This window comes from Pseudopipra pipra, chromosome 17 (assembly GCF_036250125.1).
Source record: "Pseudopipra pipra isolate bDixPip1 chromosome 17, bDixPip1.hap1, whole genome shotgun sequence".
In the NCBI taxonomy this organism is placed as follows: Eukaryota; Metazoa; Chordata; class Aves; order Passeriformes; family Pipridae; genus Pseudopipra; species Pseudopipra pipra.
Window position 1 is genome coordinate 8433970 of NC_087565.1, and position 136257 is coordinate 8570226.

Below are 136257 nucleotides of genomic sequence, written 5' to 3' on the forward strand. Positions count from 1 at the left end.
CTCCCAGCGTACATGAAGCCTACACAATACCTTAAATGATGCACCATCTTTTAGGAAAAAAAGTGCTGAGGCACAATGGTGATGGTTTGGGGAAGGTTCCTCCATGGACAGAGATGGGCATCAGGTACAAAGGGTCTTTTCCACCCCCAGCTTTGAGGGATTCTGCAGCCTTTGCACCTTCAGGGAATCAATCAAGTGTGTTAAGTGTGTTTTTTAAAATATCCACTTCTCCACGTACGTACATAGACATACACAGACGTGCCAAGTTTAAAATCCTAATAGATAAATAATCTAAATGCTTTCCAAGAGTATTTTGAGCACAATACAAAGCAGAGATGCAGACAGTACCTGTGCAGTAGGGAAAGAATTTACAGAGAATTCAGTTGCCTTATTTCTAGTTACCTTTCACTCTTCAGTCATCTTAAAGGAGTGATGAAATCAGTTAAGCTGACCTCGATGTCAGGGAAATGGGTCATGTCAGTTGAAGCTCAGGATTTTCCCTGTAGGCAATTTAAATAAGTAAAGAAAACAAATTCAGTTACTCTTATACTTCCACAGTCCAGTTCCTTGAAAACTCCTAATCCCTCTAAATAGCAACGTGGCACCACCACGTTCCCTCCTTTGTGGTGTTCTCCACTGCTGGTACACTGGTGAGCTGCCAACTCCATTGCATGGCAAGATGGAGCAGAGCTGTGTGGGGAAAACAAAATGAACTGCTGGTAAAAATTACATCAGTCAGAACTCTGCACCTAATGTACTCTGCCCATGACAATCACGTTAATAAGGTACCATGGCAGGGCTGTCAGCATTATAAAGTGCTGTCAGGTGCCAGCAAACGCCTCCAAATTCTTCCAAACCTGCTCCAAGCTGCATTCTCTAGGACTTGATTTCGGTTTCTATAGCAAACATATGCAGGTGCTAGGTGTTTTCTTAATAGATTTGGTTTTTTTCCAGGCAAAATTACTTGCAAAACTTCATGCAGCACTACTGCTGCAAAGGCACAAAGTAGGTATTCTGTGGTGAAAGAATTCACACTACTTAGAAACCTCTTATTCATGTTTGCCTAATTGTGTGCAGGTATGAGTGCAAAAGGACACAGACTTGGGATGTCCAGCTGATTTTTCTTGTGTTAAAACCCTTCAGTTCAAACCTGAATTCAGGCAGCACTTCAGCCATCTTCATTCCTGGGCTTCCAACCTTTTCTCTGTCATCCCTTTCCCCCTCTGCCTGCACACAGGCACCCATGCTCCAAGATCTCCCATCACTGCTGCTGTTTTGTGCAGGAGCACCACTGTGACTGGGCAGCTCTGGCTCTCCACACCTGCTCCCCAGGTCTTTCTTTCTCTGTGCTACATTTCTAGTAGACTAGTGAGAAGTGCCCGGTCCAGTCCAGAGAAATTTAAGCGCTGTAACAAAGGTATTTGCTGGACTTCCAACCTCTGACATAGTTGTTTCACAAAAGAGTCAAGAGTTCCCATGGAATGGGATTTAGGAGCCACAGTCCAGACACTGCCAGATAACACAGTGCAAGCTACTTTAAATCTCCTCCTCCTCTAAAAATCCACCACTGGAAAGCACTAAGTCAATATAAATTCACTCTATCAATGCAAATGTATTAAAAATAAAGCTGACTTCATCTTGCGGCAGTTTTACACTACATAAGGTATCTTCTGCCCACACCGTTGCAGCCTGACCTGGTCCATTATCCTGTCACCAAAACCATTTCACAAAAACTCCAAAGCTGACTCTAACCATGTGTTTTGACTGACTCAGCAGAAAGGCAGCCCCAGGTTCACAGCTGATCCAGATTGAATTTGTACTGTTAGATGACTTGGGTGTCCACAGAGCTGGGATTAATGACGAGCCAGCAGCTGAGGAAAGCCTTGGAGGGGATGTGAGAGGAGCTGCTCTCTCCCTCTGGGGCACAGGGAAGCTTTGCTTTGGGGACCCATGGGACAAGGGTCTGTAAAGGAACAAGAGGGAACTCGAAAGGCAGGCAGGGCAGATTTTACAAGTGAGAGTTGAATCAGTGCAAGACGGATGGTGCCTTTGAAAGCCAGCCCTGATGCTGAGAGGAGAGGAACGAGGTCACCACTTCCTTGTGCTGGGCTGCATTAGAATTGAAAACAATCACAAGAGCGAAACAAAACCAGCTCAGCTGAACAGATGCAAATCCAGCGGCAGACACGGGCTCAAACCAGGTCAAGCTGCACCCATGCAAATGATGGGTTAGCCCAGAGCACGGCGAGGTGTCCACGCCGAGGGTGTGTGTGCTGGTGAGCTGCCAGAGTGACCTGAACCCAGCCCGGGTCCCGACTGTCGGGCACTGCTTGCCCGGGGACAGCCTGGCAAAGTGCCCGGTGCAGGCTCCAAGTCCCCTCGCCGGATGCATCTCTCCTCTCCTCTCCTCGGATTCTCTGCCCATACAGCTCCACAGCAAGGCTGCAGAGACTCAGTAGCCCGAGGGGAGATTTGCCAGCAGAGCCAGCCCGATAAAGCACTCCCCTTGTGTAAACACAGAATACACCAGCTAAAGTGCTCTTCTGTCAGCATAGCTTATCCCGGCAGAGTTTTGCCAAAGGAACCCTTGCTCGCATTTCAGCGAGGCTGTAAATCTGCTGTAGCTGTGGTTGGGAGCTGCTCAGAGCAACATCACTGCAAACAGCACAAAGCCCTTCACCAGTTCAAGTCTATTCCCAGTTTCCAAGTCATGGTGTTGTTCCCTGGTGGGGCAGCGTCACCTGCTCTTTCCCAGCCAGCACACAAAGCCACCACGGTGGCCAGCAAACTAAGGCCTTTAAGTTAGGGTGCTCCAGAACCCCCAGTGCCCCAGGAACGCCCAGGCTCCTTGTCCATGCCCAAGGCACCAGTTGCCACTTGTGCCTGTGGCTTGTTCCAGCAAAGCAAGCCAAACCTCATGAAGCCCACAGTGCCTTCTGGAACCCAAACCTGGCCCTGCTTAATAACAGAGGTGTGTGGATAGTCAGAGAGAGGCTTCCCAATGAATGGGAGGGAGGGATGAGTTCACACTTCTGCTGCCACAGCTGTTGCCCAGTGGTGGTTTCCTGGGACACTGGGTGGAAGAGTCTCACTTTGTCCGCATAAAACTCTGCACTAACTGCGGAGGGGAAGGCTCTGAGCACTAGCTTTTTTAAATCCTGAGCTCTCCCTCCCTAAAAGTCATTCCTCAGCTTCTCAGGAGAACGTGCTGTGCCCATGAGTCTGGTCAGCAGTGAGGATTGTGTCTGCACACAAGCACGGGGGAATTTACATCTCCAGCAGTCCCAGACTGAACATCTGCCACACTCTGCTTGCCTTCACAGCCCTGCACTACCTACACACATAGGCAACATCTTCCTGTCCCAAAAGTTTGGGGATGCGGCATTTCCTTGTTTATAGTGGGGAAGCAGGAAACACGGAAATGTAAAGCATATCTACAAGCTACAAACACCTCCAGCTGGCCCTGCCCCTGCCCCGAGCTGGTCAGATGTGATCTGGGAGCTGCAGGAGCCCTTGCAGTGCCCGAGACACCAATTCCCTCCCGGAGCAGGAAGAGCCATGGCTGGCAGCCTCCCAGCCCTGCTGACACATGGAGCCAGTTCAGAGCAGGCACAGGGAAAGCTCTGGAATCTGCAGACATGCCCAAAGGGTCCTGCTCAGCGCAGGAAGGCTGCGATGGCAAAGAGGTGATGCTGACTCTGCCGAGACCTGGGCTGCAACCACGGACTCATCTCGTTCCCTATGGAAAATCCCTGGGCGGAGGCTGAGGGCTGTGTCGCCCTGTTGGAGCTCTGCAAGTGGGTTATGGCACAAGGCTCCCCACGCACACACCTCGCTGGCTCCAGTCTCAGGACAGTCTCCCCGAACCATGCAATTGATGCTCCTTGTAATTTTACCCGAGCTGGTGCCATTGCAAATGCCATTCTTATCTCCCTAAGTACAGATCCTCTCTTGAGTTGTTAACAATGTCATACAGCAATTTGTTACATAAGCTCATTAAGTTTTTTAATGTATCTATGTTAATAGGCACATAAATATGGAAATCTTAATTTCAAACCTGTTTCTGAAAGCATTAGCTGGGAAGCTAGTCTGATAAAAAGCAACCACGGCCCAGGAATACCTAGGTTTTAGGTATCACTGCTGAATAGAGCAGGAGTGGGGCTGTCAGGAGTTATGCTGATCATCATCTTCAACCCTTTAAAAACACAGTCTCAACAGAGAACCTTCAGTTAATTTGCTCTGCTCTTCCTACCCTCAGCTAGGCTACAGTGATAGGCTACTGATTGTTTCTATTATTTTTTTTTCTCTAATTGCAGGTGGATGGTTACCACAAATAAAAGGATTGGTTCTCCAAAGGAACTATCGGCACTGACTGCATCCCAAACATCACCAGTGAACAACTGTAAATACTAAAGTGCATTTAAAAAGGATTCAGCTGTGTTTCATCTTATTCATTTGCAGCATCATTTGTAATAGTAAATACTTTTTCTATTGAATTTTCTCTATATTTTTTTAATATATATTTTTCTACACTTTTTCAGGTGTTTGGCTTCACCCCTTCGATTTGCTGGTGTAACATGGGAGAACATTTACACACTTCGCCATCATTCCCTGAAGTGATCCTGAAAAGAAAGGAGCTCTCAATCCAGATTCCTCTGTTCTGGTCCCTCCACTGTGGCTTCACCAGGAGCATCTGTACATGCTGCATTCATTCTCCAGGCACGTGAGGTACATTTGTACTGCTGTCGATAAATCACCACAACACCCTGTGCCTGCAGATAGAAGGTCACATGAAATTACAGTGCTGTGAAGTTTGCGGCTCCATATTAATCCTCTCTGCAAGGCTGGGCTGCCAGAAGATGCCAGATCCAGTGTGAAGGCATCTGGGTGCCAGATGAGCAATTGCATGCCTGCATTGAAGCAAATTGGTTCAGTTTTATGATATTTTTCCAGGGGTGAATTGGCTGGGGTAGTGGCGAAGTGTGGGCTGGAGGACAGAGCATGGTGCTGCTGGACATGTCTCACCATGTGCCCCATCTCAGCAGGATATGGATGTGTCCTTGTGCTCCTGATGCTCACCAGCTGCTGGATGCTGCAGCAGTGTCCAGATCCACTTGCAGAGCACGTGGCCTCAGGCTGCTCTTTTGTGGGTGTCTGCACCAACACAGCTCACCCGTGCCAAAAAGTGTGTGTTAGGGGGTGTGTGTGTTTCTCTTCCTTCTTTTTTTGAGCTCCCAGCAGCAGGATCCAGCTCCTGGCACTTACTGGATACCTCCATGCATTGCTTCTGTTGTGTGAATTTTCTGCTGGATTAGTGGGTTAAAGTGGCCCCCAGAGGACTCCCATGGAGAGCAGATGCCAGCAGGGATCTCCAACCTTTGAGCCTCCTTACTCCACAGCAGTTTCTGAGTTGCTTTTCCATGTAAGCCAGCCAGGACATTGAAATGCACTTCCTTCTCCCACCACTTTCCTTGTCAGGTAGAGGGAGAGACCATTCCTAGGAAATGTACTTGTGAAAAACCTTCCTCTTGGCATAACTGGGACTGGAGGCAGCGCTCCTGAGCCTGGAGCCCAGCAGCCTGGGCATGTCCTCAGCCTCTGCATCCCACTGCCCAGCCTTCCCAGGAAAAATGCTAAGTGCTCTGCAGCCCCCACCCCTGCAAATGGCATCTTGTGTCATTGACACTGATTGTGAAATATTGCAAGTCGTTAATTAGACAATAATGACCGATGGGAAGGGCATTTCCTGCCTGTTAACTGGAGACTCCTGACCTTGAGGTCACTGTCAGTCACCCAGGAATTATTAAAGCGTGGAAGAGGAGGAGAGAAACAGACCAAGAAGAGCAAAACCCTCACCTTTTTAAGGTGATGGGTGCTCCTCCATTGCCCTGCCCAGCAGGGATGGCAGGTATCTGTGCCTCAACCCTGGCTAAGAGCTGCCCAGTGGTGCTCTGGTCTCTGCCCCTCTCTTCCAGTTATTCCTATTTCCCAATTAACCTCTGTGGTCATGATGAAATAGGACATTAAATATTCAAGGATTATCTTTTTTTTATATATAGCTAAAAGGTGAAGCTGTAATTAGCAATGAGCTGGGCTCCTGGTGGGCCTGTGAGTACTGATCCCTCCCCACTTCTAAAGAGAAGGTTTACACCTACTCCTCTGCTTTAAAATTGGGACCTTTCTCCCATTTAACCCCGGTGCTGGCTCTGCTCTCCCTTACAGGTGGCTGCATTTCAGTACAGTGGCTTCTCAGGGTTAATTAAACTGCTGTGAATTACTGCATTTCCCAAGGGGTGGCCATGTGAAACACCGTGTTTGTGTTTCCACAGAGAAGCACCTCTGGTTAGAGAGGACCAGCAGCATAGGAACCTCTGCAGCCTGGCCCTGGGCCAGGACTCGTGGGCCATGTCTGAAGGACAAGTAGCAACAAAAATTATCATCCCCATGCCCTACTTCTCCACAGAGAATTTGGCAAAACGAGCACCGCTCTGAGTGTAAGCGAAGAGGAGCCAGAAGGGAGCAAAGAACCAGTCAAACAGACGTGGGGTGGGACCCCCCTCCTTTCCTTGTGGTGCTGCCTGGGTGGTGGCACAGGCATTTGGATTTGTACCTGAGTCACCAGCTCATACAACAGCAAAGGGCCAGAAGCCTGACACTGTAGCTGACTCTCCCTCCCTCCTCTAAAGCAAGGATTTATAGGATGGTTTGGGTTGGAAGGGACCTTAAAATTCATCTTGTTCCACCCCTTGCTATGTGAAGGGTCACCTTCCACTAGACCAGGTTGCTCAGTGCCCCAACCAACCTGGCCTTGAACACTTCCAGGGGTATATATCTATATAAACCCCACATATATTTCTTTTCTAGGCAAAACTCTTTATATCTGTACCTTGGTAAATGCCAAGAGTAAAAATGAAAGAAATAAGGAAATTTGCTAAGAAGGTGTGTCATTGTTAAAGGCAGAGCTGCTGCAGCTTTTGCTCACCTATTTGTCCAGAAACATTCACCAGTTCCTGAGGACCTGCAAGGGTGATGGCTCTGAGATGTCTTCAGACTAGTAGGAGTAAGTGGTCACACACAGGCTATTAAGTACTAGATAGGATGCTTTAAATTCACATTCTTAACCCAAAATACCTTTCATGGTCAAGATTAGCTTTTGGCTAAAGAAACAGTAGTAAAATTATAATCAGAGGAAATTGTCAGGTGCAGAGCTTTGAACATTCAGACTTTTTGGGAAAAAAAATTTAGCTTAAAGCTCAGCCCAAAGTTTGTAGCCTGTTTTTGTTGCCTTATCCTTGGCAGATAGGCAAGGATTGCTCTACCTTGCTAGAAGCTACAGGTAGAGCTGGGCAGCACAGAAACTCCATCCTCAGCAGCTTTGGTGAGAGGATGACAGTAGCCAAAAATAATACTGAAAAATTAACCCATTCAAGCAAACAGATTTTTTTTACATGGTATTTCCTATTCCTTTCAGCCTGAGGGATGCTCTGAACATCCCTGTTTAATACTCTTCATATCCAAATGATCTGTCAGCTCATGTCACCTGGATGCAGGTGTGAGTCAGGGTGTTCCTCTCCTTTCCTGTCCAGCTTTGTCTCCCATTCCCAGAAAAAGCAGGTAAGTCCTGTTATCCTGTCTGCTGAACCCTGATTATTTCCTGTGAATGTTCAAGCTAATCATGATATGTTGGCCCCAGAAGTACTAGAATATGAGTGGCTTTTCTGGAACACTTCTTGGGGATCAAAATTCACTCACTTATTTTTTTTCCCCAGGTGATATCATTCCCTTGGGTGGCTGTGCTAAACCAGCAGCACCAGTGGGAGAATGAAAGGACCTGTTATACTCCAGTGCAAGGAGGTTTTCCCACTCTTCATGAGGAGCATAATGCCCTTGAAACTTATTAGGAATCATACAAAACAGGATTTATATGCAGCCTAGATTGATGAGCTGTGTTATGCTACCTTTTAAAAATATCACAAAGCGATCCACACCCAGCACAAATCAGGGGAATAAAGGCTTTTAACAGACAGTTGCTGCCCGTGAATTCTTTAAAAAATATTCCATCCTGTCTCTACAAAAGGTTGGTGAGGAATTTACAAACGTCCTAATCCCCCTCTAATCCTTTAAAATGCCGAGCTGTGATCCCACATGCTGTTTGGTGATTCTGTGTCTTCAAGGGCTTGTTTAGATACTTATTTAAGAGATAACAACTCACTTTTGTCATAGAAAGCCCAAACGGCTTGATATGTTTTCATTGCACATTCTTCTGAAAAGAAACATCAGTCCTGATGGGAAAGGCAAGCCATCCCCATCCTGTGCCACTGCCAGAGCTTTTGGAGACAACCAGGAGCTCTTCCCCATGGAGGAGGTCATGTAGTTCAAGTTTGTAGAATGCTCCTCTCCTTCCTCTCTGCCTCAGCTTCTTCTCCTTTGCGTGTGGGGAGAGCAAGGGTTCATTTCATTTTTTAAAACATTTTAGGACCTACATAGAAAAAGCTCTAGAAAAGGCTTGTTGTTATATTGGTGGTGCCTTTAGCAAGCACTTAATGGAGACTATGGCAGTTTTAAGTTGTGTGTGATATTTCTATGTGCACAGATAACCAGGGCAGAGCCACCTTTGCTCATATGTGTTTAATTAGAGCTGCATTTTTAATCCTTTTAATTTGTATCTCTTTCTTAATAACCTCAGCTTGGCAAAGGTTGAAAAGGAGTAAGATTCATTTGAATATTGGGTAAAACTTGGTAACAGCTGAGCAGATTGTTTAGCAAAAAGGTTACAGCATGTTCTTTAAAGACCATGGGTAACAGTTGTCTAACAGCTAAGCCTAGGTTTGCATCCTTTGAAAATTATTTCAGAGAAGCTTAATAAAAATACTCTGGAGCTCAGTAGGTCATCCAAGGTATGGGAAGTTTAACTATATCAAATGGGGTGTTACCTGCTTGTAATCTCAAGGCAAGGAAGACCACAGCAACATCGATTAATTTTTGCAGCACAGTTCTGAAATCTTAATGCAATCGTATTATAAATTCATACTTAACTTCTGCCCAAAAGGAGAAAAAGTCATTGCAGACTATTGCAATACCTGCTGATGAAAGGAAACATGCTCAGAGGTTAAAGATCCTACAGGAATGCTCCAAGCTGAATTAGTGAAAACAGTTTCAATAATCTCTAAATCTTGAACCCAGATCTAGTAGGGAGGAATGAACCCATTTCACAAGTACTGGCTGCTTTGTTTCAGATAAATCTGAAATTTCATTTCAGAGAAAAAGAGCTGTCATTAAATACAGGACAACTTGAAAAGAAGAACAGATAAAATCAGCAACTTTCAGTTGTAAATACTATCATGGATTTTAGCCAACACACTGATGGATGGCCTTCAGCCCCTGCCAATGGCATCTGAACACAGACCAGATTCCTCAGCCAGGTGACTCGTGGTTTAGAAGAAATAAAGCAAAGAAATCATGTAAAATCACAGGGACTTTCAGAGTGACATTTCAGATGTATTGTGTGACTATCTCCTTCTTGACAGCTTTTCTGTGCCATCAAAATCCAACATTTTGGCATGAAAATGACCACGCTGGGAAAATGCCTGTGCCCTTCAGACAAATACACACATAGGGATCTGCTGGGTTTGGTGTATCTGACTAATTACTAATAGGGGCCAGCTCTCAGCATGTTCAATTTTGGTGATCCCCAGACACTTTCAAGTGGAGGTTAGAGACCACCACATAGTGAATGAAAGTTTGTTTTTCTTTGTTATCATGCACAGGTCGTTTGGAAATGGCCCATGAACCCCTGAGCTGCTGTAGCTGGCTGGGGAGCAGCAGAGTAGATTAAAAAAAGGCCAAGTGTAAAAGCAAGGGCTTAATTTGTGCCCTGGCAAAACACAGCATCCTTATCCTCAGGACAACTATCGCACAGGCAGCAGCAACACAAGCTCACAAACAACCTAATTTCTCATTTCTGAGGAGGTAAGGAAATAGCCCAGGTCACAAACAATCCTCAGCCCAAGTGGCGGCACCAAAACTGCTCACCTCTCCTTCACTTTTGATCTGACTCAACAGGAATTCTCCTTGCAGATGCAGAGGGCTCACTGCTCCTTTCAGACAGCATTCCTTCCCCTGTGAGAGCCCATGCCTACATTTTAATTCAATATAAAGACATGTCTCCGCACGAAACTTGTTGCAGCTGTTGCATATCTGCATGAAGTGATCTTCAACAGTCGTGTGAGCAGCATGTCTGCACTGCTTTGATTCTCTCTGACTACTCCAATTTTGCCTCGGATTGTTGTGGCCACACAGCACTAGAATGTTTTGAAATCAATAATCGTTGCTCTGGTCAAACTTCTTGCTCAACATTGCTCCACGTCTGTGCTGTCCGTGTTTGATGGGATGTTTCATGCTGGGTATTATATGATACTTCCCAGAAGGCATCAGAGTTCTCAGACAAAATTATATAGTTCTCATAATTCCTTTTGTTCATCCCATAACTCGGTTGTTTTCATATGGACCATTTTCTGACATTGCTGGAAAACAACAATAATCCCTGTGATCTTGACACGCCACCATCTCAGCAAAGCATGCAGAGCTCCCCACAGCAGTGAGGGCTGCAAGGTCTGAGGGCAGAGGGATTTAGGGCTGTTGGTACTTGCAAACACTCTGCTTCCACTCTGCCAGGAAAAAGCTCATTAATGTGATCCTGGGAGTTCAGCTGGAGGAGAACCTTCTGTCAAAGAGGTGGATTTTCACGCAAGACATTTTGCTACAACACAGGTAGGGACTGGGCTAAGGAATATACTTCCTTAGGAGGCAGCAGGTAGCATGATGTCCTGTGTTGGGATACAAAATAATGTCTGACAGACACAACACCTTCAAAATGACACTATTGCCACGTGCAGGGGGCTCAGAGGTGTATCCTTCCTTTCTAAGTACAGGTGGTAAGAGTGTGTTTGATCCTTCCGGAGTGAAACAGCAAAGGATTTCATTACTCTGGTTGTTTGGCAGGGGAGCAGTTGTCCTCTCCAGCACAGCTGTGCTGAAAAGTCTATTCCAAGGAGAAGTATCCAGAGCAGAGGAGAACTGGCAGCAGCACAGGCTGCCCCCACTACCCCAGCATTTGCTACTCAGGACCTGCCTATGTCCCTTCTGCTCTTCACCTTTGCCACCGCACATCCAAAATGTCACAACTATCCACTCTAGTAAGGGACACAAATTCTTTGAACACCTCCCTGCCTTGGATTACTTTTCTAGCAATACTATTTAGACTGGCAGTCAAGCCAACATCATCAACTACACCTCAGTCAGGGCATGATGGCAGCTGTGGGGAAAGAAGCAGGAGAGGATGACATCTAACTCATCCAGCCTGCAGTGCTAAAACACTGCCTTTTCTTGTATTTTTTTTTTAGTTGTTTTTTTTTTCAATAATTTTTTAAAAGTAAGTCAATGCTGAGTGCTGAAATCTCTCACAAACATAGCAGAACTTCTCCAGGTAACAGCAAATTCTGTGCAGCACCTCTGCCAGAGTGGAGCCACTGGCACTGCAGAGCAGGGGCCAGCACTCAGCTCCAGTGAGCAAAGCAGGGAAGGGATCTGTGAGTGCTCCTCATCTCCAAAAGTTACACACACTCCTGCTGTACTAATAAATCCTCAAAAGAAGACTGAGAACACTGAAATACTCGGGCTCACATCAAGCATAGCTTCCAGAGGCAACATCTTTAGTCTGAGTGAACAATAAACAACCCTCGAGGATGGGAATGGAAGCAAATCACCACTGCCTGGGAGAGCTATGGGCAGTCCCAGCAAAAACACAACCTGCTCACAGAGGGGCATGACTTCCCCCAGGACGGTGCCACCTCTCAGCAAAGGGCTGTTTGCTCACACCTTGAACACCAAGAGAAGATTGAAGCAAAATTTACCAGCCTGTTGTACCACACGTGGGCAACACGGAGCAACAGGACAGAAGCAGAGCAAGTGCCTCCCTCATTCCCCACTGCCTGAAATGGTCTGAAACCCTGCTCTGATGCCAAGGATGCCAACCCAACAAGCACTTCAGATCATTGTGCCATCTCCTCCAAAAATCCTCCTCTGCCTTTGATATGTTAATCCTGTGTAAGGCAAATTCTCCCATTAGAATATAGTCCATTCTGGTCTCCATGCAATCTGCATTATCCAGTTCAAAGTTAAATTAAAAATCCCAACCTGTGTGAATGTTGCAATCACATTATGAAATCTGTAAATCTATTTTTAATGTCTTAATGCTGCTCTAGTTGAACAAGGCAAAGAGGCTGCATGGCATTTGCTTTACACTTTTTGAGATTCTCATGCACTAGTTAAATATTCACTCTGCAGCGTTTGCATTTCCAGTACTGCAGGACCCTAAAATAGAAGACAAGTTTTTCTTTCCCTCTTTTGTTTTTAAAATTCCAACTACAGGTAACTTGACTCAGGGATCTCTCCAAAACCGCTGTGGAGCACTAAATATTTCAAGGAGAAAATGTTTCAGTGTAATACAGATGCCAGAAAAGAGGATTTAAGTGCCAAACATGCAGCTATTTGCAGTGTTTTTATGGGGTGAAAGAACGAAATATTTGATTTCATTTCAAATTTAAGATATATTAAATGTTAATTCTCTGAGTAGCTTGTTTTTATTAAGAAAATATTTGAACATTGCTGGAACAACTCAAGCAACGGATCCAACTCAACTATCCCAAATCAACCTCTTACAGAACATTACTTGGGGGAGTAGTTTGTGCTTTTCATTCTGATCTGGGATGGAAACAAGCTCCAAAGGACTGGGATTTTCTGCATAACGAAACCTCTATTTTCTGACCAACTCGCTTTGAAAAATCAGTGTATTAAGCAGTCACATAAATCCTGCTGTTTTCACTTAAGAGTCATCCTATGAGCAGTCGGGCACTGGCTCTCTCTGCAGTCCAGCTCTTTATCACTATTAGTATTTCCCCACTCGTAATTGCGATGCATTCCCGGTATTAAGTGCATACAAACAACGTATGTATGCAAACAACTGAGAAATAAGGAAAGGACAACAGAGACAATAGAAGTATTCTGAGATCCCAGATTTTTCGGGGCAGACATCCCAGCAAACCTCTATCTCAGACCCGCAAGCAGCTCCCGCTGCTCCCCGGCCCCCGCATGGTGCTGCAGCACCATCTCCTTGTCACTTGGACTCGCAGGGAATCAGGGCACATTCCTGTAGGTGCCAGCAGGGAAAGCTTTAGCAGAGCTGTTAACAGCCGAGACATCGATCACGCCTGAGAAACGGAGATGACTCACAGCACGGTTGGGGAGTTTCGGGAAACTTTGGGCACCAAAGCGAACAAGGACTTTTAGGAGGGCAGAATTTGGGTTGGCAGGGGGTCTTGACGGACCCTGCTTGTCCTGTCCAACCCTTATTTCCCCTCTTTCCTCCTCCTGTCCCCTGCTGTCCCTCCCAATTCCTCCCAATCCCTCTCTGTCCCCTCCGTGTCCCCCCGTCCCGGCGGTGCCCCGTGCCCGTGCCGCTGCCGCCACCTCCCGGCCACCGCCTGGAAGTGCAGCCCGGCCTCGGGACGCGGGGGCCGTTTGGCTCAAAATTCCTAAAATAAAATTAAAAGAAAAGAAAAAGCCTCAAAAGACTAAACCCAGCCAAGCGCCCCGCCCTGCGGCAACTCCAGCTCAGCCATTCCCTTCGGGATCCACACATTTCACAGCCCCCAGGATGCTCGGGATGCCTCTGTTCACTCCCTGCTGGGGATGTCGCATTCCCCAGGATGAATTCCCACGTGAATCCTCATTCATTTACAGGTGCTTGTTCTCACGGTAGTTGAGGTAGCTGGGGAAGTTGAATCTTCCCCCATTCAGTCAAATTCCAGCTCTTTTTACAGAAAACAGAAGAATGCCAGGCTGGCTGTGCCCAGTCTCCCTGCTGCAGCCAGTCAGGAGGGATGGAGAGTGTTCAATGATTCCTAAAAGAATGGGGACATGCAAACCAAATGAGGTTGGAGTAGCTTAAATCTCAGTGGGAAAGTAAATGGCTCCAGCTTAAGAGATCCAACCAGCCCAGCATGCCCGCTGCTGACCACAATTCAAATGCAAGCAGATTCTGTTTCACTGAATTAAACAAGAGTGCTTGTTCAAATATTAGGAAAGACAAGAAAAAACAGTCTTGGAGAAACAAATCCTGCTGTGCTGGATGAGCTCCATGGACTAACTAATCCGGGATTCTGTCCTAGGGGTCACCAACACCAAATATGTGAGAAAGGTGCAAGGTACAGACACCTCGTCTCACCTGGGACTGCAGGGATGTGAACAATTAAGGTAAACACAATAAATATATAAGAACTGGGTAGCCTTAAGTAAAAGATTAGAGCTCAACTTCATCAGCTTGAACAGACAATGCAGTTATAATGACCGAGTTTTCAATTTTGTTAATGTAATTTATTGGTCCCAGTCAGATCCCAGCAGGGATGAGGAGACCAACTTCAAAGGACAGTTCTGGGCTCACTAAAAATACATGTTAATCATATTAGGAATACCGTGTTCTCACAAGTAACATGTACTGCAAAGCCTGACTGGCAGCTGGAGCAGACAGGGTGGGAGCAGGGACGGGGCACTGGCTGTGAAAGGGAATCGATGGGGGTGAGAACAGCACACTGGCCAGGCCAGTGCTAATAATCATTTCCATTCATAAGCATAAAAGAGTCAAGTATTTCCACCCCCCTCTCCCCCTCCATTTAAAAAGTATCTGACCTAATTATTACTATCCCTGTTGTGTAAATTCAGCACTTTGTCAGTCTGAATAAATGTACATTAGCCTTAACGTGAGTGAGACAAGTTTAAACAATGAAGGCAGCTTTGTAAAGCTCCCTCGCTTTTTAACTTATTTGACACCACACTAAAGAGCCCATTTAGACTAAAGAGTTCAGCACATTTTGGGACCTATTAAATACCCAGGTTGAGACTAGATATTCTCTTTTTCTTTTTTTAATTTGTCCTACCTAGTTGCTAAAGTCAGCATAATTGAGCAATAAGCTGCTTTGCATTTATTTAGCTTTGTAGGCAAGTTGCAGAAAGCTACACCCATCCTGTCCAGCACAGCCCTTCCAAGGCAGGGCAAACCCCACTTATCACTGGGACTAAGTCATTCCTCGGAATTACTTTTAATTAAAAAATTTACTTTTAATTAAAAAAGAGAGGTAACTCATGGCATAAAAATGTGACATTCATGACTGCTAGGGAAACACTCAAATTGTTTCTATTTTAGGCTAACACCATAGTTATTTCCAGAGCCAAGTCAGCCTTTCACGGAATCATTAAGGCTGGAAAATACATCCCAGAGCTCTGAGTGCCACATCCAGTTGTTCCTTGGACACCTCCAGGCACGGGGACTCCACCACCTCCCTCAGCAATGCCTGACCACCCTTTCTGTGAAGAAATTCTTCCTGATCAAGAAATTACAAGCTCCAGGCCTATCCTGACTCAAACTGCCCTCAAACTCAGTAGCCTGGAAGATGGAGGAAGTTCAGCTGGGTGAGGTGGCCTGCCCTTGGCTGCACGAGAAAGGCAGATCAGTCCCAAAAGAGCAAAGTGGGCTGAAAAACCAGATCATCATTACCCTGATCATTCCCTATTCCCTGCCCTCCTCCATCATCGAGCAAAGCAGAGTCTGATTTCTGTAGGCAGCAGAAAGGAGGAAGCAAACAAGAGGGAAGAAGGGGAAAACTGGGTGGAAAAAGAAGTAGTGCAGTCAGAGATGAACACTACTGCAAAGGGAAGGGGTTGTTCTTCACCAATGCATCCATAATTCTTAAGAAAACCTCTTAGAGCTTTCCCAAAGGTTGAGTTCTGCTAAATGTGTAGCAAAGACTTGGTAGGGAAACATTTTAAAAAGAGCATTCCATTTTACTCAATGCCATAATGAAACCGGTTCTTCCCCAAATGAGATCTGTGGTCAATCTGTAAATTGAATTCTGTCACTGACCTGTAAGAGATACTTTAAGCCACATGAAGTTAAATGCTTGACAAAACCACAGCTCTGACATTGTCAGCAGTACCTCCACAGGAACTGGGCACTTGGATGGATATTTAGTTTTAAATCCTGGTTTATAGGCAGAACTGCAGACTGATTAAGATTCCATCCCTCTTACTCATTTTGAAGGTTGGTAAAGTTTGAAACACAGAAAAAAATCCCCCAACTCAATTATAATTTCTAGCTGTCAGGAAGGAATTCTATCAGCTCCATCCTCCAGAAGGAAATCCACACTGTCTAGCAGTAATCAGTTCCATTTGTGATCCTCCCAACAAAACACTTTTTGTCTGTGATTTGTATTCATCTTAGGACACACTGACTTCAGACCCTCTGTGGATTGTAGTGTCTAAACAGCCTTTTTATTTTTAAATGCAACTAAGAAACTATTTGGCAGGGTCACCACAGCTCTGAATCTGGAGCAAAATATACCAACTGCAACTGGTGTCTGGGCTGCAAAGCAAGGCAGGGCACTCACAGACAACTGTGTTCCTTCAGTTGTCAAGAATAGGACATTAATAAGAAATATTTTAATCTAACAAGCATCATGTTTTAAAGGGAACTTTCAGCTTTTTTTTTGTCAATTTGACTGGCATGTGATGATCTCATAGTGTGGAAGCTGGAGACCAAAGCAGACTGCCTTGGCAAACCACGTGCATTTTCCCACTGCACAACTCCCAAACTTCAGTCCCTGTATGGAGGAGGTAGTTCTACATTTACTCCTAAAAAATAAATCATGGAAAATAAACATTAACATATTACAGAATGAAGTCTGACCCTTGAAGCTTACTATTCACTAACTACAGAGTTTTATCAGCATAATGTCAATAATTCCAGTCTTTCCAGAACAGATACTACATATTCCTCCTCAGCTCTGCCTCCCCAATGGCTGCTGGGGGCACTGCTTTTTCTCTGAAGGGTTTTAGTCTTATTTTCCAGAGATTCAGGGCTGCTACACCCTCCCCTGTGCCAGCAACATTATAAAACATGGTTTAATTTCAACTAAGATTCACAGATATAAAACTCTTTGAAGACAAGCCATTTTCAGAAGTCTTCTGGAAAAAGACTGCTGGAGAGGCAGGAATCCACCCTAAAACCCACCTCTGTCAGCTCCAGGATAGGAGCAAGGATCAAGGTGTGCAAGGTTCACTGTTCTCCACGGAGACAAAATGCCAAGTTCTCAGCACCTCCGGTTCCCTTCATGGATCCGCATGTGGCACAGGTGAGCACAGGGAGGTGTCTGTCACCTGCAGCAGGACACCACAGCTGCTCCACAGAGTCTGAGGCTGTGGATGCTGTTATGGATTATCTGGGACAAGGGGAAAAGGTAGTTTTTGGATATGCCACGAAACAGCAGGAAATATCCCACCTGATTTGGTGTGAGCAGGGAATGGAGCTGCAGTTCTGAACATCCATCGCCGGGTCTGAATGTGGGAACACCCTCAGATTTTTTGCTTCAGAGGCACCAATATTGGAAGGAGTGAACCTCTGCAAGTGTGCAGCCAGCCAGCCACATCCCAGGATTGTGGCTCAGGATACACAGCTTTCCAGCCCCTTTCCACTCATGCACATCTGGGCCAGGTTTCACGACCAGCGTTTGATCTTTGGGCTGAATTTCAGTCCAGTTCCCAGTGGGCAGGTTCCACATCACAAAAACATCCCCCTATTATGCAACTGACACTAATTGGATCCTTTTTTAAGCTCTTCAGAAGAGAGGCCAAGGCTTGAACATCATGGAAACAAAAGTAACTGTTCTGTGAATTCCCTGGAACAGACACATGGATGCAATGCTGCGGGACACTTATGTGGCATCTCAAAAAATATAGGTTTGAGATTCTAAGACTTCTGCAGTTTTCAACTTTCATCAACATTCAAATTCACCTACATTAAAAGAAAATTAAATTGCCCTCCCCAACAAAAAGCAAACCACAACAAAGCAAACATCCTCCAGCAAACTATTCACTTGAATCCATTAAAACTTGCCAAGTCAACGTTCCAGTCCACGCCGCCGATCCCGGCCAAGAGCACAAGTGTCAGTTTGGGCTCCTCTGTTTTACACTAACAACAGTCAATTGTGGCCAGGAATTGCATCACATGCCAGCAATATATCACATTCCTTCACTGCTGGTTTTCTGAAAAGGGAAGGAAAAGCCCTCAGCACTCACTGCCAACACTTCTACAAACCATAAACTTTTTAAGAACTTCCATTCACCATGTCAGGATGGTGGAATATTGAACACAACCCTCCCAGAGTGACACAGCACAAACTAATAAACCCAAAGGGATAGGAAGAACCTGTACTCTAACTAAATCATGTCAATCATGAGATTATTTTAATAGCTGAGCAGATCAAACTGAAAAAAGAAGTCACTATAATGGCCCAATGGGCAAGAAAGTCTGTTACCAGAAGCTGGACTCTGCCTGAATATTAGTAAGAAATAATTTTAAATATTTTGCTATTTCTTTAGCAAAGTAATAGCTAAATGAAAAGCATTAATTTAATTCTCTTTAGGAATTATAACTAGAAGAAAAGTGCACTCATGTATTGTCAAACAATTACACTGCAAATAAAGGACCTGATGTGGTACACCTGTTAGTGCAGTAATTTCATTATCTGTAAGCAACAAGTAATAAAGGATAATAATGAAAAGAATATAGAACAGGGAGAACAAAGCTGATTCCTAGACATGCATACAAAATGTGGCTTCCTGGGAGCTCCAGTAAACCTCAAAGTGTTTGATGTGATGTATATGTGCATTCACAGCTTTGGAAAACAAAAATTCTTACCACCATATAAATTCTACAACAAGCCAATTTTTAATTATACCTGTCAAAATAATAATAAAATCCCAGCAGTTTCATTCACCTTGCTTGAATCACAGAGACCACCTATGCAAATATCAACACAGCATTTGAATCTTCAGTTAACTATTGCCCAATTATAAATGGGGACACTTTTAAAAATGAATTATGAGGATAATTAATAATTTTCACACACAAAGGTAACATGATGCAGGGGTTTTAAAAGCCTCCCAATTTCTGCATTTCTATTCTGGTTAGTTGGTGTCAAGGTTATAAAAGCACATTTCAATTTTAAAAGAGGGAGAAAGGAAGGTGAAAAACTTCCATCCCTCCCTCTGGTCATTTCATGTAGATATTATTGGATTCAAATATTCAGCCACTAAATTATTGCAATGGAACATGAACATTTTAAAAGGATTCCTGCATTTGGGGAAACAGCTAAGACTAAAATGGCTAAAGGAAAGCCATAAAAAGTTGCTCTGTTCCAAGTGACAAAAAAAGCACTTACATACCTGTTCAACTGAACGTGAATGTTATGGTCATATGATGAGCAAGTTTTATTTAAATCAATGTCAAAGGGATAAATATGAAAGCAGAACTGGGTGACACACTGTGCTGAGCATCTTTCTGTAACAATTAACAGTCAAACAGTTGTTTGCTGTTCAGAATTTTAGGTCAGAAAATAAAACAATGTGCAAATTCAGAATGGCAAATTGCTCCTCTGAGATGGCCACAGAACCTCACTGTTCCAGCAGAAAAGTAAAGAATCCCATAGTTTTGTTCCACTGTACCCTGATCCTCTGACAAAAGGAAGCAAACTCCCACCTGATACTTCCAATTTCAAACCACACACCCAAAGAAGAAACCCCAAAACCTTGCTGGGGAAACAACAGCCTTTTTACAGGCTCCTCTTTAAAGATAAGATTTATAAGCGAATATTCTGCTACTAAAAACAGGCTACAACAATATGTATAAGAAAAATACCGCACAAACATTTTCATGATTGTGCTCTCATATATTCTGTCAAAAGGTAAATGATTTGAAAACACCTACAGAACCTTTTAGGATCATACACTAGTTCTACCAAGGGCCCAGTTAGCTTCAAGGAAAAACAGCATTATTGCTCTTTTTGCTGTCAGAGAGTTGCAGGAAGTTTGAATTCTGTACTAATACTTTGAAAACTATAATTACAGGTGTGGTACAAATCAACAGAGGAGAAGAGCAGGCAGAAACTTCTCCCCTTCCTCCTCCTGAGGACACAGCCAGTGTGAATAAGGATGACAACACCCAACTGGAACGAGAAAAGAAAAATTTCTGTGCAAAAAATTTAACATTTTAGAATGAGGTCTGCTGCTACAACGTGGATTCTGGTGATCTATTTCTTCTTTAACAGAAGTTGCAACTAACACAAGTTCACTAGTTATTAGCAAGTTTATAAACAACTTACAAACAGAGTTAATTCCAGATAATATCAGATTACGATGAAAGTATCAGAGTTGTACAGAAAAAGCCTTGGGGAAGGAAAGCAGCAGTGGATGTTCCAATCAGGCTGCTCATTGTTTCAGAAATAGTAAGCTGTGTGAGTAACCCAATTGGAACACTCCTCCTTTGAACGTTTTGCTGAGCTGTGTGTTGTAAAAATAGATTTGTACGCCTCAGACTTCTCCTCGCTGTCTGCAATGGGTCTCTTCGTAGTAGCAGAAGGAGCCTTATTGACTTTTGCTGAGACAGATGAATTTCCATTTTCTGGGAGAGAAAAAGGAACAGAGTGAAGCATGAATAACAGCTTAAAATTGATAAAAGGACCTCAAAATAAAGACGAAAAAGAGTATTTTAAAAATAATGTACAGAGATGAAACACATACACTTCTGAGTTCTATAATAAATATCTCAAATTGTACTCAACGCCTTTCAGAATTCACACTCAAATTCACTTAGAAATCTTGAAAGAAGAATTCTTTCCTATTTGTGTAAATCCCTTGCACTGCAATCCAGTACTGACAATATTTATTCCTCTAAGTGAAAAATGGCTCTGAGCTCTAGTCTTCAGAAAGCATCCCACCACCCTGCAGTATTGTTCAGAAATTAGCTATCAAATGCCAAAAGCTAAACTTGTCACATACCTTCCCCAGGGAATCTCTCTCCTCCCTTTATTCTTTGCAAAGTCATTTATGAACAGTAACAATGGCCTGCACCATTTTATATTTGTAGTAGGAAAATGCCCATCCCTCTGTTTCTGATACCATTTCTCTCAGTGGATTATATTACTGCTACAAAAAAACCCCTCTCTTTCTTAACAGCTATTGAATCTTCTCCCAATTTGCAGGGTGGTATTTGAAAAAGCACATGCCAAGTCTCTGGTGCAAAGAAATGAACAGGGAAGTTTGCAGAAACTCAACATCCTTAGTTTAATTTAGGCACAACAACTTGTAAATAGCTGTGGGGAGCCTGTCTGAAAATGCACTAAGCTGCCTTCTGCTCACAGGAATTGTATGTGCAATCCTAAATCCTCACAGATGAAACCCTTTTATACTTGGAGAATGTTACTTGTAATGCCACCAATAACTGTCTGGAAAGCATTACCAAGCACTGGATTTGAAAGAATGACTGTGCTGCAAGTCCAGAACCCTCAGGGTGCCGTGTTCACAAATTCATTTCTGTGCCACTGGCATTCCTCATGGATCTTCCTTTATTTTCCCTCTCTCCTCTTACCTCTTGCTGGTCAATATAACTGCTGTCAGAAACAGAAACCAATGACCTGACATTTCAGAAAGTATATTTTTTTCTTTTACACCCTCAGAAAATAAAAGCTCATTAAACATTACTAGAATTCGGAGGCTGCTAAACGTCCAAGAGCAATTATAATTATGTAGAATGAAATATTTTTAAAAGCCTATCCTGTATAAAAGCAGACACTAGAGGGCAGGTCAGGCATTGCAGATGGAATTTCTCCCACAGTTTATCATTTAAACACTTTCAGATTCTTCCAATTATTCTGACTTTTTCCGTGGCTGTAACGGACATGATTTAATACTTTACACAGAAAACTCAGACTGACCTTAAAGATGTACCCATTCTTATAGTTTGGTATGAAAACATCAGTATGAACTGCAGACATTGAACAGGATATATATTAAATAAAGAGAGGGCACCATCCTTTGGACTAAAGGCTGCAAGGCTGCTGTAGGTACATCAGTGCATCCTGAATTATACTCCACTACTCCCAGGGACACAGAGCAAATTAGCAGCTAAAAAGGAGGACTACAAGTCAGGTAACCAGGAATTTTTCACACACTTCACCAAAATAAACTGCTAGAATGTATTTCTTGACCACTTGTACCTCAAGAAACGACTAATTTTCCTCCACTACCTCCTAAACAGTAAGACAGATACACCAAACCCTCGACTGCATCACTGTGTGAATAAGAACCTCTGATTTCAATCATTCAAGATGGTTCCCACCAACTTAAAACAATATTAGAATACATAAACAAGCAAACCTGTTCAAATTTTTCACATTAAGATTAAAGAATTAACACCAACCTGAGCTTTTGGTGAAGATAATCTGTCTCTTTTCCCCAGAGCTGGAATTGATAAAATCCTTTCCATTCGTAGCTTTTGAGGGACCTGGAGAATCTAAAAAAAAAAAAAAGGAAAGAACAAAAAAAATGAAATCATGAATCTGCTTCATGACTCAGAAGGTGACACAGAATTTGGAGCTGGGACATTACCTTCAGTGGTCTCTTGCTGAGAAGCTGATCCTGCTGACTTGCATTTCTTTGATTTCTGAAACAACACAAGCAGAGTCCTGGTAACATCCTGAAAGGATGTACAATTCCCAACTTGTATTCAATAGGCACACAGCTTCATTTAGTACATTTTTATGTCTTACACAGTGGAATTCTTCCTTCCACATTTTTTGTATTATTTCTATGTGGAAAAAAAGAATAATCTTGGGAACCCTGGAGTTACATTAAAGAAAACTGTGTAGGTCCAAACTAGATTTGCCTGGATTCAGTATTTTGGTTTTCATACTTCGCAGGGGTGTGTGTTATTATCATTAAGGTTATCTGATACTCTGAACCCACACAGCAGGACAGTAAATTGCAAAACATTAAACAGGACAGTTAACTGTAATCAATATATTTTCTATAAAAATTCCAGAAGAATCCTGCATCTCATATCCACTTAATTTTATTTAGCTGATAAAAAATCCCTCCTGGCTAATCTTCAGTAACAGGGTCCTTTCTTGCATGATTGCTTGGGAAGAAGAATGCAAATAGTTGATCTAAATCTTTTAAAAGCATCTGTGCAGCAGATTTTCCAAATTAATTTATGTTTTCCCAGATTAAAAACCATAGAAAAATCCAAACTACAGCAATAAGAATCCCACTACTGGCTTTGATTACATAAATGCTAAGCTGAAAAAGAAAGATGTATTAAAACAGTCCTTAGCATTGTTTTCACAAAAGATGGCTGGATACATTCAGAATAGTGTACATGTTTCAAGACATCTGCACAAACTCCAAGGAAATAAATCTATTTAATTCTGTTATAAAAACTAGGAGAACCCACGCTGTGAAGCAAAGGACTAATGCTTGAGGGAAAAAATGCCACTGCAAATGTTGCTGCAAAGCTGAGCCAGGAGGTGGTGGCAGAGGGTTATGGCTCTGAAAGCAAACTTGGCTCTCCTGGTGTCACAGAATCATGGAATGGTTTGGACTGGAAAAGGACCTTAAAGCTCATCTGGTTCCACCCTCTGCCATGGGCAGGGACACCTTCCACTAGCCCAGGTTGCTCCAAGCCCCATCCAACCTGGCCTTCAGGGTATCTGAAAAATCTCTGTGCAGGTGTTTCCACCTTTTTGTTATGGGTGGATTTACAAAGAAAAGTTACCTCTCAGTGTCTGGCATCTGAACCACGAGATGTTTGTAAATGTATGGATGCATACATTCTTTATGCATAATATAGAGTACAGATGCATTTCATTATGGGCACATATGACACAGTCGAGCTTGAATAATTTTTTTATGCTAGTGCTGGTGCATCTTCCTGATGTTTTGTCTGATGGAGACAAAGAAAAGGAGTTTGTGCTTCCTGCTCCAAATACAGGGGGTCCACTTAGCTTGCTCTGCAATAACTGAGGAAGAAATCTGTGCCAACAAACTGGAAGTTGTCCTCTCATACTGGGACTGGAGCTCCCAGGTCTCAGATCAGAGCGAATGGTGCCAGTGACACAGAGACTGGTTTGAGCTGCACACACCAGCTGGGACAGCAACATCAGAACTTGAGGATTAAATGCTGAGAGATTGGCAAATCCTGTTCCCTGCCTGTAATATAAGTCTCCACAGATCAAACAAATAGCATTTGCATATTCACCCAAGGCATAGAGAGCCCAAGGACCAAGGCATTGGCTGCCACCACAGTGACTGTGCTGGCACTGTAAGAGCCAGGACTGCTCGACACGCTCAGGTACCTCTTTGCTGTGCAAAAGTTGGGGACAGCACCAGCTTTCAGACTATTCCAAATTATCTTACCCAAAGCTAGAGGTGCTTTGTTAGGACCATCCTCTTAAAGAAAATCAAGTGCAAGCAATCACTGTTTTTGGGGCTGAGCACTCATCTGCTGAAATCTGCAATAGTCTATCATCAAATTGTCTGTACTTTTTTTTAAAACATTTAAGTACTAAGTATGAGGGAAAAAAAAAAAAAAGAAAAAACATCTGAAGATACATCATGAGGTTTTTGCTCTTATGCCAGGAGCTGTAGGACATGACATGTAGAGGCTATGAAAGAGTGGAAACAGCACAGCAGGATTTCTATGGATAACCATCCTTTTGATGTATTGCCCAGGCCCACTGATGCTGTCCTGGCACAGATGAATAAAGATCTTATGATGAGAAGGAATCATATGCTCACTGGCAAGTAAACAAGTATTTGTTTTAAAACAAACCAGGAAAATATTTGCATGCCACGTAATCTACAGCAGACAAAATCTAGGGCAGTAACAGGGGTGAGATGATCAACTTCCACCTAAAGTCTCAGTTGCTGGAAGTGTCAGAGAATGATTCATGTTCTTGAGATTCAGCAAAGTCTGTCTGCACCTGGCCTGAGTCAGCACTGAAGGTTTTGTTTGCTTTGTCATCCTCCAGAACAGCAATGGCAGGTCAGGAAAAAACAGCAAGGCTGAAAAAATTCCCATATGCAGAACTGTCATTTGACTGCTCAGTGCCACAGAACTACTAATACTCCACAGAGGAGTAGTTACACAGCAGAGAGGACACAGAGCTGCAATGACTTTATTTCCATTGTATTTTGCCTGGTCAGATAAAAAATGCAAAGATCTCAACAGCATGGAGGGAATGAGCACTGTAGTAATTGCAGAGGATTGTGAGAACCACAAAACATGACAAAATTTCCATACTGTGGTCTTACAGCATCACACCAGGAACGTACAGATCCCAATATTGTGTTTTTGTGGCCAACAGAAAAGACTTGGAGATCAAAAAACTAATAACCTGTCACTAGGAACTACCACGTGAAATACTGGGACGATGTAGATCATTATTAGAATGAATTAATGTCAAGAAAACCCTGAAGTATGGCTGGCACATTGTCAGTGTTACCCACAGCACGGAATTCAGTGATTTCCAGAGCACTGGGCACTACCTGCTGGTCAGCAGAAACTTCCAGTACATACAACTTCAATATGTCATTGGCAAAACACACACACAACCCTACTACTTTTAAAAGTAGTGCTTAAATACAACACAGCTCACTGACTAAAGTCTTTCATCTGCATAAAGATTAGCAAATTTAAGAGCAGACTGCACTGCAGACGAGAATTCTTTCAATTTCATATTAAATAACGTACGAAACTATTACCTTTTCTAATTTACTTTTAAGTCTTCTGTCCTCCATCCTTTTCTTCAGTACTTCCAGATCTTCCTTGTTACCATTAAGGATAATCACATCTTCCTCTTGGAAGGGAACACCACACTTTGTGGAAAAAAAAAACCAAAAACAAAACCAGAACAAAATTAGTATTATTTTCCAGATTTTTATGCTGGTGAACCTTTGTTAAAATTAATACTGTGTTCTTTCTCTTTTAATACAGTCTAATACATCTTCTCACTTCAAATGGCAATGGAAATTGTGTATTTATTTCTCTGTCTCTTATAAACAACACCCTGAACTAATTATTTTTTTTTCATTAAAAAGAGTCCCATAGGGTATTTTCTGTTCATGGGTTGTTTTACTTGCATAAATGTACTTAAACAAAGTAGTTCTAAGTAGAATCTACTCTAGTTTCTGAAACCCACAGTTAAAATTCAGAAGCACTTTCTGATTTTTAGTTATGAAAGCATTTGATTAAGATCTAACCAATTCTGCTCTAGAATTTATCTTTCAACTCAGTGATACAAGAAACAACAACTGACAGGAGCAGTTCCTTTACACTGAGTAAGGAAAACACCAAAAGTGTTATTCCTCTACATGTAGAACTGACAGCACCAGGCAACTTGGAGGCCTTCTTTTAAATAAATAAATAAACAATAACAACAACAGTAACAACAAAACAACAACAATATTATTAGTATATTACTATAGGGATAAAAAGAGGTCATAAAAGCAGAATAAATCATTCACCTTGCCTTGCTGTCTCACTGTCCTTCATCTGAATCATCAACCACTCCCAAGTTTCAAAGTATTTTCAGAAATTAATCTGGATAATGGATGCAATGTGCTTCGTGTGATTCCATATTTGTTTCATGGTTGAAAACACAGATGTTTCACTGTGCACATTTTCAATCATTTGGTGCACCAGCACATTTGACTACGATGTTTTCTTTTCTAAGATCTCAATTTCCTTTTATTTTTTTTGCTGGCTTTTTTGTTTGGTAGGTTGTTTTGGGGTGGGTTTTTTTGTTATTTTGTTAAATCCAGAAGCTTTCTGTTAATCTGCAAGATTAGTTTATAATCCTGCCTCTGTCATTACTCTTCTGTTTTCTGAACAAAGGTTTAGAAAGGTTACTCATGTATTTGCAGTAGGAATTAAACAAATGAAAGGACATATGGGCAGTACTTTGTCCACAGTGTGCTCACGTGCTGAGCACAGTTTAAAAACTGAACCTGTACACAATAGGTCAGAGATTATGAAGGAGAAACAAGGGTTAGAGAGAGGCAGAGTAAGTAAATCAGGCAGAATAATAAGTCAAACACAAGAAATGGGTGAGTAGCCCAAATTTTTCCATTCCTACTCAATGAGCCAGTGTTAGAAACACCAGCCTTGAATGATCTCAGACACTTGAGAGGGAAATGTCTACAAAATCAAGACAGTCTTCATATTGAGGCAGGAGCAACTGGCAGCTGATTTGATTCTAAAGAAGCCCCACACATTCATTTTTTGTGGGGTGTTTCCTCACACAGCATTTAAAAAGCACATTCTGTCACTAGGACTCTACTTTCAATAAATGTAGCATTTTGAAAGAGCAAGTGAATCCAGGTTCCCATCTGGAAAACACAGGTGGAATTGTTCAAAAATGAAAAGTATTTACAAGAAACAGGGAAATATAGACAGTGTGTTCTTTCCATTCCCTGAAACAGGTATTTTTTGCCATGACAACAGCTGGATTATATCACAGAGACCATCCCTTTCCAAACATACTTGAAGTACAGCAAGTTATAGGCACAGAACCATCTTCACCTCTCCGGATTTCACTAACTCCTGTAGGGACTATTTGCTGTTGCATCATACAGGGCATCAAATCTCAGTTCTGTTGGGTGCAAAGCTTTAATTCTGATTTTGTAAAAAGCTCACTATCTCTTCATGCAAAAAAAGGAAAGATTTTTTTGACATTTTGATAATGAGACAAAAAGCAGAAAGAAATTTCAGTTTTGCAAATCCAAAAGGACTGTTCCTTCACATTAATTAAGGTCTTTTGGGGTAGAGCTTTGTTTTATAATATCACAGGTTCTCCTTTGCTGTACCTTGTTTATCTTGGGACTTTAAACACCTACGAAGGTACTTGCTGTAGTTCTTAGCACCTTGAATAGAAGACATTCCTAAATGAGACTGAACTTCCAAACTGTTCTGCAATGGACAAAGCATTAGAAGAGCAGTTTGCAGATCCAAATCCAAGATTTAACCTGTAATTGAAGAGTGTAATTGAATATCTAAATGGCTTAACACCATTGCATCAAGGAATTATTTAAAGAGGTGAAGATATGATCAGTCTTCAAAGTTTGATACTCATAAATTTATGCACCCTATATGTGCATGTGTACATAGCCCACGTGTACATACAAACATATATACACACAAATCAACTCCTCAGAAAACCAAACCAAATCCATCTCCCAAAATTTGAAATAATTAGAACAATAAAGGTATTATGAGCTGTAACAGGTATATTAGCTTTGGTATAAATATAATCTGTTTAACTAGAAAAAGAAATAGCGAAATTACTCATTAAACAGGGCAGGTATTGAGGACTGAACAAACACAGAGACTCAACATCCACGGACCATATCAACGTTCATCTCCCAGCCACACAAACTGATGTATTAAAGATTATTGCCTCTTATCACAGTTAACTAAAACATGTTCTGAGAGAGGTTGCCAGAGGTTTATCCATTAAAAGATAAGTAGTGTAAGATTTGTTGAACATAACTTTCAACACTGCTGTCCCACCCAGACAAACAACAGGTCAGAGGGTAAAGGACAACTTGGGATGAGTGGAAAGTCTCCTACAAACTAATTCACAGAATGGGAACTTTCACTCAGGAGTTGCAGCATCTACCACAAAAACAGTCCAAGCCAAAGCCTCTATTTAAAAAGTTTCTGTGGAAGTCAATGATTATTTTGTACCTGCCATACCTGCAGCTGTGACTTAATTTACTTTGAGGTTTCCTATTTATTTCTGACCAACGTGCTATTTTTATCAAAACGTGTCCAAAACACACCATCCTTCACACTTGTTTCTAGAACCCCAAAGCTTCCTAATTCCAGTAAATCCAAGCCACTAACTCGTCACTTATTTAAACCTTTGAGAAGGTTTATTAAAACCTGTAAGAACCTTTATAGGGGCAGTAACGGCAAACATTCAGTTTGTGACAGAGACCTTTCATTTAAGCTTCCAGCTTAAATACCCAGAGGCAGCTCCCAGCTGTAGTTATTTGCTACAAACTGGAAAGTTTCAGCAGGCAAAGAGTTAAGGACTTGGGGGAGGAGGAGGAGGAGGAGGCTGGTTCCCAGTTCTCCATCCACATGAGGTGCGGGGGTTAAAGGCTCTGGGGCAAAGCAATTCTTTGGAATCGTCAGCGATGTCCTGCCCAGCCCTGCACGGCTGATTCCAGCAGGGATGAGAAGTTTTCTCTCATTACTGCGAAGCAAAGGACGGCTCTGAAGGCAGGGAGAGCTTTGCTGCAGGATAAATATGCTAAACATTGCGGGGAGTCGGAGGGAAGTTGAAATGAAAACAATCCCCGTTAATGTTTAACCCCCTCGCCGAGGGATCTCCACGAGCCGCAGGATGAGGGACACCGGCTCCTGCTGAAGGACAAGGAGACCCGCGATTTATTTTTATTATGCTGCCGTCTCCTGGCTAATTTTGGACAAGGTAAGACTGCATCAGTTAGACTGCAGGATTCAATCTTTTGCTTTTCCTTTGCTAAAAACATGTTTTAATTTATGTAAGGTGACTAATATTTTTCACTTCAAGACCATTTCACTCAAATCTGCAATAGGGTTCATATATTTTTTTCTTCTTTACCTTGCCACAGATGCACAGTACGATAGAGGTCATTACTACTAGTTGTTTGTATTATAAAAATCACAATAATTATGCTCACTCAAGCAACTTAATTTTTTTTTACAGCCCTGTAACTTAAGGGTTTAAATAGCTTTTATAGTATTTGTTTTACATTATTACAAGGTCAAGCGCACAAGGAAAACTAAACAGGAAAAATAGCAAAGATGAACACTAAAACTCCGTAAATCTGAATATGCATCAGTAAATTCTAATGCAGCGTTTTTAAAATAATGATTTAAAGTTTTTAAGGCAATATTAACAGTGTTTGATGAAGAAATGCTTTTAACTCGAACCTAAAGCAGACTCACATCCCGACTCAGGCTTAAACAAAAACCAACAATGGAAACAGCAGTTAAAACTGCTGATTTTAACATTAAGTTTTTAAAATATCCCCTGTTTATAAAATATCTACTCTAATGCCCACATAAACAACTTTCAAACAAACAAACACAGATATAAAAAGATTTGAAAATAAAGAGTTAATGCTTTTTTACCATTTTGTTAGAAGATGAAGTATTCCCCCCGTCATTTGTTTCACTAAATTACAAAGTCATATGAAGCAAATACAAAGAGTACAGAGAAAACAAAATATTTAGAGGTGCAGTGATGCAGTCCAAAATCCAATGGCAGGAAGAAACTCCAAATGCAAAACGAGTTTTTCCTATGAAATGCAGTCAAATATCTGCTAATGGGGTCTTAATGAGCTGAGATGACATTTCACAGGCTTTTTCCAGGCATAATCATAATTCCTGTTTTCTCTAGAGTTTACCTTGTTAATTGAGATGGAGGAGCTTAGGCTTACTAAATTTTTCTGTTAAGTAATATCCATAAAAGCAGCCACAGAGATGCTTGAAAACCCCTAAAAAAATGGGGTTTTTGTTTTCTTTCTTTTTAAGAATGTCACACACTATTCTGTTTTCTAAAAATTAATAGAACTTTATCCTCCGTATTTAAAAAAACCTAAATGTAACATAAAAAACGCTGTTCAAACAGACATTATGCTAACAAAAAATACCTATAATGGCACTCTTGCATAATGAGACTAAAGGGCAAGATAGTCACAAACTGGGTTATGCCTGGACAGAGGACACTCCCAACAGGATCTCTTGCTCCTCAAGGGCAGGAGGAAACCTGGGAACATAGTCCTTGCCTAGAGGATTCTGCTAAAGGACAAATTCCATACGCAGTGGGACTAACAGCTGCAATCCCAGCTCTCAGTCTGGTAAAACACTAACAGAAAGCCATGGCTTTCCTGCTGTAATATCCCCCGAGGCTGAAAGATGTCAAATTCTGTTCTTGTAGGCCAGGCTTCATCATTCAGCCATTCCCCATAAACATGTTAACGCTGGAGAGGAATTGCTGCTTCTTACCTGATAATGGGGTGTTTGTGTACTTTGCTGCTGCCATATAAAATAACAGTTTCTAGATGCCATGTAGTTCAATAGGAAAAAATCCATAGTAAACACTTAACAGCCCGAAACATCCCTGGAAGCTATTACTTGAAGGGTAATAAAAATTTAAGTGTATGAAACAAGCAGGTTCCCAAGGGAACTACCCTTTCCAACCTGTCCAAAGAGGTATTTAAGGAAAAAAACCTGGCAAACACAGTCATTCTGTACAATGTTCTATATTTAAGCAGGTATAAAGTCCCAAATATTTCTACAGCTGCCCAGTGTCTTCAGTGTAATAGTTATGTCCAGAATGAACCTTCCCTGTGACATACCAGAGATCTCATGACATTCACTAATTATGAGGAATCTCAAAGCCCCTCCTGCAGTTATTTCCTCAGAATAGGCCAGTTTGTTTGAGTCCAGGTCCACAGAAACCAGTGCTTCCATAACAGACACTCCCCAGTTTCAGCCCCCTGGGTACCTAATGGCCCTGATGCAAATCTCCTCTGGCACAGGATGCAGCCTGGGTGTAATTCACTTTTACTGCAAAAATCCTGGTTTTCACTTTCCAGTGGCATTCCTTTTCTCCTGCTTTCTGCACAGTATCAAAAGGTTGATTTGATTTGCTCAATTTTTTTGTTGAAATGGATTAAAATACTTCTGTCAGGCTTGTTTACCCAGTAAATGTATCCCTGAGGAGCTCTGAGGCAAAAAGATTCTTCAGGGACCTGATTTTGTCATGTTTTTCTTGCATCCAATGCAGACGGAAGAGCTGCTGCCAGAACACCCAGGGAAAATGGATGAACCCTCCACCTAACACACAACTCCACTTTCTGGAATGCTCAGTGGAAAAGAGGCATTCTTCCAGCATGAAATCCAGTGCATACCAGTAAGGACCAAAAGATAAATACATTCTTTCCCAACAGCCTAATACAATCTTAAAAATGTGGTAATAGCCATTCTCTTGGGTCAATTTCTGTGTTCTTAATGCTTTTTAAATGGTTATGTCTCATTGCTGCTTTAACTGCAATGCCCTCTTTATTTTCAGATTTTTAAGAGAGATATATACAGAGTTTTTATTAAAAAAAGTATTGTCCACTTCTTTCTAATGAAAACCTGGAGCCTTCTAACCATAACAGCATTCCTGTAATGAAACTACCTTTATAGAAAGATGTTTGGTCTCTGCTCCTATAGAAAGCCAAATGCTTTGTGATGTTGACAGCTGCAAAGCATAAAATATTTCAAGGTGAAATGCAAATTTTGTTTTAAAAAAATCACTGAATAAAATGAGAAGAGAAAATTAATTACCTTTAAAATAAAAATAAAAGCTTTTAAAATTAAACTTTTAAGCTTAATGGCAGTTGGTGGACCCTTCTCCCTAGTATTTTCTCTAGGAATTTCAATACCAAATGCTTCAAGGATAAAGACTTCACGTAATTGCTGTGGGATTCAGGACTGCTGCATTCTCATTCTTCTGACTCTTTAACAAGGTGGATGTAAGGTAAAAAGCACAATGGAAAAACTCCTGTGCCAGTAACTGCAGTAAATTCCAGTTATCTCTGAATGCTAATATTGGCAGTGGTGTCCTTATCTCAGGGTGTGCACATATGCTAAAAATAAGAAAAGAGCATTGTCTGTATGTTCTGTTTTCCAGAGCACTCTAATACAAAGATGTCTGAGGAAGAAAAAAAAAAAACAACCTCTCTCAAATAGTCAGAAACATTTGCTGACTTTATAAGGATAAAACCCAGTGTATTTTGTGGATTATGTTTTAGTCTCTTCCTTCTGTTTATTTAATAAGTTTTCTGTTGATTTAATTTACTGAATTCTGATCCTCTGGCAGATCTCAAGGTTTCCCAGGCCTTGAGGAAATCTCAGCAGCAGCTGCTCCTCAGCACACAGTGCTTCCATGTCTTTCCTGGGGCACTGTACTCACCTTCTGCCACACAAACTCCCACCTGATGGGCTGAGCTCCCCATGGGTCAAACAATGAAAATACAAAGCCATTTTGGGCTCTTTTATATCATTTTAGGATAATTTTGTCCTGGAAAGGCTGCTTCGTGGCTCTGCAAGTCCCATTCCCAGTACACTGCAGCACAGGCACAGGGTTCCTCCTAGCAGGTATCCCAGCATTCATAAATGCATCACTAACATGTCATTTATTTTAAAAGAAATAAACAAAAAGGTTCTCTCCTCCTATCTCAATTTTCCTTTCAGATAATCTGACTGTTTAATTAAACTATGATGAGAAGACAGTATCTGGAAAACAAAAGATGAACCCACTTCATGCAAAGAAATCAAGATTTTTAGTGTGCGTTGCTGTCTGTACGTTCATCTACACTTTCATCTACCTAAAGGTTCCTCTTTCTGAAGAGCCAAATGAACAGAAATTAAACGTTAGAAGAGCAGAGTGTGGTTTTTACCCAGATGAACTTTGTTCAGCTCTTTTTGTGGGGAAACCTGCCGCCTTTAAGATTGGAAACTTCTGTCAGAACTCCTACCAACCCAAACCACTGAGCTGCATTCAGACTTCGTGCAGCTGCTCCACACTTCTGAAGACTCTGCATTTTATCACGAGCCCACTGTCAGAGGAAGAAGGAAATTTCTCATTGGCTTACATTATTACAATTCACAAGGAGCTGGAAATGTTTGTAAAGCTGCTAAGAGCTATTTATATGCCTCAGAATATTTACTGCATACATATTGATGAGAAGTCACCAAGAGATTATAAAACTGCTGTGCAGAACATCGTTAATTGCTTTGAAAATATCTTCATTTCCTCAAAAAGAGAACATGTTGTTTATGCAGGATTTTCAAGATTACTAGCTGATATTAATTGCATGAGAGACCTAGTTAATTCCAAAGTTCAGTGGAATTATGTTATTAATCTATGTGGTCAAGATTTTCCCCTTAAAACAAATAAAGAAATTATACAATACATGAAAAGTAAGTGGAATGGTAAAAATATTACTCCTGGGATAGTCCAACCACTTCATATGAAACACAGAACACAGCTTAGTTACAGAGAATATGTACATTCTGGAGTGCCATACTTGTATCCAGGAAAGAATATGAAAGCTAAACCTCCACATAATATGACAATATATTTTGGCAGTGCCTATTATGTCCTCACTAAAGAATTTGTAGAGTTTACATTGACTGATGCACGTGCAAAAGATCTGCTTGAGTGGTCGAGAGACACGTACAGCCCGGATGAGCATTACTGGGTCACCCTGAACCGTTTACCTGGTAAGGATTCTGTGATTTCTGCTGTGAATAACCCCTGGGCCCAGAGCAGTGGGAGGCCTCTGGCAGGGAGAGGTGTTGAGCTCCAGCTCAGAGCTTAACATCCCTTAATTGCATAAATATGGACATTTCTTCGGCCTTGATGCTGCCCTTTCAAAAACTCACATCAAACAAAGCTTGATTCCAGAAAAGTACTACTTATGGTGCAGGCCATGAGCTACAGGGCTAGAAAAATGTTGTTTAAAAAGGATTTTTATGCTACATGAAAGCTCATGCTCTTAAGGAATAAAAAAAAGCAGTAAAACTAAGAATGATGTCTGTTCTTGCTACGTAAATATGTACAAATAAATACTTAATGTGACTACAATTAAAAAGGTTTCAGCAGTGAAAATTTCCCCTTTACTAAGTAGGAAAGAATCTCATCAGAGCCTTATGTTTTTAAAGATGCTCCAGGAGCTACACCCAATGCAGGCTGGAAAGGAAACCTAAGAGCCATTAAATGGAAAGATCAAGAAGGATCCTCACACAAAGGCTGCAAAGGTAACGGGAATGTTGATCATGAACTCACATTTGATTCACTGATGAGCATTAACTGGAGATTACATGTTATTTAAACTAGCTGTTAAACGTGCCTCAGCCATTATATATATTTTGTTTTGGAAGTATCAAAACAAGGCACCCTAGTAAATTACTGTACTGTATCCAATATCAATATCTTTTGATACATATTTTTATATATTAATATATTTTTATATAATACAATATTACTGATATTTTATATATTTTGAGAACATCACAGTATCCATACACTGACAACCCTTCTTTCAGCCCCCAGTTACCAAAGCACTAACTCAACTTTTTAGTGGAGGGGCTTTACCTGACAGTAACGTTTATCAGATACTTCCATCAACACTGGGTTAAATCTCTTCAATTTGAACAATATCTAAAAGAATAGTGCTGACCACATAGAAAGCATGCAAAAATAATTAAAATATGTAACTGTGTAAGCTGAGCACAGTGAAGCACTGAATGACTGAACAGGTAATCCAGATAGATCAGAACAGATGCCCAGCTACGAGACACAACATTAAGCAGAGCAACATGTCAGTGAGGCAGCTGGAGGTAACAAGCATCCATTTGTGTAAAACAAACCCAAACCCTTCCCTTTATAATACTCTTTAGTATCCTCTAGCTAAATTTCCATGATGCTCAGTAAGAAATCAAAAGGTATTTTTTGTTGATGACAGCACAGAGTGAAACTACTTTTTAAAATGCTTCAGGTCCTCTTTCTGCTGCTTCCAGATACCTTCAATTTGTCTTTGCAGGTCATTACATCAGAGACATTTGTATCTACGGACTAGGGGATTTGCAGTGGATTATTGAGTCACCTCATTTGTTTGCCAACAAATTCGAGCCTGCAAAGTACCCCCTGGCCATGGACTGCCTGGAGAGACGCCTGAGGCTCCGGATGCTGCGCCAGGCAGAGGTGCCCATCCAGGACCACTGGCGTTTCCAGGAGCACAGCTACTTCAACATGAGGCTGGATGTCTGAGCTTAGCTAACATCTAAACAAGTGTTCACAATACTGACAGAAACCATGAACATTTTTAGCCATAGACTTCACTGTGTGCATTACAGCATGAGGGTAAAGCACAGTCCTGTACTACCAATAAACGGGTTTTATTTATTACACTAACAGCTGCTGATGGGTTAATTCTCAAAGGAAATGACATGTCTAAATCTGTAACTTACTGAGGACAAGGGGGAAGTTCATAATCTATTAAGTGACTTATTTAGCTGGAAAAATCAATATTCCTTGTGTCCACAGCCAAAGAATGACTAACTGGTATGAAAATAATAAAACAGAAGCAATGGCTGGATGAAAATAAAATATGGAGAACACAATTAAAGTCATGGTTACTGAGTGTCTTCTGAAATGGATTGTTTTGAATAATGAAGTTCATGATAAATTTGCAGAGCTTGTACATAAACAAGTGACAGCCAGTTTCAGACACAGTCCATGTCACCGTGGGTTTGGGGTTTGTTTGTTTTCCCCATGGCCAGCTGCCTCTCTAATTTCATTGTGTAGCATGGCAACATCACTGCTGCCCGTCCCAGGCTTTGCTCCTAATGAGCAGGGTGTGTGTGTGTGTGTACCAGGAACAGTCACAGGGTGTGCATGTGTATCTCTTAAGTCCCTGTTTCTGAGTCTCTGCAGGAGTTTAGGGCAAGGAGACATGGAAAATTTGAGGCCAGGGAACACAGGAAAACTGAATGAAAGGCCGTCCTTCAATCCTGGTGTACCTGACTTCCCTGAATCTTGGAACAGCCTGTGGCAAGTGCAGATAACACCTGGCAGCAACCAGGACAAGCAAGTAATTTCTCAAAACCTCTGCAGACCAAACTCAGCACTCACTGGTCCTGCAGCAAGAAAGAGGCTTTCAACACACAAGGGGCAAACCCAGGGAACAGTAGTTGATCAGGGATCCAGCCCTTTTCCAGGCAAGAGTTGCTCTTTCCTCCTCAGAACTCTTAAATAAATCCTTTCACTCGTGCAACAAACAGGGGAATATAAAGAAACGGAGGATATAGGTGGCCTTTCATACAACATAATAACTCTTCCATGGAATTAAAGATCTCACAAGGCTGTGTCTACACTCTGACCTCCAAAGGTCTGGAGGACTGGAAGAGACTATGAGAAACCCGAATTGTAAGAAGTCACTTAAAACCGTTCATCCTCCTTTACAAGTATTTTGGCAAGGATGCAGATCAAAGTTTCATTCCAGTAAATCCAAATTCTCAGTTAATTTGTATGAACTCTGATGCAAACTAATAAAATATATCTTGTTATTTATGAGCACACTTGATTAAAAACTACAAATTACATTTAAATGTTTAGGAGCAATCTGGATGAAAGCTTCAATATGCAGCCAAAACATCCCTCAGTTTTTACAAGAAAACTGATAACAGATTTTTTTTTTTTTCCCAAAATATTCAAATGAATGAAATGAGTCAACAATAGAACATGAAAGTTTCTTATTACAAACTTAGTCCCAGGTTCCTGGAATTGTCCTGCTCATTTTCCCACACGAGTTTCTCGGAAACATAATTTCTTTCAGATGAACTTTAACCTGAAGAAAGACCATCTGGTCCCTATTTATTTACAAACTCAACCCAAAGGCGTGTACTCAGTTTCATGTATAATCCAGGACTTATCTTGTGGCTAAATATTGCTGGAGATGCTTTTTTATGGAGGGAAATAATGAAGGAAAAAAAAGGAAAACAAAAGCTCAGCTCGTTGAGAGTCTCTCTCAAAACCATTACTGAAGCTAATGGGTCTCTGGCACGTATAAATCAGAGTAATATTCATAATTAATTTCTCTCCAGTCCACTGAAGGGCACTGCCAGCATTTATCCACTCCATGTTGTCTTTTAAAATGTGAATGGAACGTTCCTCATTCCCATCATTACAGCAAATCCAGTATCTTGCTTTTACCTTTGGCACCATCACATAGAACAATTGTTGTATATCACTTTGAATTGAATTAGAAGGAGAAATGCAATATCAAGGCACTATATAACAGGGGCTCCTTTTGCAGAAACTGAACCAGCCAAACTCTGGTTTGCACAAAAAGCCCTCTTAAAGCACAATTTAGGTGTGACTTTACCCATGTCAATTTAGGAAAATCACTGCAGTATGACCCCTCCTTCCTTAAAGGATTTTGTATTTTAAACAAAATTTTAGGAAAATCATAATTAAACCATTCTCAGTCGGTAAGAAATAGTATTCAAGTCATTATTCTGATTACGACCACATTCTATTCTTGAGACACACACAAAAAGCCTTCATGAATTCTGTGTTACCATGTTATGAGTAGATGGATCACAACTTTTAGGCTTCAACAACCAGTGTTTGCTAATCCTGGTGACTTGATCTAAGAGCAGATAATGCCAAAGTGACCCTGTTCCAGGAGCCACTGTGCTCTGTACCCTGCTGCACACGTGAACTCTGTATGTCAAAGATAAATTCTGTTTCAAGAAGCTCTGTATCTAAGTTAAACATGTGATTAAGTGTTTTATGTGGCACAGAGTTTAATAGCTAGGGTACTATTTCAAGTGTGTAGTTGACTCTGAAAACAATTCCAAAATAAACTTTAAAGTGATACAAGAAAGTACATTTTAAAATGTAATCTGGTCCTTAACTTTCAAAGTGCCTCCCAGAAGGACTCCACCATTGATTCAATAACCACTCTCCCATCTCCAAACCACTTCTAGGATACTGTTACACCAATAGGAACTTCTGAGACAAGAGAGTCAACATCCAAATTGATAATGCATAAAGCATAATTTTTGTCAAGTAGCAGACTTTCAATTTAGCAGCACCAAAACCTGCCCATGCAAGAACCTGGAAGCCAGTTAGAACAGGAGCTCCAAAACATTTGGAGAATCTACAGACCAACATAAATCACCACAAACTTACAATCTTGAACATCTCATCGAATAAAAAGCAGAGTGAGTAGAGACTTGTTTGTTCTTTTACATTTAGTAGTCTGTTGGAGAATTAAACACCTTAATCAAAAGGGCAAGTTTTAAACTGACAGATTCCATGCCACATGTAATTCCTGAAGAACAGGAAGGAGGAGGCAGCAGAAACCCTCTGATCTCCAGAGCTGCTGCTACAGAACATACATCACAACTCTGGAAGCAAAGTTGTTTTTCTCTTCCTGATGACTGAAATGTGATTAAGTCACATTTTAGCATGTGACTTAGTGTTGTAGTTTAAATTTTCCCTTCTTACTGTACAAAAGCTCAAAAATATGCCTCAAACAAAAGACTTCTGTGTGAAAAGGTATTACAAGTTTTATCTGCATTCATAAGTTGCTCTGTTTTAGACAAAGCTCTTTTCCAACTCTTTTCAGTCTAAACAGAAGCTTCAAAATTTGTCTCAAGCACTTCATCTACCAATCTGAGTCTCCAACATAAGCCACCACTAAAAAATTCCCATTGCTCTTTCAAAAACCTTTGTCCAGGAAGTTTTATATTTTGTCAAGACAGTTCAAAGCATTCATCCTTCAGGCAACAAGAGACAACCTCTGTCTCTCTCTCTGCTCTGCTACAGTGGTTGTTTGTTTGCCTTAGAGCTTTCCTATTTTAATGTTATTTTTTAACTTGAATCCTTCACTGTAGTGGTACTTAGGATGAGAAGCAAGAAAGAACAGAGACTTACAAAAGGCCTCACACATTAATTACAGTTGCTTTACTAAGAGCCCCCCACCCACGACAGTTCCCTCTCCTATTCCAGTGCCTTTCCCTAGTACCAATACAGTCTTTTTAACAGTTCCAGTAAAAGCAGATAAATACATGTATTTTACATTGTCAGCTCTTCATGTCAAGTTTCTATTGAGGCAAAATGTTTTTTTTTTATGGAAGAGAACTCTGATAGAAAGACTGCTTCATCCTCCCTGTACCCAGACTCCATAAACCCTTCCAAATCCAGTACTACACAAATGCTGTCAAGATAAACCAAGGAATTCTGAATCCTTCCTCTTAATATTTTCCATTGCCTTGAATTAGACAAAATCTGCATATGCATCCTGCTTTTTCCTAAACACTTATTTGCATGTCACTGGGCAAATGGATCCCTCTGTTTCTTTTATGAGCTGCCCCAGCAAAAGGAGGAGCGAACTGAGCAGTGAGATATCTGCTGGATCTCTGTATTCCCTGGGGAATGTTTCCACTGCATCATAACAGCATTTGCTCACCAGAGTCCTTTGGGAAACTTGCTGTTTACAATGGAGCAGCCTGGCAAGGCTGCTCTGAGGGCTCACAGGCAAAGTGAACACCCAGGAAGAGCTTGTTTTGAAGGAGCTTTCCTGAATTCCACATGAGTGGGGATGGGCACGGCCACGCAGTTCCAAAACTGACACTCCTCCAGTCCCCACCCACTACAAACCTCGGGGATGAAGTGAAAACACAGATCCTGCTGGTTGAGAGAGACTGAATACAGCACAACAGCAAATACAGGGGGATCCTTTCGCACTACCCTCATCTGGGCACAGAATTAAGACAGAAGGTAGCCAGGAAACAAGAAAATTCTGTGGCTCATCTGGATCTCACAGGCTCGATTTTGGTTCAAAAAACATACTATAATTCTTAAAATACAGCATAAACATATATATGATAATCCACAACATTCAAATATTCTGTACATTAATTTTTTTTTTTCATTACAGACTATGCATCAGAAGAGAATTCATTAATAAAAAGTTTCTAATCTGAGCACATACAATACTTCATTTTTTCTTCTTTCTTAGTTCATTTCACTGCATGTCCCATTGCTGCCTAAAGATAGACTGTGCTGGGGGAATGCTGCTAATTAGTGCTTTGGATATAAACAGTTAGCTACCAGAAAGCACAGCAAGCAGTTCCCTGTGATCCTGTTCAGAAGAGGCCTCTAGTCCCCTTCTTGATTCTGGATGAGAACATTATCAGTTTACACCCAAAGATCTACCAAATCACTCTTTGACCTTAATTAAAGGGCTAAAATATGTTCTCTCAGCTGGTTACCACTGTCTTTGTGCATCAAAAACCAACAGTGATAAAGATGATAGACTAGATATTACATCCACTTCATTATTTCTAGAAGCATCCTTCTGAATATTGTGAGGAATTCACACGTTTGTGAAACCAGCTGCATGCAAATATGAGCCTATGCTAAATTCTCATTATTAAAAATATCCAGAAAACATGTGAGATTCATTTCGTTTTTATAAGATTATCAGCCTGACCAAACCATGGACAAAACATCTCAATCCTGCATCCACTGATCTAGTTACATCCATCTATCAACCAAAATTTAGATGCAGACAAAAAACCTCATTAAAAATAAATTAGGATCTGCCAAGAGGAAACAAAGCCATTAGGACTAAAGCAATACTCTAGAAAACAAAATGAGCACTGAGAGCAGCAAAATTCCACATCACCTGCAGCAGGTCTTGTTTAATACCAATACACTGTATGTTTTACCCAATATCAGGGTGCTCACTGAAAAATAGCTTTCTAAATGTGGCAACTATCACCACAAGTCTTGAGGATAATAAATGTAGTGATGGGAGAAAAAAAGTATTTGCAACTTTTAGCTACAAAGAAACAAATCTAATGAGATCAAAAGTGCAGTCAGTACTTTCTACAATAATTCATGTAACTGCTGAAAATTCTACAAAGAGTTGCCCCCAGTCCAAAAAACCCAAACAAAACAGCACCAGATGCTCTTTAAAAATACAGGGATCAAAACATAACCTGAAAATACAACCAGTTTAAGCACACAGAGCAGACACTGATAAAACACAAGCCCTGTGCATTCAGGAAGAAAATACAACCAAACAAAAGCCCCAAAATCCCAAAGCAAAAACCAACACCCTTTTAAAAAGTGAAATTATAACCAAATATTTGAAAAAAATGAGAATTCTAAGGTAGTTCTTGCAAAATCAAACTGCCTCTGAGAATAAAAATATTCCTTTTTACATCTACTTAGAAACACTTTTTTATTAAAAAAGGCCATGGAGAATTACTGCAGGCCATCACAGAACAGACCTTTTACAAGTCTCATTTCAATCTGGATATTCAGATTAAAAACCCCACTTTACAGTAGTGGATGTGAATGCAATTGTATATATGGACCTGTATCTATAGATTTACCTGTGGAGGGCACATGTGACCCCCCCTGCTTGTAAAGCTGAAGAAACTCACCTTGTGACAAACTTCTGATTTAATTTCTTTGAGGGCACGTTCAGAGAACACACAGCCACAGTTTCTCAGGAAGCAAAACCTTCAAAGAAAAGACAAGACACAAAATGATTTTAAGAAACCCTGTGCTCAAGAGAGACCTGTGCAGTGCTGGTTGAACACAGAAATAATACTGCAATGGGTTAGCAGGACACAACTAACTTTATGTACTAGTTCTTGCATCTAATATAACTATCAGCACCTTTAAAGGGGCAATTAATTTATTATTAGTTTGCAAAATGTAAGACTAGAACAAAAAATATTGTGTACATTAAACCACCACACTTATTTTGTTATTTCATCCTCACAATCTCCTGGCTAATCACTGTCTGGAGGAAGAAATACTTAGCAACTGTCAAGCTGTGAACCACCATCATCTCACTCATCAGGGTGAACATGCACAGACAAAGAAACTGCCCAAACCAGGATATGAGGAAATGCTCTGCCCCAGCCCAATAGAACCCAGATTACTGCAGGATTAGGACACAGAAGCCATCTCCACTCTGGTCCTAACACAGGCAGAGGGAGAATGGAGCAGCTCTGCTGTGAGGAAAGGCTGAGAGAATTGGGATTGTTCAGCCTGGCTCTGAGGTGACCTAATTGTGGCCCTCAAGTGCCTGAAGAAACTACAGGAAAGATGGAGAGAGACTATTTACAGGGGCCTGGAGTGACAGGACAAGGGGGAATGGCTTCCCACTGACAGAGGGCAGGGTTAGACGGGATATTGGGAAGAAATTGTCCCTGTGAGGGTGGGGAGGCCCTGGCACAGGTTGCCCAGAGAAGCTGTGGCTGCCCCATCCCTGGAAGTGTCCAAGGCCAGGTTGGACAGGGCTCGGAGCAACCTGGGATGGTGGAAGGTGTCCCTGCCCATGGCAGGGGTTGGAATGAGATGATCTTTAAGGTCCCTTCCAACCCAAACCATTTTGGGATTCTAAGTGCTTGATGTGACACAAAGGGAGGTCTCATCAATCTCCTGTAGTTTGGCCTCCAAAGATTGCCCTCTACTCCTTTATTATACATCTAAATTCAGTTAGAAAAGGGTTAGCTTTTATCTTTCTTCTTGAACATGCAATGAAAGGACACTCAGTGGTCTCTTAAACTCCCTTCTGAAAGAGAGACAAACATTCCCCACAAAGGCCTGGGCAGATACAAGATTTGCAGCATTATCCATTCAGATATCTGCTCTGTGTTCAGTTCAGCCCAGTGCTCACTTCTAAACCCAAAATGCAGACCCTGAAACACTGACCTGTGTCTCCCATTCATCTCCAGCCCCACGACAGGGCAGATAAATCGTGCAGACTGCAGGTCATCGTACTTGTCACCTTTTATACTCTCCTTATCCCCACTCCAGGCTGGATTATCCACAAGGTTCAGTTCTGTCACGTTCTGAAAAATAAAAATGCAGACCTTGAGCTTTTAACCAATGATTTGGAGCCATGATAACATTCCTTAAGATATTTTTCTGTTGTGTTTTGGTACTTTTAACACTTTAATACAGGGTGAGAACACAAGCAGATGGAGGTCTTACAGCATGACTGAATTTCCCTCATGATTTTAACTTTTAAAATCAGACAAAACCTGTTTACCTTGATGCTCTTGATGTGGGATGCAGATTCCATGGGGGTCTTATCAGGTGACTTGTCCAGCAAAAACTCAATGATGGCATCTTTGTTGTACAACCTGTAACATCGAAATTCCAGCGATCACATTTGATTGCCATGGCATTTGTATTTATAAATTTATCTATAAATTATTTTTATAATAATTATATTATTTATAATAATGATCATATTTAATGATCATTATTTTTTTCCCCCTGTGGAACCACCCCTACCTGCCCAGCTCACAGGCCACGATGGGCCGACGCAGCTTCTCCTGGCTCAGGGCACAGTAGAACCACCTGGCCACCAACTCAGCAACTCTGTCGACCTGAAGGAATGAAAAAAAACAAAACCCTCGTTATTTTAAAACAGCTTTTATATTTGCAAATTATTTAAGCATAAAATCAGGTAATACTCAAAGCATTAGTGAGATCCTCAGGTTTCTTACCAAACCTACCTTCTGCACTGTTAATTAATTCATAAAATAACTTTAGTAAGGCTGTTTAGCAACGTTCATGATCAGTTTTGAGGCTCTGCCTACTGACTCCATTTCTTTGTCATGGCACATGAGACCTCTCTGCCTAAATCTAACTCAGTTTTTATATTTTTGTCACTTCCACCAGTCCCCTCTTGATGCTTTTTTTACTCTTCACATGTCCTCCACCACCCTCTTCTCTCTGGTTCTACATCTCAGCCCTGCTTGGGTCAACTACCACTTCCACTCCCTGGAAGGAATGAGGTGAGGAAGAAATCCTTCCCTATGAGGGTGGGGAGGCCCTGGCACAGGTGCCCAGAGAAGCTGTGGCTGCCCCATCCCTTCAGGAGACCCTTGAACCCCTTGTATTCTGCAGATGGCAAATCCCAGAATTACTGAGGTTGGAAAAGCCCTCCCAGCCCATGGAGTCCCAGCTGTGCCCGATGCCCACCTTGGGACCCAGCCCAGAGCACTGAGTGCCACGTCCAGTCATTCCTTGGACCCTCCAGGGATGGGGACTCCAGCCCCTCCCTGGGCAGCCTCTGCCAAGGCCTGAACACCCTTTCTGTGCAGAAATCCCTCCTGATGTCCAACCTGAACCTCTCCTGGCACAGCTTGAGGCCATTCCCTCTCCTCCTGTCCCTTGTTCCCTGGGAGCAGAGCCTGACCCCCACCGGCTCCCTGCTCCTGTCAGGGAGTTGGGGAGAACGAGAAGGCCCCTCCTGAGCCTCCTTTTCTCCAGGCTGAGCCCCCTTAGCTCCCTCAGCTGCTCCTGCTGCTCCAGCCCCTTCCCCAGCTCCGTTCCCTTCCCTGGACACGCTCCAGCCCCTCAAATGTCCTTCTTATTGTGAGGGGCTCAGACCTGGGCACAGCACTGGAGGTGTGACCCCACCAGTGCCCAGCACAGAGGGACAATCCCTGCCCTGTGGCCACGCCGTTGATACAGCCCAGGTACTGTTGGCCTTCTTGCCCACCTGGGCTCACGTTCGGTTGTTGTCACCAGCACCCCCAGGGCCTTCTCCAGCTTTCCAGACGCTCCTCCCCCATCTCGGAGCGCTGCCGGGGGTCGTTGTGACCCCAGCGCAGGGCCCAGCACTCGAACCTCCTGTCTCAACCCCCCCAGGAGACAAAGGGCCTCCCCTGCAGACACATACACAGACACACAGTCACAGACAGAGACAGATACCCGCGAGCCGGCCCACGGCGCTACCCTCCCCCTGCCAGCGCCGGGAGCGCCATGCCCGGCTCTCCCTCCCCCTGCCTCCCCCTCGGAGCCCCCTCGGACCTTCTCGACTTTTCGGGGCCCCTTGACCAGCTCGTGCCGCTTGGGGATGGTGCCGCCATCGCACCCCATCGCACTTCCGGGTTCTCCTCCCCCGCGCACTTCCGGCTCGCACAGATGACGTTCAGCTATTGCTTAGCAACCAGCCGGCTGGGGGCGTGGCCATGGGGGCACCAGGGTGGGCGAGTCCATAGCAGCAGGGCTGGGAGGGGTGCGGGACGTACCAACGGAGCGCGCGGGGAGGGGGGGTCACAGCGCCCCCGCGCGGCCGCGGGAGGAAATGCGGGCGCCGCTCCCGCCCCTTCCCCATCCCGGTCCTTCCCCATCCCGCCCCTTCCCCATCCCGGTCCTTCCCCATCCCGGTCCTTCCCCATCCCACCCCTTCTCCATCCCGGTCCTTCCCCATCCCGGTCCTTCCCCATCCCGGTCCTTCCCCATCCTGCCCCTTCCTCACCCCGGCCTCGCGGGTTTATCTCTTGTTTTTGTGAGAGAAACCCCCACCCCGGCCACCCATTTTGGGGGATTTAGGGCCAAACGAGGCTCTCCCGCGCCGGGCCGGGCAGGCTGCAGGATGAGGGGCCGCCGTCCCGCCCTCAGCCCCGGGGCGATGTCAGGGCACGGACACGGGTGGTGTGAGGGGCGAGTTTAATCCAACACGCACAAAGCCAGCGGGGGAGGGAAACACTGCGTTTAACTTTGCAAACAGGAATATTTACACGTGTCGGCGTTAAATACCGGTGTAAAACGCGGCGGGTGCCGAGGGAAGCTCGAGGATGCTGAGGCGGGAGCTGGTTCCCAGCAGACGCTGTGTGGGTCAGCTCCGACTGCCCCCGAAATTCATTGTCCCACCAGTAAAAGACACCGATAAAACGTCGCCAAGAAAGTCCAGACATTGAAATTACAGATACAAACATTAAAATAAATTAATCAGGGAAGCTACAAGTCACACGGGTGTACCCACGCTCTGCCTGTGCGGTCACGGCGTCTTTGTCGTTGGATTTCACACCCAGAGAATTTGGGGATAAAGTTAAAAAGCTGCACGGACCAAGGCAGCTGAACCCCTGGGCAGCTGTGCCAGCGCCGGGTGTATCTTGCTGGTATTCCAGTAAGGAATAACATCACCTTTGCAGTCTGTGGGAAGAGCTTAGGAACCCTCTGCACGTTTAGTGACTAAAACAAATTCTGTCTCAGTTGGAGAAATGCTCTGAACAGCTTCAGGCTGCGACAGAGGACGACTGAGGTGCTCCCTGTACATTTATCACTCCTCCAAGTCAGTTTTCCTCTGTGCTCAGGTGCCAGCCTGGAGCATTCCCCATTAATATCTAGGCTATGTATAGTACCAGATTTTGTACCATAATACAGTTGTTGCATTTGTATGTTAAACCCAAAAATTAGCTTTGCAGCTGCTTGGGAAAAAATACTGTAACTACAAATTCTGAGTAAAGTCCTCAGGAAACAATTGATCATAAGCTACAGAACATTGTGCAGCTAAATCTGGAGATAGACTTTACATGCCTGAATAGAAAAAAATAAAAAAGGAAAAGACAGTTATCTGACCTATAGAGAGAATAAAAAATAAGAAATAAGTCAGATAATAAAACCATTTTGCTCTAATACACAGCAAACATTCCTGCCCAGCCACTCCGACGATGATATTTCCAGGCAGGATCTGAACAGTGGAGAAGAAAGAATAGATTTAATTCTACAAATCTTCTCCTACATCTGCTGTTGTCTAGATTTTCACCTGCTAAAATTGCATCAGCACCCCGGGAACTCCCGGCAGGAACTTTGAGGTGACTGAAAATTGGTGTCACTGAGCTGGTTTTGCTCCCCTTTGCCTGCCAAAGGGGCAACAGCAGTGGAGAATGTGTGAAAACAGTGACATTCCGTGTCTCATTCCATCATTGCTCTGAACTGCTGCGTGTACTTGGACAGCTCCTCGGTCCGATCCCGAAGTTCCCTCGTGGCGTCCGCGTTGGGATATTTTATGGCAGCGTTTTTGGTGGCCAGAGCCAGGTTCTTCAAGAGGCTGCAGAACCGGCTGCTGCTGTGGAGGACGTCGCTCCGGGCATCCCTTTCCTGAGTCTCCTGGCACAGAGAATCCACCAGCTTTTGTCCCACCATGATGATCAGTTTGCTGTGGGATATGAACACTTCGGGGGGCTGGTTGTTGTTCAGGCTGTTGGTGAACACCCCGATGGCCTTGTGCAGGGCAGCGAAACACAGCCTGCAGTGCTCGGGGAGAGGGATTTTCTTGGCACAGTCCTGCTTGCTTTGAATCCCAGCCTTTTTTGCAGTTGGCAAAGCCTGGAGAAAGGTTTAAAAAAACATTCATCTCGGTGTCACACACTGATTGTTTCTTTAGTTGCTCCAGCCTAAATTCTTAGTTCATACTCTCCAAATTGCCCCAGCCCAGGAGCTTTTACAATAATTTCTCTTCCCATAAAGTATTGGAAATTCTCCCAATTGCCTTTTTGCCCCTAAATACGATTTTAATAATGGATAGCACACAAAGTGTGTCCCTTTACACATTCTGGACTTGAAGCTTTCAGATAGTACAAAACATTAATCTTTACTGGGCTTAATTGGGGTTATGAATGATTAAAATGGACAAAACAAGAGTCAATTTTGTACCAGTGCATGACAAGATATTTTGAAATACTAGTCCTCACAGCCTTATCCCAAATGATGCACAAAGGCAAGAAAATAAATAGTATGACATTAAACTGGAGGGGTTCATTATGTTTGAGGAAAATAAATGTTTTTCACAATTTTCAGCAGTAATTCTAAGAATAAGTTCTGGGAAATGAACCATGAGAAGCAAATAGATTATGGATAGAGATGTGTGTCTGAATGCTTTGAATTTTGGCAAGCACAGAAATCAGGGACTAGAAGTCCTCATAAATAATAGTTTTCAAAATCAGAAATACCTTCAGTTTTGAATCTGTGCTCTTCTTTGCTACTTCTTTACCTGAAATGATTTTCTGTGCCTGTTATAAATTAAAATGAAAGCAAAGTTGAAATGACTTACAAAAAGATTTAAATATATATATGTTCTTCTCTTATTTCATGAGGAAACAACTACTTGCTCTGCAGCCTTCATGTTATGGACAACAATGGTACATTTATTAGAAAAAACTGTAGGTTTTTTCCTACTAAAAATATAGTATCTCCTCCTGCAAGATCTATAAGACTGAAAGGAACATGAACAAAATAACCTTTCCTAAATCCTAAGGACATGCCAACATTTCTTTGTGAAACCAAGAGAGATGTTCTTGGTAGATATTTCAGTAGTTCTAAGGAGAATGGTTCTAACAAACATTCAGAATGATTCTAACAAATAAATTTGATAATTCACAGTAAGAGTTTGATTTGTTACAGCAAAATTTTCTATGAAAACATGCACCTCAAGTTAGGAAGTAACATTTCTTGTCCAGTCACGTCAGAGCCCAACACAATGAACTGGCAAGAAGAGAACTAAAAGGCAAAAGAGAAGAAAGGATTTGCAAACCCCCAGCTAAAACCTGTCTCCCAAATGAATTTAAACAGATTATAAAGATGTTTTGGTGGTGCTGGCTGGATAAATTCTCAAACTCCAGTTCTTTTTATGGATTAAAATGATTCTCATTCCACATGTGCCACCCAGCACTGGAACAAAATCCTGAGTTCAATCTGGAAAACAGGAAATTGTTCAAACTGAATCTGGCATTGATGCAAAGGTAAAATAGTGGCAATAGCTTAATATCTGCAAACAATGAAGAACATAGAAAGTAAAGCCCAGTTTTACTGACCTGTAACTGCACATAATCACAATCCTCAGTGGCATTTTCCTCCTGCTTCTCCAAAGGCACCCGACTCTGGCTGGGTTTGTCAGGAGCGTTTCTCTGGAGCGACTCTACTTCTATTCTTCTTGGCACTGGGATTTGTTTTGCCATTTTGCATTCTGGGCTCCCTTTTGGCTGCTTTATTTCTTGTTCCTTGTCATTCTTTCTGAAGAGCAGCTTCCCGTTGGCGATGATGATGGACACAAACCTCTTGATGTCGTCGGGAATCGTGCGGGCCACCATGACGAAGCGGTCGAGGTCATCTGGGTTGTTCTGGGGGCTCCTGAGGACCAAGGCCTCGAGTGACCAGTTGCAGTTGTTTAGAGCTTCCCTTGTCTCTGTTAAAATTTGGAAGGAGTTCACAAGGATCTCTAACTGCTTTTTAATCCTGGTCTGAAGGTTGTTATCAGTGAGGTGAGAGGCGTTTCCCTTTATGGCTTGGGCAAAGGCCAGGAATTCTCCCAGGGACACCTTGATGTGATCCACGGCTCTGTGGATTTCCTCAATGCTCTTCTCCAGGTGTTCCTGCAATCGCCACTTACTGCTCACAAAGATCATTAAACTTGCAACTGAGCTGGACACGCTGTGCTGCAGCCTGGTCAGGGTCTCTATGGCTACTTCAAGGACCATTTTGATTTCTTTGCCAGGCTCTTCCGATGATGAGGATGTAGAAAACAACTCAGCAGATGAGCTGGAGGATGTGGAGAGTGTGCTGCTCCTGCTGTCCACACTAGAAACAGATGAGATGTCTCGTCCTAATTTGGCACCTCTGGGGAGCTTTGGAGAAGCACCGTGTGCTTGTTCTCCAGAGCTGTCACTGTTGTTTTCCATCTCTTTCTTGGACTGTCCAGGGGTGGGCAAACCTTTTGGAATATCATAAACATTCCCTTCAGAGATCTGACTCTCAGCCTTTGGAGCCGGGAGACTCGGGGGTACATCACAGCTACTGCTCTGTGGCAAAAGGAGCACATCCCGTGAGGATGGAACGTCATAAAGAGGGATATCTGGCAGTGTTAATTTCTGTTGTGCCGGTGGGATATTGTATAATTGTGGATTTACAACCTTGGCTTCAGCATTTGTTGTTGGCACCTTGTACCTGGCTGGTGGGATATCATACAGCACCTGATTCTCCAAGGAGTGGCCAGAAGGGTGCTGTTTTAATCCTGATTTTTCAGGTGATACTGGAATATCATAAATCCATTCTGACTTCCGAGGATTTGGCAAAGTATTGTACTGGCCCCAGCACTTCTTTTGAGATTTGTTTTCTGAAGCATCAGTTTCTCTTTTGGGAGGGACATCATACAACTGCAACAGAGCACAGAGGGCTTATAAACCACAAGCATAGAGGGTTTATAAACCACCCTTGTTTATAAAACAAGAAGTAAGAAACAAAACTGAATTCTCAGAGCACATAAATGTGTGCAACTCCACTGATGTCAGTGGAACTACACCACGAAAGGGCTGGCCTGTGTTTTTTATATTCTAAAATGCACAAGCTACACATGTAGAAGGTAAAATATTTTGAGCACAGGTGATTAGATCATACTGCAGTGTCCCCAGCCAGGGACATCTGTAGACACTTGATTTTTTTCCCATTCATGTGCATACCCTGTCAAAAAATAAATAACCAGCAGACATCACTGACTCTTCTCAAATACTTTCAATTAATTTAAATTTTTGCTTGATACAGGTTTGCTAAGATGGGAACAGAGTTTATCCAGTGCCTTAAAAATATGTCTGTCTACAGCTGAAGTCCAATTTGGAAAAGGCAAATGCAGGAGTACTTCTTGTGTAATAAAATCCAGACTAACACTAACATTTAAGGAAAGATCCTACCTGCATGAAGCACATCCATAGGGGGAATGCAAGGAACTACAGGAATGTGCAGCAATGAGAAATAACTGAAAGTTGTTATATAATACAGATTTTAGGAAAAAACTAACCAGGTCAGGCTTCCCCATTTGTGGAAAATGTGCATGAGAAGGGGAGGCAAGGAATGACAAGGGTGTTTCAGGCCAACTCTAGAATTTTCCAAATTGCCTGTGAACAAAGAATTCTAAGAAAATTTGATTTTGGAAGCAATGATAAACCATGATCTCTGAAAGGAAATCTGGTCCCGGGCTGGTGCAGCTGGTTGGTACAATTCCTAACAGCCATGGAAATGCTGGGAATGCCAGCTTAGATGAGCAGTTGCTCATGTGCCAATTCCCCAATCCTGGGTGGCACCACTCCGGCTGTCACTGCTGAACAGGCTCTGTGCAAGACTGGCTTCTGCAGCCCTGAACCTACAGCACTGCTCTTTAAACCCACAAAACCAGGGAGCCTCAGATTCCCTGTGCTGGAATGGTCCTGCTCCTCAGCCCTAGGCACTAAGGAGCCTGTCAAAATCCTCTTGGATCCTAAAGCCATTCAGGAAACCTGAACAACTAATAAAAAGTTTCCACTGAGGCGTTTTCTTAGTTGTGAAATTTCAGATCAGCCCTTTCTTCAAGGATGGTGCTTGGCAAACACGGGGGGAGAGGTGGGAAACCTGCCCCTCTGCCCAAGGTGGGTGTCACGGCACTGACGGATTGTTCTCTTGGGTCCGACAAATCTTACTTACATTGCCTGCTGGTGAGTCTTTCTGGATCCCAGCTCCTGCCTTTTCTGGGCTGGATGGGATGTTGTAAAGCTGCTCCTGCTCTGCCTGGAAGTTCTCAGTGGGTCTGACTGGCACGGAGCCCTTCCGTGCAGTGGGTGGAGTGGCACCGCTCTGGGAAAAGGGGAAAAAAAAACCTGATTGACTTTGATTCTTTTTAGATCTCCTTGAATACTCCGGTGGAATCAAAGGCTTGTGGGAGTAGCTCCTGGTTTGGACAGCATGGGTCACCCTCAGCCTGCAGGGGAGCTGCTGGAGCCATCCCGCAGTGCTGGGTGGGAGGATGAGGCAGCCACCACTGGCACACCTGGCTTTGGGTCTGAGCAGGAATCACCCACTTACACAAGGAGCTAACTCCAGAAGATATGTGGATAACTTGATAACAATGGAGTGGGCTTAATCCTGCCCTGCCAGCTGCTGCCAAGATAAAGTGCATGGGGAGGGTCCATGGACGTGCTCCAGTCCCACCCACACCTTGCATGGGAGGTGACAGGGCTGGGGCCTGGTGCCTGTCCCATCCTGGTGACCTGAGGGATCGAGGGAATGTGACATTCACTCTCCTCAGGGAAGCACAGCAGGACCAAGAGCAGGATGATGCAACAGGACACTTCTGTGGTGGATGTGATCCTCCTGATCACAAATCCATGGGATGTTCTTCCCCAGGAGGTGGGTGGGGTGGGTGGCATTGAGTTTTTTTTGAACACGCACTTGTGACTCTTCTGTAAACACCCTGAAATCATCCCGATCAGATGACACAGACAGAAAGCACATTTCCTCATGGATTCCAAGCAGAGAGGGTGACCCTCTGATACTGAGAATTCTGTAGGACATCAGTAGTGTCAATCTCTCTGCCTTGGAATCCAGCAAGAAATGCCTTAATAATGGTAAAACTGAAAGTGTTCATTAGAAGCATACCAAATTTAGGACCAGTTTCTCTGAATTTCTAAGAAACTCAAGAGAACTGCTTTAGGTTTTGAGCTAAAAATAAATTATTTTCTTCCCAATTTTACAAAAAGCGAAAAGGGAGGTACTGGAATTTGCCTCAACATCTACTCTGAGGTTCTACAGAGTCCCAGCTGCAGGGAGAGCACCACGGCAGGACCCACCTGTGTGAGCAGGGACTCCCGGCGCTGCGTGGAGGGAACGTCGTACACCTCACTCCTGATGTTTGGGGCTGAAGCCCGGCAGGCTCTCGGGAGAGTAAACAGGTGCTTGGAGGGGGAGAAAAACAATAATGAGAAAGCTGCAGTGAGCAGGAAGCTCAGGACATCTTTGGAAACTCATTTAACTGGATAGGCCACTGTTGCAGTGATCACTCTTAAGTGATTAAAAACCTTCAGCTCTTTACTGAAGCTGGGGTAGGAACTGAACTTAGAAGCAGGTGGCATTATTCCCTCATAATTCTCCTTTGCCAGCATTTCTGCAGTATTTCAGGTGAGATAAGAACTGGCACATACAAATCAAAGACAATCTGCCTGAGTAACCATGGGAGGGAAAAGATTTGGAGGAAATCCAGCTTCACTTATCACTTAAATCTTTAGACTAACCAAAAGCAGAACCACTGAAAAAGGAAGTGGGGAAATTTCTGCTTCTCCAGGCACACAGAGCCATGGGGTCAAGCCATATTTAGTGTAAGAGCAGCAAAAAGGTGCAGGCTGAGCATTATTCTGTAGTTATGAAAGACTGACTCATTTGGAAGGAGTAAACCTTGATGTCCTGTTCAGCTCCGTAAACAGGGAAGTCTGATATGAGAATTACATTATTGGTCTGTAGTCTAATTCTCCTGTTTGCTTAAAACATAATTTGAGAAGGCATGACCACATCTGTGGGATAATTAGTTAAGGTCCCAAAGTATGAATGTTGAGTAGGATTTTTTTTTTTATAAAATCAGTTTTGTTCCTTCAGCCTGTCTTTAGCTTGGCTGTCCTCAGCTAGATTATAAATGGACCTTTCCAAACCCTTGACCCACAAAAACACCACTGCAGATGAGATGTTACAATAATTATTTAAAATTGGAGGTAGCGATCTCCATCATGTGAGTGTTGCAGCAAAGTAATTTAGGGGAAATACGGTAGAGGAACTAGACTTCACCCTTACAACTGCCTGTTTCAGCTTTGTGAAAGCTCTTAACTCTCATCTGAAGAAAGGGGAGGAGGAGTGAAGATAAATCCCCTTAGTGCTCTATGAAACAGAATCACAGAGTCACTGAGTGGTTTGGGTTGGAAGGGACCTTAAAGGCTGTCCAGTTACACCCCCTGCCATGGGCAGGGACACCTTCCACTATCCCAGGTTGCTCCAAGCCCCATCCAGCCTGGTCTTGGACACTTTCTGGGGTGGGGCAGCCACAGCTTCTCTGAGCAACCTGTGCCAGGACCTGGTGATCACCTTTACCTGCAAACAGAGGCATAAAAGAGACTTCCCTGAGCAGAAAGCGTAAAAGACAAGAGGTATCAAGAAAGCCATCCTTAGCTCAGCTCTGTTTTCAGGTGGACAAATCTCACTATACAGCAAAAAGGAAACTCACTGGATATCACATCTTACTACTTTTTAAAGTCCTTTCAGTGACAGTAAAACACGAAGGTGCCCTGCGTGTCAGGCAGCAGCAACGAGGCTTCTCTGTGGGCTCTGAGGGATTTTGTTTTGTTTTATTGCTTTCAATCACAGTGGCTTTACCCAGCTGCTCAGAGGACAGCTGACTATGCCAGGAGCTTTGCCAGTTGTCCCACAGGCTCTGTGCGGGGCGGTCCGAGTGCTGCAGTTCATCCTGGCCTTTCACAGGCTGCTCTCCCTGAGCCTTCCCTGCATCTGGGCATGGCTTGTGACCACCACAGTGCAGTTGGTGTGGGAACAGCTGGGACACCGTGCAAGAGACAGCTCAGCTCTGAACTTCTAGATCATAAATGCAGGCTGGGACATTTCCTTTTCATTCTCGGTTAGAGTAGACAAAGCTTAGGTGTATAAACTCAGGAGATGAGAGGAAGAGCCAAGGAGCTCTTCTGTTGGGCCACTCATTCAGAAAATGAGTAGATGAACATTTTCCACCTGATTTGCTGGCACAATGTGGAAAATTTGTCCCAATCTCGCATTCAGTTTGCAAATGGCTCCGTTAGGATCAGGAATGTGGAGAAATCAGATCACAGTAAGTGCAAAAAGGTCCTTTGCAGCTCTTAGCTTGAGCTTGCAGTTGTGGGAACTGCACACAAGGTCTGCACTGCAGCTGCAGTGCTGAAAATTAGGTTTCAGTCATCAGGGTTGCACCGAGTTTGTCTGTTTTCCAGCACCCATCTGCCACACAGCAGGAAGCAGCATCTTGGTTTCCATGACTTGCCTCCCAGCACAGTGGGAGGGAAGGTGGCCCCATAAATCAAATGATCATTAAATCAGCCTAAAAGACTGTATATCTCAGGGCTGAATTTCCTTCCTTTTCCTTTTTCAATTAGCATTTCTAACATGATTTTCCTACACAGAATAAAGAGCCACCCGGGGCTGAAGAGCTCATGGAACTGAACAAAAACTTGCACTTGAACTCTGTACTCACTTGCTCTATTTACCTTTCATTATAAAACAGTCCCCATTCATTTTTTCCTGAAGAAAGCACAAGTTTTTGATCTTAAGACACTTGATGCAACATGTACATGTTCCATGTGCAGATGGATGTAAAGACACCACATGTGCCCAGGGGACTCTGGATGGCCACATGCTGTGAACAATCAGAGGAGAAAGTTCTGTGTCTTGTTATTTTAACTTCAGGGAAGGTTTGTAAATAATTTCTAGATTCTCCCAAACAAATGGTATATTCTTTGCTTCCTGCCCTATTTTACAGCTGCTTTAAACTGTCAAAAAAGTGAGGGACTACAGAATATAGAGACTCTCATATGTTGCCCAGAGCAGTGTTTCTCACATAATGCTATAAACTGTAGTAGAATTGATGGGAGTTTCCTAAACACCATCATTCTTTTGCTGCAAATTCCACTGAAAAGCTCAGGCTGACAGCCTTTGTTATTTTCCCACTCCCAATGGTTGTTTCAATAATAACATCTGTTACTTTCAGGGATGTTTGCCTTACCTGGTGCGTGGAGCTTTTGGTCCTCTCACTGAGCAGCTGTGCAGCCAAGGCTGGCACCTGATATATGGCTTGGGCAGGCGTGGCAGAGAGCCTGCCTGGGGGTTTGACCCACCCCTCCATCTTCTCGTAGGTGGACGACACCACGGTGGGTTTGGGGCCGGAGGGAACCTGGTAGATGTTCTGTTGGCCCGCTGGCAGCTCCGTGGGGTCGCTCCGGGTGGAAGGAAGCAGCAGGATGGTGGGAGAGAGCAGCTGGAGGCGGTTGGCGGGGGCCAGGCCCTGCCTGCCATGCAGGGAGCACTTCCACCAGCCCTCGCTGCCGAGGACGTGCTGGTCCAGCACGGTCAGGATGTCTCCCTTGCGGAAGGCCAGCTCGTCCGAGCACTCGGCCTTGTTGTCGTAGAGCGCCTTGGCCAGGGTGTTCTGGGGACACAGAGAACACCAACATTGCACTGTTACACCCACAGCACTGGTCACTGGGTTCTGCTTTGGTGTTTATCCCCACCTCGATTTCAGTTTAGTTCAAGCACAGCCGTTGTCACATCAAACCACCTTTCTCAGAGCACTGGTCTCAGGAGTTAAACTTCTGCCTGTGTAAACTTTAGTGCAAACTTTAGCCTGTGCCTGCTACATTCAGTGCATAAAGAAATAGATAATAATAACTAAACAACAAGGTCATGGGTTCAATCTCCTGCTCAGTCCTCTGTTCAATCCCCTGTATGGCCCATTCACTTAAGAGTTGGACTCAATGATCCTTGTGGGTCCTTTCCAACTCAGAATGTTCTGTGATTCTGTGATAATACTACAATATATTTCTTCAGCACCTTTTCCCCACAAGGCTCTTGAAGAGCACTGCTAATGTTCATTATTTAGACTTATTATATTAGACATATATATATGAGACTTATAAGCTAAAACACAAATTCCACCTCAACATGAAGAACTTCTTTCCATGGAGGGTTTGGCAGAGCATTGGAACAGCTGCCTTGGGAGGGTGGAGAGTTTCCCTCTCTGGAGACATTCCAAACCCACCTGGATGTGTTCCTGTGTTGCCTGCTCCAGGTGACCCTGCTTGGGCAGGGGGGTTGGACTGGATCATCTCCAGAGGTCCCTTCCAACCCTAATGATTCTGTGATTCTATGATTACTGATGAATATTCCTATATGAAAAATAGATGTTTTTCCCATTGTCATTCTGTGAATTCTTCATTCCACCCTCTGCCATGGGCAGTGACACCTGCCACTAGACCAGGTTGCTCCAAGCCCCATCCAACCTGGCCTTGGACACTTGCAGGGATGGGGCAGCCACAGCTTCTCTGGGCAACCTGTGCCAGGGCCTCCCCACCCTCACAGGGAGCAATTCCTTCCTGACATCTAATTAAAAAGCTCCTCTCTGTCAGTTTGAAGATGGCACTTAAAAAAAATGAAAAGTACTAACAGCAGGTTAGTACTTTTGGCTATGGTCACCTGAGGCATTTGTGCAAAGGTTAGAGAAAGCTGTGGATGTGGTTGTTTTCAGTACAAGATAGAATTTGCTTTCAGCTCCAAAATGGGACTGTCTGCTTCCCAGGCAGAGGGACACTGGCTGTGTCTCAGCGTGAGTTTATCAGAAAGTGCAAGTAATGCCCAAAGAGATAGCACCCAAATAGGAAATGTGATGCCTTGTATTTTTGTCCAGAGCATTTGCTGTAAAGCAACAGCTGGCTCGAAGCTGCAGCAGAAGAACCCCAATTTGTCAGCTCAGCTGGTGAGAAGGGCCCGTTGTTGGCTGCACACGATCCGTGGTCGGGGTGGCCACGAACAATGGCCTGTTTGTGAGCTGTGGGCTCGTCCCTCAGCAGCTGCCAGGGGTGGACAACAGCCCCTTTTACCTTGTGTCCCAGCCTGGTTTTAGCCTTGAACATGGGAGTCCCCCTTCTGCTTGGACAATGCCAAATGTTGCAGTCAGGCCCCCAGGAATCCCACCACGAGCACAGCCTGGGCTTCACATGTCTTTGCAATTGTGGAAAAAAAAAAAAGGAAAACATCCAACTTTTCCTATTATTCATCAACACTTCGAGATCCTTGTTGTTGGATGCTGTACAGACACAATGAAAAGCAGACCCTGTTCTTCATCCCTGAGGAGGATGGGCAGAGGAACTCTCTCCCCCTTTTCCAACGTGAAGAGCCTTATCCAGGCGCACGCAGGAAAGGAGTGGCAGGGCAGGAAGCCTGAACTCGGGAGTGGAGCCTGGCACAGACAAGGCTGTCCTTCCTAATTGCACCAACACAAACAAGAGGAAGATTTGTTTCACTGTGTGGTTTTAAAAGGCATCTAAATGTTGACGTTTCCCCAGCTCAGTCTTTCCCGTGGCAGTAGCACACTCAAAACATTGCTGGGCCTAATGCTTTAATCAAACAATGTATGAAACCACACATCTATTTTCAAATCTCATTTCTTTTAGGGCAACTATGCATCCAGGCCAGAACTACCAATTCACATCTAGTCTGCTAGCGGTAAGAAACAGAGTTACTTTTTAGTAACACAGGATGCCATCCCTGTTCCAGTTTGCCTTCCAAAGATACCTCATTTTTCGAGACAACTTGTCCCAGCCAATTGATTTTGTGATCACAACAACAGGAGGAGAAATTCTATAGTCAACATTTCCAGGAGGTGGGTGCTTGATATGACTGCACAGATTGCTAAGTTCCACCAAGTCTGTCTCCAGTGGTGTGGAGTGAGGTTATCTGTACTCCAGGCTCTGGATCATCTAATGTGGGGCTGTTTGCCAGAAATCCAGCCCTATCTACACTCTCAGCTCTCTGGGACATGTGTGAGAGATCACTGTGGCAGCCCCTTCCTATCGTAAGCAGAAGCATCTCTGACCTGCCAGTGACTGTAAACAAGAACAGAATTCCCAGGATCATAGAGACCTTTGGGGATGCTCAGAGGATGCTCAGCTCAGAGGAGGCCATGCTTTGGGGGCAGTGAGATCTGCATTTTTTCCCTGTTAGCCAGAGGAAACTGTCTGTCCAACGTGTCACCCACAATGGGCCAGCCAGGGCCAGCTGGGTGGAGCTCTGTGGTATTTTATGTGACCTTGTTAATGTGTCCTTACAGTAACCAACGTGTAATAAGCACTAAAGCAACACAGATGAGATCAAAGTGTTTTTCCTCCTTTGACATTTGTTGTTTCATCCTCTTCAGCAGCGCTGAAAACACTCTCCTAAGACAAAGAACATCCTAAAAGGCAGTTCTTGCCCCATGAGAGACCACCTTGGCTGTGACTTTTCTCTCACTGAGCAGATTTTAACGAGATGATGACAGAGCACAGACCTAGAAAACAGAGGCTGTGTTCCCTGCAGCCCCTTCCCGAGGCTTTGTGCCCCCTCCAGAGCCCATGGCTGCCCGAGGGCAATGCAAATGTGTCACACACTGAAGGGATTTACTGTGCCAGGTCCCTGGAAACAGCTTCAGTTAAGAAGTTTATGTGTAGCTGGAAGTGTGTCTCCTTTACTGGAGTGTGGATCAGATGTTAAGAGACTAATTCCTCCTACAGACTGGACTGTTCACACCTTTGCTGTTTGCATACCCTTTTCCAGCCGTGCTCCCCGATAAAACCTAACAGCCCCTGAGAGTCATCGAAGTGAAAGCTGTTAACTCATGTTTATTAATGGAGAGAGGGGAAATTTAATTAAGAGGCAGTGAAGATGACCAGTGTACAATTCTATAATATAAAATTCTATACCATCCAAATGGGAATGCTCACAGACTGACTCTATGTACACAACAGGAAAAAACACCTCAGTATTACCAAGATCTCCTGATCCCTCTCCTATCCCAAGCCCAATCCTCAGCCTATAGTACTATGCAGCAGAAAAAAACATCCTTATAAAATATATGCAAATGTTGCTAGAAAAATCCAAGTGATACCCAGTGATGTGTACCAACTGATAATTTCAGCATCCCGCCTGCAAGCCTGACACAATAATTTCTCTATTCCCTCTTCCCACTCAGTTTGTGTTTGGAAATGTCAATTTATCACCACAGATTATTTCACATGATACACAGGTAAGGTACTGCTTCACAGCATTTCAAATAAAACAATGTTTTTCGTTTATTGTCTTAAATTTGCTTCTTGAAAAACCTATTGAAATAATGTAAATAAAGAGACAGCTTTAATCAGGGAGGTTTTGTGTGGATCAAGATAATTATTAGCTGCATTTTGCACATAAATACATGTGTAAGCACTTTTACTGCAGGAAAACGGGACTTAAAATATTTGAGGGGAAAGAGACACAGCTAAAGGCGTCGGGTTGTGTTTGCTAAACAGTTCTGTTCGTGCATCAGTGACACCTCTGACATGTTTACAGAGCGGCTTCCAGTTAATCTCTTCATCTCCCAACAAAGCTGGAGGAATAAACATTCTCCATCGTCCATTAGCTGGGAACCGGCTTCCCAGAGAATTCCCTTTTAAACAGCAAGCGACTTCGAGTCAGTTTAGTTTTGTCCAGTTAATTGTAGAGAGTTCCCATCGTCAACCTCCCCAGGAAAAAGGAGAATTTACCTTAAGTGATCAGGTCTTTCTCTACATGCAGGTGCCTCCCTGTGGCCACGGGGCTGCACGTCCCTCTGATGTGCAGCGTTTCCTCTGACTTGCAGAAAGTCCTTCTGCTGCATTTTTTGGTTTGTTTATGTATTTTGGAAAATAAACGTTCAGGTCACACAGAAGTTTTGTGTGAGCTGCAACGAGGAGCCGTTGTCAGGACTTGCTTTTATTGCCTTTCCAACAGTTAATTGATTTTGGGAGGGTGGAACCAGGTGCTAACCAGCAGGTTTTAAATTCTCAAATGGTCAAAACAGTTCTTGATAAAATAAAGAGCCACTTTGAAAATTCAAGCAGGACCACTTAGAAGTCCTGCAGCTTCCCCCAAGTCAGTGCTCCACATACAGTGGCAAACACAAGCCGGTTCCGTTAATTTTCCCCAAACTCTTTTTTCTCCACAAATCTAGTTAATCACATTCTAGCTGTGTTAAAATCAACAGAGCTGGCAAGTGCACACAGGATTTCACACCGTTCACAGCATTTTTGCATCTGTGGTCTTATGGCCAAGAGAAAATAAACTGCCATTTCCTGATGTTTCAAACCCTGACTCTGTGTGTAGTTCTGGGATTTGGGTCCTCCTACTATCCAAAGGTTTTTGCCCATATGCTCCCAATTACTTTGCTTTTTAAACCTTTTAGTATCTTAATTACATTTTACCACAACATTTACTTCCAGACATGGATTTACAGACACAGAAAGTTCTGATGAGTACAAGTTTTCTCCTGTTCCTCAGAAATAGGTGCTTCACAGCCACTCCTTAGAGCAAGGTCCTTGCCCTCCTTCTTCCCCTTGCTCAGGGAGCACACAAAAAATTCTTGGGGCACGTTGTCAGGAGCAAACTGCATGTTTTTCATTGGCAGGGACTGCTGTGTGTTCCTCTCCTGGGTGCACAGATGTGACAGGATAGTGTCCTTGCATCCCATCTGACCCGTGGTGGAGTTTCTGCCCATTTCCTGGATGAGGCAGAAGGGACAGCAAGAGGAGAGGTCGGGGTGGGCGTTTTCTGATTCATAATGAATCAGCAGCAGCACCACAACTCCCAAATGCTGTGGCTTCCTGCGTCTCTCTCGCTGCAGTTATCTGCCCCCAAAATCAGTTCTTTTTTTGACACTTTGGACAATGCTGCAATGGTAGTATCACTAAATGAATTAACTAACTAAATCGAACAGATTAATAAACAAGTTATTTCTGAATAAATATTACTGGCACGGCAGTATTTCTCTGGGAAAAGGAGCGGCTGGTTTTTCCACCTGCCCTAATCACTGGTGTCGGTCGCCGCTCCCGGGTGGCAGCTGGACGTTCCCCTTTCCCTGTCATTAGCACGGGACACATGGTGACAGTGCAGACCCTTCCCGAGCCACAGCTGCCAGGGATCAGCTGTGACAGGGGGAGTCATTTAGTTGTGTGACAGCCAAAGCACAAAGCCAAGGCTGGGGGTCCCTGAGCTGTGGGGGAGTCTGGGCAAAAACACTGACATACGACTGCAAAATGGGTTTGATCCATCCACCTATTCCCCCCTCCTCCCAGGGGACAACAGTATTTCCTAAAAATGAGCACTGCCACCACTCCTTTCCTCCTTTGAGCTTCACTTCTCGTTGCAAACAGCACTGCAGGAGTGGCCAGTCATTATCCTAGAGAGCACAGGCTTTCCCAGGCTCACATAGCTCCTATTGCAATTACTTGACGTTTTTCTTATCACAGCATGACTCAAATTGTTGAAACATTTCCATTACCTCTTTTCTAGGAATCAATGATAAAAACATAATCTTCTTCTAGATAAAGTCCAGCTCAAGTGTTAGTCATTTAACCTCCTTGTTTCCAGGAAAATAGGGAAATGGCCAGTCAGGGTCATTCAGGATAACTTTGTAATAAGGCATATTATGCATGGTAGAAACCTTTACCCTCCTTAGCCATATTGTTCTTGATAAAGCATTTTTTTTCTCAGTTTTACTTGGATAATATTTTAAAAATTAAGCCCACGTGCTCTGTTAGTGATGTGCAAATCAGATGAACACAATCACAAAGGGACCCTGCCAGATGCAGATTTTACACTACAAATGAAATCAGTAAAGTCATTAACTGCAACAGAAAGAAAATAATCCAGTACTTACATTGACCTTCATTTTGTTGCCTCTTATTTCCCTGCTAGTCCATCACCTGAGGAGGAGGAGGATGATCTCCCCCAGCCCGGCCAGTGGATCAGGCAGCACTGGAGGGTCTGGCTGGAAGCCTGGAGGGGGAAGGCTCAGCCTCTGGCACCTCCTGCTCACTGGGAGCCCCAGGAAAGGGGCTCTGGGGGATGGAGGGAGCTCATTACGTAGCAGATTTATCTGCAGGGAGCCACTGGGCTGCAGCTGGTGACAGTGCAGGACACACAGACATCCTTCCTGCAGACACCCCCGGGAAGTGCCTTCCCTGCTCTGAAGAGAAAACCCAGGGCAGCAAGGCTGGACCAGAAAAAAGGATTGGATTTGGAAGCATTTTTGCTGCAGCATTTTTTACTCCTGGGTTTTTTGTTTGGGTTTGTTGTTTTTGTAGGTTTGTTTTTTTGTTTTTGTTTTTTTTTTTTAACTTAAAAGTGGTTTGAGGTTTGATACACTTTGCAATTTTCCTGTTCAGGTCTCTAGAAAACTTAGCAGGTCCCTTTTGTGGTTATGGAAAACCCTGCAAAGCAACCTCACCCTACAGAGGCAGAAAACCCCGGGAGGAAGGCTAAACATGACCTGCAGCTGAAGGGTTTTGTTTCTTTGATTATTTAAAAAAAAATCCTTTAATATTATTAAACTATAATGTTATTTAAAATTATTCGTGGTTGCCCTTTGCTCAGCAGCAGTTCAGCCCAGGTCACACTTATGCAAATGCACAGGTTTTACCACTTTGGACTTGTGAATGTCTTGGGGTTTGCAAACTTTTACCGGTTTTTCTTTTGTGCATGCTGCCTTTTCTTTGACAAAAGCCTTTTCCTTCCTCTTTCCATGGTAGCTTCAAGATGAAATTAGATACTTACTCCCAAAGCCACAATCACTTCACTAGAAAAGACTTTTGCATCTTGGAGAGAAAATGCTGAATTGAAAATGCTTTCTCAACAAAATCTACACCTCTGGGCTGGGAGCAGGGCAGCAGCTGACGCAGCTGCCCAAAGGAGAAAAAATTCCTGGCATGAACCATCCCATTTGAATGTCTTTGGGGTTTTTCTTTTCTTTCCTTTTTTTTTTTTTTTTTTTTAGTATTAAAACCAACAGTTTTTCTCCTTCAAACAGTCCATGCAGATGATAAAGAACCATTCAGTTGCTACCCTGGAATTTTAAAGGTGCTCCAGCCTTTGAAATGATGGAGAGTATAAACAACAAAGCCACAATTTGTGGCCACAAAACTACTTTCAAATGCAATTAAATGTTCTCTTGAATGAATCCCAGAAACCTCTGTGAAGGACCTGGGGTGGACTGAGTGTACCCCCTAAAAAATAAGGCAAGTTGAGACCAGGAAAGGGGAGGAAAGGTGTTTACTCAAGTGTTTCCTTAATCGTTCATGGTTTATTCTTTCTCAATCACCCAAATTCGAAGTTTGTGTTAACTGGCATTAAATTACATGAGGTGAAAATTCCCTGGGTCAAGACTGTTCTGTCCATGACAACTGAAGTTTCGCCTTTAAGATTTCCCCAGGAAAGTTGGGCATTGAGTCTAATTCCATCCCTGAGAACAGCCCCAATTTTATTGTCTGAGGCCCAGGAAAACAGAGACTTCACCATTTTCTCCAGTATTTCCTCTTGGCTATTGAAGTAACTCCTTGCTCAGTATATCAACTCTGGCAAATCCTATTTTGAAACACATTGTTTGCTCCTGAGTGTTTGAGGTGGAGACTGGGGGGTGACAGCAGAGCCCTGGGGCTGCAGGTGAACACATCCCCAGGAGCAGAGAGACCCACAAAAAAAATCAGAGAGTCACAGAATGGGTTGGGTTAGAAGGAACCTTAAGATCATCTCATTCCAACCCCTGCCATGGGCAGGGACACCTTCCACTAGCCCAGGTTGCTCCAAGCCCTGTCCAACCCAGTCTTGGACCCTTCCAGGGATAGGGCAGCCACAGCTTCTCTGGGCAACCTGTGCCAGGGCCTCCCCACCCTCACAGGGAACAATTTCTTCCTAATATCCCAACTAACCCTACTCTCTGTCAGTTTGAAGCCATTCCCCCTTGTCTTGTCACTCCAGGCCCCTGTAAATAGTCCCTCCATCCTTCCTGAAGCTCTTTCAGGTCCTGGAAGGCCACAATTAGGTCACCCCAAAACTTCTCCTCTCCTGGCTGAACAATCCCAACTCTCTCAGCCTTCCCTCCCAGCAGAGCTGCTCCATCCCTCTGATCATCTTGGTGCCTCCTCTGGACTTGCTCCAACAGCTCCATGTCCTTATTTTGGGGACCCCAGAGCTGGAGGCAGCTCTGCAGGTGGGGCATCGCCAGAGAAGAGCAGAGAGGCAGAGAACCATGTCATTCCTCACACACGTGTTTGTGGATGAGATAGGAAGATGCAAAGTGGGCATTTTAAGAGAGACAAACCTCAGATCCACTTCATGTGTGTTTCAAACACTGTGTTTCTCCTCTGGCAGCAGCACAGCCAGTGTTGTCAAACAGCAGGAGCACTATTTCGTGAGCAGCCCGTTGTGCTCACAGTGCTTGAAACTGCACCAAGGGGTGCAACGCTTCCTGTGCAGCCTCTGCCCCATGTGGATGCATAACAACAAAACAAAAACAATGTTTTCTGCCTGCACTCACAGACTGAATTAATTTTTAGAAGGTGGAATAGCTGGGGCACAGGGATAATTGCAAAATGTTGCCATCGCAGTAACGCTGCTGAGGGTTGGTGCTTCAAGGAGTCCAGATAATAGAAAAAAACCCCCCTTAATGTTTTTGTATTAAGCATAATATTCAAATATTATAATAAACAGCACTGCCAGGGTAGTAGGAACCTTGTAAACAGTTCATAGATGATGTAGCAGAAATAAGTTTGACTTTTTCAGTTATTACTCAGCTGAAGTTGACTGGATGTGCTACAGCCGTGTCTAAAGAGCTCACAACAGAACAGGGAATCATTGATTTACCATTGACAATCCATTTAAGAAAATTGGAAATATCAAACCTAGAAACAGAAAATTTCTCTGTATAGAGATGAAAAGTGTCCTGCCTCACTTACTGTGACTCAATGTGAAAAATAGCCCCCTAATCTTTACACACCTCAATGGAAAATTGACTCATGGAGCTCATACTAAGCTTTTTCCCCCCACTACATTTTGTATCAAATTTCCAGGAGGCAGCTTATTTACAGCAAACACTGAGATCATAATCCAGGATGAAAATCACAATTTCATTACACTGCTTATTAGACTTGCAGACAGTAGGACAATGAAGGCACTGACTTGGAATCAAGACCTCAGCATTCTCTAACCCTTACAGCTGCAGCAGGGCATTTTAGCTATGTATATATATAAAATTAAACTAGATGTAATATGAATACACAAATGTAAAAACCCTATATAAATTAGTTCCAGTCTTTCAAAATAAAAATAAAAATAGTGCTTCAAAATGTTTTCTGTTTTGCTCATAAGGTAGAGATGCAACTGGTCACTTGGACTGTCACTGAAAGCCTCTGACAATATAACCATGTCTGCAATGTCACTACAGGATAGCAGTATGACAGGTGGAACCTTGAAGTTATATATTTGTAATTTCACAAATGTGGTTATCTAGAGGTATGTGGTATTTAGGAATCCTGCTTTATTCAGAATCCTCCCCAAGAAGACCTTTCTTGCAGTCAATAATTCTGTCACAATGAAAAGCAGAGGGTGACATCAGGTACATGAGCATTCTAAGAGCCTTCTGTCCCCTTGAGATGAGAAATCCAAACACTTCACAGTCACAGAATCATTAAGGTCGGAAAAGCCCTCCCAGACCAACGAGTCCAACCTGTGACCCATCCCCACCTTGCCCCCCAGCCCAGAGCACTGAGTGCCACGTCCAGTCATTCCTTGGACACCTCCAGGGATAGGGACTCCACCACCTCCCTGGGCAGCCCCTTCCCATGCCTGAACACCCTTTCCATGACTAATTCCTCCTGATGTCCAACCTGAACCTGCCCTGTCACAGCTTGAGGCCATTTCTAGGGCCCAGAACTGGACACAGCCCTTGAGGTGTGGCCTCGCCAGTGCTACCTCCATCATCATCAAGCATCACACCGAATTCAAACATCAAACCCTTCCCTTGGGCCCCCGTTTCTTACTTGTTCATATGCAGAACTCAAAAAACCAGACGTACCGTTGCCGTTCTGTTGACCCCTGTATTTTTATCCATTGTTGTCATTCCCCAGCAGCACCACTTGAGCAATACAGAGACTTACAGCAGGGTGAAGAGACTTCAGCCTTGCACAGGCACCATGTTCTGAAACTGCGCCTCAGGAGAGCCCATCTGACAGCTCTGCCCCTAACAGCACTTGGGAGCTTGGTGAAAAGATTCTTATGAAAGATAATTTCTGTGACAACAGAGAAGATAAAAAAAAGGACAGAACGCAAACCAGAAAAACCCAACTGGTGACCAGAAGTGAGAAAAAAAAGTCTGCCTGCAAGTGGAATTTTCCTTGGTCTATCTGTCACTAACTTGTCGCAATTAACCGCAGTGGGAAGTCTCACCCCTCTTTTGCTACGTGTTCCTGTGTTTCCTCTTTTAGCAACACAATGAATACCAGGCAGTGGTACCACAGGGAGCTGCACAGGGCTTGATAACAACACGGCTGCCACAGTGGTGGAAATCCAGGATTTTGAGGCCAACCGTTTTCATGGCTTTCGAAGTAGTTTCTGCTTTCATGGCACCGACAGTTTTTTGCCATGAAGGGGCTTTGGGGAAGCTGGGTGTGTTCCCAGCCCCACCTGGGTGGATGCTGATCCTCCTGCCTGCACCACAGCTCCAACAGGCCTGGGAAATGCACAGCTCCAGCCCCAGTGTCCTGCTCAGGGAGCAGAGCAGTTGTGCTGCAGCACATCTGAAGGGTCCCCTACGGCCACACCGAGAATCTCCCAGCCTGAACCACAATTACCTTCACTACTTTTACTTCTTTGGTTTTTCCTGGGATTCAGTCTCACAGGGCAGCTCTGGTGGAAAAACAGCCTCTGTGTCCAGGAAGTGAGAAATGTTTATCCCAGAGCAGTATTTCCTCTCAAACAGAAAGTTTGATGCCTAACTCCAGAAGTGGTCTCTTAGGAAAGACCATCCCTTAGAGCCACATGCCAGTTCCTGACTGCCAAATCAGCATCCCAAGGAATGCTAGTGGCTGAAAGCTACAAAAAGAAATTATTTGTCTCCAGTTTTTTTTTGCTTTCACATTGGCACAGCTCACGTGTTATCTGTGGCATCACTTTGCTACATTTCCACAGGAGCTTATTCTGAGGAGAGGTGAAAGTAGGTTACACATCAGATGGATACAATGGACCTTTAGACAATGATGGAGACCTTCCTGACGTGGTAAATTCCAAGTATGACAGTGCTTCTCTGAGCAGAGCAGCTGGGATGTCTTTACCAAGAGGTACAGACTGTGAAACTCATGAAAGGCAACTGAAACTGTAATTATCAAATACAGCTTTGAGGGGTGAAGCTCCTCTGACTGCAGGAGGGAGCAGGAGCCCATGAGGAATGGTCACTCAAGGTACTTCCAGACTTCCACACTGGAAAGATCTTTTCAGCTTATGTTGGAAGGGACCTTAAAGCTCATCTCATTCCACCCCACTAGACCTGGTTGCTCCAAGTCCCATCCAACCTGAGCAAAGTTTCTTCCAGCCTTTATTCTACAAACGGAAACCCACCAAACCTCTGGCCTCAGGAAGAGGACCAGGATATGAAAAGCCAGCAGGGCACCCACGGCAGGATGGTTTTGTGTTAACAGAGTAATTTCTACACTGCAAGTTCAAGACCGCAGAATTAAGGAAGCTTGAGGTGAGAACTCATGTTAACACTGTTAACACCCACAGCAGTGCTTTAATACATGAACCACCACAGGAGTGTTCTGAAAGGTTGCAAACCCCAGTAACAAATGCATTAGTTACAGACAGCTGCTTTAACAGAATTTAAAAAGGTGACACTCCAAATGAAAATGCCACTGCTGTCTGTGGCAGAGCTGCTGTCACCCAGCACACACCACTCATCAATGGCTGTGTCAGGACTTCCCTTTTCCCTCCCCCAAGCTCTGCTTCTCCTTGTTTCTCCACCAAAAAAGCCACCAGAGCCACTATCTCCAGCCACCCATGTTTCTGAAGTTTCAGAAACTCAAAGGGAGGCAGAGGAGGAGCAAAGAGGATTCTTAAGCCCAGGAAATATTTTGCATAGCAGGAGCTTTTAAAGAGAACATTGAATTCCATTCTCTCTTTTAAAACCACCATCCCACTTTGTTAAATCTGTGGCTGTACCTGGTTCAGGTGTAACACAATGAATTCATAAAGCTTTAACAAATCCCTAAAGACCCAGCTTTCCATATTTGATCCATTTCTCCCTTGTTATACAGAAAACAAATACAATCTCTTCTTTATGTATCAAAAGGCAATTTTTATTTAAATACAGACAAAATCTGTACCCTCATCAGCCCTTGACAATTCTTCAGTGTAATGGGAAGTTAATCCAGCAGCAAGAACAATCTTACATTTAAAAATCCTCATGAAGGCAAGTGCTGAGCTTGGACCAAAGGAACCTCCCAGATGTGACACTCTAAAGCCCTGTACAGGGAGGCCTGAAAAAACATGTTTACAACTCTGCTCTGTGAAAATAAGTAGTGAATTTTCAAACTTACAGGAAGTTTTAAGCACAGTCTCTTAACGATCTGCACTGGGTTTTTAAGTAATTAAAAAAGAATGTCATTCAATGCTGTGTAACAGAGCATGAAAAATTCTCAGTAAAACGAAACAGTGACATTTCTGAGGTACATATACAAAAATTCATATGTACAAGTTTCTTGCTTTGAGAGAATACTAAAGGTCTCTAAGGCAAAATAATTCCCATTTTCATCTGCAGCAGCGCTGTCACATTTTAGTTGCAATGTGGATATTCCTTGAAAATATTATGAATTTATTATGAAGTCCCACTTGTTCAGATAAATTCAAAAGAAGATGAGATGGAGTCTTGAGGTTTAACACCAGAACTAGAAGACCATTTCTTGAACTTATCTAAACAATTTAAATTTGAATTTAAACAATTTAAGTTTGAATTCTTATGGCACAAGACAGCTCAGAACTGAAGGTCCACTTGGCCAATTCAAAAAAATAAAAAAAAAGATCCACCAAACCCCCAGACTAAAAGATACAAACCAGAGCTTTACAAAGGATGAATTGGGGCTGAAGGCAGTTTAAGGCTTCATTAAAGTATCTGCCAAGTTCTGCTGCTCCTTGTGTAATCCATTAACAGACTTCAGTGGGATTGCACAGACAAAACACGGAGCAGAAATGGCTCATTCTGCCCAGTTTGAGCAAGACACAGTCACATTATCTTTTTTGTGATTCAGAAAGGCAGGAGAAAAAGTTTAGCCCTTCCTGCCAGGATCATTTTATTCTCCACCCCTTCCCTTGAGTACTATTAGAGATGACTTACAAAAATTAAACCACACACACTAATGAAAAAATTAGTGTGAGGCAAAGAGTCTCAGTATTTTGTTGTTTTCCTGCCACGTTTGACAGAATTAAAAACCAGACATAGCACGGTTTTCACGCAGGCAGCTGCTGGCGGTACAATCAACACAAGGTGGTGTGTGAGTTGGATCATCCCTGTCTGTAAAGCTGTCCTTAGTCTGTTGTTGACCTCCTGTACCAAAACCTGGCCCTGTAGTCGTCACTGCAGGTCATGAAGCCGGGGTTGGTGGGGGAGTGGACGATGCAGCGGACGATGCTGTTGTGCCCAAGGGAGAGGAGGTTCCTCCGCTCAGCAGTTCTGGAATCCCAGCAGCAGAGACTTATGGTCCTTTCATCTGGGAGCAGCACATAATCTTCTGTGTGGTTGAAGACAGCTTGTGTCCTGTGTACTTGTCGGCCACTCAAACCAGCACCTGAATATACACAGCAAAATACTGTTAAGTTTCAGGAAGTTTCCAAAGATCTAAGAATAAACTTTTCATAAGTATCAATTCCTGCAGTCTATGAAGGAGTCGTATTTTCTCTGCTTTCCTACCACTTCCACCAATAATGAATATTCTTTTGTAGAATCATAAAGGTGGGAAAACATCGAGTCCAACCTGTGCCCAATCCCCACCTTGTCCCAGAGCACTGAGTGCCACTTCCAGTCATTCCTTGGACACCCCCAGGGATGGGGACCCCACCACCTCCTTGGCAGCCTGACCACCCTTTCCATGAAGAAATTCTTCCTGATGTCCATGCATAGATACGTAATATATTGCAAAATTCCTTAGAGGATGGAAGGAATACCTACTCCAGCTGTGCCCAACCCCTCGGTATGGGCACAATCATTAACCTTTAAAGAGCACTTTTACTTTATATTTTTGCATGAGGCTTTCAGCTGTAACCAAGTGGAAAGAGCAGACAGGAGAACACACAGATTCTCATGGTCACTGAGGACTTTTTAATGTATATATCATATGGCCTGTTGTATGAGCTTCCCTGGCCATACCTTCAATAAAACGTGTGTTTCCCATACAGACATTTACTATGCACTGCACACACTCGATCCTACACGTTTCTTGGGAAGGTGCTGCTCCCTGCTGGCTGGGAGCAGGAGAGAGCTGGAGTGCAAAAAGGGACCTACACAGCCCAAAAGCTGAGCCAACTTTCAGCATCCTCTTCTCTTTTATGCTATGGCTCCTGCTGCTGAAGCACTTAGTGCCTGACACCAAAGCCTCTCCCAGCACACAGCTCCTGCCACATGCAAAGCTCTACATCCTTCATCATTCCCTAATTCCTGCCGAGATCAAAGCATGGCACTGTTACCATGCTCCAAGGATTGCACACAACTGCATCCTTGGAAAAAAAATAAGCAAAAAAAGAAACAAACCAACTGCAGCCACATTTCAGACTATTGCCATGGCTACAGAGCTATTTTTTGCACCTGAGTTAATGGTTAAAACAACTGCCCTGAAGTAGGTTCAGTGCTTCTTTTTACTTTTCCCCAATTTAAGGATAACATCCTTCCAAAGCAAAGTGATGTCAGAAAAGTCTCCAAAATCTACTCAGACTAAATACATTTACACTGACACAGAAGGATCACAGCTTCTCTTATGGAATTAGTTTATCTGTTTTCAAAAATCTGGGGCAATTTATCCTCAAAGCAGCAGTCTCTCATTGCCTTTAATTGTTCTTTGACAGTATTTCCACCCCTGCCATGGGTTAATACCTGAAAAAGAAGGTGTTTGGGAGGTCACCTGCCACATACCTGTGTATTTGACCAGCGTCCTACCAGTGGATATCTCCCAGAGCTTAGCTACAGAGTCTTTTCCACTCGACAAGATATACTTGGAATTTTTGGAAAAAATAGCAGAGCAGACTTCGGCTCCATCGTGTGCCTTCTCAAAGGTGGTGATGCAGCGGTTGGAGACCCCATCCCAGAGTTTGATGCAGCCATCCTTGCTGCCTGTCACGTACATGTTGGCGCTGGCGTTGTAGTTGACGGAGCAAATGGCGTCCGTGTGCTGGTCCTGGGGGTTGCAGGACACGAAGCACTGGAAGGTGTTGATGTCGTACAGTCGTAACGTCGGGTGCTGGGTCCCAACCAGGATGAAATCTCCAGAGGGGTGGAAAGAAATGGAGCGCAACATCTCCGCTTCCTGTTTGCAAAAATGCACAAATGGGTAAGGAAGGACAAAACCTGCAATGGAAGGGTGAGTTCTGCTGGCACTGAAGTGCTAAAAAACTGCTTAAATGACCACTTAGCACAACGGGTTCTGGTTTTGCAAACTAGAAAATGCTTCCTAAATAGGATTTAATGGCAAATAGGATTAAAATGACAGGCTACCTGTAACTGTATCACAGTTCTTGTCCTAGAGCAGCCTGCAGTGCCTCCTCATTTTTGGGATATCACACAAAAGTGACAGGAGGCTCTGTCAGCTAGCCACACAGCCCCCAGCCCACCATCACCTAATCCCAAGCTCCCCCCCCAAAACTGATGATCTAACTGACTTCAAACTTAGGCATATTAGATTTAGTCTAGATGAACAAAAAGCTGATAGGCACTAGATTTACATATTGTGTCCATTATGCACCAACTCTTCACCATAATGCCTGCAAATGTTATACCTGTGTCCTCCTACATCCCTAATCCCTGATTAACTCAGGCACAACTCAACTCACTGATACCTCAGCAATTAAACATTCCAGCTTTGGCTGCTCTGAACTGGTACTGTATCTAACCTGTATATATTTGAAGGCTCTTTTGGCAGAAGGCTTTGAATAATCAAACAATTTAAGTGTGTAGTCCCTTGAACCAGATGCCAGGATCTGTTCTGTTGGATGGAAAGCTAAACATGTCACTTCATCCACGTGATCATACAGAGTCCGGATAACAGGGTGGTTTTCCATGTTTTGCTGTGCTGTCTCATTCATCATGACCTACAGGGAACATTCAGCAAAGTTATTGTTAGAAACCAGAATGTTTTTGACAAGAAAAGTAGGTTCTAGGCTTGCCAAATAGCAGCTCCTTTCCAACATAACCAGGCACACAATCTTTTTTCTTCATTGTTTTGATGCCTTAGAATTTTTAAGATTTTTGGCAAATATGGATTTTTAGTATGGCTGTAAAGTTTCTCGCACTTCAGAATAGCAGTTGACAGTTACCAAAACTGTTCTCGTGCTTCATATTGAATTTTCTAAAGTCTTTTAGCTTGTTTAATGTTCTTCTAAAAGAAAGAGACTTCAGCAAGGACATTCCATTGGGACATGCACCTGGACTAGAATAATAAGATACGTGGTAGACAAAACAAGATATAAGGACCCTTGGAGGGGCTCCAGTGGGGCAGTTCTGAGGGTGGCAGCAGGGCAAAAGGACTGCAGGTACCCACTAGACATGATAATTAGTTAAAGATATAAAAGTGTAAGAATTCTGTATGTAGGTGTGTGCCTATGTATTGTGTGCACCTGAAGGCCTTCATGAAAGAGCTGCTCTCTATCTCATTTATACTGATATTGTTTGGAGTATTTTTTCTTCCATTTCAGGCATCAGTTTGAAGGCCTTTTATATACTGTCAACAAACTAAATCCCTGTATCTTTACAAAGGTCAAACAACTTGCTCAAGGACAAACTAGTTTCAGTAGTAGAGAACTGGTGAAAGAAAACAACACCTTCATAAACAGCCCAAAGCAAAACACTGCACTGCTATAAGAACTGAGGGAAGCTGCACCAGAATTGCAGCTTTTTGCTGAGAATTTAGTGTGCACTCTGTGCAAAAAAGCCCACTTTGAAATGCCACCTGATAACTGCCTTGGAAAAAGATAAAGCAAATCAGTATGTATTGTATGAAACAGTTTTGAAACACCCAGTGAAACACATTGCCATGGGGGGCTGCAGAGGCCAAAAGTGCAAGTGGGTTCAAGGTGAACTGTGTTCAGACAATACAGCAAAGACCAGCAACCAGAGGAAGCAATTCCTGGCTCAATTCTCTCTCTGCTGCCAGGAGCGACACAGGTGTCCTTGCCCTAGTTCTTCCTTTTCTTCCAAGGTGTATGAGCCATTGTTGGTGCAGGAAATACATTGAGACAGGTATTTAGTCCCACTCACAGAGGCAGCCACACGATACAGACATGGCAAGGACACAACTCCCAAGGGGTTACAATTCCCAAGTTACCTCAATGGGCATGGCACTCTTGGCCAACATCCTCTCTGTATCCAGGATTTTGATGGAGGCATCAGCAGAGCCCGTGGCTATTAACTGTCCATCTCTGCTGTAGGTGGCCACACGACAGGGCCCTTTGTGAGATGTGACGTAGCAGGTCTCGTACTCTGAGGCCTCAGGAGACATGGTCTGCACGTCTGCATCGAATTCCAGGTCAATTCCCGTGCCCGGAGCCACCGTATCCGACCGGCCAATTGCGTATTGGACAGCGCTGTCGTCGTTCTCCATGCCTGGAATGAGAGAAGGGGGGACACTTAACCAGGGAAACCTTCTCCTCAGACAGAGGACAGACCCTGCCATGGCTCCAGGGCAGGTTTCGGGAAAGGGAACCCCGAGGGGCAAGGCTGAGCTGGCAGAGCAGGTTTGGTCACACAGCAGCACTTGTGGTGAGCAATGAATGAGGTGCTTGGGCTGCACCAGAGCAGGCACAGCTCAAACTAACTGTGGAAATACAACCAGTGAATATTGTAGTGTTCAGTGCTGGTAAATGCACTGAGAATCAGCTACTGGCCATGGACAGGCCTCTGCTCAGCTTTTCACAGGGGGTGAAACAAACCCCAACACTATTACATGAGTTTTAAAGTAAAAAAATGAAGCATTCGCTGATTCTTTTCTTATTTTATTGCACTCAAGAACAAAGCCTACTCCACAAACAACTATGCCTGTATTGCAAGGCAAAAATTTTACTGTTCTGCACACCCAATTTATAGATTTTTATTTCTGGGATGCACTTGCAGAACAGAGAGTTCAGCACTGACAATCACAACAGGGCAGACACAAGAGTTTTCAGCCCTGTGCCCAGTGGTGATCATCAAATGATCAAATGCAGTAGAACAGATTTTTGCTGCTTTCATCTGCAAATTTCAAGTCTCTCATTCATATTTCAAACAGACATGAGGTCTCACGTATTTATACTCTTGGAACTCAACCAGTTCAGGCAGCAAAACCAGCTGAGTTACAGACAAGACATGATGTCATGGCCAGAGCTCTTCCAGGACTTGTCAGCTCGTTCCAAGAGCAGCTCAGGTGTTTTCCCTACACACTGAGGCCCTTCCAGAGAGAAGGTATGGGGAGAAGACACACGACACCTCTGCTGAGACCTCAGACTGGGAAGATTTCCTGAAGACTGATACATAAAAGCCAGCAAAGATTGCCAATGGAATGACTTGCTCCCTTTCCAGCACTGCCAGGCAGAACCACATAGAAACTATTTCTAAAGTTGGCAGAACTGTGAGGGTGGAGTTTTCTCTCACATCTGTGGACTCAGTGATCCTCTTCACTGAGGTGTTTTTAGAAAGCTGCCACTCACCCAGGACCTAGGGCAAGTGTTCTTATATGGTACAGGAGTTCAGACAAACAGATCTGGACAACACTCAGAGATCTGTGTTGCTCTTAACGCTCACTAAAGGATAACAAAGGAATGCCCTCCAAAAAACACCACAGAGGCAAAGGCTGTACCCAAATATGAAGTGTGGTGCTATTACCAGACACAACCTTTGCATCAAAGATGTGTTTCCAGTGACACCAACCTCTTCATTCACTGGGGATTTAGAAACTAGACTTTTATGTCAGCTTTTGGTTGTGGCTTACCTAACTTAATTAGGTGCAGCAGTTGTTCAGATGGAGCACAGACAGACTGAGGTTTGATCTCATTTATCAAGCCATTGGCAATGTTGATGTATCCATCATAGAGCAGCTGACTAATGATCAGTTTGTAAAGTTGCTGACGGTCTTTCAAACTGACTTTTGTCCTATACATTGTGAGCAAGGACTGCCTTGGAGGGGCCTGAAACGGAGAAGAAAAATCACATACAAGAGAGTTGCATGAAACCACAACAACCTTCCAAGAAATTTCAGTGCAGGCACCAAATATTGCCGTGTTTTAGGTGAGAATCAGAGACAGAAAGGGGAGAGAAAGGGGAGGAAAAACCTGTTTCACTTGTCTGCAGCGGAAATGAGAATCTGACCCATAACCGGGCCCGGCACTGCACGAAGCAGCCCCGGAGCCCGCAGTGTTACCGAGGGACAGTGCTGGTGCTCCCGGCGGGCCCGCGCTCCGATGGATGGATGCACGGGGCGCACAGGGCAGCACCGCGCCGGCCCCGCCGTCCTCCCCCCGCGGTCCCCGCGCCCTGCCCGCCCCCCCGTGGTCCCGGGCGGTGCCGGGTTGCCGTGCCGGCGGCCCCGAGCCCCGCGGTCCCGTACGTACCGACCCTTCCTTCTGCCGCCCGCGCTCTGCCCCTAAGATGGCGGCGGGAGCGCGGAGCGCATCGAGCGGCGGCGGCGGCGGCAGCGGCGGGGGCGGCCGGGCCCGCAGGACGCTCCTCCGCGAAGGCGGCTGCATCGAGCGCCCGCACATCGATGGGAGGCGGCTCTTGAGGGGGGGCGACAGAACGGGGCGGCGTCACGTGACCGGGCACCGCGTGGGTCACGTGACGCGGGAGGAGGAGGCCCCAGGGGGGAGCCCGGGGGACCCTCTGCCCGTTCCAGGGATCCCGGGGGACCCTCTGCCCACTCCCTCTTCCGGGGGTCCCCAAGGTCCCATTCCCCATACCAGGAATCCTGGGTGTCCCTCTCCCCATTCCCCCCAGCAGGGATCCCCCGGGGTCCCTCTCCCCGTTCCCCCTTCCGGGGATCCAGAAGTCCCTCTCCCCATCCCCCCAACCAGGGGTCCCGAGGGTCCCTTTTCCCGTTCCCCCTGCCAGGGGTCCTTCTTCCCATTTCCCCTTCCGGAGAGCCAGAGGTTCCTCTCCCCATTCCCATTCCCCTTTCCGGGATTCCCGGAGGTCCTTCTTCCTATTCCCCTTTCCGGGGATCACGATGGTCCCTCTCCCCATTCCCACTCCCACTCCCCCTCCAAGGGGTCCCGAGGGTCCCTCTCCCCATTCCCCCTTCCAGGGATCCCGGTGGTCCCCATTCCCCGTTCCAGATCCAGCGGGCCCTCGCTCCGTGCGGGCTGCGGGGCGGGCTCAGCGCGGGCCGTCCCCGCGCAGGACGCAGGTTGGGGGGGAGGCCCGGGGGGTTCTTTTGTGTCGCAGCCGCGAAGCTCCGAAGCGGCGCTTCCAGCAGAGCGGGATCCCCCCCCGGGGCCGTGCCGGGGCTGGGCGATAAGTTGCCGGGCGCTGCAGGCCGGGCCGGCCCCACCGGCGGCGCCTCGCCCCGCCCGTGCCCAGCACAGCCCGACCCCTCCCCGGTCCTACTCACGTCAGCCTCGAGGAAGGGCAGGCGGAGCGGGCGCGGGTCGAGCAGCGGCGCCGCCATGGGCGCTGCCATGGCCCCCATGCCCCGGGGCAGCTGTCGTCTGTCACACGCTGCGGCCACTCGGCGGCCCGACATCTTCTTCTTCCCTATCCTGACCCGCTTTGCAAACACCCACACACAACAACCAGGGGCTCTCTCCCTTCGCTCTTGTTTTCAGCACCGCGGGCGCAGCGGAAAGTTGCCTTCGGTCGCGGTTCTTCGCTGGATGGAGTTTTTCCTCCCCTGGGCGGCCGCGGAGCCTCACGGGGGCCCCGGGGCAGCACCGGCACTGCCTCACAGCTCACGGGCCGCACTCGCTGTCCCGGCTCTGGCCGGGTCCGGGAGTGCCACACGCGGGGTCCGCGCGTCCCTCGGGCCGCTGCCTTCGCGCTGTAACGCCCGCGGCACGTGGCGCTGCCCGCGCTGCCGGGACGGGTCGGGAACGCTCCGGGGACGCTCCGGGAGAGGCTCCGGCCCTGCTCGGCCCGTCCGCGGGATCACCCACACAATGGCCCCGGCGGCGCTGGGCCCCGCGCGCGGCGGTGCGCGGAGGGTGCGGAGTGGGCGCGGGGGGCGCGCGCGTGTGCCGGAGGGGGCGGCGGGACTGACCTGGCGGCGCGGCGGGGGCGCGGGGCGGGCGCGGCGGCGGCCACAGGTGCGAGCGCGGCGGGCGGGGCGCGGGCGCGTTACGCACTTTGCGCAGCGGCAGCGGCGGAAGCGGCCGGCGGGAAGTGCGCGGGCGGCGCGCGCCGCGGGGCGCGGGCGCTACGCAAAGTGCGTAACGCGGGAGCGGCGCGGCCACCGACACGGCGCGGGCAGGGCAGGGCACCGCGCATGCGCCCCGCGAAGGGGGCGGGCACGGCGGGACAGCCAATGGGAGGGCGGGGCCGCCTCGCGGGGGGAGCCAATCAGGGAGCGCGGGCGGTGGCAGGGCGGCCAATGGCGGACGGCCGGGGTTTAAAGGGGTATTTAAGGCGCGGCGGTTTGAATTCAAACAGACGCGCAGCAGCCTTTGAGGCGGCTGGACTGGGGTGAGAATAGGGATACTGGGAAGGATGGAGAGGGTCCCGAGGCTTTGTAGGAGTGTATCTGTTCGCTGGGGGCGTCCCTGCGGCTTTGGGGGGGGTCCCTACCTGCCGGAGGGTCCCTGTGGTGCTGAGGGGTGGTCCCTGCCCGCAGAGGGGTCTTTGTCCTTCTGTAAGGGGACCCTGTGATTTTGGGGGGTGGGTTTCCCGCCCGCCGAGGAATCCCTGTGGTTGTGGGGATGTCCTCTGCCCGCCGGGAGGGTCCCTGCGGTTCTAGAGGGTGTCCCTGCCCGCCGAGGGGTCCCTATGGCTTTGTGGGGGTGTCCCTGCCCACCGGGGGGACTGCCCCGGCCGGCGTTCAGTGGCGGTGGAAGGGGGGTGTTGATAAGAGCCCCGAGAGCTCGCGTGTTCTTTGAGCTGACCCCTTTTCCCCACCGTCTCCTCCCAGGCCGAGCCGGGTGTCACTCTCCTGGGGCGCTATGGACAGGAACAAGAAGGAGAACTACGCCACCTACCCCGGCCGCGCTGCCAAGGTAAATGTCCGAATTACAAGGGTTTTATATTAGTTCTCCTGAGCCGTTTCTTATGCTGGATCGCTGGTCTTGCTACGTGAATTCTTGTGAGATTGCCATGAAGATTCTGTGGGTCTGTCTGGTTGGGTTTGGGGTTGGCAGTTTTTGCTTTATTTTTTAGTGGGGGCGTTGGTAGGGTGTATTTTTCCCCGGAACTAGAGGTTTCAAACTCCGTGGTAGTGTTATCCTTCTGTAGCTTTCTCTTGGAGACAACAGTGCCCAGAGCTTACTTTTTTTTTTATTGTTGCTAATATTAGCGTGACTTACTTGATTTGGGAAATCCTCCGTACACTGTAAGTACTTTAAGATCTCTTAGAGAGAGAGTAAGTGTGTGTAATCAACTTATTCCAGATAGTTTCCAAAATCAAGCACTGTGTCAATGTTGCTGTTAACACACGCGTGCAGCAGTGCTCAAGATCACCCTGATTACATATATTTTCTATTTAGAAACACAAGCATTTTCTCACTTCTTTAACTTAATACCAAATAGTCCTGGTAAGATTTTGGATTAGCATAAACAAAGCTTCCTTTTAATGAATCTGTCAATGCGTTATTTTTAGTGAACTGAACCAGAAATAATATCTAGGGGGAGAAAAAAGTACAAACTGTTGCATAAGTACAATTAGAGGGTCAAAAATGTAGGAATGCTGATCATTAGCATTTGAACTTAACTGTAGCCAAAGGACTCTAAAATGACTAAGATTTTCTTAAATATAAATTAACTTTTCTCACTGGAAACAAAAGATTGAAGGTATAAAAGCAGGTGAACCTTCTGAATTTGCTTTGTTCTGCTGACTTCCTCTTGCAGTGCAAGATAGATTAGGATGGACAGTACTAAGGGCAGCAATGACTCAAAGCTGGGTATGTGTTTGTAGCGAGCATCTGCTGTCTTAATACCTTTGGCTGATGTTCTTCAGATGTGGAAAAGTTCTGCTATGAATTTTTCTACAATTAACATAAATCTTTCCTTTTTGCAGGTTGCTAATCCCCTTGGGGATGGCCCCAGACGTGTCCCTGTGTCTCAGCATACTGCCCAGAGCCGGTTACCGAGCAGTGGAGCTCAAGCACAACGTGTCCTGTGTCCTGCAAACCTTCCCCAGCGAGTTCCTGTGCAATCCCAAAAACCTGTGCTGTCAACCCAAAGACTGTGCCAAAACCCGACAGCACAGCAGCTCCGACCCAAACAGCCCGTCCAGGCCACTGTGAAGCCTCGGTTTCCAAGCAGGAACAGCGAGAAACCCCAACAGGCTCCAGAACCTGGTAATTCTGAGGATGATGTGCCTGTGGTCACACAGCTGTGACACTGGGGATACTCCTGTGGACCAGAGTGGAGTGCAGGGAACCTAAAGCTGCTGCTAATCTGGGAACAGCCCTGTAGAGAAGTTCTTTGTTGTGCCCCAAAACAGAAGAGCAGCACGTGCTTCACCTTAGATGTTAATGCACTGTCCTTGTAAACTTATCTTCGAACTGACCATTTAGAGCCAAAATGTGTGTTAGAAGCTTCCAGGTGCTCACTGGCCAGCTGTGAGTTAATGTAATTGGCACTCAGATATCACAGGTTTTTGAGGATTGATGTTAATCTTTTACACACAAGAATATACTTTGCGGGTAGGGGGAACCTCATGGGGTTCATTTTTTAAGAAAGCTGTTAAAATTACATTTTGCTAGCCCTCTTTCCTTCCCAGCAGTCAGCTATGCCAGGTTGCTTAAAGTGTCATAGAATGTATTCTAAGAATGTCTTCAGATAGTGCACAAAGGTTAGATTTGTTCCTGTGTGAGTGTTTGTAGGTCTGGTTCATAAACTGATTTACTTCTCTGTTCACAGCAAAAAATCCTGAAGCAGAAAGTGCCTCTAAACAGAAAACTGAAGAGACTGCCAAAAAGAAAAGTGAAGAGACTAAAAAGTAAGTTTTATACCTAAATTCTAGATAAGTGAGGCCTGTTGGATTAGGCTTGTTTTTAACTTTTAGAACTTCATGCTACAGTTAAACTGAAGGCTACTTGAGCCCCTTAGTTGTGGAGACTGATGATCCCTACACTTTGCAGTGACAACATGTGAAACACTAGGAAATCTTCCTTTGAACTGAGAATTCTCAGGAACAAGGACTTGCTGTAAACTAAACAAAACTTTATGCTAAATAAAGCTCTTCCCATGAGAGAACACTGAAAGCTGCTGCTCCAAGATGTACTCTTGAAAACAAAGCCTCCTTCATCTGGGCAAGAAGCTGGAGTCTCATTCAGGATGAAGTTGGATTTGTTTGTGGCTGCCTCAGATAGTTCTGACATGCACTGCTGATGTGTTTGTGTTAAATGTATCCAAAGGAGCCAGTCTTGATTTTGTAGTAGTGTGGTTGGTGTTAGTCTCCATTTATTATCAAGGTTAGTCTGCATAAATTTTAGGAAGGAATAAAACAGCTTTCAGAACTTCCTTTTGGAAAGTCTCATTGCATACTTTTAGTCTTCTGGTGTTCTCTTCAAGACTAAAATCACTAAGAATCTATTGAACAGGAGCATTAAAAGTGACTGTAAATTTAGGAGGCAAAGCCCAAAAAAGAATCTAGCTTTTAACTTTCCTCTTGCAGAAGACAATGGTCCCTTGAAGATTTTGAAATTGGTCATCCTTTGGGAAAAGGAAAATTTGGCAACGTTTACCTGGCACGTGAAAAACAGAGTAAATTTATTCTTGCACTGAAAGTGCTCTTTAAAACACAACTTGAAGAAGCCGGTGTAGAACATCAACTAAGAAGAGAAGTTGAAATACAGTCCCATCTTAGGTAAAGTTTAGTGACTAATTACTCTGCTTTGTTTGCATTCAAATAAATAAAGTAACTTGGATTATGATAAGGTTTCTTTATGATAAGATTTCTTCTTTTTTGAAAGAAAAGAGAAGTTTCTTTTTAAACATATGACAACCTGGTATTCCTAGTCAGGATTTTTGCCTTTCTGCACCACAATTTACCTTTGTCTACCTTGCAATGAAGTGACTTCTAGTAATAAATCTTCCTATTACAAAAATGCTGCTTGGATTTATGTGGCTGCGATTTCTCGAGTCTGAGCTTGTTTCTGGTGTTCTGCTTCCTGGAAAATAGGAAGAAATTGAGTTTTCACAGAAAATACTTAAGCTTCAATTCCCAAACCTATAGGAATTGACACCTTCAGTGGTAATTAGTCTTCCAGCTGCTGTAGAAAATTATGTTCAGAAGACAAGAATTAGCCAAACTCTTGGCTGGTTGCTTCCAGTAGGGACTCTAAGCTGCTGCTTTGGTGAACACCATCTCTCTGCTATGAAGCTCTTTTTGATTTGTTGTGAGCTGAAGGAACACTTATGAGATGAAGTTCCCATGCTGGTCTTGAAATGGGAGAGGCAGGAAAGGGAAATTAAAGGTTTTGGACAAATACCTTGTTCAGAATAACACTTAAATCTTTTTGCAGGCACCCCAACATTCTCAGATTATATGGCTACTTCCATGATGCCAGCAGAGTCTACCTGATCCTAGAGCATGCACCTCGTGGAGAAGTCTACAAAGAACTTCAGAAGCTCACGAAGTTTGATGAACAAAGAACTGCTACAGTAGGTTGTTCCAGCTTCCTATACATCACTTCTAGTAGCTGGAATATCTGCAGGATAAAGCCAGCTCTTCACATAAAGTTCTGTATTCTGCTATGACACTGAGATTCCTTGAATGCTGGTTTGCATATGGGCTTGTAACAGGGAATAAGTTGGGAACACAGTTACATTAGTGCTGTGTAATAATGTATGTTCACAACTGCTTGATTTTGCAAGTGCTTGGTCACTTCAGGCATAGCCTGTATTGCCAGATTTCAAGGGTTTAAGGAATAATTCCTTTAACTTAACACGACTAATTATGCCTAGAAAAAGCTGTACTGCAGCCAGATAAACTCTAGTGACAATGTCTTTATTAAAGATTGTTCTCTCTCAACACAGTACATCACCGAACTAGCAGATGCCCTCTCATACTGTCACTCGAAGAGCGTCATTCACCGAGACATAAAGCCAGAAAACCTACTGCTTGGCTCAAATGGAGAGTTAAAAATTGCTGACTTTGGATGGTCAGTGCATGCTCCATCTTCTAGGTGAGAATTCAATGTAGTGAAATCTTTCTCTAGTGAAAATAGCAGGCTTTTTGTCACACAGTTGTGGAATGGAGATGAACTGCTTAAAATACTGGGAAAAAGTGCTACCACAACAAAGGTCTTAATAGTGAACTGGTGTAGCACAGGAGTGTTGTTATCCTGTTTTTTCAACAGTTCAAACCTTGCTGACCCTGAAAGAGGGTTTGGTGTAGGGTTACAGTGGTCTCTGAGATGACAGACCAACACTGGCAATATGGTTATTTCCTACTGAGTGTGAAATTGCACCTAAAAAAGGAGGACTGTATTTGTTCTCGCAGGTGAGGTGAAAAAAGGAGAGGAAAGTGATTGCAGGGACTGAGATAGAAGGAGAAAATGTACTGCTGGCAGTTCTTTGCCAGATATTCTGGTGGTGCTGAGCCCATTCAGGTGGACTATACTGAGGTACTGATGATGGTCAGCATTAGTTTTTATCTGGCTCTGGAAATAGATCCTATAATTGCCATAATCAGTGATTAACTTGGACTTTCCTGCAGGAGGACAACTCTCTGTGGAACACTCGATTACCTGCCTCCTGAAATGATTGAGGGAAGAACACATGATGAAAAGGTGGATATTTGGAGCCTGGGAGTTCTGTGCTATGAATTCCTTGTAGGGAAACCACCATTTGAAGCAAAAACGTATCAGGAAACCTACAGAGCTATTTCTAGGGTAAGTGCCAGTGCTTATTTGGACAAGTTGCCTTTCAGCTCTAGAAATTTTGAATGACTGATGTATTTTCACTAGAACTGTAGCATGACATAATGATCTGTGTAAAACTGTATCCCCAAAACTGTCTTCAGTCATTCAGTGCAATGACTATAAAGAGACTTCAAGATACCTTGTCTTGCTTCCTTGGTTCTACCCTGTTTCTGCCTACATCTGAATTTCTGTGTTTCATAAAGCAACTCACCTTCTAACAGCTTTTCTAATTGATAATAACACCTTGAATGTTAAATATTCATTTTAAAAATACATAGTTTTTCCTGTTGCATACCCGAGAAAGGTTTCAGCAAACTAGTTTTGTTTGAAGCAGGCTGAAAATATACACAACTATACAAATACTTCTACAAGCAGTGAGAGCCTTGTTCAGGATTATGATGAAATTATTTGATCTCATCTTTGGTTCTGTAGTTTGGTTATTGCCAAAGAACTTTTCCCTCATCTTTAGTGTCCTTTTTTTCTTAGGTGGAGTTCAAGTTTCCTCCATTTGTAACAGAAGGCGCGAGGGATTTAATTTCCAAGCTTCTGAAGCACAACCCACTCCATCGACTGCCCCTGAAGGATGTTCTTCTCCATCCCTGGATCACAGCAAACTCTACAAAGATGCCCAACAGCAGAAAGAGTGATGTTGCTGCCCCATCCAAAACGTAGTTTTAGGAGGACCTCATGGGATCAACAAGAGGAGTCTTGTACTGTGACTACTGTAATGCTTACAAATAGGAAAAGCAGGTCTTGGAATCTAATGGCAATTGGAATCCTTGTTGTTGTCTTACACTCTAATTGCAACATAAAGTTCTTTGACTTCCAGCTGGAGGTTGTGGAATATTTAATATACTTGATATCCAGGTACTTGTGGGCCAGGTTTGATGTAAGTGTTAAGCTGTTCAAGGCTCTTGTGGTCAGTGCTGGTTTGTTGTTCCAACCAGAGGAAGTTGTTGCTTTGGCTCATTGAACAGTGCAATATCCTGGAGGAACCTGCTCCTTGCTTCCTGGGCTGCTAAGGGTGTCTTAACTGTGGTGTAACCTGAGACTGAGAGAGTTGAATGCATTTCTCAAGTGTTTTAAAAATGATGTGTCAGTTAATTTTTTGTCTCTAGTTTGTTTTAAATGTGAGCACTCAACTTTGAAATAAAGATTTGTTACACTGCAGCCAGCATGGTGGGGTTCCTTGTGGCACTGGTCTCTAACAGCAGCACAGCTGAACTCCTCCTCTGTGGTCACTGAGTAAGTTTAATTCCCACCTCTGTCAAAAAGGAAGCTGGTATAAAGTTCTTTTCAGAGTGCTGGTACCACCAAGCAGGTACACTTAGTTAACAGAAACTGCATTAATGGAAAAAAAGCACTTAAGTACTATCTTAAATTAGCATGAATTACTATCCCTCAATCCCAAATCAGGATTACAAGGTAAGTACCAAAGGTGTTGCTCCTTACCTTGGTAATTTATTTAGACTTTAGCCTGCTTTGTCCTTTCTTAAATGAATTCATTCAAACACAACATGATCTGCAAGCACTTCTAAGAGAAAGGTCTGGAAAGTATTATTATCAAATAGGATATGTCATATTAATGTCTGGCATTGGAAGACATTCTTTAAAATGTACCAAGGGTCAGGACCTTTTGCCACCAAAATCTGCAGACCAACTATTTTCCAGTAAAACACTTCATGCAAACTAAGAGAAAGCAATTTATTGTATTTTCATTATAAGACTTCAATGTCATCTTCACTATTTTACAAATGCTTTTAAAAAAATGATCCTTTTACAAGCAAGGATTCTAGAATTCAAAATATATTCTCAAATTAATTTAAAATATACTTTGCCAAAAAACCACTTCATCTAAACAAATTGCCAGTAGTTTATACAACCATCTTTATAAGTAATCTGAATTCTGGTCATAATTTATATGAAGCTGTTTCTTTTTACAGCAAGAAAACTCTAGTGCTGGTGCCTTGTAATGACATTTGCTTTAAATTATTCCAGCTTTACATGTGATTTTTGAGAAAGAGAAGGAAGAGTAAAAGCTTGTTCTATCAAGTTCAGGACAAAAAAGACTTAACAGAACTGATTCTAAATAAGAAAACAAGGCTGCCTCATACTTATTCTGGAATTCTTTTATTATTATTTGGCTGTTGTCTTACACTCTAATTGCAACATAAAGTTCTTGACTTCTAGCTGAAGCTTGTGGAATATTTAATATGCTTGAAATCCAGGTAACTGTGGGTTTGATGTAAGGTGCACTTCAAAATATATTCTCAAATTAATTGAAAATATACTTTGCAAAAAACCCACTTCATCTAAACAAATTGCTAGTAGTTTATAAAACCATCTTTATTTTAAGTAATCTGAATTCTGGTCATAATTTATATGAAACTGTTTGTTTTTACATCAAGAAAATTACTTTAGTGCTGGTGCCTTCTAATGACTTTTAAGTACATTTGCTTTAACTGATTCCAGCTTTACATGTGATTTTTGAGAAAGAACAAGCTTTGACTATTCCTTCAAGTTTAGGACAAAACAGTCTTATCAGAACTGATTCTAAATGAAGAAAACAAGGCTGCCTCATACTTATTCTGGAATTCTGTTATCTTTTTACAGATGGAGCTGGGGAACTTCAGTGCATCCAACCTGCCTCTGGATTGGACTTTCTACGTGAGGAAGGAGTTAAGGTGCAATTTAATTTTATGGCAATAGGCTGCTCATAACAAGAAGTTATTTGCTCTTTCTCTTCCTCAGCCAACTCTCATCCTCATCTCATGATTCCTTTCTATTAATTCACTACATTTCAGGAAAAAAAATTGATCACCAGGGCAACTTCCTCTCTTTTACTTTAATCAAATTCCTCTATGGGCAGATGTGTCAGAGCCACCTTGGGGCCAGTGTAAGGACAAAGAGAAGGTGAAAAGACCTGGAAGGAGGAACAGGTCCAAAACACCACAGATCTGGCTCAGCCTGTCTCACACCAGCACAGTTCTGAGTCTCAAAGCCAGGCTTACCCCAGAATGTTACCCTGACTACTCAGTTTTGGGATTCAGTCTTTAGTTGGAAGGTGGAATGTGAAAATGCACATGTGTATCTACATTCTAATAGAAGTGGAAGGAAAAGCAGAAAAATAGAATAAGGAAAGGAAAAGCAGCTCTAATTGGTACATTCACCAGTCTCAGTCAAAACCATAGGAATTGTTCCTCAGAAGCCATGAATTGGAATGTCTGGACTTCAGGTGCAGGTTTAAGACTCCTCCCCAGGAGCAGAAACTGCTTGGGTTACTTTTAAGATAAAAATGTGTTTCCAGTACAAAGCCAGATCTCAAGACATTAAAACACCACAGCTTGTCTCTGACTTGATTCTCTTTGGAGCATGTTCACATAGGAGGTAACTCTGGTTATACTGATTTCAGTAGACTCAAGATCCCTTCTGAGTCTATAGGCATAAAAAAAATTAAAGTAAAGCAGTTCAGTAAGACCAGCTCCCAGCCTATAAATAAAACACATTTTCAAACAATAAAATCTTGGAATATGGAAGCAGTACAATGGAGCTGTAGTTTCAGACCAGTGCACCACTTATTCTGGCTAAAACAATTATCACTGCAATAATTAATCACAGGGGTACTCCCACTAAAGTTAGTTCAATGTATGTGTTGTACTGCAAGACAGGCCATAATAAAACCCTCTTCTAACAAAAGAAACACCCACTTGCCACTTTAGATTCCAATTTAAACCCTTACCAAAAGAACCACCTGTGTAGTAGGATATTATTCTACTGGAAAGAGAATCTTACTGTTTCTCAGCTACACAGTAATGAACTAATGCTGAGACTCAGTTCTGACAAGGAAAAAAATTAAGGCCCAAAAAGAAAGATTGTAAAGCCCCAGGATGTGTTAAGAGACTGCTCGTTGTAAAGCATTTATACTACCAGCTGCAGTGCAAACCAGACACCATTTTAACAGGTTTTTCCAAAGGAGAGGTGGCAAAAGGGAAAGAAGGTAAGGATAGCATTTTTCACAGTGACATTTACCTGAAAGAACAAGTCAGAAATGCAAGGTGAGGTCAGCACGAACATAGAATCCAAGGAAGTCTTTTAAAGAAACTTTGTGGATATGGAGCATTTAAAAACCCAAATCCAGTGACAAATCATCACGGGTTGGAGGCAGGAGGTTTGAAGAACCCGATTTTGCGGCAGTACCGGACAACAAAGGGCACAGAAACCACCGTGATGCTGATCCGGACCGGAGCAAACAACTTGTGCACAGCATAGGCCAGGACAAAGGTGCTGGTGCCTGCAGCCATCCTGGACTGCAGGGAGGATTCACTGAAACCAAGCTTCAGGAGAACTGCAGTCATATCCACACCACTGGGGGGACAGAGAACAAGACTCCTTTAGTTAATTCTAAGGTTTGTATTTTTTAAAATATAAAGTGCAGTTTAACGTGGCACAGTTCCAGCTCTGGAATTGATGTGCAAAGTAGATGCTGTTAAATATTGAAAACAATGGGTTATTTCAGCAGTAACAGCTTAAATTCTGTATCAACAACACATGCAGTATTTCCCGATTTCAATTTTTTTCTAAAATTGGCAAGTTCCTTGTGAAGTCAAATATCTCCTCAGTTTTCCAAATGTACAGTTGCAGCACATGCATGGAAAACACTGATAGAACCACACAATGGTTTGGGCTGGAAGTGATCTTAGAGATCATTTAGTTCCAACCCTTCAGCTCAACCTTTGGAGAGGAAATAATCTATTTTTCCACACAGGGATTTTCAAAAAGTTAGTGTGAATTTGTGTTGGAAATGTGTCTTTCCAAATTTCACAATAAAGTCTATCCTGTCTCTGGAGGAAATTTATCACTTAAACATAGAATAATGCAAACCAAATGAGGTACCTGTAGTTGGGCTTAGAGTGTTCTAACACAGGGGTACAAAGCTGCTACATGAGAAGTATCTTATCTAAAATCTAGCAAGTGAAGGAAGTAGTATGGATCTCAAATGAGCATTATCCAGCAAATCCATGAATATTTTAGTTCTCTATACACATAGCAGCTTTCATCAAGGTTCCTGTGTTTGGAGCAATTTTTCAAAAGAAGTTGTTAGTGTGACTTTTCTCCCTTCAGTTGCCAGTACAGTACCTTTTAACTGGGAGTTCATTGTCACCCTGTGCCACAAAGTAGTAAATGGGAGAAATTCCTGTATTCCCACTGGAGTCAGGAGGAAGCAGCAGGGAATGTTTGTCTCCTCAGCTGAAATACCTCATTTCAGCAGACATTTGTACCTGATGCACTCCCACCAAAGCCACACACACAATTTCTGTATACATTACATGTTCTTTTTACTCTAATCCTGTTTTAGTGGCCGTTGTTTCCCGCAGTTCAACTGCAGAAACTGTGTTCAACACCCAGAAAAATAAGTTTATCTCTAAGCCCCAATGCTTTTGCATGGCTCTATCTCTACAGACCATGGCACTGTGTGAGAACAAGAGATATCTCTGCCAAACAAAGACATTCTTTCCTCTGTTCAGTTACTCTGGTGCAGTCTCTGCTGTTTTCACTGACGGTAAACCTGTGCAAAAATATCATGTACAACTTCTCTCATGGCTGATGGGAGATCAGACCCACTTATGGACCCATCCACACTCAAAATTCAGGTTACTGTGTATAGATCCTACAGGCATAAGGTACATGTCTCCTGCCAGGAATAAGCACAGTGCTTAATATATTTTTCTTGGCCAAACCACTACTTTGAGGCAACAGACAACTGTACAAACCTCACCTTGACACAGCCAGGTAGAAGATTCCTAGAGATACTAATGAAATTCCAACATGGAATGAAACCCCCACAGCACCATATTCTTTAAAAACTTGTTTTAGCTGCTGGGATTTGTTGAGTTTCTTGTTCTCACCACTGGGATCAGTGGCTGTGTATTTGGGGGGTTCACGTGCATCCTAAAGAGAAAACAATTAAAAGTATTTATTAGTATTAAGCACAAGATCATATTCCAGTCAGTTGAACCAATGTGAAATAATGAAAGCAGTGTCTTGCAAACAGTGATTTGGGAAAACAGTAACACACTTCTGCTCTTTCACATCAGCAGAGCAGATGCCTGTGGCAGAGCCCAGGCAAGGTCCCTTTTCCCAAGTATTCCTATCAAAGGGATACACTGAGCTTGGTGTAAGTTCTTGCATAATTCAATTTTCATAATTAAAATCAGATTATTTTATCCAAATGCGTTTGGAGGCACACCCACACAAAGAGAGAGATGAGACTGAGGTGGCAGAGCCCCTTGCTTACACCCACTGCTCAGCTTTCTGCAGTGAATTCTTGGAATGCAGCTTTTTATTCCAGGGCTAAGCAGCTGGTGGCACTGGAAGCCAACCTGATACCAGGCTGCTGCTGGCTTAGTAATAACTCATTGGTGGAAGAGATCCAATGTTTAAGTTCCTATAAATCACCCTGTGTAGATCAGCTGATAAAAGGAAGAACTGCAGAACTGCAAGTGTTGACAGCAACGATCAATTCTGTTGCCACGGTGTAGACAACAACTACAAGGACGTGCCAGGGCTGGTGTGAAGAGCCCAACTGCACTGAAAATGTTTGTCAGAGTAGAAGTGATTGACAGCTTTTTATCTGGGCACATTTAAAGTGCAAAACTTCACACTAAACAGACCCCAAAGCAAACTGAAATCAGACACTGTTGATAGCAACAAGACAGCCCCTGTGCTTGCCAGAGAAGAAATACAGACAGAAGAAAGCATTGCCACAAAAGCCTCAGGATTTGGCAAATGAGGAAAAAAACACTCAAAACCGTTTTTTAAGCAAGCTCACTAAGGAAAAGAATGGATTCATAGTTAGACACTCTAATTACTTTCAGCCCCCGGAAGGAATTAGATTCCATGATTGTACTCCATGGCTGCTGCTTCACTGTGTTTCAGAACTCACCCTCTTACTCTTCAGTGTTATTATAGGAAGGAATTATTTACTGGGGAGGAGGGAAAAATGCTGTTTTGACTCCCAGCTTGTAAAATTTAAATACTGAGTTACTGAATGCAACTATCTGAATAACAAAATAGTTTCATAATACCTTCTGCCAAAAGCTGTCCCAACAATTCAATCACTGCCACATGCTTAGTCCAGAACACTCATTTATTCTACAGCATTTTCTTAAAAGCCAAGCATGGTTTGAATGGTATTTTAAAATTTAATAGCTTACAGTGAATTTTTCATACGAACAAAGATGATCGTTATCTATTTAAGGAGCCAAACGCGGATTTTCCTCAGAAAGCTGCTGAGAAAACAGGATCTGACAAACTACAGAGGTACATGAGCCTCAGGGGAACTGTGGTACAGATGGATTATATTTATTCACTCCTGTTCCCGGTCTCACACACCAGGCAATTTTGGAATGATATTGAAGAAAGACGTTAAAATAGAATCACTTCAGCAGATGTTATTTGGACCACCCAGGGTGGCCATGCCCTGAATAATGCACAGCTTAGCAAAGAAAGCTGCTGCTGCTACAGTATTTCTGCTAGAAACACAATTTTATTCACATAATTTCGGTGATTTAAGGCATGAAAACGCGTCTGAAACATCCTGTTATGCTTTGTAACGAGGCTACAGAAATCACCCTGCAAATTAAAATGTAGAAATTAAAACTATAAACGAGGCGTATCGGAACGCTCACATTCACAGTCTTGGCACCAGCAGGCGTAAAACAGCTCCCCAGTCTCCTACAGAAACCGGGGATAAACACGATCTAATGATCCCATGGCCCCGGGTTGGGGGGGTGGGATGGGTGGGACCGAACTTCTAAAGGCGCCCCAAAAAAACCCGAAAAACGCTTGGAAGCCAGGGCATTTTGTGCTTTAACCCAAAGCTCGCCCGCTCCCCACCGAGAGGCGCCCCCTCGCCCCCCTCACGTACCTTGGCGGAGCTGCCGGCGGCGCATCCCCGGGGGATCGGCAGCGGCACCGGCGGCCGGAGCGCGGCCCAGGCGGGCCGGGGGACGCGGGGCCCGGCGGGGCCCGGCGGGCTGTGGGGACACAGGCGGGGACACAGGCGGGCCAGGCGGTACATGGCTGTTCATGGCACCGGGGCGGCCCCGGCCCTGCGCGCATGACGAGCCCCACACACGCCGCAAACCCGCCTCCTTAAAGCCGCAGCGGCCCCGTTCGCGGGGCTGCGTGAGGCGGGGGCACCTTCCACCGCACCCGCTTTTAGTTTGAAGCCGTTTCCGTGTCACTCAAGGGGCTTGTAAATAGTCGCAGAGCCACAGGATATCCTGGGTTGGAAGGGACCCACAAGGATCGTCGAGTCCTGTCGCTGTCCCTGAGAGCGTTGTCCAAATGCTCCCTGAGCTCTGTCAGCCTTGGTGCTGTGCCCGCTGCCCTGGGGAGCCTGGTCAGTGCCTGACCACCCTCTGGGGGAAGAACCTTTTCCCGATATCCAGCCTAAACCTGCCCTGACACAGCTCCAGCCGTTCCCTCGGGTCCTGTCCCTGGTCCCCACAGAGCAGAGCTCAGTGCCTGCCCTTCCTCTGCCCCTCCCGAGGAAGTTGTAACTGCAATGAAGTCTCCCCTCGGCCTCCTCCAGCTGAACACACCAAGTGCCCTCAGACCCTCCTCTCTCTATCTTTCTTGTTGGCTCCCTTCAGGCACTGGAAGGCCACAATTAGGTCACCCTGAATCTTCTCTTCCCCAGGCTGAATAGGTCTTTGATGACCAGTGACAGGACCTGAGGGAATGAGCCCGGCAGAGCTCAAGGAGCATTTGGACAAATGCTCTCAGGCGCATGGTGGGATTGTTGGGGTGTCAGGTTCCCTTCTTTCAGCCTGAAGCCATTCCCCCTTGTCCTGTCACTCCTGTTCCTGACAAAGAGTCCCTCTCTGGCTTCTGTGTATCCCATTCAGAAACTGGAGGGTCCTTTGAGGTTTCCACATAGCGTTCTCTTCTCCGGGCTGAACAGCCCCAACTTTCTCAGTCTCACTTCATAGAGGGGTTGCTCTAGTAGCCTTATCGACTTCATGGCCTCCTTTGGACTTGCTCCAGCAGTTCCATGTCCTTCTCATGTTGGAGACCCAGAGCTGGAGGTCCCACTGCAGGTGGGGTCTCACCTGAGTGGGGCAAAGGGGCAGAATCCCCCCCTCACCTGCTGCCCACGCTGTGGGATCAGCCCAGGACACAGGGGGTGTCTGGGCTGTAAATGCACATGGCCAGGGCATGTTGAGCTTCTCACCCACCAATGCCCCAAGCCCTTCTCCTCAGGGTTGCTCTCAATCCATCCTTCACCCTACCTGCAGGTGTGCCTGGGATTGCCTGGACCCAGGCACAGGACCTTGAACTTGGCTTTGTTGAACTTCACACAGTCCCACCTCTCCAGCCTGTCCAGATCCTGCTGGATGCCATCCTGTTCCTCCAGTGTATGACAGCCCCACAGATCAGTGTCACCAGTGAACTTGCAGAGGGTACCCTCATACCTGTGATCACGACTTTGTCACAGCTTGCCATGGCTGCAGTTTTCCGAAATGGCTCTGTGCCATCACAGACACTCCCTGTGGGGGGGAAGGGTGAATATCACATTAACTGCATTAATGTCCTCAAACTGCACCTCAGTGCTGAACCCCAGCAATAAAACCCTGCTCTTTGCCCAGCTGCAAAGCCTTCCCTCCTCAGCCACGCTGTAGTTTCTGCAGCGATGGAAGCACAGAGGGCTGAGTACAATGGGATAACTGTGTCCCATAAACAGAAGGGCTTCCCTCTGGAAGAACTTGTGCTTTAGGAGTACAGACTGGAGCTGCATAGGACAACACTGAGTGTTACAATGCTGGAACAGCGTGGTGGGAGGCTCTTGTTAAGTGCAGTGCACCACAGAACAGATGGGTTTCAAGAAGGATCTCAGAGGAAGAGAGGGGGAGAGTTTTGCTTGTATTGAAATAGTCTGTTCTGGGTATAATCAACAGGACTGCCAGTTCTTGGGTGTTTTTCTTTGAGTTCTTGCTTCATAGATCTGGTCTCTCTCTGAATGCTTTGTAGAAAAATACTTTCTTAGAACACAATTTCATCTATTTATTATGTTTATTACTGTTCCAAAGCAATTTGCTAATGTGTTTTCTATGACTGTTTACACACCAGAACTACCTGAGCAGACAGATGATATTACTATGGCAGTGCTTTAAGCAAGACCACACTACAATATTGTCCTTTTTCTTTCTGAATAATAAAAAATCTCAGGAATTCATTCTGGTCTCAGTGAAGGAGATGTCAGTGAAGTTCCACTGGCACAAGCCACCTCTGGGCTCTGCACATGGACACTGAGTTTGTCTGGTGTATCTAATCTATTGTGGTGTATTGTAATCCATTGTGGGACAGAGACCACGGAGCTGCTCTCCCATGAGAGATGTGTTACACTGCTGCTGGACATCTAGAAATCCTGGGCAAGTGCAGAAAGGAGCAGGAGGTCAGCTAATGAGGCATAAAAGCATTAAGGCTGGCAGTTTTATGTGTACAGTCTGTCTGGCTGCTGTCTCCAAAATCTCAGTGGGTGGTTTTGCTCAGAAGCAGGAAGGAACAATATAGTAAACATCCAGTGATATATGCTCAGTGAAAAAGGAGCAAACACTGCCAAGATACCTTAATGGGAAGATGGTTTATAAGTGCAGGGGAAAAAGACATTAACTCTGTCGTGCTCACTGTAACTAAGACAAAGGGGAGAAGGTACAACTCATGTAGTTTACTATTATTTTCCTTTTTTAATTTTCCAACAGCCAGATAGTGCTGTTCTGGTTCTGTGTTATTTGTGCCATTGCAGCTACTGTTTATCATCAGTAAGTGGAAAGCTGGGAAATGAGCTGAGAGACACCAAAGAGGCAGTAAGTATAATGTCACCAGAAGATGCATTTGGATTCCTGTGAGGCAAAGACTTTTCCATAATGGCCATTCTGTATAATTTGTCAGAAATGTTTGTCATGCTTTTATCAGAATGTGTATAATGCAGTGACATAGCAAAGGTATCTATTATAAACCTCTTAGATAATAATTTCCCTTCCATAATTTGACTTTTTGAAGTCAAAATCTCTCTGGGTTTGTCAGTGCTGCAGGAACAGTGACAGAACTGAAATGTGCAATTTCTGTAACTAGAAATCAATGTTGCAGAGTTGTTCAATCTGTGGTTTGCCAAGAGACCAAGCTAAATTCTGCCCCTGACACTTGTGGGACTCTGCAACGAGCACTATAGGTCAGGAGTTAAATCCATTTGTAGGGATAAATGTGATTAGTAATTCAGTAGCAGCCTGCAGGTAAGAATGTCTTAGTCAGACTACAAGGATGTTTTGATGATGAAGAAGTCTTGGAAGTCTGCTAAGTTTTAAAAATTGCATGAGAGCAAATTCATTACACGTTTTTCAAATCATTTAATCTACAAATAATTCAGGGATTGTGAATGTGCTAGTTCCAAAATATAATGTCTTCTAATGGACACACAGGAATTGGTTCCTGTGTGAGAGAGGGAGGCAATTGCTTCTGCGTGCTGGAAGCTGTCTCATTTAACTTTATTACAAATGTAGTAATGCCATGTATATAAATATAATGAGAGAAGCTGGGAGCTGATCATGAACCTCGTTCAGAAAAGGACCTAAGGTAAATGTTTTCATACTATAATAAATTAAGGGCATGGCATATGAACTAGTTTTAAGTGACCTAGTTCTTTAGTGCATTGGCTTTTCACATCATGTTCCAGGAGTGTTTAAATCATGAAGGTGAGATAATGTGGCTAGTTGATGAGATGAATAAGAATTAAAATGATATCAGGAAAGGAATATCCATATGCAGTTGATAAACATTTTTATTAGGAAATTCTTGTGTCATGAATGTTCAAGTACATACAGTCAGCTTTCAGGGACATCTTTCTTCTCAAGCAAAACCAGTGAAAACTTGGTATCTTCTATTCAAATGGGAGAAGTCTGCAGTGCCAGGATAGCTAAATCCAAAGGAAACCAGCCTGAGTATTTTTGTCTGTGAGAGGAATTTAGGGTGAGAAAAATCTGAAACAGGACTGCAAAGGGGGAATTATTTACTTTATCTCCAAATCCTTGAAGAATGGGGCTGTGTGGGCCTCTTTCCTTTCCCTGACCTGGAGAGGTGTGGGAACTTCCATGGTTGTCCAAGCAAGGGGAGCTGTGGCTTCAGCCGAAATCCTTTATAAAGAAAATCAGGTCATTTATGTGATGACTTGTGGGATCCTCTGCCCAAAGGTGAATTTCACCTACTAAGCAGCTCTTGCTCTTTGACTTCTTAGTCTTGTTGAGCAAAAAAGGGGTGTAAAGTAAAACCAGAAGAAAACAAAGGTGAAAATATCCATATTGCTTGTATTTATGGCACCTGTTGCTGATTCCATGTGCACATGTGTGTGAGCAGACTTGCTGCTGAGCACTGAAGGTCCCTCTCTTTCTTATGGAGTTCTCATAGCTGTTTCTGGATCTTTGTCTTGTAGCTGACACAACTCAGCAGCATTAATTCTCCTCTCCACAAGATCCTCCCCAGTAATCTTCTGATGAGGTGATTTTTCATCTGGCTTGTGTGATGTGTAGCCACTTGGTTCTGTGTGAGTGAAAATCACATCCAGCATCTCCTGCTGGGTATGGGATTGACAGCCCCAGCAAGGCAGGAAGGTTGTTTTTTCACAGACCAGCTAAACTGCAGGGAGTGACAGCAGAAGCAGCTCCCTCGGCACTCACTAATGTGTTTCACCCTGATGTGGAGGGTAACTTGGCTCCATGTCCAAACAGCTCTTCGTCTTTTTCCTGTCCCTGTGTGCACTGAGGACACACAGCTTCCTTCACAGAAGCCACCAGCTGTTCTCAACTTGCAGTAACTGGGTTACATATGAGGAGGAATAATTGCTGTGCTCCTTGAGATGTGCTTATCAACAACCCATTCCAGATTTGGAAGACAGAGTTTAACATTTAACTCCAGTCACCTTTTCTGGTATCCAGAAAAGTTTGCATAAGTCAGATATGGGAAGAATTTACCATCCTCTACCCTTAGATTGATATTTATGTTGCAGTGAAGTGTAAACAATTCACTCAGGTACCTGGGGTTTGGCATTTGGATAAGATTTCTGATGGCTATTTATTTATCATTCAGTGCAACCCACTGTATTTATCATTCAGTGCCGCCCACTCCAAGCAGAGGTGTCTGCTCTAGGCCTGCACCTCTGGGAAAGAGCTTTCAAACTTCTAAACCACATGAAGTTGAGTAGCCCAGGGAAAAGTGCAGTGTCTTGTGTTGATTACTAAATGCAGAGAGGGATGTAAAATGATGCTGTTTAGTGAGTTCTGTTTAATATCTGCTGCCATTAAAATGGGCAAAGGGGTATTTTGTAAAGCGAAAAATTATGGGGCCAAACTTGGAAGCTGAGCATTTAAACTGCTTTGCTTCCTCAAGGTGTTTTACACGTCATCTGATTCCCATGGACTTTCAAAGTTGCACAGAGACTCTTCTTTAGATCTAAAACCTTCTTCTTTAGATTTAATTTTTGATTCCTCTCTCTACTGTACTGATGATAATTTAGCTTCATGACAACTTAATAAAAATTAGGCAAGGGCTGCTCAAGACAATTAGGAAAAAGATTGTCCAAGGCCAGGTTGGATGGGGCTTGAAGCAACCTGGTCTAGTGGAAGGTGTTTCTGCCCATGGCAGGGGATGGAATGAGATGATCTTTAAGGTCCCCTCCAACCCAAACCATTCTGTGATTCTATATGATTTGTATTTGTTTTTCTAAATCTTCAGCAATTTCAAATTGTTTTTGCACTATAAAAGTCAATTGTCCTCTTCTCCTTGAGGTTTAAAAGCCGTAAATAATTGATAACATCCTCTTGTAGCAGCCTATAACTCACATTCTCAAGGGCAGATTTTCCTGCCCTTTGCTCCTTCTCAATATTACTGTAAAGCAAATTGTCGGTCCATTTAGTTGAAACAAGTAACAGCCAAGGGCAGATTCCCTCTTTTCCACCACTCACTGCAAAGTGCCATAATGAGATTCTGCTCAAACAGCTCAGGGCAATGCAATATTCAATCTGCAGTGCACTCAGAAAAGGCTGATGTGAATTACTGAGCACAGTCATCAGCCACTGTTTGTCTGAGGTTACTGGAAATTGTTCCCACACCTTGCTGGTGGTTCCACTGCTCTGCTGGGACATGGCCTTGGAAGGGACTGACGCACACGCTCTGTGCTCTTACTGCGTGTGAATGCACCTGGCAGCTCTGGAATATACACCTTTAGTTTGCCAGGGAGGTTCTGATGTCATTGGCCATAAGGGAAAAAACCTTCTGTGAACTTCCTTAAAGCTTGGATAAAGGGACCAAGGGGGTCCTCAACTCCTGCCTGCTCTACACTCATGAACAGAGCAACAAGAGCCTTTGGCAGAAGGGGAGGTCCTCCTGCTTGTACCTTATGTCTGCTCTTGGATCTGAAGAATGGCTTCCCACTCACCAAGAGTAGGCTTAGATTAGATAGTAGTAAAGAATTCTGCCCTGGGAGGATGGGGAGGCCCTGGCACAGGTTGCCAGAGAAGCTGTGGCTGCCCCATTCCTAGAAGTGTCCAAGGCTGGGTTGGATGGGGCTTGGAGCAACCTGGGATGGTGGAAGGTGTCCCTGCCCACGGCAGGAGGTTGGAACGAGATAGTCTTTAATGTCTCTTTCAGCCCAAACCATTCTATGATTCTAAGTATTCTGAGACCAGCAGAGCAGCAGGTGCAGGAGGAGAGGTGCCTTCCTTTGGTGTCTTCTTCTGCTCTTTTTTTTCAACCAGAGTTTGAGATACACTGAATATTGTAACTAATGTGAATGACTAAACCTTAAGTAATATGTATCACTGGCATTGATACAGGCATTTAATAGATGTGAGTAGCTTATAATATGAGCCCGTAGCCAGAGGGCACTGTACATTACCCCAGAGTTAGAAACAGCCTTTTAGTCTGCTGACCTTTCTAACAATCCCTAACAATGGTAAATATTCTTTTAAAACGTCTGTCATTTATCAAGGATTTATGTCACATTTTCAAGTGTGATTTGGTGAAGTAGGACCACTACAACTAGAGACATTCTGTCTAGAGTTGTCAGCTTTGAGATCTTACAAAATAAGGAGCCTCTTTTTGGGCTCTGACATGTGCTGCCCTGTTCTCAGCTGTATTACTGGTGCCATTAGTACCTGGTTCTGATGTTGCTTCATGGTGGTGTTTATTAGATGATCTCAAGAGGAGAAAAGAGCCCATTCTTTGGCTCTGGGCATGTGATAACCCTGTGACTTGCCATGTTCTCTTTGTGACACTGCTTAGCTGGCACAAGCACCCACCCATCACGAGTCAGCAAGTGTGAACACAGATGTTCCCTCTGTATGTGTGAAGTCTTTCATGTGTGTGGCAGCTGCTGCTTGAGAGTAGGCATTGTAGGAGCTTGTTTGGGGCCTGACTGATGTAGGGAGACTTTAGCAAATTATCTGCAGTAGCAGGAAGGCAGGATGGAGGGGTGTTGCCTGTCTGCAGGTGGATATTTCTCCCCCGACAAACACATGCCTTACAGAGTTCAGTCAATGGATGGCACTGCTGGCTTTGCACAGCTGGGCTAGTTTTGGGAGCTGGCTTCTCTAGTGCATTTATGACTCATTGTTCAGCTTAAACCATGTCTGAAAATGTGCTGTTGTAAAGTGGTTACTTCAATAGTAGTCGTGTAGTTCCCCTGGAACAGGGAGAAAAGAGAGTGGGATGCTGATTATGGAGAAGGCCTAAAGCACATTTTATTAATATAAGCTCAACCTGCTTGGGCTCAACCTGGATCCACTGCCAGGTCTGAGGACATCTGCTTCGAATGTCATGGAATTGTATCATACAATCGTGGAATGGGTTGGGTTGGAAGGGACTTTTAAAGCCCATCCAGTTCCACCCCCTGCCATGGGCAGGGACACCTTCCACTAGCCCAGGTTTCTTCAAGCCCTGTCCAACCTGGCCTTGGACACTTCCAGGGATGGGGCAGCCACAGCTTCTCTGGGCAACCTGTGCCAGGGCCTCCCCACCCTCACAGGAAAAAATATGGACAGATATTGACTAAATTGCTGAATATTTTTTTACTGCTGCAGAAGGTTTTTTACTTGTTCTTCAGGTATGCATCCAGTTGCCAAAATATTCTTTGAAGAACTACTTTACAAACTCTACTACAAGTAGCAAGTCTGGAGGAAGTAGGCTCAGAGGTATCCTCAGCACTAGGGAAAGAGGGAGAAAAGCTGTTATTAATTATTTCTTATAAATAAGGAGTAGGAAATTTTTCATTATTTGTTATCCTATGGGATAGTACATGAGAATTCACTTATTATTCAAAGATTTAGCAAGCTTACGGGTTTATTATAGACTACTTCTCATTTGAGCTTTCTGAAGCAAATTCTTAATTACTCTGTTGTAAATCCAGAGTTTGTAAAATGGGAGATAAGAGCAAGGAGATAAAGCAATGTGAATTTAAAGGGGGAGCCAGAAAGAGGAGCTGAAAAATTGATAGCAATGAGGATCTTGAATGCTGTACAAAGGTTACCAAGCATTCAAAGAGAAGAAGAAATAGAAAAAATGAAAAGGCAAAGTTAGGAGCAAAGTTATCTGTGAACAGATCTTCTTTTTCCAGAAGCCTGGGTAAGGTTTTAAAAAAATAACCTGATTCCAAATGCTCCTAAAGAACTTCAACCTGACAACACACTTGGTTTAGCTGGATGCAGTTCAGTGACGTGAATAGTGTTGCAATGGTATAAAACTGACATAAATCACATTTATCTGTGCTTTAATTAGCAGTCCTGTGGAAACCCCAAGTGGTTTCTGTGGTGCATAACCCCCACATACTAATTGGTCACTTGCCTTCTGGAAATACTTTCTAGATAATTAAGAAAAATAATAAATTGGGAGATTGTTTTTGCTTCTAATTGGGTGTCAGACATATTGAGCCCTTGAAAAACTGAAGGTTTTGCTAATCATCAAAACCCATCAGCTTTCGCTGGTGCTACCTGCTTTGTTCTGAGTTGTTTGTGAAGTGTCAGGTTTTTAATGGATGTTACATGCACAGATAACCGAGGCACTTTGGTTTTGGAGAAGCTGTTCTGCTGCCAAAGTGAGACTGAATTTTGCTGGCCTGAAAATAAGGTGTTTCTCATCTTCGGGGTTACAAAACCTGATTTTGCCTGCTATTAGAAAAGCCTTCAGCTGCCTCTGACAGTACTGCAGGCAAAGTAATTATACTGGAGAAAAAGATCTAAAATATGCTTTGTCTGCTTTAAACTTCACTAGATTAAGCAATTCTGCTTTGTGCTGTCTCATGAAGTAAATAAACATCAGAGTGTATCAGCTGCTGAGAATGGGCCTTATGAATTCAGCTTTTTGACACGGTCTTTGGGATTTGAAGTTCCTGGATGATGCTTGAACCCACAAACATTAGGCATGTGCTTGTAAGTGGTTTCCATGGGAATAGCATTAAAAGGTATTTAAAGAGTGGAAGAAAAATGTACACATCTTTTACAGATTTTTATGCCAAAATAATTGATCCTAAAAGCTGGTGTGAAGCAGTTCACACGCTGATGCAACAGGGCACAGAGATGTTTAGTTCTGGTTTTGTTAGGGGTGAAGTAATTCTAAATGCTTGTGACAGACAAACACTGCAGAGAGAAGTTATATAAACATTTATAATTCTGCTTTATCTTCACTTTATGTGCAGAGGAACTGTACTGATAAACACTTCAGCTTTTTGTAAGGCAGTATTTAACATCACTGTTTATTTCCCAGTGAACAGAAAGAGCTCAGGCTTAGTTCAGATTCTCCCTTTCTCTTTTGTTATCAGAATAAAGTCAGAAATTTGGAAGATAAAAATGAACTCTCTGGTCTTTTTTGAAGTTGAGCACTGGAGTAACAAAGCAGGGCATTCAGCACTCACAGACACCTCAGAATAATAAACCAGCACATAAACAGACAGTGAAAAAAAGGGGGGAAACTAGCCTGTAAAAAAACCCCCCAAACCCTTTCTGAGTAACTCTGCCTTTTCCATGGGTAACTGCAGGGTGCAGGGAAGGGAAAGAAAAGGGTGGGAATGGGGGCACAATCGATCGGAGAAGCAGAATCTCGTTACAGGCTGCCAGGGGACAGTGGCTGCCAGAAAATGTACATTATTAATTCAACAAACCTGAAACACGCCCTGTCAGGGTCATTTTGAATTGGGCCACTGTTGCTCCAGTGCAGTATCATCATCAGGGCTGGATGTGATGAAATTAAAGAAACTGGGAATGTTAATTGTGAAGCAGCTCGGCTGCCTTTGACTGGTAGTGACAGTGTCATCCAGCTCTGCCACCTGAATAGATTTTCTCCCACACCATTGGCAGACACTAATTTTTAGCAGCTGATAGACCCCAGATCAATAACTTACATAATACGTTTCCTGAGCCACCTGCAAGCAAAGTTTACACATGTGAAATTGGAAAGAAACAGTCTTGAGCTCGTGATACCCCACAATGGGCAAGGCTGGGAGAGGCCACAGTGGATCAGCTGCTCCAGTTCTCTTTCCCATCCCCTCTTACAGCTGTTTTCCTTGGAATAGGGTGTTTTCCCCAGGCACCAGGGTGTGCCCAGCTCCCCTGTGCCACACAGGTAGCATCTTCTGCCTGCTCCTTTGAGCTGTTCTGTGCTGAGCAGCACCAGCAGGCTGGGATTGAACCAGGGGAGGCTCACTCCTTCCAGAAAGTTCCCCTTTTATGGTGGAGTGGATGTAAAATGTGACCCTCGAAGCACATGGGAACATTTTCCTCAGTTCAGGTTGCCAAACACAGCAATTAGGGCCTGACCTTGCAGCAAATCATCATGTGCTGCAAGAGATGCTTAAAAAACCTTGGGACTTTTCAGGTCTTTATTTAGAGGAATGAGGAGATAATAAGTTCACAGGATGCACTTCAGTGGACAATACCAATCCAAATGAAATTTTAAGCTGTATATTCAAGCCCGGCAATAGATTTTTTTTTTTTTTTTATTTTAATGATGTCAAATGCCAGATAGAAAAGTGTTTTCCATCTAGGTTAACAATGGGAGTTCTTGCATAAGCCACTGGAGCTTTAAAAAAATGCTTAAAAATAATTTCCTGAAGCCTTCTAAATGGAATGGACCGAAGATAAGATTTGCAATAATTTCCTCTGGGACCTACGTTATTTTTAACTTCTTGTTATCAACGTCTGAATTGAATTTCTAAGGCAGCAGCCATATGTGCTCACAAATTAGAACCTATACTGCAGGCTTTGATTTTAGTGGTTAGAAATGCTCCAAATGAACAGAGGAACCTTTGTTTTTAGGAGAGAAAAAAATCTTAATGATAACTAAAAACCCTCATCTTGCCCATGATGCCTAAAATGGAAGAAAAAATTCTCCAAACAATATTAAAGGTTGCTTTGGCTACAATGATACCTTGTTTTTCTGATTCAGGTGCACGTGTCCTAGCCACAACAAGTTTGTTAGAGCCTTTTGCCCTGAGAAGAACATTAAATAAACCAAAACAATTTAGAAAATTTGATATGAAATGTGAGGACATGGTTTGGTAACTGTCAACTGCTATTCTAAAGTGTGAGAAACTTTGCAGCCATACTAAAAATCTGCATTTTCTATAAATCTTAAAAATGCTAAGGCTATTCCTTCCATAGAATAACAGAGGCCAACTTTATATTTTAATTCTGCACCTGGGGATTTGTGTATTACGAGGGTACAAGAATGTCCAGCAGGGAAGAGATTCAATTTTCTGGAAATTTGTTGAAGGCCATGGAATGTTACCATCTATTTTTCTGTTCTAAATATACAGTTCTTTTCTAAACATATCACTGAACATTTAATAAATATTACAGAATTTGTGACATTACCATTCCCATTTCTGTCTTAATACGAAAGGACCCAAAGGTTGCACATTTCCATGCTCAAAAGTTCAGATCCTTGGCAACTGGAAAACAAAACTAGATGGATAAGCTCTAATGAATACTGAGGGGGTTTTATGTTTATTTTTTTTTTTTTTTTGGTGTATGACTATGGGGAAAAGTCTGATTAACAGATTTGTCTTCTTCTGATTTCAAAAGCATTCAGATTTCTTCTTCACTTTCTTTCTTAAACCACAGTGTAAGACTGCTGTGTGCTCTCAGGCTCAGGTTAATTTGTACCTCAGAATAATTTGGTGACTTTTCCAACATTTCTTGAAGCACACAAGACAAAAAGAATTCTCTTGGTGAGCAACTTAAAGCCCTCTTTAGGGCTCTGTAAAAAAACCAAACAATACTTGTCCTCTTATATAAAATATTTATATAATAAATATTATATATTTATATGCTTCCTCATTCATATGAAATTTTATTCTTATTTCTTAAAAAAACCCTCTTATAATGGGCTTTGTAATGTGCACTCTGGGCTGTTTGTAGTGCTGAGTTCTTTCACCCTGCTGATTTCACATGGAGATGTGGGACAGTTCCTTGCTGGACAGCTGCTTCCCAGAAATAATCCAACATGCAGATACTGAGCTTTAATGAAAGACTAATTATCTGGTCGTGGCTGAGCCTGGCTGTATCTCCAGGCTGTATCTCCAGGCTTTGGCTCCAGTTTCTGTGGCAGCAGCTGCCCCTTTCACACTGGGTTTCATCTGTTTTGGTCCCAGCTCAGCACAGTCGCACCCCTGTCACCACCAGGCCTGGAAGGTGAAAGAGAAAAACATCAATTTCCTTCAAAATTCATGTGGAGTTCAGTTCAAACTTCAGAACATACAGTTGCTAATGACCCAGGGGTGATTCATCCATTATCAGATAATCTGCCTTTAGCTGAATTTATTTAAATCCAGGGAGTTGAAGACAAACCCCCCCAACGTTCTAGAACAGAGAGAACTGCCCATGGAAATGAATATTTTAAGTTAACTGTAATGAGTATTTCAAGTTAACTGAACACTTTCAAAATTGAAAAAAGTCTGGCTGCTTTGGACTCCTCAGTGGAAGCAAAGCAGAAGGAAATCTGATTGTCCATGCATTTAGATGGGCTGAGGTTGGATATCTGGCCGTTAGTTTTAACCTTTCTTTTTTCCTCTTTTTTTTTTTTTTTTTTTTTTTTTTTTTTTTTTTTTCAAAAATAATAATTATGGAATGAACAGTTCTTGGACTTGTTTAAAGATTAAAGTGAGCAGATGCTCACTCAACATGGCTTGACACCTATGGTTTTCAAATCTGGTTCAAATTCTGGATTTCAAATTCTGTTTCATCAGTTGTATCCTGATTAAAAGGCCCTGGACCATTTTCTGATGTTTGATGTTAGAACTTTGGTTTTGGAAAATCTCCTGGGTTTAACATTCAATAAGCCAAGAAGCAGAGAGGGCTGAGGTAGCTGGAGTGCTGAGGGCTGTTAGCACAATCTGTGGACCAGAGCAGTACCTTTAATTGGCAATAACTAGACTTTATGTGGCTTTGGACCCTGATATTTACTTTTCAAGGGCTTCTCACTAATAAGGTCCTTTCCTTTTTTTTCTTTTCCTTCCTTTCTTCCTTCTTTTCTTTCCTTTCCTTTCTTTCCTTTCTTTCCCTTTTGGCTTTAGATAGAAATGGCTTATTTAATGGATTTGTCAGCTTTCCCATCCTGTCAGAAATCAGACAAATAGCCACTCAACTGGAGTGGAATCAGTCTAGTGGAAGGTGTCCCTGCCCACACAGGGGGATTGGACCAAGATGATCTTCAAGGTCCTTTCCAACCCAAACAATTCCATGATTCTGTGATCCTGAGTAAGGCAAAGAAGGGGTTTATATACTGATATTCTGTGAGGGAGGAAACAAACTGAGTGTCTGATCCTGCAACTCTATTCACAGCAAAGCTCATATTAAATCCTGGGTTTTCCACGAAGAAGCCATAGTCTGGCAGAGTATTAATAAATAAATAAATAATCTCTTAGTTTTACAAAGCTGACATTGATGGATGAGCAGTTTTGTGTCTCATTTGATGTACCTGGATGAGAATGTAGCCTGGAAAGTAGCTTTACCTACTGCTGAGGGGAATACTTATCATCTCAGTTATTTTTGTATTTATAGAGGAAAATATTTGAGATAAGCTTTTGGAAGAACCAGTGACTATTTTAATGTGATGTTTCTTTGGTTTTCCAGGAACTGGACATCTCTGTTATATACTCTGGATCTGAATCATCCTCACTCTGAAGTTAAATATTGCTGATGAATTCTCCCCTGTATCACTTGTAGGTCCTTTGTTTCTTTGTTTACTGAGTTTGATTTTCATCTTGCATTGATGAAATCTTGCACAAGCTTTCTCAGGGTGGGTACCCAAGGTACCAAGCTAACACAGAGGATTCTTCTCATGTCATGTATTTGCCATTTTTAAATTTAAGCCACCATAAAAGAACACACAAGAGAGATATAGCTGTCCAGTGAGAACTCCCTGCTTCCTCCACATCTATTTTTTTGTACCCTTCTTCCATTTTCTGTGCTGCCTGTAGTTTTGTACCCTGTGATGAGAAAACTGACCTCTGCAGGTTGCCAGTTCTGGAAGAGTCCTTAAAAAATCACTTGTGTAACTAAAGATGCCACTGACCCCTTGATTGCTTCCTGACTGCACAGAACAACAGCCTCTTACTGCTGGGGCACACGGAGGTTCAGTGCCCTGAACATGACAGGAAAGAATCAGGAGAAATTTTCAAGAGGGATCCTTTCCATGAAGAGAGGCTGTCCATGGTCATGGAGACACAAGGCAGGAATGAATTTCACTAAATCTGAAATGATGACTTTTTCTTTGAATCAAAAGGTGAAGTCACCCTGACAGATGAGGAGGAAAGAAGAAAGAAATAATCTCTGGGTTTCTTTCACCACCCTGACCCCCAGAACATGACTTTTTTTGTACTTTTAGAGAGCATCTGTGACTTAAAAAAACCCCAACAAAACCAATCCACAACAAAACAACACACAAAACTTGTCCACTAAGCCCCTCTACTAAAACACCAACTTTCTCGCTGTTGTGCCATTCTGTCTGCAAGACACACCAGTCTTTTATGTTGCCTTTTGGAAGGCGGCCAGTTAAACAACTTGTGATGCTAATGATGCAATTGTTCTCCATCAGATCTTCAATGCTGGAAAGACAAAGCCCAGTTTTGCTGTTCTGAGCCAGCCACTGCCGTCACTCTTCTCTGTTCCAGCAGGTGGAGAAGTTCACCAGTGCGACGGAGAGGGACGGGACACAGAAGTCAGCAAACTGCAAAGCAAGACCGTTCCTGATCCAGAAACCCTTTGTTTTATTTGTTTTATTTAGAGCCCAAACCTGACTCCCCCCCCCCCCCCTTTTTTTTTTTCCTTTAAAGAAAAATGAACTGATCAACGAATGTTTCCAATGTAACATATTCTTTTCTCATGGAGGAAGATGACTTTCATATCCAAGGAAAAATTGCTGTTTCACAGCTCCCTAGAGGTGCAGAATTTAAGGATTAAGTGAAAGACTGAGTGATACACGAAGCAACAGACAAATTCCTTCTTTTGAAGTACAATCCTGCCTTTTGATGTAGGTTGGCTCAAACTTTGAAAGCCTGGCTCTGGGAAACTGGACCTTAATCTTTCTCCTGGACTTTCTGGAAGTGTCCTGTTTACTGAAGGTCTGAATCCCTTCAGCATCCACCAACATTTCTCTTGCCTCAGTCCTCCTGCCCGAATCTCAGCACCCGAGAACACGATAGTTAGAACATGATAGTTTGAGGTTGTATCAAGATGAACTCTGTACTTTCAATCTAATATAATGTTTGATCTTTCTGACCCCAAATCAAAGCTATTTTCTGAAGCATTGCCATGGTGATGCACAACACAGTGTGTTGTCATTGCCAGGGCTTTTAGAGCTTTATTGAAATGCTTTTGAGCTGGGGAAAAAGATATATGTGAAATAATGGTACATTATGTTGGAGATTGACTTACAATGGGCTGCTATATGAAATATTTAATAGAATCTCTAAAATTATATCGAGGCAAGTTACCAGAAAATTAAAAATACCAAAGTATATAGAGCTGCAAACATAAACATTAATGTGTTAGTACAACCAGGCCTCTCCTTCCAAAGCTCTGAAGGAAAATATGTTTGCTGGCAAATTGAGTAATTGTTTCTGAAAATTGGCAGCTATATGGTTTCTGGGTAAGCCTTCAGTATTATCTATTCCTAAGAAACTTCTTTGGATTCACAGAGTGCTTACTATTGTGAAGCTAATAGATATGTTTTTGATGAATACATTTTCCCATTTGAATTATGAGAGCAGTAACCTTTAGTCATCCACAGACGAGATCATTTAAATTCTAGGCTTAGTCCAGCAAAATTGCTTGATTCAGAATCTGATATGTTCATTGGCTTAGTTATTTTTTGTTGGGTTTTTTTTTGTTGGGTTTTTTTTTTTGTTTGGTTGGTTTTTTTCACATTGTGACTAATCTTACGCGACGACCAGATAGTGAGGTTTATTTTATGTGTAGGGTGCATTCACCTCTGGTCTGATGAACTTATTTCTCCTCTGCTTTCCCCTGCTCTTAAAAAAATATACAAGATTGCTTTTATTGCTTTTTTAGAACAGCCTTTGTAAACATAATATTCTGTAATTCTATCTTCCCCGGAAACCCTGATGTGAAATCCTGACCCTATTCAGGATTTAGCAGGAATCTTTAACCATTTAGCAGGAATCTTAACTAACTAACAGGTAGTTCAGACTCCACTCAGTGCAAACGAGGGTCAAAACCCATTCATTCCCCAGGTCAGGCAAGAGTCCTACAGCTCTGCTGCTGAAATGTGGCACTGACTGATGAATCTGTGTGTCTGCTGTGATTCAGGCAGGTAAAAGTGCAGTCAGTGTTATGTGGTTTACCTTGTATAGCATTAATTTTAACTTATTTTGTCATTTTCTCCCCAAATTCATTAATGAGAATAGAAACATTAAATTTACCTACATCAATGACTAAGCAGTTATGTTAACCAGATTGTTAGAAACATTGATACTGCTTGAAAGCAGGTCTAATTATATGCTGCTTCCCATTTTGGATGTTATGTCTGTCTGAATTGTAATGTGACTAAATTATTATTTTTATTAAGCTGATGAGTTCATTCTCATTTATCTCCTCCTGATTTATTTCATTCAGAAACCCATTAGATCTACACAGCTGCCCCACTCTGAGAAGCCTCCCACTAAAATTCAAGCAGTACAGGGCTATCTTTCCCAGGACAGAATTATTGGAAACTGGGAGGAGGAAAAGAACAGGACATTCTCAATCCATAGGGATATTTTAAGTCAGAGTACTGAACTTTCTGAGTGACTTTGGACATTACTGGGGAAGTTTGTGTTATTGCAAATCAATGCAAATCAGTTCAGCTTTGCATCCAAGAAGCCCAATAAATGGATTGAACTAACAGACCTGAACTTGCCTGCTCTAACAGTCACCCTGATTAGCTGCCTTTTCCCAGCAGGTCCTTACCAAGTCTGGAAAAATTCTTTCCCAAGGATCTTTGTTTTCCATTCCATGTGTCCTTTCCTGAGACTGATGCCCTGCTAGTTGGTAATCACTGTTTCTCCTGAAGGAGGCACCTGTCAGATTCATGAGGCCATTTCCTAAATAATGGGAGAGATTGTACAAGTCCTTTCAGCATTAATGAGAGCTCTCAGTGGTGGGCTCTTGGCACAGAAGTCATGAGGCTGACAAGACACTCCTACTTGTTCTTATTGTCTCCCCATCATGTGAATAGGGCTCCATGGAGTCGGTAGGGAGCACAGAATAAAGCTGAGTGCCAGAAGACTCTCCAATCCAACACAGGATCACAGAATTTTCTGAGTTGGAAGGGACCCACAAGGATCATTGAGTCCAACTCTTACACATAGTGTTTGTCTTATCTAAAGAAGTGACACAGCTCTTCATTTCCAGATCCCTTTACAGGGCTCATTAACACTTGGTTTACTAAGAAAAAATAAGAATTAAAAAAAAAAAACAAACCCAAACAAAAAACCAAGGAAACATAACAATCAAAGGAACAAGTTGGGAATTACAGGAATTGTGGCTAAGCATTAGAGCTCAATTGGTCACTTGTTTGAATTGTACCTAATCAGCTCCCCTTGTTGCACAACTTCTAGTTAGAATGTGAGAACTGTGATTGTGTCCAGCTAAAGCCTTGCAGACATGGTTAAGGGTGAAGGACAGCTCTTGTATGTGACATTTTTGGGCCATGTGGAGCTTTGTGTGCTGTGAGTGGAGGTAGGTACCAGAGACAACGCTGGGGGCTCTACCTGTCACAGTACTGTAGATTTAAGGGACTGGCTTTACATTTTAACTTGTACTGGATTGGTGCTACTCTGCTTTTCCCAGGGAGGTGGTGGAGTCCCTATCCCTGGAGGTATCCAAGGAATGACTGGATGGCACTCGGTGCTCTGGGCTGGGTGACAAGGTGGGGATCGGGCACAGGTTGGACTCAATCTTGGAGGTTTTTTCCAACCTCAAAGCTTTTGCGATTCTGTAACACCAACAAAATTCTTCAAACATTGCTGGTTGCATCTGAGCTTTGCCAGACCTCTCTTCTTTCTGGCTGTGATGCTCAGAGTACCCACTAGCAACATGCTACAGAAGACTGACACAGCTACACTGGCTTTCCTCCCACACTCCGTGTCTGACCTTTGCACAAGTGTGTTTAGCAATTGACTTCCCCATTCTCAGTGAACCACTACCTAAAGGGTAAACTACCAGCCACAGTCACATGCTAATTAAACCAGTAAACAGATTAAATACTGCATTGTTTTATATTAAAAAAATGCTTCAGATTACCAAAGAGATTTTGGGGTTTGGCTGGATATCTTGAGCCTAGTCCTGCTCCCAGGGGAGTTACAGCCAGGCATCTGTGTTGTGGGCTGTCTTCTCACATAGGAAGACCTATTCCTATTGTAGGGGGGTGGCACCATTCTCCAGACAAGCCAGTCTTTGTTTCTGGCTCTCTCTCTCTCAAATACAAGCTGTGTACCAGCTCTATCTCCCTTGGCAGTCTGGATTCAAGACAGAGTAACTTAATTAAGGATGTTCTGTGGGGAAAAGCGAAGGCTGCGGCAGCCAGAGGACAGCACAGCAAAGCAGAGCATCCACTGCAGCTAAATGAACAATTGTATTGCAAAAAGAATCATGGATCCAGCGACAAGTTGGAAAAAAGACAATTTGTATGAATCAAGGATCCCATGTTGTGTTCAGAATCAGGACACAGCACACGCTTGCATGAGCAGCTCATAAAAAAGGCAGTACAAGTGTTGTGTCTTACTGCATTGTTTCATCTTTCTAATTGGGCCAAGACATTAAGTGAAACTGTGATTTTCTCCTCATTAATAATGCAAAATATTTGAACAGTATGTAGCGTTGCTTTCAGAGGCTTTGTTGCTCTAAGAAGGACTGATTAGCCTCAGTAAGAGAAAAAGGATGGTCTGATCATTTCTGTGAGTTTAGGAACTGCAGGGCTCCAGTAGAAGAATCTACAATCCTGTTTAAGGAGCTAATTTTCCCAGAAGTGGTACAAGGAGCTTTTCTATCTTGCCAGCAGTTTCCAGCATCCTGGACTCTGCAGCTCCTGCAGAGCCATCTTCAAAGGAAGCTCAACTTGGAGTGCCTAGAGACGTGCCCATATGTTCCACTGGGCACATATGAACCTCCTTTTTAAGACTTTTATCTCTGTGTGTGGCACAGGATAGTGGGTCAGAGAGTTAACAAGTCTCCATTTTGTTACTTTACTTCTTTTGTCAAACTTCCTGATTCCCTGAGGCTTTTAGAGGGAGAAAGGGCCTTCTAAATTGATCTTAGATTCAAATAGACAAAAAAATCAAAGGTCCACATTCTTCTCTCCACAATTGTTGTGGCATTGTCAGAGCAATTCTAATTGCACTGATGGTACTGAAAAGAAAACTACTTCAAAGTTTCCCCATTGCAGCAGGAATGTTGAGATTATTGTGATGCTGAAACTATTTTAAAAGTTAAGTGCTGTAGCTGAATCAGAAGCTGGCTTAAAAATCTATAAATCCAAACTCATTCTAATGTTAATTACACTGAACTACATACTGGACTAATTGCAAAGCTTTTAGCTATTTTGGTTGTTCATGTACTCCTCACTTCCTTGTCCAGAAGTCCCAAATTACATATAATGAAAAAAATGAAAGCATTAAATGGTTACTGCAAGTGGTTAGATTGCAGCCTGCCATCACATCCACGGCATCAGCACAGGAAACAAAAAATGTTATTGTCTGGAAAATTTCCATTCAGAGAATCACAGAATTGTTTGGTTTGGATGGGAGCTTAAAGAACACTTTGTTCCACCTCCTGCCATGGGCAGGACACCTTCCAATAGCCCAGGTTGCTCCAAGCCCCATCCAACCTGGCCTTGGACACTTCCAGGGATGGGGCACCCACAGCTTCTCTGGGCAACTTGTGCCAGTGATTCATCAGCCTCTGAGTAAGTAAATTTCTGCCTAGTGATTAATCTAAATCTGCCCTCTGTCAGCTTGAAGCCACTCCCCCTTGTCCTTGTAAAAAGTCCCTATCCAGCTCTCCTGGAGTTCCTTTATGTACTGGAAGGTACTAGAAGGTTTTCCAGAGCCTCCAAAAAGATAGTTCATCTAAGAGACATGGGGAAGGCCAAGCACTTGACTTTTAAATGAAAAATTATTATATCTTTATATACTACAAAACAATAAAAGTGGTTTTCTTAGAATGTGATTGTGGAAGACTTCTAAAAGCTGTAGCTTTACAACTAAGGATTGTAGGTTAGATAATAAAGAGCCTGAGCAAAATAACAGAATTCCTTGGGTTTGGTGGTTACTGCTTTAAGTATAATGTCTTGGTAAAAAAAAAAAGTGATAGTGAGAGGGCTTGTCACAAGGACAAATACTCCTTGTTCCCTCTCGAAGTCCTCAAAGAAGGAAACTCATAAATGGAAATGCCACAAAGCTATTTTTTTGTTGAGGCCTCTTCTGATGCAGGAGAAGCTGGAAGGTTTGCAGAGCAACAGGAAACATGTAACCACCTGTTCTTTCTCTGGTAAGGAATGACTCACATTCTGCCATGGTGGAGTGTGCAAAATTGCAAAGCTCCACCAAAACTGAACTCTGGCACAGTGTGAACAAGGTCATCCAGGGCTGGGCAGGCTGGACTGTCTGCAGCACATTTTACCTGCACTTGGCACTGCAAATACTCACCTGGTTTTCTTGTTGTGAAGGTCAATTGCTTGTGCTGTGCAGCAGAACTGAATGGCTACAAATATTTCCCTATGTTTAATTTTTCCATGATTATTGAAGTAGTGCTTGGCTTCCATCACGTTTTCACCATAATGAAAAGCAATCCACATGAATTATTTGGTTTTGCTTGTTACTATTTCCCACATGCTGGTGATGGACTGTGTAATTCAGCACCAGGTGGGCACTGCCAAGTTTTTCTGTGGCTGCAGCAAACCAGAAATGTTTGCCAGTGACTTATGTTCAAAGATGATAAAAGCATCCCAGCACCAGTCAGTGAGCAGAATAGTCCCTGCTGGAGGTCTGTGCTTGACTGGCTGTTCAGCATAACCAGAATGAATGTATTTGTGCTGCTTGGCAGGTACCTGAAAACAAATTTTCCTTGAAAACACTGCCCTTCAATAACCTCCTACTTCTGAAACTGCTGTGAGGAAGACCTTTGCCACTGATAATAGAGGTGTTAAAATGAAAAAAAAAAAAAACACTCTATCATTTTTCTTCAGGAGGTCCTGAAAAGGAGAAGAAACAAGTCTTTGTGGTTCTTTGATTTTTTTTTTTTTTACTATTCTACTCTGTAGTTATATCCTTACCCCTGTAGCATAGAAATATCTTCATAAAACATGAATTCATCCCCTGGGTGAGAAGGAAACAGACTGAGAAGAAAGGGAAGCCTTAAGAATTCTACTACAAAAGTGTGTATGAGCTTTTCATGCTCACTTATGATCTGCAGCAATCCCTTATCTATATTGTAACTATTTCCAGTCCCAATCTGAAGTTCCTGGTCTTTGACATGAGCTACATCATGGAACGACATGAGCTTTGACATGAGCTGCACCCTCAATGATAGATTGGAAGCAGTTGTGCTTTCCAAATAGAATATAACCCATTGGAACCACAGCTGTCAGGGGGAGTTCACAGAATCATTGAATTATTGAGGTTGGAAAAGACCTTTAAGACCATTGAGTCTGACTGCAAACCTAACATTGCCAAGTCCAGCTCTACCCATCAAAGACAATCAAAAGCCTTGGGAAAGGGCAGTAAAATGGTTAATTCTACAGCTTCTGAAGTTATTAGAGAGGCCTGTTGCTTTGGGCCTCTCTACCAGCTCCAGCAACAGGAATTCTGCAGCTCCTCTTGAAGTGAGCTACCTTGAACCCTTGTGGAAAACTGATAATAAATTGGGCTGATCCTAACTGATGAGTCTACCAAGCAGTGTCATTAGGAGTGTTGCAAAATACTCACCCACCCAATGAAACCCACAAAAAATGACCTCCTCCCTCCAAACCCCTGAATGCAACTCTTGCCTTTGTTCTGGCAGCTTGGAACAAGAAATTGAGGAAAACGAGTAACAAGTTCAGCATGAAATATTTACCATGTGTGGCACAGGCCTTCATCTTTTAACTTATCAAGGTCCTGGAGGTCAGATCGTGTGCATCCACTGACAGTCCTGCTGGTCTCCCCATTTTACCCTGCTCTCTGGCATTAGAGGTTGTAGCAGTAACCACAAAGTCCTGGGGCATTGTTCGTTTTAAACAGTGTCATGTAACTTGGGAAAAAGTGTATGAAGTCTGCTTTTGTCTACAGAAATAGCAGCATCACTCCAGTCTTTCTTCCTTGTATTATCTGGAGGAAAAACAAACATTCCCTTTCCAGTGCCTTATGGCAAACTTTTAAGAGATAGCATCTCTGAGGTGAGAATGTTATCAGGTTCGTACAGCCAGAATAAATTGGAGTAAGCTTGGCTGACCTCTTGCTGTTGTTCAGAAACACCACTGAGAGCCTCCCAGCTGTTTTTTCTGCTTTGCAGGAGCACCCCAGAGAGAGGATGATCATCTATTGTCAAAAAGTGACACATTTTCTAACAAGAACAGTAGAATTAGAGGCACGAATGTGGAATTATGGCAGCATGTTATAAACGAGAGCATCCAGGAGACAACCAATGCACAAATCTGCTTCCTGAACAAAGTACAGGAAAGGTACAATTGGCATGAACCAAGATAATAAAAGCAGCATGAAAAGAAATCATTGATGGGTATAAGAAATCCTGATGCAATGAAAACGTCTGTCCTCTCTTTCATTCTCCATGGACACGTGCTTCAACTTACTTGGCAATCAGCTGCTGGCAGTTTAATTTAATCTGGAGAAAGCAGATATAAATATTTACGTATTGTCAGCCAAACTCAGAACAGATTATAGGGAAATGGGCCACCTGGGCTGTTGTGTCTTCTGTTTGATCCCAGTCCTGCTGCTCACTGTTCCTGGGAGGGCTCTTCTGCCATTGAGGCTTCCAGGAGCAGCCTGAGCCCTCTGGGAAGGACACTGGCAGATTTTGGGAGCGGTGATGTTTTCAGAGGTGAACTTTCTCTTTTAGATGGAGTTGTTCTCTTCTGAAAAATCTGTGTCAGCAAAGCCTAAATGTCAAGTCTCCTGATACTGTAGTGTCGTCAAGTTTGAATCATGGCACCTTAGATTTGTGTATCTCTCCCTGAACTCTTGCTCCTGTCTTTTGCTTTCTTGCAGTTTGAGACTTGCAAGGAGTTAAACTATGCAAGTCCTGGTCACCACTGGAGTTTCCTTTTCCTCGTGGATCTTGCTGTGCTGCTCCAAGCAGGCAGGGTGAGAAGGAAGGCACTGAATTACCTTGCCCTGGAGCAGCACAGGTCAATCCCAAATTCAGGCCAAAGAGGAGGCACAGACTGTGTTCTCAGAAAAACCTCGTTGAACCAGATCCTTTGGCAGTGGGATGGAGTCGTCCCAACAGTGAGGGACAAGAGCACTGACCATTTTTGCAGGATGGGTGTGTGATAGTTATGATTTTCCCCTTGATTAATAATTCACCCTGTGGAGTTTAAGTGACTTTTTCAAGCATTTTTGTTGCTGCTGTTGAAGGTTACTGGAGTCTGAAGCTGGCCAGTGTAATGAGTCAGGGCTGGAAGCATTTGCTTATACAGCCTAGAAAAGCCCCTGCCAGTATCTCACAGTGTGGTGTCAAGAAAGCCTTAATTTTCATGTGCTTGACAGTAAGAGCTAGTTGATTTGTGATTTACCTTGGGTTTGTTTTGATCTGTTTTTTTAATAAGAAATTTCTCTAATTGTCATTTAATGTGCACTGTTCTATCTAATGCTTAACTTTTTCCACTTGAGTGACTCTTCTCATAGTGGTTCCTGCTCAAAACTGAGATTTTTGTCAAAGCAAGATTCTTGATGGCTCCATAATCTTGCTCCCTTGAAAGAAAGCAATTATTCAACCAAAATATATACACTTTGGTTATTATGTCAACATACCCACTTCCTGCTGGGTATTAAACTGTATTATTCCTGGAGTCTGAACTGGGAATATGATTAATAACAGGTTCTGATATATAAGATAGCAAATGAAGGCAGAGTAATAGTAATTTTTCATTTGAATCACAGACAAATTGGCTGTTTTGCAGTACTTGTCTATGGCAATTACATGTTGTTTTGCTTCCTAATGTTGATTTCCTTCCACAGTTTATTAGCATGAATGTCAGGGAAACACTGGCATACTGTTTTTGTCTATAAACACTTGTGGCCAGGTGGAGAAGGCAGCCCTGCCTGAACTGCTGATTAGATCTGTTTGAATCCAGGCACTCCTGCAAGACAGAGCTTTTGCCAAGTGCCTCCTGCTCCTGCCTCTGGTGTGGCAGAACAAGCTGCTCTCAGCCCCAACCTGCCTGAGGTGGTCACCTGTGAACAGCCAGGTTTGGAAATCTGGGGACAAGTTGTGCAAACCTTCTGCAGATGGAGTGTGTTCCCAAAGCCAGATCATCCTCTGGCTGGCACAATTCCCCTTGTTTAACCTGAACTGCAGGTTGGGGCTCTGCTTTGGAGCGGTGCCAAGCTGCTCCAAAAGCTTTCACTTATTTGTTATTCCAAAACAGGATCTTGTTCAGAAATGTTCAGAAATCTGACCTGCTGAGTTAGATTTGCAATCAAACTTTGGATAGATCTGAACAAGAATTTCTTCCCAATATCCCATCTAAATCTACTGTCTTTCAATTTGAAACCAGTTCCCCCTTGTCCTGTCACTACATGTCATTGTAATACATATATATACATATAAAAATACATAAACATATATAAAAAGAAGTATAACTCATGATGACAGTAAAGTTCTTAACAGGCTACTATTTTGTCCTGTGAGCTACTAATTGTAGGATGTGAAAATACACATTTTAGCTACTTAGACCCCATAAATGTACAGCCAAAGTGGCTCTGATTACACAGGTGCCAACACACTGTGCTTTTGAATTCACAATGGAAACAAAAAGAATTTTGAAGTCTATTGCAGTATTAATGTAATCATGTTAGAATTTTTTTTTAACAATTGCATATTTCATAATAGCAACTTCTCAATAAGATATGGCTTGTTTCTAGACTTTTCTGCCCTACAGAAATTACTTTTTGCTTTTAACACATGCTCACTGATTATGCAGATGACTTAATGATCTTGTACTCATTGCTATTTCAATGTGGGGACTGTATTCTTTGTTAATTCCATCTTTTCCTTTATTCAGAATATCTGATTGCTCCATGTCCTTTGATGTGGTGGTTTTGATCATGCAGAGCTCTCACTCACCATTTACAGAGCTGTCTTAATGTACTTTTCTCTACAGGAAAAGTAATGGTAAAACCTTGTGTTACATGTTCTGCTCTTACCAGCTTCCAATAAAGCAAGAAAGTGGGTAGTATATCAGTGATTTAATTTTCTAAATAGCAATATTTGTGCATATGCCAAGGAAGTTATTTGCCTTTTCTGATTAGCAGTTATACAACAAATTGGAAGTAATTATCACATTAGAAGGAAAGTATTACTTCAGTATGTCTGAATAATTTTTCATTAAGGAGAACCACCAAAGGGACAGCATTTAAGAAAACAAAACACCAAACTGTCACATAGCTCTAGCTATCCCAGAAAATTGTGTTCTCTGAGCTGTCTCTTGGCTGTTACAGTCTAGAAAATACTGTTCCCTGAACTAAATCTCCTCCCTGACAACTTGGCTGCCTTCAGTATTTGACTTTAATAAAGACATGGTCCCCTGCATCTTTTCTGATATCTTCCTTTCAAAGATAAAACTCAGAAGGAGCAAGTTTTGTTGGCTAAACAAGAAATCCTGTTCCTTTAGGAGAAGGCAGGGAAGGACACAAAAGATGCTTCTGCCCTTGGTACCACTTAAGTACCATTTTGGTCTGTAAACCAGCACCAAAGGGAGAACTAAGCCTTGAATTCCAGTTTTTGTTAAGTAAAGCAACCAAAGGTGCCCAGTAGGATATTCAATACCTCTTCACATATTGCTTTTCAGACACTAATTGAGCTGGGCTGGAATATTTCTCATACATTCGGACTGTCAGTAATTTAACAGCTCTTAGATTCTGGTAAGGAGCTGCACTTAGGTCAAAAAATGATATTTAAAATCTACCATATCTAAAGAGTAATTGGTTCCATTTTGAGAGGGGAACATTGATTTTCACTGTACTTGCGTTACAACACAGAATTTAGAAAGAAATCAAACCTAAACCAGGTTAAATTGATATTATGTGAGAGAAGAAAACAATGAATTCGAACATCTGAGAACATCATGTTTTTCTACCTGGTGGATTAATTTTTAAGAACACTTTTTAGTCACTTATGTGTGTCTCATTGATCCCCTGTATCCATGTAAGCCTGGTTTAATTTCAGTAGATTTTGTAACAACTTAGTACCCACTTGTAGAATTTCTGATTAAAAAGCAAAAGAGAAGTACCATCTTTTTCTCTTAATAAAAGTCACTGTCCTATGATAATCTGCTTTCGTTTCCAATATAACTCCCATTTTTCTAGCTTTGCATTTAAATTTTAGGGTTTTGTAGTTATCAACTTTGTAACAAAATTGGTGGCATTTCTGGTTTACAATTTTAAGAGACTTTAACAAACAAAAGAATTTTGGGCAACAACAATATGATAGACATCAAATTGCATGTCAGATGGTGCATAATGGGGCTGAATTCTAAGAACCGGTGATGGAAACAATGTTTGCACTGTTATTACACCCACAAGTCCACTTGTACATGTTCTCAGTGGTAACTGATTTCAGTTTCAACTTCTCTCGCTCAGTTCAAAGCAAAAAGCCCACGTTTGTGGATCTAAATGCAGGTGGCAGAAGGGAACAATTGCTCATTAGTAAAAACTTTTTATCATTGAAATATGCAACTGTCCCTTTGTCTACAAATACACACACTTCCCAATCCCTCTGTGCATTTTTCTGCTTCTTCTCATTTTAACCAAAGGGAACTTTGATTTCGTGAATGATCCACTGTGGGGTCTCAATGACTGATTGCATTTGCCTGAGTTGGTTTTAAATGTTTGCTTCTGTACTCTCCAAAGTATATTTGCCTACAGGAAGTTGTTCAGAGTTACCCCTGTGCACACACCTGCTTTTTTTTGGTATGAATAGTAATGACCCACCAGCATATGAACTGCAGCTACACAGTTGTAGGATGATTTATAGAAATCCAGGTTTGTCCACTTGTACACATGGATTATTGAGTTTGTTTGTTTGTTTGTTTGTTTAGGCTTCATCCTGTGAAGTTCCCAGTTGTTGCACCTGGCATTAAACAGGGAAGCTGTGTCAAGTAGCACTTAGGGAATGAGGGGAATTATTTGTCTGCTGAGTGTCATTTGAGTAACCTCAGCCATCGGTGTAGAGGAGAGGGGCAAGAGCTGAGACACTGCATAGGGTTGGAAGCACCATGACATGGCTGGCAAGGGGACACAAAATAGCAATGAAATGACTAAAACAGCATCTTCTAGTCAGATTTTGTTTGTGACTGCCTGCTGTGACAGATGTCACAGGGAGCAGCGTGGTGTCCCTGAAAGATTAAACAAACCTGAGAAAGAAACATTGATTTTAGAGAATTTTCTTGACTCTGTTAAAACGGAAAATCTATTTTAAGGCTGAACCTGAGCTCAGCTCAGTTGGTTAGAGCATGGTGCTGATAACACCAAGGTTGTGGGTTTGATCCCTGTGTGGGCCATTCACTTAAGAGTTGGACTTGATGATCCCTGTGGGTCCCTTCAAGTTCAGAATATTCTGTGATTCTGCTTTGGTGCCAACTGATGGACACTGTCCTCTGCTGTTCCCTTCCCCTGGAACTGAATGTTCAGCTCACTCCATAATGCAGGAGTTGACAGTCTCCCTTGTTTAGTGTTTTTAAGTAGCCCCTGCTGTCATGTTTTTGGTGCTGAGACAGACACTTGTGTCCTTCAGAAGAAATAGATGGTCTGTTATGTAAACATAAAAGATAATGCAGAACACTTGATTATGACACTAGTGCAGTGTTTGGTTTAATTTTTGTACATCAAGTTGTATATGCAAACCATTAGTTGCTTTCTTAGAGACAAGTTTGCTGCCTGCTTCATGTTTGGTCCTGACTCCTGATTTGTTTTAACAGTTTTGAATTACCAAGTCTACCTCAATTGCTTGCATGCAGAGAAATTTGAAAATGAAAGATTATCTTTATTTATTGTCCATGTACCATTTCAGAACTTGCAATTACAAGTCCTTGATTTAGAGCACATTTCCAAGTACATGCTGTACAATTTTAAGATTACTAAAGGCAAAGCTGTTCACAAGTATCTCATAATTGACTGCTACCAAGAGCGAGGCAACAAAAAGCTACAAGTAGAAGGTCTGGTGTTTTGCCAGAATGAAGAGTAAGCTCAGCCTCACTTTGAGAGACAAGTGGTTTGTGAAGAGGTTCTTTGCTCTTAAAGGCTGAAGGAGTAACATGTAGGCTTTGTGAAATCAGATAGGACTAATCATGATATCTGTCCTAATTAGCTGTGGGCTCTTGGTTTCATAGTTAATGGTTCTTTTCTGCTAAACAGCACCAAAGAGACTCATCCTTGGATCTTTCCCTCTCCTGTGTCCCAAATATCACCACATGCATCCAGTAGCTGTTTTGCCCAGCTGTTCAGACTTTGTTTCCCATCCAGCTTTCTCTTGCCTCTCTTTTTTGCCTTATGGTTTCTTTGAGGTGTTGGTGCTGTGGGGATGAAAATCTGAATTGCACTGATTCATGGAATTAGTTCATGGCATGTTGGGACTCCTGCCTGTGGGCAGTGCTGTAGAACCATAGAATGGTTTGGGTTGGGACGGACCTTAAAGCTCATCTCATCCCACCCCCTACCATGGGCAGGGACACCTTCCACTATCCCAGGTTGCTCCAAGCCCTGTCCAACCTGGCCTTGGACACTTCCAGGGATGGGGCAGCCACAGCTTCTCTGGGCAACTTGTGCCAGTGCCTCCCCACCCTCACAGGGAACAATTTCTCCCCAGTATCCCATCTAACCCTGCCCTCTGTCAGTGGGAAGCCATTCCCCCTTGTCCTGTCACTCCAGATCTCCAAGTGTTTGGACAATCTTGAAACCAGATTTTCTCTAGTATCTCAGAGATGATGGCATAACCGTAAGGGATCGAGATGACTCTGCCTGATCCTTTCCAGAATTTCATAAAAAATTCAACTTTGTAAATTTTTCACTATTTCCTTTGAGGTTTGGGAAGGTCAAGGTCTACAAGGTTGGACAGAAATTCAGTATTTCACTGAGGTAAAGATAAAAAGACTCCTTATTTCCCAAACAAGTTATTTTGAAAAAGTTATGCTCCTTCTCTACTTTTTCCTTAATATGAAATTTTGTGTGGTTGCTTTACCTTGACAAAGCAATTAGGTACAAAACATTTAACATGCTAAGTTTTATCAATCCCTGTCAGCTCCCTTTACCTGAGGAAGAAAGTGGTTTCTGGCATGGATCTGGTGCAGCAGTGGCCTAATTTGAGTTTTCTGGACAGCAAGTAGAAGAACCTCATCTTCTCCAGTGACTGCTGAAAGGAACTTCCTTGCCTGCAGCATTACCCTTTGAGAACATTCCTCACTATGCAACAAGGTATTATAAAACCAGAAAATGAGTTAAATACACTTGGAGCTGAAGAAGTCCTGAGATGACCCTCAGCTGTATGAGAGTGGCAGAGGAAATACTCCTTAATGCACTTATTCTGAATCACACTTGGAGGCTTTTCTCAGCTTTCACTCGAGCCTTGCAAACACTGCTGCCAAGCTCTGTTAAGATGCAATAGGAACCCCTAATGAAATGAGTGCTAATAGGCTCTGGCTGCCTTTTCTCATCACAGGAAATAACTGGTTAGAGTGATTCTCCCAGCTGCACCTTTTCACTGCTCAGATTATCAGCTCGGTGTAATGGCCTCTCTGGGGGAGGTGTTTTCTGTGGCACAGCTTCTTTGGAGAGGGGCTGCAATTGCTACTCAACTGCTTGGATAATGTGGGATTGCATCGAGTGAGCAAACTGGAAGGGGAACATGTGTAGCAGGTCTGTAGCTGTTCTAACCTCTCCTCCAGTTTCTTGTACCTCTGTGAATGTGTAGGTCTAAAGAAACATTCATTTCTCAGAATGTCTGTTGGTCTGTCTGTACTTAAACGTCAATTCAAGCTGAATTAGTAAGTTTAAATAGCTGGAAGTGTTTCTGATTCAGTGTGTGGGTGTTTATTTCAAAAAAACCCGAAGTTTTCATCCTGTTAATTTAAAGTGTGTTCACTGTTACATTGATAAATACCTGGTTATAATATTTATATGTTAATACAGAGTAGTCTCAAGTCCACAATGCTTGGCCTCTGGCTTTGTAATTCAGTTGCGGCATATGCCAAAAATAGTAGTGATCCTTGAAAATATCCTTGAAATAGTAGTGATTATATCAATCATGTCTTGAAAGTATTGTGCTGCCTGTTCTCCCCTTTGCAGTGAATTAGGACTGCTCTCTATATTTCATTTTTTCTCTAGAATGTTCGTTTTTGGCCTTGAATCAGTAACAGAACAAACCCAAACTGCATCAGTTGGGCTTGAAGGTGAATTCTGACTGCGTTTGTTACTCATGGAGACAGTTTGAGCAATAACATCATGGATTTATGGATTTCCTAAGTAAATCTCACTTGAGCAGTGCCTTTGTTTATAATCACAAGAGATAAATAGCCTCAAATCAAAACTGTGTTTTCATAAACAAACAAATGAAAAATATAAAACAGGACAAAGGAACCTTGGAAATTCATAACAGCTTAGGGCAGGTACTTAACTGTGGAACTATGAAAGTTTCAGATTATTTATTTTACCAGATAATAAATATATTTCCATCACCATCCCAGAACAAGCAGGTATGTCCTTTTCTTGTGCACAGTCAGCTGAGTGAGTAAAAATAGCAAGTAGATCTACTTTTCACTAGTGTTTTCAGAATGATGTGAATATTACACAAATTTATCTTAACTCTTTGAGGTCCTGGTCTTCCTGATAAAGTATCCACCCCTGGACTCCTGCCCCACCAACCAACACATTGTCCAAACACTAAATTTACATGTTACAGTTTTTATGGTTTCTGTTTCAGAAGCATTTCTGACTTGCCTGTGACATCCAATCCTCTCCACATCAGGCAGATTTAGGGCTACTTTGTATAGCACTGAATTAGTGAGTGGGATGGAAACGTGCTTTATTGAAATCAGCCCTAGTGCTGTGTTGGGACCTCACCCAGTGATTTTAGGTTGACTCTAACAGGTGTAAATTGTGAGAGTGATGAATGAGCAGAGCCCTGTGCTACCGTTTAAAATGCTTTTGAAATATATAATGACTGGGATGAAGAACAAAAAGATGTTTATTTTCCAAACAGATTTGAAACATCAAAAGCGATGTTTTTCTCTTTGGAATGAATCTGATAGAGCTTATTTCCATTCATCAGTGTAGCATCTGACTTGAGCAGTGACCTCATTACCTGCCAGCCCAGGAAAGAACACAATGAAATGTGCAGCTGGGATGCTGCACCACTGCCAGCACAGTGGGTTCACCTGTGGCTCTGGCCTTAAGAATCTACTTTACATTTCCTCTCAATGCCTCTACCCACTTAATGTACATTTTTAACTGAACCACTTAGGAACAAGGCTGCATTTTAATCTTTTAAGCTTTAACCTTCAAAACTGAGCAGAACAGCACCATTTGAATATTCTACACAGAGATATACATGGACAGGAATTTTGATGAGTCTTTGCAGCGTTCTTTGAAAGGTGTTTCTTTCCTTTGCCTTCCACCTGAAAGTGGATTGATCAAGGGCATTGTGTTAAAGTTGTCATTAAAAAAATAGATCTGTGCCTGTACCCAGAGCTGTTCTGAAGAGGGAACAGCAGAGAGCCCTATTGTGCCTTGGTAGCACCATTTATAGTGAGATGAGGAGGCTGTGTGAATGTCTCTGCTCTGCACCCTCTAACCCACTGAATGCTGTCCAGATTTCTGTGCCTTATTTAAAAGGGATAAAATAGAATAGAATGGTTTGAATTGAAAGGAACTTTAAAAATCATCCCATTTCACCCCCCTGCCATGGGCAGGGACACCTTCCACTAGCCCAGGTTGCTCCAACCCCTGTCCAAGCTGGCCTTGGACACTTCCAGGGATGGGGCAGCCACAGCTTCTCTGGGCAACCTGTGCCAGGGCCCCACCACCCTCACAGGAAACTACTTCTTCCTAGTATACAATCTAACTCTACTCTCTGTCAGTTTGAAGACATGAATCATCTCACATCAGCAGGTCTGAGTGCCTGTGCTCTTGGATGGTGGGGCAGGAAGGAAGAAGCTGTTGTGGAACAGTTGCATTTGCTGTGCCCGTGCTGGGTGTCTCAGTGCCCAGGTCACCTGGTTTCTCTTGTACCGTCTCAGAGGTTTGGAGCTGAGATTGGGCTGTGTTGCCCAGCAAAGGGGCTCTCAGTGTGTTTTGTGAAGCTGTATTCCTTACTGGATTCCTTCAAAATCTCCTTAATTGTTTAAGTACAGCCAAAAAACCCTGGTCCCAAACTAAGCTTCAACAAATAGAACCATCTCATTTCAGTGAAGAGGTAATGAAGCTATTTGTACTAATGGCCCTAATAATGACCTTGTTTGAAGGCAGCACTCTGTGCCTGGACTTTGTTATTTGTCCATTAAGACAAATGTTGTCAATTATAAAATATTTAGACACTTATTGATGGGAAAATTGGCTGTGTAGTGCTGAATTTAATATGAAAGAAACAGAATGTGCTGTGTTGAGTTGACTTAGGAGGATTACTCATGCTCCTGTGAACTCAAATATTTGTCTTAAATACATGAGGATTTTCTAACAAGTCTTTGAGCAAATGTAACAACTCTGGTAGTGGTCACATTTCACTGCAGTTCTGATCAGGGGCAGATTCTGAGATAGAAATGTTGCTCTGGTTACCAGCTCGGGTCAGGGGCTGCTCTCCTGTCCCTGCATGTGCTGTGATGTCTTTGTTCTGCTGCATGGACACATCTATAGGGTCACTGCTGGGAAATGATGCTGGTTTGGGCTCTGCCAGTGCTTCTGTATCTCTTGGATGAGTCCTGACTGCTGTCCCTGAGGACTGAGGGGATTTCCAGTTTCAGGATTCCTTTCTCATCCAAGTGTTAAGGTCTGTCCCTCCCATTGCAGGGATATTTCCTTAGGGTGCAGTCCTGTTCTTCCCTCCACTTCCACGTTACACCTGGAGCTGTAGCTGTGAGTGTTCATTCAGTAACTCCTGTTGGGGGTTCAGTCCCATGGAACTGCCTCTTTCCCTTCCCAGGCTTGTGATGGATATCATCCTGGCTCTGTGCAGAACTCTGCACCGTGGATTTCCAAAGTATGAGTTAGAGCTGAGAATCTGGAACTGGAGCTGGACAAACCCATCACCCATCTCTGTGGATAACCTGTGGGGAGGGTGGTGACAGAAAGGGTGAGAGATCTTTGGGGGATTTTATGGATTCTCTTCCCAACTTGTTTGCATGTGAGACTGAGAAATCTGGAGTGTTTGCTCACTTTTGTGTAGCTCTGTGGGCAGAGTTTAGAATTTAAGGCCAGATTGGATGGGGCTTTGAGGAACCTGGTCTAGTGTAAGGTCACAGGGGGGTGGAACTTCATGAGCTTTGAGGTCCCTTCCAACCCAAACCATTCCATGATTCTGTGAATTAAGAGGTTTTTGTCCAGTGTTAGACTCTATTTCTAGTTTTGTGAGCCAGCCCACAGACTGGTTTGACATGATGTGGTGCTCTGATAGAAGCAAACATGGCTCTAAGTGATCTCTTCAGATTGTTTTATTCAGCACATGGATGTTTTGTTTAAAGGCAAAGCACAGTATGAATCGGTCTTGTTTAAATCGCTTTTAAAAGAGAAATAAGTAGGACATCAGGTGCAATAAAAGCTAAATACACAATAACCTGAGCAGAATATCATGGCAAACCATGCTCCAGAGTATAAAGATACAGAACAATGACAACAGGTAGAGATTTTTTTACAAGTACAGTCTTTCCACACTACAAAAGGCCAGTTGTGTGGTTTCCTGTGCTGATTTCATCTTAATGTGCCACATCAGGTGTTGCAAAGTGTACAGGCTGAGCTAACAGAACAGATCTTGGTAGTGCTGAACTCTGTGAGGCACAGGTAAGGCTGAAAGCATTCTTTGCCAGTGGTTGGGATTTTCTCTAATTTTTGCCCAAAATTGGTGAAAATTTTCATTTGTGCCTGTTCTGTTCTGAAATTAGGTAATTGCTGGAACAGTGGGAGATTTGGGAGGGGGGATATCTGGAGGATGTGATTGTGGGAGGAAATAAGAACTCAGGGAATTTAGGGTGTAATCAGAGGGAAGGGAAATAGGGAACATGAGGTGGGTTAGTGCTGGTGGGCAGTGTGGCAAGAGCACAGGGAGAGATGGCTCTTGGCCCCTTGGCCATGGGATTGGGATGTTGGGTTGCTCCCTATGTAGGTTGTAGGATGCTGAGAATCAAACACAGGCCAGTATTTGCAAAGTGTGAAATGTGACTCCTCACAGCAGCCAGAGCTGGATCTGGAGCCAGGGGCAGGAAAACACCATCAGCCTGGAGGGTACCAGGACCAGTGTGTGAGTGCAGAACTGGAGGCAGAATAGGTGGGGAAGCTCTGGGCTGGATTAACTGTTCCTGACCTGACAGAGAGAGCCCCAGAAATAACTCTAATAATAATAACTGAGCAACTCCATTCAAATGAAATAGGAGGAGGAAATAAAAAAGATAGTCTTAAGTCAAATGAGATCTTTTAGATGTTTGAAAGAAATAGACAATCCTGAGGGGTTTGGGATGCTGCCTCTCCTAAAAGCAAGGTACCAGAAAGGTGCTAAATAGACTTGAGGATGGCTCAGAGTTTTCTTAGCCTGGCACTGCCTGCACTAGTGCCTGTACCTGTTGTACACAAACTGCATCAGCCTCTGCTCAGTTACAAAGTGCTGTTTGAAGGCCACTGACATGGTTTATTCCTACAAAAAGCAGAGGCACAGACTAAATTACTGCAGCTGAAGTTGAGTGCTTTACATGCCACTGACTTGCACACAGAGTTTGGAAATGATGGCAAAGAGCATGTTGCTTCCTTGTTCCCAGTGCAGGAGTGTCCATCCCCCAGTGTCCATCCCCTGAGTTCAGGGGAAAGCTTAAGTAACAAGAGACTGACCCATGACATTAATTTTTCAATGTATAGAAGTTCTATCTGTTATAAACATGTTATTTTTTCAGGAACTGAACTTAGCCAGGTGGATATTTCTAATGACTCCATGCAGCTTTTACACAAAGCTAGATTCAAATTATTTTGAATTTTAGCTGTTCCTGATGGTCAGATCTGTGGGTCTCATTAGTGATGGTTTATCAAAAGACGATTTCTGTGACTTTTTATGAACAGACCAAACACTACATTAATCAGTGCATTCCAGCTTAAAAAAATAATTCAATATTCAAGGATATAATACTCCTATATTACAATAAATAATGTAAAAGCCTTCATATGAGTCAATCTTATCAGGCAGCTGTTTAAATCACACTGTCACTGATACTGTGATTCCTTTTCATTTGACTGATCTCAGTGCAAGAGAAATGTTTACTTTCACCCTTCCAAAATTGTACTCGGGTTGCTTTATGGCAAACAGCATAAATATCAGTCTGTTCTTTCATCAAAAGGTGGAGGCATGGGAGTAGGTGTGGAACAATGTTGTTACCTGTTGGGCTTTTGAATACCTTTCCACAGAGATGACTAATCGAATCTTTTAGAAAACACTGACTTGGTGGTGATGACACAAAGATAAAGCAACAGGCACAAATGAATGGTAGAGAGAACATTATTTCAGTCTCTAGAAGGTAGTATTCCCTTTCAGGATTTGTTTTTCCCCAGTAAGTTTCTTAAGCTATTTTTAAGCCACTCTGGATTTCCTTCTGTTATAACTATTTAAAAAACTTCATATAATTCAGTTGAAACTGTTTCTCATTCTGAAAAGTATGAAACAAGGCATCATGTAGAAGGCATTTTTCTTTCCTGCACCCTTCCTTCAGGCACTGCATTAAAAGTGAGCTGCTGTGTATCTTGATAATACATACATATATATGCATACACCTATTGTGGGCATTTTCCACCCAAAGCCAGAGGTTTATAGCATGCACTGTCCCACACTCATGCCATAACAGCAACACACTATTTCTTTGAAAGTCTTTCTCATCTCCAGACTCCGGAAAGCATAAATGAGTGGGTCAATCACCGAGTTGCACATTATCAACACCAGGTAGGTGTTGAAGTGTGAGGTGTAGCAGATGCAGTATGGATTCATCGGGCACGAAATGATGAGGATGAGGTGGAGGAAGAAAGGTGCCCAGCAGACAATGAAGACACCCAGCAATATGGTGATGGTGACAGCTCCCTTCATGCAGGTCCTCTGGTAGGGCACCCCTTCCACGGGCAGGGCTGCGATTCGCTTCACGTGCAGGCGGGCGAACAGGAACATGTGCACATAGAGGGAGGCCATGAGGAAGAGCATGGTAAAGAACATGGTGATGAGACACACAATGACAGTTTTGCTCTCTGAGTAGGCAATGAATATGATGCCACAGATGATACAAGCAATCCAAATGACCACAATCAAGGTTAAAGCTTTCTTCACAGTCATGATGCTGTGGTAACGGAGAGCATAGAAAATAGTTATGTACCTGTCAATGGCTATAACCAAGAGGTTGCAAATTGAAGCTACCAAAGAAATACAAATCATTGAGTCAAAAACATTGTCCATATGCTGGATGAAGTGGTCATCAATGATCAAGTAGCCGTTGCTCAGGATTGCAATCATGACAGTCTCCAGGGCGTTTGACATGCTCACCAACATATCTGCCACAGCCAAGCTACAAAGGAAGAAATACATGGGAGAATGTAGGTTTCCATTCTTCAGCACTGCCAGAATGACAAGGATGTTTTCCAGGAGGCTGATGATCCCTAAAGTCAAGAAGACCTCTGCTTTTATGAAGACCTGCTCACAAAATCCATCGCCACTTCTGCTGTTCAGAGTGGAGTCATTGAAGTCTTCGGTGACATTAAGCTGCACAGGCTGAAATGAAAATGCAGAGTGTGTGGTATTCATTGTCAGCAAAGGAGCTGAATTCACAACTGATTATGGACCTGATAGAGCACAGGTTAAAAAGATAAAAAAAGAGAGAAAAAAGAAAGAAAAAGGAAAACAAGTCCTTCCAAGCTGCTGCTGTGCATATGGGGTGGAATCAAGCTGGACTTTTCTTTGGTCACTTTTACAAGTGGAAACATAAAAAAAATTATGCATTTACAGCGAGTTTTATGTCAGTCACACACTGCTTTTTCCTGTGTAAGAAAGTGAGCTTCAAGCCTCGCAGGCATCAAACAGTTTTCTCCGCAGGGAAAAATCGGCAGCAGCACATTGCTGGTTTTAGCTCTCCCGGTGATTGAAAGTAGGGAGTTTTCCAGTCTGCTGGGGCAGGTTTGTTGCCAGCATGTTCCAGCTCAGCGAAGTATCTGTTGCTATTTCAGTGGAAAAGAGAACTAAGGGATTTATACGTGCACGAAAGAAAAAACAACTCCTACTTCATCCTCCGTGCAGAGCACTGGCCATTCCAGAGCGAGCACCTTTGTGACTGACAGCCACAAGCACCTGGTGCAGCATCCCCAGCACATCCGAAACCGTCTGGCGCCCTCTGCAGGTACCGAACAGGAGGGATTGGCTTGAAAATTCCTCTGAAAAGCGGGATTTTCATCCAGCAAAACTTTATGCCTGTTCTGGGCATCCGGGCCCTGCCCAGGGGAGGGATGGACCGTCCCTGCACCTTTGGGCACCTGCACTGGAAGACACATCTCTGATGGAGGAGTGAAACAAATTTCCATGTGCCTTTCCTTTCTTTACTCTTTCAAAAAAGAATTTTTCTCCCCAGCCACTTCTTTTGCTCACAGGATCCCACTGTGACTGGTCTTAACTGGGGTTGTACTGATTTAAACCTATGAAGGACCAGGGAGATTTTCATTTATCATTAAGTATAAAGTAGATTTTTCCTTGCACTTTATTCATTCTATATCTCTCTGGTGAATTTTCTTAGTTTGCTTTTTTGATGGCACCTGCTGGTGTCTGAATACTTCACAACTCATGCTTTTGAGAAGTATTTTAAAGTCAAAGCCATACAATATCACTTATATGAATGTTTGAGGCTTCTCTTACAGCTCAAAAAGTCACAAATCTTTTCCAGTTTCCTTCTGAGCCCACAGAATTACTATCATGCACCCATAATTCAATAGCAAGACGCAACAAATCTCAAATTCAACCTCCACGTGATCATTTTACAAGGACAATATTCAGTGCAGCAATTTTAAGTTGAATAAATGGCTGGGGACTTGCTCACCAATTTTACAGTTAACGTTTTAAAGACCTTAATTGGTCTCTCCCTAAATTCACAGTGATGTATTTTAAAGAAGATATCTTAAAAATATCTTTAAAAAAGTATAGCAGCAAGCTATCTCCCCCATGCCCCTAATCCCATGGTAGAGAAAAGATATTCCATCTGTCCAGTTGTCTGAATTTAAGTCTTGAGCAGCTCTCTTCATTTTGAGCTTCAGTTCCTGGTTTCCAGCTTTTTTGAGCTGATGGAGTACACTCCAGTGATTTTTAGACATAATAACTATCACTGCCCTTGGAAATGTTGTTTTGCAGCTGAGCAGGAGCCCAGCAGGAGCAAGGCTGGGCAGGTGTCCCTCCCTGCCAGCTCTGTCCTCGTGTGCTCTCTTTTGAAGTGGCAGGTGGAGGCTGTGTCCTCCCAGGGCAAGCACAGGATCCCAAGGCTCCCATCCGTGCAGGAGAGCTCTCCCTGCAGGGATAACATCCTTCTGGGCTTGGCTCTGGACTACCTGCTGGTGGAGGGGCACTTAGGTTTGAGGCACCCACATACACACCAATTTACAGGAGTGCTTTGCCATTTACATTCCAGTCCTGTGCTGCCCATCTGGACAGCCTCAGCAACATCCTGTGATAGTCCTGTAAATCTCCCCTCCAGAATGCTCCATCCCTTGATGCCACACTGTCTCAAAAAGACTACTACAGATTTTCCCAGCTTCAGCTGAGAGCAGGAAGTCATTAAATGCGTTGCATCATAAATTTCTGAATATATCTGACAGCAGGAATCAAGCTACCATTTGCTCTGAGATGCAATTTGAAGTGGAAATTGAATGTTATATACCAAAGTGGATTAATGGCACTATCAGCTTTGCCATTAAATGCTAAAAGTAGTGGGCTAGAGCCTCATGTATCTGATAGCAAGCTCAAAGTGACTCTGAGATCTTTGCAAAAATGGGAAAAAGTTGCTTTTGCACAAAAGACAGCAATGTGAGAGCCCTTATTTTCAAAAGGTGTAAGGGGATTTCTCTGCTCAGCATTGGAAAACCTACACGATCTGAGATGTCACAATATATTTTGCAACCTATATAACAATTTGCTGCCCCTCAGCTGTCAGTTCCTGCCTCATTGCCAGGGACAGAGGTAGTGAATGTGACTATTGCAGTGCCAAACAGGGTGGCAGTGGATTTGTGTCCTGGATATTGCTACACTGCATCTGAGGGGTGGCAAATCACTGAAATGCACTAAAATGATGTCACACATTCATGTCCTCAATCTCCCAGAGTGTGAAAACCGCTTGTCTTGGGTAGGGGAGCAGAGCTGTAGCAATTGCTGCAATCCAGAGCCTATTAAATGAAATGGTTTAGGTCCTAAACTTGGTTTAGGTCCTCCCTTCACCATGACCTGGTGAAGAGAAGATTGGAGAGTTAGAGGTGTGAGATGTCTGTGTGTGCTCCCCCAGTTTTGCCTTGTGTGTAGCCCCTTCCACCTCTTTTTCCAAGGCCTCCAGGGGAAAACCTGCAGCCTGGGATGTGCTCAGGGCTGTTGTCAGTGCAGATCCAGGATGGAACTCCTGCAGGTTGGGTGGGACCAGTCAAAGTTTTGAATCTCTGGGCTTTGCTGGATCGTGGTGAGTCAGTAAGCTTGTGGTACTTCAGAATGTTTCCTTGCAACTCTGTTAATGTACGTGAAGTGCCATCTTCTATTTTAAATCAGTGACTAAAAGACCCTTCTCACCTCTTGTCTTGGGCTCAGCAGTCCCTGAATAATGTTCCTGTGCTCAGCCTTCTCTCCAAGTATTGTGAGAGTACATTTATTTGACACCAAGAGCAGGGTCCTATTTCAGCTGTGCTCTTGTTTATTCCCTGCACTCACAATACAAACCCACTGTTGAAAATATCAATATAGCCTTTTAATCCCGTGGTATGCTGAATGAGAGAAGTCCTTGGTCACTGTCCCTGTAGTTGCTACCAATTCTTTAACTTGGATGGTTCAACTGAAGAAAACACTCTTCTGTGTTTTTATAAACAATAATTTAAAACCCCACAAAAATAAAAATTTTTAGCAGCTTGAAGGCCAGACTGCAAAAATGAACAATGAATTTATTATGAAAATATGTCCCTGCCATGTGCAGGGACACCTTCCACTAGCCCAAGGTTGCTCCAAGCCCCATCCAACCTGACCTTAGATACTTCCAGGGAGGGGGCAGCCACAGCTTCTCTGGGCAACCTGTGCCGAGGCCTCCCCACCCTCACAGGGAACAATTTCTTCCCAATGTCCTGTGGTGACAATTAGGTCACCCCAAAGCTTCTCTACTCCAGGCTGATCGATCCCAATTCTCTCAGCCTTTCCTCACAGCAGAGCTGCTCCAGCCCTCTGATTGTTTTGGTGCCTCCTCTGGACTCGCTCCAGCAGGATTTTTGCATCTCAGCCTGTTCATGTCTCAGCTTTGGCTGTGCCTGAGCCCGCCCAGGGTCTGCAAGGCAGCTGGACAGACACCCACAGGTACCTCACTACACTGTACCTGTGCTCAGATTTGACAATATTTAGTGGCCTTTTCCTTTTAGAGTGAGTTTTTAGCAAAGTGGATCTTCACTGTTCTGTGTTCTGGGCTACTGATTGGAGCTCTTGCCAGGAAAGTGCAAGATCTAATTTCCATTCCTTTTTTTTACCTGAAAAGATGAGACAGTTTATCTTTTCATATATCATCAGCACAAGCCTGGATTTGTCAGGGGTTTGCCTTGTACTTTCACTGCTCTGTGAGCCAGCAAACCATTTCTTTACAGCACCCTCTGATACACCCTTGCCATCATATTTGCTTATCTGCCGAGGCCAGGGCTGTTCATTGCTGAGGCTTCCAAACTTAAAATTATTATCTAGTCCGAGAATCTGGTACTGAAAGTTATGTGTGCTTCATATTGAGCAGATGGATCTTTAGAAAAATTATGAGAGCCCTTAAAAAATGTCAGGACAACCCACCTGAAGCCCACATAGATGAAATGGGCTAAATGTGGAAATTACTGGGATGTCTGTTACTGAGGATGCTTTTGTTCATGTTCTTCCCTAAGGAAAAAAAAAGCTGTAAATAAGAGGATATCAGCATAGTTTATGTCATTTTGGCTGTGATGAAGGCAAAGATTTAGCTGTTTAGGCTACCAGCAGAAATGACCAGTTTTCCTTGGTGAAACCCTCTGTCATATTTTACAAAGCAGTTAATATTGTAAAGCTTCTTTTTTTTTTTAGTGTTGTTATTATTTAGTTGTTTCTTCACTAGTGAAATTATTTAATCTTCAGGGAAAGGTAAAGTGAAAGTAACATTTACTGCTAAATGTGGATAATGGAGTTTTCTCAGAAAATTCCCTTGTGAGGTTGTTGAATGAAAAATCTTGTGTAATGCTTGACGTGAGATTAAGCTGATAATGGTAGATAAATGCATATCACTTTCCTTTATTTTCACTCTTTTCCCACAATAGTTTGTGGCAGATAAAAGTGGAAATTTTGAAGGAAATTAGAGCGTGGTTGCTCCCATGTGTTTGCTCCCATGCAGCAGGTATTTAATACCCTCCTGTAGTTCCAAGTAGCCAAAATAGTGAGTGAAAAACTCTTGAAGACCTCTGCTGTTTTATTCTTTATAAAAAAGGACTTAAAAGATTGAATATTTAATCTTAGCAAAGCAAAGTGTGCTGGGTTTGAATTCTGTGCACATTTCAGGAGTGTTTTGGTTTGGAATATCTGTAAACATGTGCTTGAATTCATCATCTGGGCACTCCAGGATGGTTGCTTAACTCTCTGCTGACCCACAGAGTTATTCAGTGCTGAAGAGCTGCCTTAGTAGAGTTTAAGTTTTTGATAATAGAACACTTGACAAATGAAGTAAACGATATTTCAGACCTTCTTCACCTTTTAAATCATGAATTGCTTGAGTATTGACTTAGTTCAAGAAAAAAACCTGTTGACTATTTTTCACTGAAAACATGGAGGTATCACAAGTTATACTAAATAGGAGAAATGCAGTTTGGGATGTTTTAGAGATTCTAAAACTCCAAAAAACGTGGAAGTAGGAGCCTCACAAGAACCTGGCTTGCGATGAAACTGATGTAAACACTCAGGTGATTAAGTGCTGTCTACTAAAATGCTGTCTTTTCCTTTAATGTCTTATGGTAACAGAGTCACAGACTGCAGAATCACTTGCAATGTCAGGTGTCAGGTGCAATATTGAAAAGATTTCTATTTTATTCCTCCAAGAAATTGTGGTTCATATTTCTCACATAGCTAACAACATTATTTATGATCTGAGACAAGATCTGACATCAGCTGAGGACAGTAGAAGTTACACATGTGTGTACCAGGTTTCTGGAAGAGATTTTCAAATTGGAAGAGTAGATCCTTGCCTGATACAACCAGCTGAATCCGAGCTGAAGCCAAGCACTAGGAGTTTGCATCATTTAAGATGTTATCCATCAAATTTTCCTTCAACTCTGGCTGGAGGAAAAAGCACCAGTGAGGAGGCAGCCTGGCAAACTTGGTGATGAGTGAGAAGGGACACGTGATGATGATTGAAATGAGGGAGCTTTCAGATGAGTATTTCTATAATTTCAGCCAGTTAACAGGTTATTTTAAACACACTCAACTTCTGGACATCATCTACGATTTTCCTTCTCATCCCTGGGTAAAAGGAGACAAAGCAGACCTGATTGCAAAACACTCACCAGCACCTGCAGGTGCTTTGTCATATTCAAGGGATTTTAAGTGCTTTAAACTAATAATACTCAGTATCAGTTTTGTTCTCTCCTTTACAGAGTGAAAGACAAGCAGACATGATTGAGCCAGCTGCCTTCTGTTACTCAGCTTCATCAATGCCAAAAAATCCCTGGAATATCTTCCTCATCTGCCTGGAAGCTCTTGTCTTTATAAATCTCATTGCCCTGTGGTGCTGGGGCTGAGCAGGGGGTGCATTTGGCCTTTTAAAGCCTGATGCTGCTGACTGACCTCACTCCTGGCACTACAGAGAACTGTAAGACTTTGTAGACTGGCAAGCTTTCAAGATGATTTTCCTGAGCTGTCAGATGCTGTGGGTGGATGGATATTGGGACAAATTGTTCTGCTGATGCTTAGAGTGTCTCAATTTGTTGCTGTACTTGCAGTCCAGTGTTGCTTTCTCCCAG

The 136257-nt window shown here is 43.3% G+C and overlaps 7 protein-coding genes across 15 annotated transcripts; 2 read left to right on the forward strand and 5 right to left on the reverse strand.

Annotated features, from left to right (window-relative positions):
* Nucleotides 1-18815: 18815 nt before the first annotated feature.
* RTF2 (replication termination factor 2) lies at nt 18816-45553 on the reverse strand. 2 transcript variants are annotated; one of them, XM_064674156.1, is made up of 9 exons: nt 45417-45552; nt 43890-43984; nt 43642-43735; nt 43302-43441; nt 42020-42098; nt 25708-25821; nt 22555-22609; nt 22367-22459; nt 18816-20569 (listed from the first exon to the last, which is right to left on the reverse strand). In XM_064674156.1, the coding sequence occupies exons 1-9, from the start codon at nt 45483-45485 to the stop codon at nt 20385-20387; spliced, it is 924 nt and encodes a 307-aa protein (XP_064530226.1). In that variant the 5' UTR covers nt 45486-45552; the 3' UTR covers nt 18816-20384. The 2 variants fall into 2 exon arrangements, with proteins under 2 accessions (XP_064530226.1, XP_064530227.1); XM_064674157.1 differs by lacking the exon at nt 22555-22609 and having other exon boundaries at nt 45417-45553.
* Nucleotides 29064-36180, forward strand: LOC135423671 (beta-1,3-galactosyl-O-glycosyl-glycoprotein beta-1,6-N-acetylglucosaminyltransferase 7-like). Of its 4 annotated transcripts, none has more exons than XM_064674155.1 (6): nt 29064-29441; nt 31788-31913; nt 32419-32525; nt 33242-34273; nt 34715-34810; nt 35596-36180. In XM_064674155.1, the coding sequence occupies exons 4-6, from the start codon at nt 33298-33300 to the stop codon at nt 35820-35822; spliced, it is 1299 nt and encodes a 432-aa protein (XP_064530225.1). In that variant the 5' UTR covers nt 29064-29441; nt 31788-31913; nt 32419-32525; nt 33242-33297; the 3' UTR covers nt 35823-36180. The 4 variants fall into 4 exon arrangements, with proteins under 4 accessions (XP_064530225.1, XP_064530224.1, XP_064530223.1 ...); XM_064674154.1 differs by lacking the exon at nt 32419-32525 and adding an exon at nt 33057-33145 and having other exon boundaries at nt 29091-29441; XM_064674152.1 differs by having other exon boundaries at nt 29092-29441; nt 32407-32525.
* Nucleotides 45554-46041: 488 nt separating the features above from the next.
* On the reverse strand, nt 46042-63025 carry CASS4 (Cas scaffold protein family member 4). Of its 2 annotated transcripts, XM_064674159.1 has the most exons (7): nt 62638-63025; nt 55942-56364; nt 52982-53086; nt 51840-51989; nt 49205-50542; nt 48344-48403; nt 46042-47720 (listed from the first exon to the last, which is right to left on the reverse strand). In XM_064674159.1, exons 1-7 carry the CDS (start codon nt 62647-62649, stop codon nt 47307-47309), a joined length of 2502 nt encoding a protein of 833 aa, XP_064530229.1. In that variant the 5' UTR covers nt 62650-63025; the 3' UTR covers nt 46042-47306. The 2 variants fall into 2 exon arrangements, with proteins under 2 accessions (XP_064530229.1, XP_064530230.1); XM_064674160.1 differs by lacking the exon at nt 48344-48403.
* A 6053-nt stretch (nt 63026-69078) lies between these two features.
* Nucleotides 69079-78067, reverse strand: CSTF1 (cleavage stimulation factor subunit 1). Of its 2 annotated transcripts, XM_064674161.1 has the most exons (7): nt 77582-78067; nt 76587-76751; nt 75968-76163; nt 74330-74607; nt 72900-73097; nt 71926-72316; nt 69079-70588 (listed from the first exon to the last, which is right to left on the reverse strand). In XM_064674161.1, exons 1-7 carry the CDS (start codon nt 77711-77713, stop codon nt 70329-70331), a joined length of 1620 nt encoding a protein of 539 aa, XP_064530231.1. In that variant the 5' UTR covers nt 77714-78067; the 3' UTR covers nt 69079-70328. The 2 variants fall into 2 exon arrangements, with proteins under 2 accessions (XP_064530231.1, XP_064530232.1); XM_064674162.1 differs by lacking the exons at nt 76587-76751; nt 77582-78067 and adding an exon at nt 76308-76437.
* On the forward strand, nt 78038-84875 carry AURKA (aurora kinase A). 3 transcript variants are annotated; one of them, XM_064674165.1, is made up of 9 exons: nt 78038-78170; nt 79091-79175; nt 80192-80474; nt 81040-81118; nt 81797-81988; nt 82647-82785; nt 83161-83309; nt 83843-84017; nt 84534-84875. In XM_064674165.1, the coding sequence occupies exons 2-9, from the start codon at nt 79122-79124 to the stop codon at nt 84717-84719; spliced, it is 1257 nt and encodes a 418-aa protein (XP_064530235.1). In that variant the 5' UTR covers nt 78038-78170; nt 79091-79121; the 3' UTR covers nt 84720-84875. The 3 variants fall into 3 exon arrangements, with proteins under 3 accessions (XP_064530235.1, XP_064530233.1, XP_064530234.1); XM_064674163.1 differs by lacking the exon at nt 78038-78170 and adding an exon at nt 78425-78648; XM_064674164.1 differs by lacking the exon at nt 78038-78170 and adding an exon at nt 78425-78582.
* An 862-nt stretch (nt 84876-85737) lies between these two features.
* On the reverse strand, nt 85738-92214 carry FAM210B (family with sequence similarity 210 member B). The gene is made up of 3 exons (XM_064674166.1): nt 91975-92214; nt 89824-89996; nt 85738-88412 (listed from the first exon to the last, which is right to left on the reverse strand). The coding sequence occupies exons 1-3, from the start codon at nt 92125-92127 to the stop codon at nt 88196-88198; spliced, it is 543 nt and encodes a 180-aa protein (XP_064530236.1). The 5' UTR covers nt 92128-92214; the 3' UTR covers nt 85738-88195.
* Nucleotides 92215-126482: 34268 nt separating this feature from the next.
* Nucleotides 126483-130260, reverse strand: MC3R (melanocortin 3 receptor). The gene has a single exon (XM_064674168.1). It carries the CDS (start codon nt 129824-129826, stop codon nt 128849-128851), a length of 978 nt encoding a protein of 325 aa, XP_064530238.1. The 5' UTR covers nt 129827-130260; the 3' UTR covers nt 126483-128848.
* Nucleotides 130261-136257: the final 5997 nt, after the last annotated feature.

Bases quoted from the DNA above. Each gene is read 5' to 3' on its own strand.
- LOC135423671 (XM_064674155.1), top strand. From the start codon at position 33,298: ATGAACCCACTTCATGCAAAGAAATCAAGATTTTTAGTGTGCGTTGCT. The intron at 34,274-34,714 runs GTAAGGATTCTG...ATGTTTTTAAAG, and splicing joins CACCCTGAACCGTTTACCTG to ATGCTCCAGGAGCTACACCC. The intron at 34,811-35,595 runs GTAACGGGAATG...TTGTCTTTGCAG, and splicing joins CTCACACAAAGGCTGCAAAG to GTCATTACATCAGAGACATT.
- RTF2 (XM_064674157.1), bottom strand. From the start codon at position 45,485: ATGGGGTGCGATGGCGGCACCATCCCCAAGCGGCACGAGCTGGTCAAG. The intron at 43,985-45,416 runs GTCCGAGGGGGC...TCATTCCTTCAG, and splicing joins GGCCCCGAAAAGTCGAGAAG to GTCGACAGAGTTGCTGAGTT. The intron at 43,736-43,889 runs GTAGGGGTGGTT...TCGATGTTACAG, and splicing joins GTGGCCTGTGAGCTGGGCAG to GTTGTACAACAAAGATGCCA.
- CASS4 (XM_064674159.1), bottom strand. The intron at 53,087-55,941 runs GTAAGGCAAACA...TCCCCCTCCAAG, and splicing joins CCAAAAGCTCCACGCACCAG to CACCTGTTTACTCTCCCGAG. The intron at 50,543-51,839 runs GTAAGTAAGATT...GCTCTGTTGCAG, and splicing joins AAGACTCACCAGCAGGCAAT to TTGTATGATGTCCCTCCCAA.
- CSTF1 (XM_064674161.1), bottom strand. From the start codon at position 77,713: ATGTCGGGCCGCCGAGTGGCCGCAGCGTGTGACAGACGACAGCTGCCC. The intron at 76,752-77,581 runs GTGAGTAGGACC...CCCCCCCTCAAG, and splicing joins TGCCCTTCCTCGAGGCTGAC to AGCCGCCTCCCATCGATGTG. The intron at 74,608-75,967 runs GTAAGCCACAAC...CTCTCATTCCAG, and splicing joins GCTGCACCTAATTAAGTTAG to GCATGGAGAACGACGACAGC.
- AURKA (XM_064674163.1), top strand. From the start codon at position 78,452: ATGCGCCCCGCGAAGGGGGCGGGCACGGCGGGACAGCCAATGGGAGGG. The intron at 83,310-83,842 runs GTGAGAATTCAA...ACTTTCCTGCAG, and splicing joins GTGCATGCTCCATCTTCTAG to GAGGACAACTCTCTGTGGAA. The intron at 84,018-84,533 runs GTAAGTGCCAGT...TTTTTTTCTTAG, and splicing joins CCTACAGAGCTATTTCTAGG to GTGGAGTTCAAGTTTCCTCC.
- FAM210B (XM_064674166.1), bottom strand. From the start codon at position 92,127: ATGTACCGCCTGGCCCGCCTGTGTCCCCGCCTGTGTCCCCACAGCCCG. The intron at 89,997-91,974 runs GTACGTGAGGGG...TTTTCTCTTTAG, and splicing joins CCGCCGGCAGCTCCGCCAAG to GATGCACGTGAACCCCCCAA. The intron at 88,413-89,823 runs GTGAGGTTTGTA...CTGTCCCCCCAG, and splicing joins TTCTACCTGGCTGTGTCAAG to TGGTGTGGATATGACTGCAG.
- MC3R (XM_064674168.1), bottom strand. From the start codon at position 129,826: ATGAATACCACACACTCTGCATTTTCATTTCAGCCTGTGCAGCTTAAT.